Genomic DNA, 139809 nt, shown 5'->3' with positions numbered 1-139809 from the left:
CAGCCGGCAGGAGGTTGAAGCGGTTTGCGCAACGCGCAATATGCCATAAACGTTTCCGAAGGCAGGGAAAAACATTTAGCGAATCCGGAGTCGGGTCCCATCTCTCTTAATTTGACTAAACGAGGCGGTAGATAAGGCTCTGGCTTTTTGCAGGGCAGGAATTTCAATTACTCGCAGGAAGTTTTCGAATTAAGGAGGAGGAGGCTAACAATGAAACCCATTTCCTTCGGTTTTGAGCGCTGCGATGCGGTGAGGCAGGATTTCGAAGCGATGGAGGCGATAAGCAGCTCCCCAGTCCTTGCCAATGCCCGCGCGCTGCGGCCGCTCGCGGCAGCGGGAGGGCGGCCGCCGCTGCCCTGGCGCTCTGCGTGGGGCGGATGAAACGTCGGTCCCTGTCAGGGTTTCGGCGGGGGCCTGTGCAAGCAGAGAGAAGTTTTAAGAGAAAAAGTCTGCAGGAATGAAGTATCAGCCGGTGAAAGCAGGTCTTGCCTCCCGCGGACCCGCTGCCCGGCATGGCCGGAGGTACGGAGCGACGGTGGGGCAGGTCCGTGTCGGAGCCGCCAGAAGCCCAGAGGCAGGATAGTACCGGCGTTATTTTTTTTTATTATTATTTTTCCTACGGCGCATTTTCATTCCTTCAGACCTCTCGCCGTTCCTGGCGCTCTGCTCTGGGTTGTCCCAGCTTCCCTACAGCTTTCCCAACATACGGCGCCGGAAGCGGGTGCCACAGTTCAAGCCGAGGTCTCCTGTGAGAGAAGCAGGGCACTTACCTCCAACTGTGTATCTAAAAGCAGATTTATTTCCGTATTTTTTTCGTCCCACTGGACCTAAGGACCCACCTCTGCCTGCGGCATGGCCCAGCCACAGGAGGGAGGCAGCCGACAGCCTAATGCCCTCTCGGTGCTGCGAGGAGGTGCCATCTCCAGATGTGCCAGCCCCTCCAGAGCCTCCTGGCCTCGCCTGGACATCTTGGACACTTTGATTTTTCCAGGGAAAAACTAAAGGTGTGAGATGTCAGAGGCGACTGCGGCACCGACCTCCTTTCATTGGTCCAAGCTCCGCTGACGGAACGCTGCTGATCCCACAGAGGCTCTGCAGAGGCTTGAGCCAAGCCGAGATCCGACCATGGAGCTCATATTGTGAGGTTTTGGCCTGCAACTACATTAATAAAAAGACTAAAATAAGCCTCAAATATTGTTCCAAGAAGCTAAACATGAGCCGTCCTATTTAAGAAAAACATAAAAAATAATAATAATAAAAAAAAAATTAAAAATCGGTGTTTAAGTTGAAATGGAAACGGGGCTATTATATAAAAGCCACAGTGACGGGATATTTGAGGAATGTGGATGATTAGATCCAAAAGCGCAGGTTCGTCTGCGCTCGGTTCCCCTGGCCGCTCTCGGCAGCTTTTCGGAGGGATGGGATGGGGCGAAGGGAGGAAGGCGGGCGGGAGCCCGCAGCCCCCCTCCACCCTCTCTGCTGACGGCTCCGTCAAAATCGACAGGCGGTCGTTTTTAGGCGTAACACTTGTGCAGAAAGCCCAAGGACGGAAAGATCATGGCCAAATTTAATAAAGCTACTAGCGTTTTCGGAGTTTTATTTATTTTCTGTTATGTTTTTTATCACCCTCTTATTAGGCAGCAGCTCTTCTGTGGCCGCTTTCAATCTCTTTCCATCAGGCGGCTGCATCGATAATCAATTTTTTTGAAGGGCGGATCTTTTCCGGGTTGGAATTATTTGGATTTTATTAAATAAATGTGCATTTGTGTAGAATGGAAACTTTGCTCCTTATCGGGATCATCTGTCTTGGTGAAATGACTTGGAACAGCTGTTCCGTGAAGCAAAATCTGATAGAAACACTGGGACTAGATATAAACACAAACATTAGTCGCCATGGAAACAAAAGTTACTGCGAGATGGCTCCAAAAGCTGTGTTTCTATATGTTTCTTATCCTAACTAAATATTCCCATGGGATTTTGCCAGCCACTTCATTTAAAGCCGTCTATGAAATGTTCTGCTTGCGCGCATACGCATCGCTGCGGAGCGGCAGATTCGGGTACCGCACAACTCCGCTGCTAAAATCAATGGGGGTTATTGATTTATCCCGACTCCCGGAGGCTGGAAAGGGACAAAACACCATTTTAAAATACCAAAGGGCAAAGTTTGAATTTAGATACTTGCAGAAGGAGAGCGCTTTGTGCTTTTGGGCTGCCGGTTTAGCCCAGTATCCGACCGGGATGCTGTCTCCGCATCCCACCCCAGCAGGTATTGCTGCGCGCGCGGTGTGAAGGGTCGGGGCCGCTCTGCCACGTGCCGGGCTGTAATCTGGATAATCGGGGGGCTTTGCTTCTCCATCTGCCAGTCCTGCGACTTCGCCGGCTGTTTAAAAAAAAAATTACATCGACGAAGCAAGAAGGCTCATCCCCCGCCAGAAGGGCTGCAATTAAAAACCAGTTTCTCTGTTGAGGGAGGAGCTGCAGCTGTAGATAACGGAGACTGCTGAAATAAAGAAAATTGCTGGATGAGGGCTGGCATCTTACAGAGACCTCATCGTGTCGGTCAGGGTACCGAAATAACCACCGCGGGGCAAACGTGGGTCCGTTTGAAGGGAGCGCCTCGCTCCGCTGGAGGTGGTACCCGGCTCAGGATGCCGCGCAGCATCCCTACACGGCCCGAAAACCTGCCCGCGAGGGAACTGCTCTTCCTTGGATTTCTTGGGCCTTCGGTCTGCTTTTTGCAGGAGTTTTTTTTTTTTTTTTTTAAAATAAATCTACGGTCACCATAGCAACCACCGGCTCCGTGGCATGTGTGGCTTCCCGCAGCGCACGTGGGGACCGGGCGCCTTCACCCAGGGGCTCAGCACCCTACTGAGGGCTGAAGCACCGCCCGCTCTCGCCTCCCCGGGCCCTGCAAACGGGCCGCTCCTGCCGGGGGGGGGGATGCACTCAACTGGCCCGTTTTCTCCCTTTGGTTGTGGATGCGGCAGAGGTTTTGGTGCCCGCGTGGGGCTGAGATGCAAGTTCTCACTATTAGTGTGCTTTACGCACTAAATTCCTGTCCTTGCACTGCGGCTATCCTTCCCTCTTTGGCTGTCTCGGGTGAGGCAGGGAAATCGTAATTAATTGTTTTAGCATCCGCTTTGGTAGATGCCTGTGCATCCTGATCTCATTATTCAGGCCGTCAAAAGGCCACCTTCCGCCTTACCGCGCCGGTTCTGTAGTCAGCCGGCCCCCGATACCGCCGCAAAGGGCTTTTTCCGCAGCCTTCCCAAAGGTGGTTCGTAGCCCGGCAGCATCGCCGAGCAGGGCGGGTGGGTTTCATGGAATCACTGAACGGTTTGGGTTGGAAGGGACCTTGAAGATCATCCAGTCCCACCCCCTGCCCTGGGCAGGGCCACCTCCCCCCAGCCCAGGTTGCTCCCAGCCCCATCCAACCTGGCCTTGACCACCTCCAGGGATGGGGCAGCCACAGCTTCTCTGGGCACCCTGCCCCAGGGGCTCACAGCCAAGAATTTCTTCCCAATATCTAATCTAAACCGCCCCTCTTCCAGTCTAAAATCATTTCGCCTCGTCCTATTACTACATGCCCTTGTAAAAGTCTAAAATTATTATTTTTTTTTAATGGCTCCTTTCCATTGAAATCTTGCTCCTAGTTCTAGTAAAGATCTATTTTAAAGGAACAGAGAAGAAAAAGGAAAGAGCAGAAACCTTGGCGGCAGGCGCCCTTTGAAGTCGGGCTGTTCCCGTCTCTGCGGTGATTTGAGATCGTTTTGAAAATGGTGATGGGCCAACTTTTATCCGCCCGGGAAGCCCAGAGTGCCGGAGGTCTCATTGACCCAACCGGCACAGGCGGATGCTGCAGCTTAGAGCAACGTGCTGCCCAAGTTCGTTGTCACAGGTACCGGGCGGTTAGGAAAAATTAACTGTGGATAGGGAAAATTTGGGACAACATTGAGAAAACCATGCATTTAGTTTGTTGGGGTTTTTTTTGCGGTATGCAAAAATGCAATTTCTTTTTTTTTTTGTGGGAAATTTAAGCGTTGTCTTTTCTCCCCCTGTATCTTTCTTCTTAATTGTTTTATCGCTCATCCGCTTTACCTGAAAACCCCCTTTTTCACTTAACCCCTCCTCCCCACACGCTTGATGGAAATCCATCGATCGCCCACCCTAGTTAGCGGCGCTTGAGCTAACAGAGAAACCCAAGAAGAAAGATAATCCCGGGCTGTCCGAATAGCCCCTTCCTGCTGAATCCGGCGAGATTGGGGTATCTAATTCACTTGGACTCCTCCTCCCAGCAAATCCCAGCCCGGTTGCTCCCAGTAAGTCTATCCCACGCCAGACTGCGCCGTGTTGGCAGCCACCGGGCTCAGCAGAATAAATTATCCTGCCTCGTCAGCTCGTTCCCCCCCCTCCCCGACACTTTGCAGGGATTTCATTATTACTGGGGAGAAAGGGGGAGCGTTGTGCTTGTGTAACCGCGTCGGGTTTGGCCCCGGCGATTATGGCATTATACCCGCAGCAAACATTTTGAATAAATATTAAATAATCCTACAAAGTCAGACCTTGTTAGCCCTGGCAGCCGGAGGCGAGCGGCTCCGGCGGGGTGAATTGAGAGCGCGGGAGGGGGAGGTTGGTGCCATTCAGCCCTTCTGAGGAGCGATTCAGGATGTGGGAGCCGAGGGAGATGCCTCCCGCATAACTAAATGGGTCGGCTGGGCCATTAGGATGCAGGAGGCTGCGGGGAGAGGCCGGGACCCCGCGGCGGGGACACCCCCTCCATCTCCCCTCCGACTCGCAGCAGCAGCGGGGCGGGACGGGCTGAGAACCTGACTCAGTTTGCAAGAGCCGTCTCTGTGTTTGGGACCCCCAAAGGGGCTCCTTTTCGGAACAAACAAATAAAAAGTGCAAGGGTAATAATAATTAATAATAATTAAAATCTGATTATTATCAAAGATAATAATAATAATAAGAGAAGGTTCTGGGGAGACCTCAGAGCCCCTTCCAGTCCCTAAAGGGGCTCCAGGAGAACTGGGGAGGGACTCTGGATCAGGGAGGGGAGCCATGGGATGAGGGGGAACGGTTTTACACTGAAAGAGGGTGGATTTAGGTTCGATATTTGGAAGAAATTTTTCCCTGTGGGGGCGGTGAGCCCCTGGCGCAGGTTGCCCCGAGAAGCTGTGGCTGCCCCATCCCTGGAGGTGTTCAAGGCCGGGTTGGACGGGGCTTGGAGCAACCTGGGCTGGGGGGAGGTGGCCCTGTCTATGTCAGCGGGGCGGAACTCGATGGTCTTCAAGGTGCCTTCCAACCCAAACCATTCTATGACAGGTATAATTAGAAAAAACCTGCAGTCTTGTTCATTTACCTCCCTTTTCTTTTGAGTTTGTGTTCAGTCCCCAGAGGCCAGCTCAGCAAAGCACCGCGCTGCCTATTTCGGTGCATCCCTAAGGGCACGTCCCTACAGTAAGCTTTGAGATATGATCGCAGGTAATGAGAAGGGGTTGATAAACATCCGCTGGTAGATCAGGACAGACAAAAACCCCATGGGATACAGGGATTGCTTCCGAGAAGATGGTTTCATGGTCGTGGCACGGTCACACGGCTGCTGGTGCCGGGCGTGATGTGGTGGTCTTGCCAGGGGAGCGAAGGTTGTGGGGGCTGTGAGCCCCCGAGTGTTTAATCTGGGGTTTTATAAAGCACGACGGATTCAGGCTGGACAGTAGGCAGCTTCCCCAAATCCAGCATAATTGGCTCTTTAATCTGCTCTAGAGATTCCTGAGCTGGACACCGACGCTATCTCCTCCTTTAGATGAGGGTGGTACAAAAAGAAAAAAGAGACGAAAAAAAAAAGGCACATGATGTGAATTTATTTGCATCTTCCAACAATAATCCAGTCATTCTGCCCGGGAAATGCGTGTCCTGCTAAATGCCCCTTTATACAGTTTTTTTTTTTTATGACACCCGAGACTTTATTTATTTATTTACAAATTTATTTTGCAGAGGTGGAAAATGAGAAGCAGAAAATGCCTTTCCATTTTTCTTTTTTTTTTTTTTCTTTTTTTCTTTTTTTTTTTTAATTTTACGATGTTTTATTTTGTGAGCGGTGGGTTGTTGACCGAGGGTTGGCTGAGCCCCCTGGCAGGTGGGGAAACGGCAGGTCCCCGTGCCCCAGCTGTGCCGCTGCGGAGAGACGCTGGAGCAAGTCCCGAGGCCGGCAAAGGAATTGCATTTCTTCCAGAAATAAATGGCGGTTGTCGGAGCTGAGCGCTTCTATCCCTCCTTTATCGCCCAGTTTTGCCCACGAGCCAGCAATGTGCCCTGGTGGCCAAAAAGGCCAATGGCGTCCTGGGGGGCATCAAGCAGAGTGTGGCCAGCAGGTGGAGGGAGGTCATCCTCCCCCTCGGCTCTGCCCCGGGGAGGCCACATCTGGAGCGCTGTGCACAGTTCGGGGCTCCCCGGGTCAAGAAGGACAGGGAACTGCTGGAGAGGGTCCAGCAAAGGGCTGCGGAGATGATGAGGGGACTGGAGCATCTCTCTGATGAGGAGAGGCTGAGGGAGTTGGGGCTTTTCAGTCTGGAGAAGAGAAGACTGAGGGGGGATCTTCTCAATGCTCATCAATCCTTAACGGGCGGGTGCCGGGGGATGGGACCAGTCTGTGTTCAGTGGTGCCCAGTGATGGGACAAGAGGGAACGGGCACAAACATGGCCATAGCAAGTTCCATCTTGACCTGAGGAGGGACTTCTCTCCCGTGGGGGCAGCAGAGCAGTGGCACAGCTGCCCAGAGAGGGGGTAGTCTCCCCCTCTGGAGCCATTCCAAACCCGCCTGGAGGTGTCCTGTGCCACTGCTGGAGGTGCCCCTGCTCTGGCGGGGGGTGGCACTGGGGGAGCTCCAGAGGGCCCTTCCAGTCCCCACCATCTGTGATTCTGGCTCAGAATGGCACATACAGCAGCCCCTGACACTCGTCTTCGTTGAGGTCTGAGCCTGGTTGGCTCTTCAACGCCCAAAAGTTGGTTATTTACTAAACAGAACTAAAGGCAGGTAATAGTCAAGGCTCCGTCTCCGTACTCAAATGTCCCGGAGGCCCGGGCAGAAAACTGCACTCTGATGTTTTTCATCTTTTGCGTAAATTATATCTGGAAGACCAGAATTGTTAGGATTTTGGAATAGGTGCCTTATTTCAACTCCGCTTGCTAGAAACGATGCTGTTGCACAGAGTAATTACATAATAAATTTGTTAGCGGAATATAAAGCCGTAAAAGCAGTGGTAATGGTTTGCAATTTAATAGCTGAATTGTAAATGAATTTTCCTATAGAAGCTTTAATGTAGCAGGCTGCTACAATTAAGAGAACATTCTTTGGGGTGCCTGTAATTTTTTGTTGTTGTTGTGAAGTTCAGTGTCATTAATTCTCTGGTTTAAAGAAGCCGTATAGTTAACGTCTTCAGGCCGTAAGAGGACAACTTTGACTCCCTCTGCGACGGACAGAATATTGTCCTGGAGAAGGTGGTTTTAGCCAGTTTAGCACTTAAATTTTCTTACAGTAGCTACCGTGGAGTTGCACCGCTTACTGAGCTTATGACCTTCGTCTCCTTTCCCTGCTCTCATCCCTCTCGCTCCCGCCACGTGTGGCATCTCCTGCCACGGTTGCTGGAAAGCAGAGAGGACCGCGCCACGCTGCCTGGCTCAGGCGGCGGAGACACCGCGCTCGTAGTGTTGAGCTTAGCCTTTTTTTATTTATCTGGGTTTTTTTGGTAAAAGAAGATAGAAATGGAGGAACGTGGGTATGGCAGCACTGCGCGTGCCCCCCCAGCCCTGGGGGTCCCTGGTTTTGCTCCCGCTGTGAGGATGCTCCACGCAGCGATGGAGCCCCGTTATCCCCTTTTGCACAAGATCATCCCCCTCTGCGGTGCCGATTTCTTTTTCTCCCTCTTTCCGACCTTCTGGATCTCAAATATCATTCAAAAGCAGCTCCAGCTTACTCGGAAAGCATTTTGGTTGAGCGGATGCCCTGGGGACACTGACCCTTCCCATGGCATTTCCAGCAACAGGGTCCCCAGCGCCGGTCCCTCCTGGTTTGTCTCGTCAGGTTCCGCTTCTTCTTCTCACGTTTGCCTAATTACAGCTTTCCACTTCCATACCAGCGTCACCTCGGTAGCCTCCGTTTGAAGGAAACGCCGCGAAATACCATATCTGATTTGCTTGCAAGCAACACCGGGGCAATTTAAATTTTTGATAATTATCGATGGCATGTAATTACGTTGTCAATAACACCTGTTATTTCTACAGAGGAGCAGGGAACTGTTGCACCGCGGTGTGCTGCAAATGCCAATTGACACAAGCAACCCTAAGCTGAGTGCGGTGGGTGATAATTAAAAGACACAATCATATGTAAGGGCCAGAGAAGCTGATGAAGACCTGACACCGCTCCGAGGGGCGGCTCTGAATCCCCTCCTCCCGGTGGGGAAGCCAATTTTAGGGGAATGCAGAAGATAGTGCAGGTCCTAATGCAATTTTCTCTCTTGTGCATCCTTATTACTGTAACTTGAGCTTCAAGGAAGGACTTTTTACAAGCGCGTGTACTGATAGGACGAGGGGGAATGGCTTCAAACTGGAAGAGGGGACATTTAGATTAGATATCAGGAAGAAATTCTTGGCTGTGGGGGTGGTGAGCCCCTGGGGCAGGGTGCCCCGAGAAGCTGTGGCTGCCCCATCCCTGGAGGTGTTCAAGGCCGGGTTGGACGGGGCTGGGAGCAACCTGGGCTGGGGGGAGGTGGCCCTGCCCAGGGCAGGGGGGTGGAACGAGATGATCTTCAAGATCCCTTCCAAGCCAAACCATTCCATGATTCTATGAATTTCAGGGTTGGGTTTTTTTTTGTTCCTCAGCCCTTAAGAGTCGGTAATCTGCTTGTGCTCCAGCCCGTGGTTGCAGTGTGTTGAGCCCTGCCCCACTTTCAGCAGGGGCTTAACCTTGCAGATATTCCTCCATAATCATAAAAAAAAAAGAATTTAGGGAAGATTGGTCTAAAAGCGTGCTCTGTGGGGTGCAGAAGATTCGCAGGGTGCTGTGTGACCGAGCAAAAATGGGGTCCCCCATTGCAGAAAGTGCAGCCCATCTCTCCCTCCCCCCCCGCAAAAAAAACCCCGAAACACGGAGGCATCTTTGGAGCCGGGGGGTGAGCTGGGATCAACACAGCCAGCTCCCGCCACCGCCTTTCCCCAACGGGAAGGTACGAAGGAGTCTGTTGGCCGGGGAGGGGATTCCTGCTCCGGAGCCACCACTGTCCCTCCCGGAATCTGCTGGGGGAGGCAGCACCACTGTGGGCGGCAGTGGGTGCCGCTTTTCCAGAGCATTTATAGTTGCAAATGTGGAGGAGGGGAGGGGAATGGAAAACGTAGGAATGCATTGTAAACCCTGAAGGCACCGCGAGCGCTGCAATCTGAGCTCCCGAGTGAAAGCCGGAGTCCGCGGCAATGGACTTCAGGCAGGGAAAAAAAAACCCAAAGCTTGGTCGAAGATGTTTCTGATGAACTTTAAATCCCCGACTCCATTTCAAATATCCCGTACGAACACACCCCGTGCGAGGTCCTGCCGCTTCGTGGATACCCGGCGACTTTCTCAAGTTTTCCCGGAAAATCGGCAGAAGCATTTTGATCTTTCCACCCCTCCACCCCGATGCTCGTTCTCGACCTCGAGCTGGTGCCACCTGCCATCTCGCCGCTCTTACGTGGCCGAACCCGGTCGGGCTTGTCGCACGTCCCCGTTTGTGTTTACCGGGGACGGAGATCATTTCTGTGAGGCTGGGACGGTGTTTGTACAGCACCCAGCGCCCGCAGCATCTCGGCCCTTTTATCTAACGAGTGCTTCCACAATATAAATATTTAAGTACAATAAACAATTATGATCAAGTTTCTTGGGTGACTGCACACAGCAAGTGAATTTAAAATTCATTTCCCATGGCTATTCAGGCTTCAAATTCACTTTCTGCGAATGTTCATGCTAATAAAACTCCATTGCACAGAAAGAGAACACAAGAGAGATGCAAATGCGACAAGGGCAAATTTGCTTAGGAGCTCAAATGAATATTCACCAACTTTTTATTATTTTTAAGTATTCAGCCCTATTTGCTATAAAAAGATTATTTTAGCTTTACTCTCCAAGCTCGGTGAAGCGTGTATTCCTGAGGTATAATATATATTTCCTCGTACTAATGGAAAGTGTTGTTGCTAGCAAGTGAGGAGTACATTTAAAACGTACTTTGTCTTCAGGAAAAGTCTCTACAAAATCCACACGAGTCCTCCCCGTCCTGATTAACATCTGAGTTTCAACACGTCTTGCAGTTCCAGGCTGGGATTTTTCCAGTAAGCCCAAGGGACGTAAGAGCCTCCGCTCCCACTGAAATGTGCGGGGGGGGGGGGGTCAGAGGCGAATTCCCGTACTCTCCTTTATAAACCGCCTTTATAACTCGCTCTGGCTGAGCATCCTCGCAAAACTCGGCCCACCCCAGCGGGGCTTCGGTGCAGTTTCGGTGGCCGGTTGCCGAGCTCCCTGGTTTGGTTTTTTTTTGTTTGTTTGTTTGTTTGTTTGTTTGTTTTTTGGTTTTTTTTCCCCCCCTTTTTAAAGCTGCAGCTTTCAGATCCAGATTCTTACATCGTTATTTCCCTCTGATTTCCTTCGCCCATCTTTCAGCTCGCGCTGCCCTCGCTTCCGAGGATGCCGGCGATGCTTTCCCTTCGCACACGCTAAGCTCACGTTCGGAAGGACTCGGGGGTCACCCCGTCTCCTTTTTGCCTCGGGCAGAGGTAGCACTGGTTTTGACATCTTCATTTGATTTCTGTCCTAGAATTGAAAGAGATGCAAATTAGCAATAATGAATATTTTCATTAAAAGTGACTAGACATTATATCTGAGAACAAGATAATGATGCTGCTGCTTTCTGTAGCGTAGTCTGAAGTAGCCCGGGCCGCTTTATTTTCTTTCATCAGAAAAGATAACGTTTTGGGTTTTTTTTTTTTAAAAAAAAAAAGTAATTTAACATAAGTGAAATTAGGGTAATTGCTAATTATGTAACTGCAAATGAGGCAGATCTTTATCTCGAGGCGTTGGTCCATTGCAGATTGTGAACCGTTGGTTTTAATGGTGTGGCATCAGAAGGCAAGAAAATCAGCCAAAGCCCTTTCTGGTGCTTGCCCGGCCCTTTTGGGTAGCGCGGGGCGCGAGGGACGGAGCCTCCCTCCCCCTCACCGCCGGGCTGGCCTCCCATTTACCCTGGGAACACAAATGCGGACGTTACAAAAGGCACTGCGGGTATTTTTTTGCCCCTTGTGCTTTTGCCTTTGCGCCGTGTCCGAGGGAGGTCCCCACCTCCGGCCCTGTATTTCCCACGCCTCAGCTCACACCTTCGCCGTCAGGTTGGAGGTACCAGATTTTTCCGAGCTTATAGTCCACCCCCGGGCCTCTGGCACTGCCACAAACTGCATCCAACGCCCGACAAAACTTCATCCTGGGGGTTTTGATGGGGGGAAGTTTTATTTTTCTATATGCACTGGAAGGAAGAAGGTTTTATTTTTCTATACGCACCGGGTCAAGAAGGACAGGGAACTGGTGGAGAGGGTCCAGCAAAGGGCTGCGGAGATGATGAGGGGACCGGAGCATCTCTCTGATGAGGAGAGGCTGAGGGAGTTGGGGCTTTTCAGTCTGGAGAAGAGAAGACTGAGGGGGGATCTTCTCAACGCTCATCAATCCTTAACGGGCGGGTGCCGGGGGGATGGGACCAGTCTGTGTTCAGTGGTGCCCAGTGACAGGACAAGAGGGAACGGGCACAAACGTGGCCGTAGGAAGTTCCATCTCAACCTGAGGAGGGACTTCTCTCCTGTGCGGGCGGCAGAGCACTGGCACAGCTGCCCAGAGAGGGGGGAGTCTCCCCCTCTGGAGCCATTCCAAACCCGCCTGGAGGTGTCCTGTGCCACTGCTGGAGGTGCCCCTGCTCTGGCGGGGGGTGGGATGGGGGAGCTCCAGAGGGCCCTTCCAGCCCTCACCACTCCGGGATTCTGTAATACCAAACCTGCCCTGGAACCAAGTACTGAGTTACGAAGTCACTGACTTTATAGGACAAAGACATTACCCTCACGCAAGCTACAGTGGGTGGGTATTGGAAAAATTCAATGCACTGGAATAGCTCTGTAGATATGTATCTCTGTAGCAATAAAACCTACTGACAGGGAGCAAACACAAGAGCTTGGCAGTTGTCTTGCTCTGTTTAATTGCCATCGACAGGTTTTATACGTATCACCTTCTTAAAATCCCTCTGCCAACAGCCCTGCCAGCCGAGTGACTCGAGCCTTGTCCTGAAGACCTTTGGGGTGATGAACGTGCTGGTACCTACAGAACCTCCTGCGTGCACCGGAGCTTAACAACATGTTTAGATCTTTCTAAGGAATCCATCCAGCTGTGCTTTCACAAAATTATTATTTATTTAGCACTTTATGGCCTTGTTTTTTTCAGATAGTCCTACGTATCTGCCCCGGCTTTCTCCAAGACGACCCATAGCGTTCCATCTCTGATGAGAACATCAGCTTTCCCTTGGATCCCTCTCGCTCCTTCATTTGAAGGCATCTCCCTCTTTTCCGGTGCACCAGGCTTGGGGAAAACTTCCCCGCTTTCACAAAAAGCTATTCATTTCAATAATATTAATAACTTTCACCTGAGTTGGCTGTTAGGGTTAGGCGATGCTTCAATCCTTCTCTCTAATAGAGGACGGAGCTCCTCCCGGCACGCCGGCTGATGACCAGGGCTATCCATCTGGGACCAGTGGCAGCCAGGAATCGGACGGAGTGACCTGGGTCTGGCTGCGCTGCCCGCGGCTGGTCAGCCTTATCCCCGGATTTCCCTAAAAGTGTAGGAATCGATCAGAAAGTCTGGACAGCCTGGGGCTTGCCCCCAGACGCGGGCCGCCCTGTGGATGGGGATGGTTTGGCGGGAGGCGATGCTGCAGACCGGGAGGCGGGTGGGACGGGCGCTTGGCTGCACGGGGCTCCCCCGGGAGCCAATGGAGACAATGCCAGGAGTAATGGGAACAATTTTAGATGATTTTAACTGTCGTCTATCAGAAGCAAAGTCAAGTGCAAAAGTGAGTTGACATCACCTCCATTTGATCTCTGCCGCGAACTGACTTGGAGCCAGAATTTGTCAAAGGCTGCTAATCGCCCGGGTATTGATTTTATACTGCGATACTTTATCACGCCTGTGTGTTTGGTGGGGGCGCGTGTGTGTGTGTGTGTGTTGTTTATTTGTTTGCTTTAAAGTAATCTATGTCAAAAGCTAAATGGGCTTTATTCGAAGCCGCCTGTCCCCTGCCCTTCCGCCGATGGGGAAACCAACCGCCAGCAGATTTCATTAAAAACTCCCGTTTCGACGAAACCTGTGTGCCACTGCGGTACCTAAAACGTGTTCAGGGGTGGGGGGATGTGTCGCCGTTTTTTGGTTTTGTACACAGCGCTGAAGTAGAAAATCTGCTAAGCCATTTTGAGGCGAGGTAGCCCAAACAGCCGTGTCCCCCGTCCCCGTCCCCCCCCCCCCCCCCGTGCTCACAGCTTTGCATTCCCTGGTTTTTAACCCTAATCTCTGCCCTATCGGTGTTGGAGCACTACAAAACCTGTCTGTCGCGTGAGGATTAGCCCTCCTCCCGCGCCTGGCACTGTACGAGAGGACCAAGAACACTACAGTCCTTTAGGCAAGAGGCGAAGGAATTGTTCCCTATCTCACCGGCGAGGCTTGCTGGTTTTTACGGGTTGCAGGAGGTGCCCCTTTCCCCTGGGTCACAGCCCCCCTTCACGCCCAGCTGTGCCTCAGTTTCCCTTTCTGTGAAACGAGGTCCTGCGGTATTTTCCTACCTAACCAAAGAAATAAGGTACCCGGGGATTATCCGACGTAAAGGTATCGCTCAATCCTGGAAAAGCGGTATTTTTCACAAAGGAGATGGCTCCGGCCAATCTGCGTTGAGATGGACACCAATACGCTCCAAGCCCCAAAGGCGTAAAATCGGGGAATGCACACTGAAGCCTTAAAATGTGACTATAGATCAGGCAATGTATATACGGATGAATATTGCTCCCGTTTTTCGGCTGCCTTCTCACTGCTGAAACGCTACCTAGGTATGTTTTTAAAGGTAGATTTTGGTATATTAGGTATATTTTTCAAAGCTTTCGTAGTTTAGCGGGGAATGTTAGTTGTACATGTGTAACCTTAGGCAATATAGGATTCGCCTACCCTGCTGGTAGCATGCTGAAAAAAAGGGGGGGGGGGGGAAAGCGCTAGTTTTATTGCTCCACGCTCCCCAGCCACGCTCCTCTGCTGTAAAAGCGGCTGTTTTTTCAGTGGGGCAATCCCCAAATTAGGTGTCCGCCACCGACACAACAAGGGAGGACAATGACACACCGGAGCACGCTTTCTCTCAAGGGCGCTTTGCCTTGGGCAGCCTTGTAAGAAAATAAGTTAAGTTTCATTCTTGTCTAGATCGCGCCGTACGGTCCCCGAAACGCCTGCGGGAATTTTGCGGATGCTGCTGCGGGCCCTGGGTGGCAGGTGGCAGCGGGGAAGGTGCGCTGTGCGTGCTAAATCCCCTCTCCTGCACTCCCGCTGCAGAGCTCTCCATTCCTGAGTTAATCTGTGGGTTATTTCAGAGGCCTGAACCACACTCGAGATCTCATCTTTTACTTCCTTCACAAATACTATAGTAAAAAAAAAAAAAAAAAAAAAAAAAATCACATTTCTCTCTAGCATCTTTAGCATCTTTCTTTTGCAGGATGCTCCAGCGGACTCTTCCCATGGGCTCTGCCCTGCAGACTCTGGTCCTAGTTTGGTGGGGTTTTTTTTTTGCTGGGGAGGGAGGAAAGAGCTGTTTCTTCCACTGGTTTTGCCGATGGTGATTTTTTTTCTTTTTTTTTTTTCAACGGATGGGTTAAAAACGTTTATTCCTGCCTCCTGCCCAATTTAGGACAGGGCTGTAATCTGCCAGGCTAAAGCGTCTGGAGGGTCATGAAAATTCAAAGGTTTCTGAATTTCACCGTGCCCCTTGCTAATGTCGAATCTTCATAGGAATTGACTTCCCAGGACAAAGAAAGTGTCGGCTGAATGCTGATGCTGTATTAATGACAGGGTACGATGACCCACCCCGGTGCGTCACCATTGTTGCCGAAGGAAACACAGAGGCAACCCATAATCACCTTTCCTGCGTCTGGCCCACTGACACCTAATTTAAGTGCGTATTTGTCTGCTGATGGATCACAGGATTTTTTTCGTGGCACCTATTACCGTGCTAGCTGAGTGCTTCAGAATCTCCCAAGTCATTGAAGTTTTTATACGATCCTTACGACAGCGTCTGAGCAGTTGGTAAATTGGGTCTGCAAAGAAAATGTCTCTGCGGACTCCCCGTTCTTCCCCTCCCGAGAGGACAGACCGCGTCTTGTAGTAAGTCAGTAGGACCTGATCTCCCAAATCACCCCTGCCGTTTTGCGAAACCTAACCGCGTTTTCCCCCTCGGATTCGTGACAGGGAAAGGGATGGGGAAACGGCATTTCATGCAGACTTTGCCTGGCGTTCTTTCTCTGTGCTCCCTATTTCTCTCTTCCTTTATGGAAAGCTATCTGTGCGATCCAAGCGGTTTTCCAGAACTAGCACAGGCCTCACTGGCCCAGGTTGCCCCGAGAAGCTGTGGCTGCCCCATCCCTGGAGGTGTTCAAGGCCGGGTTGGACGGGGCTGGGAGCAACCTGGGCTGGGGGGAGGTGTCCCTGCCCAGGGCAGGGGGGTGGCACTGGATGACCTTCAGGGTCCCTTCCAACTCTAACCATTCTGTGATTCTCCTGGGGAGCAGCTGGCCAAGGGCAACGGCTGTGAACCAGTTCAGATCAAGTTGGACCTTGCACTTGGTCAACGCTAAAAACAGCGCCATCATCGCTATCGCTCCTACATGCCGTGAAAGGGAGCGCTTCACGCCTAGTCTGCAGCAGGGGATACATTAAAGCAGGAGGGTGGACCAGAGTTAGGATTTTGTGAGATGGAGATGAGGTCATCTTGGAAATAGCCTCAGCGTGTCAACCGCGTTGGACTTGTGTGAGTTTTAATGGCTTCATTCAACTTGCCGTTGCGTGGACTAACCCCTGCCAAGTGGGAGATGTGCAACAGTTTATCTCTACCAGGTAGAACCGTAGAATAGTTTGGGTTGGAAGGGACCATTAAAGGTCAAAAAGTCCAGATGATAGACGTGGTTCATCACTGGGGAGAAAAATCCCCCAAATTTGGACTGAATCCGAACAGCTTTAGGTTAAGCAGAGACCGTGAAAGTTCCTGGGTGATTATACATACGGTTTTATAAAACTAAACGGCAATCAACTGCCCGCAACGCTCAAGAAAGCAGAAACCAAAAAAATGTTAAAAGCTTTGGGTGCGTTGCGGCGGGAGCTCATCGCGGACACGGATACCTGCCTGCGAAAGGCTGGCTGCCGACGTCGTCCCCATAAACACTGAAATATAGGCTGAACGTACACAGATTCATTGGATTGCTGTAATTCATTAAACAAATGTTGGGTTTAATAGAGCTGCGGATAAAGGCTGGTGCCATCGATGCGCTCAGCTGTGAAATATGCTGTGGAAGTCATTTGTTTGCAAGGGGTCTAGAAATCTGCTTCCCATTAACGTCAAACGGGTTTACTGGAGAAAAATCTCCGGGATCGCATTTTTCTCTCAATTATCCCTTCTCAGTGGGATTCCTGGAGGTTTGCGCCGGGTAACTGAGATGTGCCTAAGCTTGGGGGGGTTCGGATCTGGGGGTTTGGTTTGATCCATTAAGCTTCTATCTCGCTGCGGTGATGTAATTCCCCCAGTCCGAGACACTTTATAAACATTAATGGGTTTGTTTCCGCGCTCCCCGGGGACGCGCAGCACGGGAAGGTCACCGGGAGCCTTTCACCCGCGTAGAACCGGAGACGGGGAAACGTGTCGCTGCAGCATCGCGGGGAAAAACAGTACCTTCGGCCATATTTTTAACCGGTCCATCCTTAGCTCCGTTTAACCCCGTTTTAATAACTTATTAACTAAAGCGCCAGCGTCTCGGCTACAGCGCAGCAGTAACGCAGCAGCAAGGTTTGCGTTGAGATGCTGCTGTGTACTCCCAACGGAGGTAGAAAAGAGTCGGTGCTCAGTATTTTAAGAGTGAGGAGGGGGAGGGGGAGGGGTCAAACGCGGTTATAAATACACAAATCAAAACGTGACCTTTGCAAAGGGGGGAAAAAAAAAATAAAATAAAATTGTAGACATGAGCAACTATTGTAAGTTGGATGGAAATCACTTAGCGGAGATGTGCTGCGAGGGACTGTTAAACTGGGAGCACGCTGTGGCTTTTACTGGTGGTGGCTGCTAAAGTTTGCCCGTCTCTCCTGGACCGGATTTTCCTGGTGAGCTTTCCTGAGCTGATGAATGGCCACTCAGATGTCTCTGGTGACATTTGGCAAGGGCCGACTCGCCGCTGTTCTGCGCCGCAGCGCGCCGGGGCGTAACAAAACAGAGGCACGGCTCGAAAATCCCGTCTTTGGCCATCTTTTGTTGCAATGGCAGAAGGTCAGTTTTGGAGGATGAGCTGAAAGAAGCTGGTGATGCTCGCGGCCCTTTCGGCTGGGAATTGTTACCGCTAACAGAGATACACGGCACAGATGAGAAAATATTGCAAATCTATAGACAGAAGGCAATTCTTTTTTTGGTGGAAGCGAGGCACAAGCAGATAAAAAGCGATCAGCAGAATTTACATAAGCCTTCGCCATCTCAGAGGTCATCATTCCGCAGGATGACACATTGAAATTCATTTTTATTAAATTCTGGCTGATTATTTAATTGGAAAAGAAGGGATTTAATTGAAACAAGTCAAAGGGCCATATTAGATTACGTTCAACCTTAACACAAAAGGCTTTTTGCATTTAGTTAAACCGGTTCCGTTGCATATTGTACATATTAAACAATAAAAAGCGGTAATCTGAATAGCAAATGAAAGTGTTTGGAAGGCCTGAACGGTACTCGTGTGCTACTCAGCCCTTTTTCATCCCCTAAACCTTCTCATATTCCCTTTACTGCACTCCTTAGGTTGAAACAAGAGCAAAAACGATGGGTCTCAGATCTTCCTCCATCCATGTTTGTCACCTATATATTGTTGGGAAATGGCCTGCCTGGATGTGATGCTGCTACTAGAACATGTTGCCCAAAATCGAGGGGTTTTTCCAGGTTTTCAGGGCTACCCTTGCACCGCCGGAAAAGATACGCTGAGCGTAGCTAAGGCTGAATGCAGACTTGAGACCTGTTGGCGTTGACTCAGGTTTCCCACCGTGTCCTTCGGAAATATTCCCGACCTCTCTGTGCCTCGTATGCGTGACCAGGAACTCCCACCCCTTAGGGACACCGACTTGCTGCGTAGCTGTCAAGCTCCTGGTAAAAGCTAGAAATAAAAAAGCAAAGCAATTTGAACACGTTTCTAATTTTAGCTATTTAATTAGTGTTTAATTTAGTTTTTTTGCTAATTCAAAACGAGCAGGAGAGAGGCAATGAGGCCCAATTCATTTCCTGATGCTTCATTCCATCCTGATTTTGAGGATTTCGGCAAAGGCTTGGCCATCCGAATGGGAATCAGCACAACCCAAAGTAATCCTCAGGTATCGCACTTTGAATGCGCACCCTGGCGATACCTTTCAGTCCTTCCTTCCTGGAGGCAGTTTTGCTGCCGGAGCAATGATCGGGACCTTTCTGCAGCTTGGTGGGTTACCGTAATCTCGGACCCAGGGTGACAGCGCAGGGAGATTTTGGGTTGGGAACGTGTAAGAGTGTGCACATTGAATCGTAGCATGGTTTAGATTGGAAGGGATCTTGAAGACCATCTCATTCCACGCCCCTGCCCTGGGCAGGGACACCTCCCCCCAGCCCAGGTTGCTCCAAGTCCCGTCCAACCTGGTCTTGAACACCTCCAGGGATGGGGCAGCCACAGCTTCTCTGGGCAGCCTGTGCCAGGGGCTCACCACCCCCACAGTCAAGAACTTCTTCCTTATATCTCATCTAAATCTCCTCTCTTTCAGTTTTAAACTGTTCCCGCTCAGCCCATGGCTTCCCTCCCTGATCCAGAGTCCCTCCCCAGCTCTCCTGGAGCCCCTTTAGGGACTCGAAGGGTCTTAAAGGTCTTCCTGGAGCCTTCTCTTCTCCAGGATGAACCCCCCCACCTCTCCCAGCCTGTCCTCCCAGCAGAGGGGCTCCAGCCCTCCCAGCATCTTCATGGCCTCGTCTGGACCTGCTCCAAGAGGTCCATGTCCTTCTTCAAGGGCCACACTGACCCCATGGACGCTACAGTCTTGGGGCGGAGTGGCTGGAAAGCTGCCCGGTGGAAAAGGCCCTGGAGGCGTTGGTGGACGGCCAGCTGAATATGAGCCAGCAGTGTGCCCAGGTGGCCATGAAGGTCAACGGCATCCTGGCCTGTGTCAGGAACGGTGTGGTGAGCAGGACTGGGGCAGCGATCATCCCCCTGTACTGGGCACTGGTGAGGCCCCACCTCAAGTGCTGCGTTCAGTTTTGGGCCCCTCACGACAAGAAGGACATTGAGGTGTTGGAGCGTGTCCGGAGAAGGGCTACAGAGCTGGTGAGGGGTCTGGAGGACAAATCTTATGAGGAGCGGCTTCCAGGCGGAAGCTCACAGAAATCAAATCCTGCTTTGAGAGATCGAAATCAATTTTGAATGGACCCAGCTGGTCCCCAGCAAGGATGGGAGGAGGTATGGGGAAAGGGGAGAAAATCTTGCAAGGTATCTTCAGGGGAACCTCAAAAGGACTTAAAGTAATGAGGAAGATTTTTTAAAGAGAGGTTATTCATTTACGGATGAGTCCACAGCCAAGTTTAAAAAAAACGTAGTTTTAAATAGCACAGGCACTACTGTAGAAATTCTCTTGCATCGGTAATTAAAAAAAAAAAAAAAATTCCTGTGCTGCCAGTAGAGCAGCTCAACCAGTCTATCATTAAGGTTAGATTGAGTACGGAGCATAATTTGGACTTTGCTTCAGCAGCTGAATGTGTTCTCGGAAGGCTCAAATCAGTTTTATCCTGATTTTTTTATGATAAAAATACTGTGCCTGCGCTTTAAAGCCGAGTTCCTTTCCGCTGCAGCTCACCTTTTCTTCAAGTGCAATGCCTGAGTTTTGCATATATGGTACCGCCATTGCCCATTCAGGTTATCTGGTTCCAGACATCCCTCTCTCATTTGCAAAGCACAGTTTGCGGCAAATACTCATGCAAATTAGGCATGAAACCGGGCATTTATCTTGATTAGAATTCAGTTTCTATATATACTTAAAGAATTTTATCTCGTTCGGGGCGGGTTGCGTAGATGACGGAGAAAGACTTTCTAAAATTGCATATTTTTTTTTTTTTTTTTTCTCCTCGCGGGTTGTTTGCGCGCCCTTTGGGAATTCATTAAGGAAAACCGCCCCTTCCCACCGATATTCCCAGTGCCCTGGCCCAGCGCGAGCGGTTGGCTTGCAGACGCTGCTGGAAACTCTCCGGCAAAAATAACTCTCCCTTGAAAAAAAGCACCGTACCATTTATCCGAATACTACATTTTCTTTGTTTTACGAAACCCTTTTACACATCACAAGGTCTAGATGCCACTCGACAAGGACTCGGTCCTTTCCCGTCCTGGAGAGCTGGCGCTACGCGCCATCCGGATCGGGCCCGAGGTTTTGGGAGACCCAAGCTGATCTTAGCGTGGTTTTCCAGCAGACCGACACGACAGATTTACCCCATTCCTCTTCCTAAAAGCTGCCTGGGGACGCCGTGTGCCAAACCCCTCTGCTTCTGCAGAGCCGCATCCCACCGCTCCCCGGGGACCGTCACTGCACTGGGACAGTGATGCGCTCCTGCTTTATCTCCTGTCCAGAGCCATCTTGGAGAAAAAAAGCCCTTTTTCCATCGTTTTTACTGCATTTTGGCTAAGGTCCCTCCGCTGCCAGCCGCGATGCAGCAGCAGCATCCTGAAATTTGAGGAAATGCCCCAAATTCTCAGCTTGTTCGGCCCAAAGCCTGAGTTTAGCCAAATATCGGAGGGTTTAGCAAATCATACAGACACGGGCAGGACTGTTTCTCCCTCTTTTCTTAAGGGTGGGGTGAGTTTCCCCAGCTTTTCCCGGGACCCTCACTGCCCACTCCTGTTCCCGCTGTTGGGGTGTGTGTGTGGGGGTGTGTGTGTGGTTTATTTTTTTTTCCCCAGTTCCTAAACCCATCTATGAACTTTTAAAGCCGCACATGGCTCAGGTGATAACAAGCGCTGCCGCCCGCAGCTTTCGGAAGCGGGTTCGGGGAAGGCGCAGCCGCGCAGGCCGCCGTTTCCAGAGCAGCAGCGCTGCATTTTGCAAGGCATGCATCATTTCCACGGCGGGGAGGGCAGCTCTGCAGGCTCGCCGCAGCCCTGGCAAGGGGAAACGGCCGCCGAGGCACGCATAAGGCACAGGGAAACATCAGCGCTCCCTCTAGCAGTCGCCAGCCACGATATCAAATAATTCTCAATTTTGGTTTAGTTATTTAGTTATTTATTTATTTATTTTATTCACCCTGGGTTCGTGCCACACCAACCGCCAGCGTTACGGGCTCTGGCAGCGGTGACACCGTACGGGCTGCTCTTCCCCCTCTCCAAAAAAAAAAAAAAAAAAAAAGAAAAATATTATATATATTTATATAATTTTAGGGGGATTTGATTTTTGGAGCCCATTTTACCTCCACCTGCTGCACGCAGCTTTTGGGTATGGCCACGCACCGGCATGAACCTGAGCCCAATTAGCAGAAAGGCACTTAATTAAGGGGTACTTTCAGCGCGCTGCGGGTACTGCAACACTCTCCGCACCCGCGCAGCAGCACCGAACTTCCCGGGGGTGGGGGGGGGGGGGTGGGTGATGGCGGGGCAGTGGGGGGGGGGGTGGGGGTGGCTGGTTATTAATGCAGCGCTGCCGCGGTACTTGCTTCCCCCCCCCTCCCCCTTCCCCCCCCCCCCCCCCCGCGCAGGAGGGACCCGCCTCCGCGGCAGACGCGGAGCGGCGCGTAAGAGCGCGTAACGCCGCGCAGCGCCGCGGATGCCCTCGGCCGAGCCGCGCTCGCCTCCGTCGCGGCCCTGCCCGGGCTGCCGGGGGGGGCAACAGGTAGGGGGCGACCCCAACACCCCCCACTCCCCCCCCTCCAACCTGTACCCCCCCCCCCTCCGCCTTGCACGGCCCTCCCCCCCTCTTACTTTTGCACCCCCCTTGCACGTTTCCCCCCCCCCTTTACAAGCCCCCCCCCCCTCCCCCTTGCACTGACTGCCCCCCTCGGGCAGCCCCCCCCCCCTCAGGCAGCCCCCCCTCCCCTTTGCCACCTCTCCCCCCTCCTTGAACAGCCCCCGTCTCCTTTGCCCCCCCCCCCCCCCCCCCCATAGCCCCCCTCCCCCTTGTCGTTGTGTCGTGTCCCCCTCCCCTTCCCCCCCCTCCCCGGACAACCCCCCCCTCCCCTTTGCCCTCCCACCCCCTTGGGCAGCCCCCCTCCCCTTTGCACCCTCTTTCCTCTCTTTGGACACCCCCTCCATTGTGTGTGTCCCCCCCCCCTTGCCGCCCCCTCGAACAGCCCCTTCTGCCCCCTCCACCCCCTTGGACAGACCCCTCCTCTTTGCGCCCCCCCCCCAGCCCCCCTCGCGCCGCCCCCTCCCCTCGCGCCGCCCCTCTCCCTCCCTTCCCCCCTCCCCCCCCCCTCCGGGCAGCCCCTTCCCCTCCCGTCTCAGCGCCCCCCCCCCCCCCTCCCCTCCGCCGCCGCCGCTCCCCCTCTCTCACCTCTCTCCTCCTCTTCCTCCCTCTCCCCCCCTTCCCCCCCCCATCCCCTTTTCCCCCCTAACCCCCCTCTTCCCCCCCCCCCCCTCTCCCCAGGCCAAAATCCTCCACATGATGGACGACAACAAGCAGCTGGCGCTGCGCATCGACGGGGCGCTGGCGGCGGCGGGCCAGGAGGTGACGGCGCTGCGAGCCGAGCTGGCCGCCACCGGCCGCCGCCTGGCCGAGCTGGGCAACGAGCCGGCCATGGAGCACGGCCCCCACAGCGCGCAAGGTGGGTGCCGGGGGCGGGGGGTGGTGGTGGTGGGGTTTGGGGGGGGGGTGGTGGTGGTGGAAACCTCCCTTCTGTCGTTATTTGCCATTGTTGTGTTGGTTTTTTGGGTTTTTTTTTGTGTTTTTTTTTTTTCGGGGGGGGGGGGGGGTGAGTGGGTGTGTGTTACGCCGCTCCCCCCGAGTCCCCTAAGCGGTTTTGTGATAGGGGTGTGTGTGTGTGTGTGGGGGAAGCGGCCATGTTACAGCCGCCGCCCCCCCCCACCTCGCCGTCCGCCCCCCCCCCCCCGATGGAGGGGTCGGGGGGGAGCCCGGTGCCGTGCGGGGCTGTGGGGAGCCGACCCCCAAACGGCCCATGCCTTGTGTTAAGGGGGGGGGGGGGGCTGCATACTGCCCCCTATACGATGCCTACAGCCCCTATATGATGTGTACAGCCCCCCATGTGATGCACAGAGCCCCCCCCCGCCATGCCTGCAGCCCCCCATGCGATGCGTACAGCCCCCTCCCACCGTCCTTAAACCCCCCTAAAAAGTTGTCACCGCGTCCGGGAGCCGGAGCGGGGGGCGGGGGGGGGGGGTGATTTATGTTCTCGGTTTTGGGTGAAGATGAACGGGTGGGGGGGTGGGGGTCAGAATTGTTTCCGCGGTGGTTTTGTCGGGGTCCGGCTCTCCCCTGGCCGGGATTCGGACCAACGTGGTGCTGCCATGGCTACTACTTTAGAAACCTTTCAATATAAATATATATATATATATATATATGTATTTACCAAATAATTGCGGGTTTGCATGACAATTCACCCTTAAGCAGCCTTGGTGTCAGCTCAGAAATAATGCAAGCCTCCTCCCCCCCCCCCCTTTCCCAATAACTGAACTGGATTTACACCGGCATGATAAAAATGTCACGAGCTGTTATTTACTTGTTACTTATTTACTGTGCGTATCGCCGGGAAGGGTGGTTTAAGGGTGACGTTTTGGTTAAGCTGTAGCTTTTCAAAGGTGGTGTAGCTCTTGGTGGGCATCGCTGCCGCCGGCGGACTGCTCTGGCGACCACCGGTGGTTTTGCTGTTCGCGGCATTAACGCAAATTGATTTAGAGGGATTAATTTGGGGATTTGTCCCATCCGGCTTTGTTGTGTTTCGGCGGTGGGGGGGAATTCCGCTTGTTAAACAAAAGTTCATCCATCAGCAGGTGGGTTTGCTCCGGACCCGGCAGAGCTTTCCCGTAGCCGCCGCGGGTACGCGAGGGTTGAAGTTACGTGTGTGTGGTCAGGTATTTTCCAAAGCCGTATGTATAGGTGTCCGTCGGTATAGCCTGAACCGGACCCTGCCCTATACCGCATCCAGGCTACCGAGGCGCTTTATTACAAAAACCTGCTGAAAAGGCAGAAGGAGGATGCTGTCGTCTTCCCCTGCCGGAGCTGGGGGGAGCTGGGGGGGGGAATCAGGGATGCAGCTGGTGACACGCTGCAGAGGGCATCAGCCTGGGTGTGGAAATGCAGCCTTCCAGCTGGAAAAGCGGGTAAAACCCTTTGGCTGCTCACGCACACGCCGATTTCTGCGGCTGTACTGCGTTTCGTTGCTTCTCCGGGAGAGTTTTGGAGGGCCGAGTGTGTGTTTGTTTTTTTTTTGCGGAGGGGGCAGCGCCTTTGCCCCCCCGCAGCGCGCCCTGGTAAGGGCGGGAGATGCGCGTGGTTCTCCAAGGGTCGGGCTTGCTCTTTTTGGTTTTTTCTTTTTTTCCAGAGGTTTTCCAATCTGTTGAGCAATGGAGAAGCTCCTCTTTGGGGTTCCTTTACCGTCAGCCTGCTGGAAAACAGCGGGTACCCTATAACAGCGCCAAAGAAATGGGCTCTGTTCCCCAAAGTGTGCGCCTTTCTGCTTAATAACTATAATTTACATGAACTCCAGAGGGAAAAATTGAATTCCAGGGGTTGGGGGGGTCCCTGTGCCCGGCGGCCAGGAGTGCTCCTGTCTTTGGCCGGGCGCAGGAGCGGTACTGAAGTTGCTGTGGAGGGGGTCACTTCACCACCTTCCCCCTCCTTCAGCTGGCAAATTTGGCTCTGCCTGCCGGTGTCGAGGAGAGAGGACGCTTCCCCAACGAGGTGTGACTCCGTGGCCTTGTAGCTGTAGATGTGTGGGGTTTGGTTTTTTTGGTTTTCTTTTCCTTCCCCACGAGTTTAAGAGGCTATTATTGAAAAATGTGCTGTATCCAGCCACGTGTTACAACAGAAGCCAATCAGTTAAGTGTAAAATTGCATCTGAAGCGCGTTGCGTTCATTGTGCTTATTGAGGAGAAGGGGGAAGAGCGCTTGGTCTCCCCAAAACCCGCTGATTAGATGCGCTCTCTGTTTTGGGTTTCCTCCCCGGCTTTGGTACTGTTTGTATATTGCCATAAATGCTCTTCTCCATCGTTCTGCGTTTCTACAGGCGGGCCCGAAGATACCTGTAGCGAGCCTGGTGCCTTTCCTCAAGGGTTTTGAGATGATGTTGAGAAGGACGGGGTGAAAACACGTATCTCTGCTCTGCTGCGATGTGCCTTAGCAGTCCGAGAGCTGCCAGGGCACGGACGTTAAAGGAGGGAGACCGGTGCACCTGCGAGCGCCGACGTGGGATATACGGGTGGTGCTCGGGTGGCTGATGGGTTTGCGGTGGGGATCTGCTCCGGTCCCGGTGGAGAAGGACGCGGCAGAACGGTCGGGTCCCTTCGGTTGTCGTGGGAAGGAGCGCGGTGATCTCATCGCCGCGGGCGGGTGCTGCAGGTCAGCCCCGAGTCGCGTGAAATGGAGGTGAACGTGCACCGCCGTGCCCTGCTCGGCCCGTAATTAATACTGAGTTTGTGAAATGCGTTATTCGTGTAATTACGGTGGGGCTCGAGGTAATAACGGCCCCTTTTGTGCGCGCTGGGGGTTTTCTCTGCTATAACGCGCTATTTTTGCAGCGGCGAGGTACGCTTCAGGGGCCTCTTTTACGTAATTTGAAACAAAACTGGAAGAATTCGGCAAAGAGGGAGAGCAGGAGGTGGATGGTGGGTGTGCGGAGGTGGGCAGGAATGGAACTTGTGTATTGCGACAGCCCTCAGCGCGAGTGTTAATCACTCGAACCTCTCAGTCCTGATGGTTTTTTTTTTTTTTTTTAAACGGGGAGTTTGCTGGAAAAGAAGTATTTTGGCTGCAGCCTCCCTCTAAACCTGGATGCAGACCAGGGTGGAAAACAATACTCCGTGTACCCGGCGCTCAGCACGGCGAATACAGGCGGCTCTCGGGAACATCGCTGGAGCCGTGTGTCAGCACCCTCATGTTTGAATTCCGGCTTGAATTAATACCGGTTGAATTACTCGCCAGCAAAAGGCACGGCTGTGCCCCCGCGGTCCGGCTCGGGCTGCAGGGTGGGATGCTGGCGGGGATGCGGGGGATGCGGGTCGGCAGAGCATCGCAGCAAGAGCTGCCGCAGCTTTGCGGTCGGCTGCGGCCCCCGTCCGTGCTGGGTGCGCTTCTGGGCTTTTGGCTTAGAGTCTCTGCTGAATCTACACCTCTATTTTCAGTAGTTTAAGTAAAAAAAAAAAAAAAAAAAAAAAAAAAAAGTGGGGAAACCCAAAGTTTGGGTGCAAGAGTTGCCGTGCCGAGTGGGGCGGTCGGTCCGTTTAGCCTCGTGTTTTTGCTTTAGTCTCCTCCCAGCGCTAAATGGAAAACACCTTAATTAATTAATGTCGGTAAAGTGCTTGAAGATGTAAAGTGCAATCAATAGCTGAGTGTTATTCGTAATACCTCGCTCCGCGCTTGGCTTCTCTCGCTTCCTATTTCAGAGGGGCGGTGGCACGAGGTGGTCACCAGTGCGCCCCCAGCTCACGTTGCCTGGAGCTGGGGGTGGGGATGGTGGGGTTTGCACGGATGCTGCCAAAATTCAGCCGGGAAGGGCGCAGGAGCTGCACCCCGCTCCTAGAATAAAGGATTTCTCCTCCTCGCTGTGCAGTGATACGCAGCATAAGAAAGATTTCAGTCGTGTCTTGGTAGTCGGTGATGCCAAAGGGCCGGGAGGACCTTTATGCTCATGACAGCCTAAAATAGAGTTTTCTCTTTCTCTCTTTGATCTCTGTACACTTCCATAGCTACAATGCAAAGACTTTGACTTTTGCCCGGGAGGCAATCAGTTACCTCTGCGCTGTTGCTATTTTGCGAGTAATCATCTCGGGCTGTTGAAAACGTACCATTTTCATCTTTTCAGAAATCTTCCCTGCTGTTTGTTCTTCCAGAGCTTGAGAGCCGATACCGTAAAAGAACCCGAGGAATTTGGATACTGCTGCCCAGTCGGGTATCGGGAGCGTTTGTGCACCAAGCTTACCCCAAGATCGTGGTCTTGCTGCACTAGTACTCTTTCTAACCATTTATTTACCTCCGTCTTGCATCGCTCACGGGGCGAGGGAGCCATTGGTGTCATGCTCCGAAATGATGGCGTGCACTGGGAAATGAAGGTGTGCGTAGCAACATTCACGCGGTTGTTTTAGATGCAAGGAGCTGGCTGCGGGTCCCCGTTTGAAGATGTTAATTGAAAATATCCTTTCTAGAGATTTTCATATTCAAAAGCCTTCTGTGGTGTGGTTGGCGTAATACTTAGATTATCATTCCTTCAGGGCCTCTCCAGGGGGAGTTTCAGTGGAGCTCGCGAGGATGAGTATGCACGAGTGAGCTCTGGAGTCGAAGGAGGACTTAATCCAGGGGTTCTGACTCCCCGGTTTGTGGCACGACCATGAGGATGTTTGGTGTTAGACTCACAGATGGGGAGAGGAAGGTATAAACAGGTCCCGGTCTTAAACTTGGGGAAGATTAGGGGCGCTTTTGTTGGATTTGGGCACTCTCGGGTATCACCGGTGGGGCTGGGTATCCTCCGAAGGGACAATCTTTCCTCCCGGTACTTATTCTGCGTTACTCCAGATACATTAGTGTTCTCCGGCACCGGGGACGGGTGATGCAGAAAAATCTGCGGCCTTCCTATGAGGCTCTCGGAGCTGCCCGAAGAGGCTCTGCCCAATCTTTGAGGGACACGTGCCTTTCCTCCGGCGGTCCCTACTCCTCTCCTTGCGCCAAACAGGGCCCAAGTACATCGCAAGAAACGCGGCGCTAAACTTCAGCGCTAGCGCGGCACACAGCAAAGCTTCGCTCTCCAGCTTGTTAAAATTCAAGGCTCATAATTTCTTGTCGAGGGCGGGACGTGAGAGAAGAGCCTTTGGTAGCGACGCGGCGGCTTGCGGGAGCGGCGTGCGCGGCGGCGCGCAGAGCCAGGCTGCGGTTACCGCCCAGCGCGAAACCCCGGGGAAGGGGTCGACCGGAGGCCCCGTTTTTCAGGCTGCGTCCTCACCCGTGGGATGCTGGAAGTTCAGGGGGTTCTTCCTCGTTGCTTTGCGACCTATTCCTGCTTTCTCTTGCTGTACAGTTAATTTTTGCTGGGGTCTCTATGGCTGATGCTTTCAGGTATTGAGGTGGGTTTTGTGGAAGCAACAGGTCTGGAAGACCTCAAGCTAAGCAAATGCGTGTTTTGATGTTTGGAGATGCGCTAACAGCGGGAGGTGGAATGGGTTTAGCTTTTTTCCCCAAAGGAAAAGCAGCAGCAGGTCTGGGCTGTCCCACCAGAATAGACGTTGAATAACCAACCGCGTTTGAAAGCGTTGGCCAAAGTCCTTTTCGCAGTCAGTTTGTTTGCAGGAGTTTCAGAAGAGCTCTTCCCAAGGTTTTCCTAGTGCTCCCCTGGCCAAGGGGGGGGCGCGATCGGAGGGTTTGGGGGTGTCAGGGTGGAGGTGTGGGGGTTTTGGGACGCTTCCCCTGGGGTGAGAGGCTGAGGTTGAGCGATGGTGACAGGCCGTGAACCACGGGAGGACCTAAGATAACAGAGGCTTTGTAGGCGGACAGTGCGTCACCGGGTAAGAACAACTTTGCCGAGGTATTGATTATGATTGAGCGTGACACTGGCCGGAGGCGGCGGCTCCCGGGGACATCCCGATACCTCCATGCCCCTCAGCCGGGCTCTGCCTGCGCGGCTTCGGTAATCTGATAAGTTGCTTATTTCTCTAATCTTGTTAGTCCGTTCCTTCCCCAGATCCCTGCGAGGAGCCGCCGGGGATGGGGCCAGGGCTGGCCGTGCGCGGCGCTCGTGCTCCCAGCGAGACTCAGTGTAGGTGGCTTTTAGGGCGGGTTTCTGGTTGGGTTTCTTTTTTTTTTTTTTTTTTTTGTGCTGCTGAAGTGATGTGTCTGTGTCAGAAAATTGCGAAATGGCAAAGACCTCCCGTTTTTGGGCGCGGAAGTTGAGCTGCAGCAGAGAGCCGCTTTTGTGTAGAGCGCCTGATGAGAAATGGGCTTTTGTCAGAAGGATTTCTGACACCCGCGTGGTGCGAGAGCTGCGGCGGGCAGGGCCCTGTTTGTCCTGAAAAATGGAAAAAGCTCTCGAGTTCCGCTTTTCAGATGCGTGGTTAGCCGCGGATTTTAAGTATGTGCAGCACCACAGCTAGAGTTTGCTTTCGGATCGCTCGGATGATGGGAAAGGAGCAAAGATGCTCACGGAAAGATGAAGGGGAGGGTGGTGCAGTGGTAGAGGTGTTGTGGATCTCCTGCGGGCACCCAGGAGACCCAGCGTTTGGGAGAGGATCAACCTCATTGTTGAAGAAGGAAAAGGGACTGAGCGATGCTCTGCTGCGGCGCGGTCCAGGGCTGGGCTGCGTCCTGGGCTTGGAGAACGGTCCGTGTCTCCTGCTGCTTTTGCAAACTCTTTTGGAAGCAGCATCTCTTCTGAGAGCATCCATAAACCCATTTCTCGCCCTTCTCATGCCACTTCTTCACGTCCTCCCTCGGCGGGGAGTTAAATTGCCTTTCTGCAGAAAATAGCATGCGTTGAGGGGGGGAAATGGTATTTGGTGTGAATACGTATGATGTGTGGGGTGTAAAGAGAGCGGGTGAGCACAATGCCCTGCTGATGCCTGACTTTAGGTTTTTCCGTGACTCGTTTTTGTGACAGCAGTCAAACCCGGGAAAACGGGTGGAGAAGTAGTTTTTTGTTTGTTTGTTTGTTTGTTTTTTTTTTTTTGCAGAGGAGATGAAACAGAGTTTGTGCCTCTGCTCCAGCAGATTGAGGCCATGGCTGATATTTGGGGTTTGTAACCAAGAGTCTCTCTGAGACTTAAGTCTGCATTTTAATTTGCTTTTTAATTCTTGTAGAACGTGGCATTTGCAGAAGTGGATGTGTCTTTCTGATAGTAGCAACCCATGTCGCCCCGTAGGTGAGCTTGCCAACCGAATCCCTTGGCCACCCTACGACGGGAGGGTCTTTCAAGAGCGAGCACAGGCGCCACTTACGGAATCGCAGAGTCACAGACTGGTGAGGGCTGGAAGGGCCCTCTGGAGCTCCCCCAGGGGCACCTCCAGCAGTGGCACAGGACACGTCCAGGCGGGTTTGGAATGGCTCCAGAGGGGGAGACTCCCCCCCTCTCTGGGCAGCTGTGCCACTGCTCTGCCGCCCCCACGGGAGAGAAGTCCCTCCTCAGGTTGAGATGGAACTTCCTATGGTCACGTTTGTATTTCAGCACAGGGCTGATGATGGGTGAGGGCTGGCACCGCACCCGCACACTTCTGCTCCAGCCCGTCGTTTTTAAGCAAACTGCTCGTCAGCCTCCGCTGGAAATTAACTGGGAAGGACGGCGTGAGGCTCCCGTTGGCTTTCGCTGATGGGCTGAGTGGGAAGCCCAGCGCTGGGTCTGGGCAGTATTCATGCAGCAGGGTAATTGCCCTCCGTAACAGCTTCCCTTGCTCCCTTTTAATGGCAGAATATGCTAAAATGCTTAGTTTGGGACACTCTTTAGTACCCTTTAGGGATGTGTTAAAAGGTCTCTGTAAGATTCTGCTTTTGGTACTTGGGCTGGTTGGAGCAGTGTCCGTCCTCCCATCCTGCAGCGGTATTTCTTTTTTTTTTTCCCGGATATTTCTGATTGCTGTAAGATACTGTTGCGGGTTGAAATTTGCTGTGGGCGCACAAGCATGGGAAGCGTTTGCCAGTTTTCCGGGGAGATGTACTGTATTAGAGGTGGAAAGCGAAGCGAATTGATTTGCGGAATAGATTTGAGGAACTTACCTTTGATGTCTAGATTCAGATGGTCTTAGACGCTCCCTTAAGTTGCAGGAGGGGAAGGAGAAGACCTTAGAAGAAACCTAAAAGATTGCTGTAAAGGTGTTAGCGGACTATACCGAGACTTTTTTTTAGTAGGAAAATCTCTGAATGCCGCTGCCTTTTGCAGTTTGAGTAGCAGCTGCCGTCTGATGTGAAAGCCGGGAGGGCACAGCAGGTTTTGGCACGGCTGTCGCAGCCCGTTGCGCGGGGTCTGGGCACAGCGGCGCTGCTGGAGAAGACCTTTTGGTGTGTGTGTGTGTGTGGGGGGGGGGGGGGGGGAGATCCCTTTTCGGCTGGGAGCTGTGCGCGTCTGCAGTGACCCCTCGCTGAGGGCGCGAGGAAGGGCAGAGCCCCTGCGGGGGACTTGTTGGGCATCGGATGCTCCCTTGGAGCCGAACAGGGTCAATCTGTGATTTCGTGTGACAGCAGCGCGTTCAGAAAACAGATTCCTCGTCCCGCGATGGCCCAATAGTCTCTCTCTGCGTGCGTTCGGCGTTGTTTTTTCTAGCCTTAAACGCTCCCAATTATTTGCTTTTATGTTTGTCAATTATTGCATTATCTGCTCGGGCAAAACCTGTTATTTTATCCGCCTGGAGATTCTTAACATTAGTTCCTTGAACTTTTATATCCCCCGTAATGTATCCGGAGTTGTTAAATGGCTTCGCCCAAATTTGTCATTCTTTCTTTCCTGCCAAAGTGATGGCTCAGGCGGGGGGGGACGGACACACACACACCGCGGCAGGCGGCGAGGCAGCGTTCTCCCCGCCGCATTTGCATCGGGTAATTGAATCTGCGAAGATCGTTGCTGTCATCCTCGGGAACGGAGCTCGTTTTAAAGCCGCGCGGGGTTTTGCTCAAATGAGCTTCGGTTTCCTGCATCATCTCCGTCTGGGGTGGGGGGGGGAGAGAGGTCCAAAACTGACGGTTTAGGGCGAGAAGGCTGATTAAGGGAGTTACTAAACTTCCCCAAAAAGCAGGAGGAGCTGGTGGGGCTGAAGTTGTGCAGCTCCTGTGGGGAAAAGTCGTCAAAATAAAAAGCTCGTGGTGGCGTGGGCCTGAGGAACTGTAGAAGGGCCGCCTCTTTAGCACGAAAGGCCCTGCTTAATGCCACGAAGGCATATTTTGGAGTAGCCTGTTGTAATATAAGCAGAAATGCTGCAGGATTTATTAATTAGAAGGCACCTGGGCAGAAGGTGCTGAGTGTTGGCTTCAAGGTGGATTCCTGCGAAGCCCTGGAGTCCCGATGCTTTCGTACGCGGATGCTTTTGGTCGGTTGTCGGAGCTGCTGGGAGAGGCGGTGGTGGGGACCAGCCTGGGAATGAAGGGGAGCGGAGCGGTTCTTCACCCGCCGGCCCTGGACATCTCCTGGGGATGTCCCCCACTTGGTGCCCAGCGCCGTCCGCTCCAGTTCAGGTGGTGCCGAATGAGCTGTTTTTAAAGGGAGAGAAAAGGGTCAACGGGGCATACTGGAACAGGGGTTAGGAGGTGCCACCTTGCCCTCCTGGCCCATCTTCTCGTGCCCGTGTCATTGTGTGGCGCTGGTCCAGCTCTGGGACCTTAGCATCATGCAAGCAACTTGAGGGAGCTCAAGTTTTGCTGGAGTTGTGTAAAGGTCGGCAGCGGCCATGGTCCCCGGGAGCTGCCGAGGTTGCTCCGAGCGCAGCACTGAGTTCAATTTATTGCGGCTTTCAGGCAGAGCAAAGCTTCGGTAAAGCACTTTGCGTTTTCACCGCCTTTGCAGAGAACCTTTTTATGTGCTGTTCCTCCTTGGACATGCATCATTTCCAGGGTATTTTGGTAAATGATCTAATTTAACACATCTTCTACACCCTGCTTATCGCTGTGGTTTCTGAGTGCATTCATTAAGGAGCAGTTTGATTTTTGGGGCGTAATTCCTCCGATGGGCGCATTTGCTCCGCAGCGGCAGACCGTCTTTGCTTCAGCGTTACGCGTATGGCAAGATTAATGGAAAGCACTTTACTAAATAGGTTTGAATACCTTGTAGGTTCCTTAAAGATTCTTTTTCTTTTTCATTTAAATGGAACCCTATTAACTTGGGCTGAGGTTTATTTGATGCTGTTGGGGTTTGTGGACCGCGGTGTTCCCTGCGCTGCCGGGGTTGGACCGCTGCGCCCCAGAGCGCCTGTAGCTCCTGGAAATAGCCCGCTGCTAAATCTGGGTGTACGGTTGTGATCATTTTGTATTTCTTTTACTTTGGTGGTGGTGGTGGGGGGAAGCGTGCATAAAAAAGCCACGAGAGCTTTGCCTGTTAATTAGTCCAGCAATAACGCGGTAATGACCAGCCTGCAGGATTAAAATCCCGTATGCAGATAACGTATTAACTCCGCTTGTTGGCAGCATTAATCGATCCAGATAACGTCGCAGGAGCAGAGCTGGCTGGTGTGCCGGGGACGGCCTGTCGATTCCGTGATGTCGGCACGCACACCTTTGACCTCATCACGAATTTTAGGCAAACCTGGCTTTGCTGTCTCGTTTTCCGGTGGATGTGAATATTGCACAGGGGAGAAATCGGAGTCAGTCCTTGTTGGTGAGAGACCCTTCGTGGTTGGGCTCAGGAGCAGTATTTGGCTGTAGATCTGCAGAGCTGGAGCCTATTTCAGGGCCTTTCTTAATGTGTTGATACACCTGGTCCTTGGGCACATGGGGTTTGGTGCTGCTGAGGTTCATTTCCCTTAATTTCGAAGAGTCGTTTCCAGCCCTTGGTGCCGTCCTTAGGCCAGGAGGTGGTTACCAGCTCGGTGAGAACGTGGGTGACCTGAGCCAGTTCTTTGCTGCACGCAGCCAAGGCCGTGGGGCTGGAAGGTCTGGCGAGGTCTTTTGGCAGCCGTGTGGTTGCGGGGACCTGCCCCTTGGTCAGGACGTGCGTAAGGGTCTTCGGCTGTTGGGTTGGTAGATACCCGCTGTAGGAACTTGTGTCCGGCATCATCTCGGGTTTGGGGCTTGAAGTCACCCAGATACCTTCAAAAACGCCGGTGTTGGATCCTCCAGTGTATTCCGAGCTGGGAGCAGCTGAGCTTTTGGGTTCTTTTGGAGAAGGAAAATTATCTGAGCCTTGAAGACTTGCTGTGATTTTATGCTGGTTCCTTTTAGTTGCAGCTGTACATAAAGACTCCAAATTGGGGAGATATTTTGCTTAACTGCAGTTTTTGCAAGGGAGCTCTCATTTGCCAATTCATTTTTGGTTGTTACTGCTGATGCAAGTACAAGCTTATTTTGCAGCGATGTTTTGCATCTTTCCTGGACTTGAGTCAGCGAATGAGTGTTGATATCTTTGTGACAATCTGGTGAGGAGAGGGGAAGTGGAAAAATTGGAGTGGTGCTCTGAAGATAATTTTGTTCATGTTTGTGGTTTTTTTTTTTTTTTTTATATCAGTGGTCAAAGACGCTTATCAAACCGAGTATCTTGAGTCAGAAGGGCGAGTTAGATATTGCTGGCTACAAATGGATGGCACAAATGGACATAGTGCTGGAGATAAGTGGTAGGAAATTATTAAGCGTACTCTGGTTCCCCTGGGGTGTGTTTTCAGCATATCTTGAATTTCTTTAAGTGTGTGTACACAGTTCAGAGGGTAATACCATTAATTAGACCAACAAGAAAGACTAATAAAAAAGTATAACCCTCTATAGTATACTAGGTTTATCCCTGATTAGCGGAGCTGCTCTGATCTCATCGTAAATCTGTGTATATGTCATTAGGAGAGCAGTATTAAGTTGGTAATTAACATCACCAAAAAGTTTTCATCGTTTATGCTGTTGAAAATTAGTTTTAAAAAAAAAAAAAAAGGTAAGGAAAATAAACCAGCGCAGAACTTTGGATGTAAGATAAAAGCACAAAGATTTTCCTTTATTCCAGTCTATAAGGGGGTGAGGGTGGGGAGGTGTTGGGTACCACAGATGCTCCGGCTGAGACTCGAACTAAATCAAGGAGGATGTCAACTGCCCGCCTTTAACTCATCCCCTCACCCTGTAGTTTTGGCGGGCACCCCTCCGTACCGGGCCAGAGCCCTTTTCAATATGTATGCACTGCCCAAAAGTCCATTTCTACCTCCATGCACCAGCCTGGCTCCCATCAACCTCAGGGGGAGTTACGGGAACCTGTCCAGAGCCGAACAGAGCCCATAGATCCCAGTGCAAGTGCTGCCCAAAACACCGTATTTGATCAGCGCCCTCACACTCAAGCTGGGTGAATACTGCCCTGGGAATTATACAGCCAATTCTTTCTGAATTTTAGCCCGGACTTTGCCGGGTAGAGCAGCAGGCGACGTGCGTGCCGCGGTTGGCATCTCCATTTCGCACGGGCAGGAGGGGCGTGCAGCAGAGCCGCGGCGCTCGCGGGCGAGCTGTTCTGGGTGGTATTAAAAGTATTATCATGATGAGGTGCTGCTCAGGCGCTGAACTCGGTTAACGTGACTACGGTGTCTGCCTGTGTGACCAGTGCCGTCGCTGATGAAGAATCCCGATGAGGAGCTGTTGGCGGTGTGTTTTCCTGCCGGGATGGGATCTGCGCGCAGCAGAGTTTCCTTTCTCCCTCTTTATTGAGGCAAGCACCAACTTGCTCTGTTAGTTATTTCACCTCTTATGAACGATGACTAGCAGGGAAGACGAGCTACTTGCTGATGAACTCATGAACGTATATATTTTTTTGCAAACTTTTTTATTTTTCAATGTGTTTTTATGATGGAGAACGGCAGCACAACCAGTAGATTTTTGCCGTGGATGGTATACCTGTGCTGGAATTCAATCTTTGTTCTTCAGCATTTCCTTTTAAGCTTATTTGCATGAGGCTGAACTGCTAAGCAAATGTTGCCCGTGTTTTAACCTGTTGCACAGCTACCCCGTGCCTCTCTTCGTTAGCCTGTTATGGAAACGAAGGCGGATTAACTGGAACTCCCATTGTGCGGCCGTGCTCGCAAACGGACAAAAAGCAGCGAGGTCCTTATCAGCGCCTCGTCGATAAACGAGGGCACCAAAGCCCTGGCGTGGGCCCACATCTCCTACTTATTTGGAGATTAAAAGCTCTTGAGGCTTCAGTTTGTTGTGAAAGTTAATTGCGAAGCACTTGAACCTTGGCAGGGCTCCCGTGTCGAGACTCGTCCTGCCCGGGATCAGCCCTCCGACAGGTCCGGGGCTTGTCCGGGCTGGCTGCTCCCGTGCCGTCCCAGGGGAGGGACCGGTACCTCCAGAGGGCATTTCTTCCCAGGTATTTTAGACATCCCAGGAGGAGATGAATGGTCCTCGGGAGATGCCGGTCTCTTCCCACCTAGCGTGAGCCAGCAGGTGAGATGATCCCACCCATAACGTTCATCTCCTGGCTGCATCACTGCTGAGGCACCGCTTCTGCTTAATTAAGGGTTGTGTTTGGTAAAGGCCATTGTGCTTGCGTCAAATTACGCCTGGAAGTGCCTGTAAGCAGAGTTGGTTCCTCAAGGGTGTTCCCGGCGCTACTCATTGCCCAACGCATCTCCATGAGCTGCTGGGGAAGGCATCTCTTCTGGCAAGTCTTGGTGTCCCGCAGCATCCACTGAGATCTTCTCGGGTCTTTTGGGGTCGTGACCCGCATCCAGGACCCTTGCCTTTTTGGATAGATCTTTCAGGTCCTCCACGTGAAGGTGGCTCTGGCTTCAGAGCTGCCAGTGCTGTCGGGTGAATGAACCCAAAAGGCTGTGCCTCTTCTCTCCGTGCTTTGCCTTCCCCCTTTCATTACCGTTTAAATGGGCTCACGGCAGGAGCTGTCTGCATTGCCAGGGCTCTGAGAGATGGGAAGTTCTGTTGACCAGCCAGGCTGCCCAGCACAAACCTGAAAGAAAAGCAGAAATGGAAGCTGAGCCACGGGATTGCACAGGGATGAGGTTGGTTTGGTTTGGTTTTTAAAGATCATAGAATCGCAGAATGGCGTGGGTTGGAAGGGACCTTGAAGATCACCCAGTCCCACCCCCCTGCCCTGGGCAGGGACACCTCCCCCCAGCCCAGGTTGCTCCAAGCCCCATCCAACCTGGCCTTGACCACCTCCAGGGATGGGGCAGCCACAGCTTCTCTGGGCAACCTGCCCCAGGGGCTCACCACCTTCACAGTCAAGAAATTCTTCCTGATATCTCATCTAAATCTCCCCTCTTCCAGTTTAAAGCCATTCCCCCTCGTCCTATCACTATACACTCTTGTAAAAAGTCCCTCCCCAGCTCTCCTGGAGCCCCTTTGGGCACTGGAAGGGGCTCTAAGGTCTCCCCAGAGCCTTCTCTTCTCCAGGCTGAACCCCCCCAACTCTCCCAGCCTTTGCAATAGCTCCTTCTTGCCCCAGTAGCTGTGCAAAGCCTTATGCAGGGAGTAACTGGGGGATCTGGTGAACTGGGCGGTGAGGCCGCAGATACCGCAGTGGTGGACGCGTGCGGTGGAGACTGAGGGTCTGAGGCTTGCTGTGGTGGGGGCTGGTTTAGACAGGTTGGTCTAGAGTTGGTGTTAGCTACGCACGTTGCTCGCTACGTGTGTTCCTTTCCTTTGGTGTTCGCTTTTCGTCGCAACCTGCTGAGGGCGTTACTGACGCCAGGGGTTGCGGTGCGCGCAGGGGGTGCGATGGGGCGGCACCGCTGTGCGTGAGGGATCAGGGTGGTTGTCTTGGGAGGGGGCGAAAAAAGCCCCCCTGATGGTCTGGAGTATGACAAATAGAGCATTCCCCATCTTGAGGCTCCGTCCTCCATTTAAAAGGCATAAAAATACTGCCCCGTCGGTGTTGTGTTCCGCCTGAGGTTTCGGGAAAGAAAAGTAAACGTTACCGATCTGGCGGCACAAATAAAAGGAGAACGCAAAGCGATGTATGAAACGAATTGCCGGCCGGTTTTTGTGTTTGTTTTTTTTTTTTTTTTTTTTTTTTTCTGTATTGGTCTTGTGGCGTTTCTGTCGAGCAGGCCAGAGCACAGCGTCCCCTTACACAATGCTCGCGTCGCTCACGGAGTGTGATGCGACCCGGCTGTCACAGGTGAGGACGCTGTGTTTATGTCTCAATGAATTCCATCCCTCGGTTGACGTGTCCCGGTCCTCTGGGGGAATATCACAAATCCGGTGTCACTGCCTACAGTGGCACGTTTGATTTATCAACTCTATTAATGATCCGGTCGAAGGGAGAAACAACGCATTAATTAAATTCGCAACCGGTGATTGACTTGGTGTTGCGAGCACCGGGCAGAGATGGAGCACGGAGAGACCAGAGCGAGGTGAGAGACGTCGGCAAGGGGGGCAAACCGGCACGCGAACGCTACCGCGCGTGCGGTAGCCGACAAAAATGTGAAGAATGGGGATTTGGTGAGAAGGTGATGTTTGGAATAAATGGGGGTGTTGGGCTGTGTGCAGTCTCCACCAATTGTGGTCAAAATCAGCGTTGCTGTAGGTGTTGCAGGCTTCTACTGGTGTATACTGGTGCAATGGGAAAGGGGGGTGCTGAGTATTTATGTTCAGGGGGGAAAAAAAATATTTTTTTTTTTTTTTTTTTTTTAAAACCCAACCTACAGGCTGTCAAGTGTGAGTATTTTGGCACTGCTCCGTCGACATAAATTCAAGCTGACCTAAGTGCGCTGGGATAAAACCAAACATTTACCCTCGGAAAATCCTCTGACTGAATGTGATTTTTTTTTTTTTTTTTTTTTTTTTTTTTTCACCCTTGGCTTTGGGCCGTTTCGTGTTTTGCATTTCTTTTCTGTGGGTTTTAGTAATGAAAACAAACAACTTGGCTTCACCTTGGGATGTACTTAACTTTGTTTCCAGTCGCTGTCTCTCGTTCCCATGCGTGAACGCGCTTCGTGTGTACTCTGAGCTGCAAGGATGTACTTTTTTTTAGTTTGGATTTAAAATGCTTGTTTTCTATCATGATGCAAAATCGCTGAAACCAAGTTTCTCTTGAAGGATCGACGCATACGAGTATTCCTATGTGAGATACGAAGTGCTCTACCAGTTCCGTAGGCTTCGCTGTGTGTAGCCACGTGCTCCACGGTAAAAGTGGGCTGTCGGTCCCTGCCAGTGCATAACCTCCCCCCCGCTCTGCTTTTTGGGTTGTATTCCCGACTTTCCTAATAGTCTCCAGCTGAAACTCTCCCTTGAAAGTGAGCTCAGATGGAAAATATTTTTGTGCAAAAACTTAACACCTTTTCTTTTGAGGCGGGGGGGGGGGGGGGAGCCTCTGTTTTTACAAGGTGGAGTGGGCTGGAGATGGTGAATTCATTAAAGGAACCAAAAATGCTTTATTTTAGTAAAGGCACCTGGGGATTGTGTGTCAGGGGAGAAATGCAGCAAACCCCACTGTGAGTGAGAGCGCGTTGAGCACTACTACAAGGGGAGGTGTCGCCAAAAGCCTCTTACTCTTCATCCAACATTGAACTCGGTGCAGTTCATCGGAGGAAGTTGAGGACCTGTTTGCAAGGAATGACGTTAATTATTTGGGGCTGGGCTAAATCAAATTGATTTTGGACACTTAAGTGAATTACTTCGTCCTTGTTATAACCCCAACCCACACGAACAGAGCTCTGGTTATTAAGAGGCTGTTTTAAAATGAAAAGGAATTTTGCTAGCTCACTATCTTCCTTCTTGGTCGGAAGAAGGATGTTATTTTAAAGATCAATTACCATTGTTCAGGTCCTATTGTGCCATCTCAAAGGCACCCAGTGTTTTGGATTTCTCTTATTTATTTTTGAAGTGTTTTGCAATCGATAGTTTTCTCTTTTTTTTTTTTTTTTTTTTTTTTTTTTTTTTCCTCTATAGTTTTCTTTTTGTTCTACGTTTTCTTTTCGTGCTATACCCTGGGGTACAATTAGGAGTGTGTACTGCCATTCGGCATCGGAGTAGTGCCAGGACTGCAGGAAGCATGAAAGCCCTCAGAAGGTAAATATTGCAAAGGAGGTAACAGAAGGAGTCCTGGGAAAAAAAAAAACAAGTCAACAGCACAAAGGAGATTTATCCACCCCTTGATGTTTGAAGACTGCTGAGAGGGGGATTGAGGGCTTGTAGGATCTCGCAGACCGTGGGTGGGAAAGACCAGGTCTGACCTGGGGTCGGTGAAGAAGCATCTGTTTGAGCAGTCACCCACAGAGGTGGCAGGGCTGGGGTCACCCCTTCCTGGGGGCAAAAACTCAGAAAACCCTTAATTTTGCTTGTCCTGCTTCTGCTGGGGGTCCGTTGGACGTGGGTTGTAGACCAAATTGTTCCTCGTTCTGCATCAGGACGGGAAGAAAGGATGTGGTCAAAAGCACTGGTTACAGGATCCCTGCGGAGATAACGCAGGTTGTGCTGGTTGAGCAGATAAACAACGGGCTGAGCTTTGCTGTGAAATGCAGGAGAGGGTCCAGCAAAGGGCTACGGAGATGATGAGGGGACTGGAGCATCTCTCTGATGAGGAGAGGCTGAGGGAGTTGGGGCTTTTTAGTCTGGAGAAGAGAAGACTGAGGGGGGATCTTCTCAACGCTCATCAATCCTTAACGGGCGGGTGCCGGGGGATGGGACCAGTCTGTGTTCAGTGGTGCCCAGTGATGGGACAAGAGGGAACGGGCACAAACATGACCATGGGCAGTTCCATCTCAACTTGAGGAGGGACTTCTCTCCTGTGGGGGCGGCAGAGCAGTGGCACAGCTGCCCAGAGAGGGGGGGAGTCTCCCCCTCTGGAGCCATTCCAAACCCGCCTGGAGGTGTCCTGTGCCACTGCTGGAGGTGCCCCTGCTCTGGCGGGGAGTGGGACTGGGGGAGCTCCAGAGGTCCTTTCCAACCCTGACCAGTCTGGGATTCTTACCCAAGAGCATGGGCTTGGGTAGTTGTGTGAGGGGGAAACGTCATGTCCATGGGGGTAGGCCTGGGAGAGCATGTGGATGGAGAGCTGGAGCGAGAGGCAGGTTTGATGGTGTGTCTCCCCTTCCTCTCCACCTCCTGCCGTCATATAGGGCCGGGGCTGAGTCTGGTTGATGTGCAGTGCAGAGGGACCGGGGGATGTTGAAAGAAGATGGTTAGAAGGCTTCCTGCGTTGAGCGCTTGAAGGCATCCCTCATTGCCCAGGAGGGTGTCTACAGCAGCATCTCTGTCACCCCCCCATCTCTCTTAACGAAGCAATTGCATGCACAGAAGTGTGTTTGGTCCCAGTAACTGTGGGATAAAGTCACCGGTTCAGGCAGCATCTTTGCGGATTTAATAGGAGTTGTCCTCCCGCGGGCGAGCACTGGGTTTGCACCTTGTGTGTTGCGAGGAGCTCCTGGCTGGACCAATATTTCTTGTATTCCAAGGGTTTTTTTTTGTGTCAAAAGGGTGTGTGGGCAGGACAGACGGGCTGGGGGGGTCGGGGAGGCAGCAGCGCTCTGAGCGGCGGAGGCGAGGTCTTGAAAGGAGTTTTTGGCAGTTTTAAGGTGAATTTTATTCCTTGAATTGCAGGAGGCTTCAAATATTCCTGCCATTTGATGTGTCGGAAGAGATCAGTCGCTATTTTGGAAGATAAATTTCTACAATTCAGATCACACTTGTAGGGTTTTTTTTTGTTTCCTTGCGTTTCTTGTTTTACTAATTGCAATTGTTTCACATCCTCTAATCTATTATACTTTTTAATAAGGCATATAATTCATTATTTAAGTGGCAATGTTCTGATAATTAGATGAGTTATTTTTGTCAGTGCTGATTAGTTGGTAAGTACAGATTAATATTTGAAGACGTGATGCGGTCCCTTGATATTTTTGTTTCAAAGAGGTGATGTGGCACTTGTTTCGCGGTGTTCCCAACAGCTTCAGCCCTTACAGCGGGAGGAAGGTGCCGACAAATTGTAAAGAGGGTTTGAAAGACTCCGGATCTCGTTTCTCCTGTAAAAATCACTATGTTAGAGGAACGCCAATGAGCGTGAGCTGGGGCTGCTATATGGAAACTGAAGTTCCCCGAGCAGGCAGCGGTTCTGTTGGCACCGCGGGCCATGGGGATCCGTGTCCTCAATGAGGTTTTGGGGTGTGCAAGGAGTATCTGGCGCGGTGCAGGGCACGAACCCGCCGTTTGCCGGCTATGTCCTAGAAAAGCTTTGCCCCTTCACAAATAGAAAGCCTTAGCCTTTTATTTTATTACTTTTTTTTTTTTTTCCCCTGTAGTTAATTGCAGCGCAGGACAATGTGGGCTTTGTGCGCTGGTCATGGCGCTGGGGGAGGGTTTGTCTCTTCCCCCCCCTCGCAGTGCTGACAGCAGAGCCGTTCTCTGTTTGCGATACAGAAGCTGTTTGCAGGATTAAGTCTTTTTTAGTTCATTTGCGGACTGCTTAACGAAGGGTGTGGTGGCTGAGGGGAGGGAGTGGGCACCCACAGACACTTATGACTCACGTGCGGATATCTGTGGGGTGAGACATCCCGGCATTCCCCGTCCCCTGCGAACCGGATTGAACCAAACAGTTGATACGGCGCGGTGTAATTAAGCATGTGTTCTTGGGGCTGCGGCCCGCTGCCTGCTCCGGGATGATCTGAACCACACGGCTAGGAGAGATGATGTAGTTGGAGTTGAGCCATTGCATTATTCGAGACCAGATCTCTAGGAAGAGGGACTAAACCAATTATTTTTTTTTTTTTTTTTTTTGTCACTTGGTCACCCCTACCAAGGAAACCACAGTGCTCTTCAGTGGCTCATTTTTCCTCGTAGGCTGTTTCAACTGTCCCTGGTTGAGCAGATGGCTCCAAACACAAATAAGCCTCGGGGGTGCCTGTCGCTGCCTGTGACCCCGGGGGAAAGTAGAAAACCGCATCGCAAATGAGCAGGGATGAGGAGATGCCTAACTTTTTTCTTGAGCAAATAAATGTGGCGTAGAAAAAGCCGGGGTGAGCTCTGCCTGTTTATCAATGCTGTGAGCACACCTCGGGCAAACCCCTCGAACCACCTGGTACTAGGTGGTTCGAGGGCACCTGTGTTAATTGATAGTCTCAGATGTATCCGCAAAGGTGTTGTAGGGTTTGCGTGTGTTTCCAGAGCCCCTCTGCCCGAGGACGGGGGTTGAAATCACTGGGGCGCTCTCCCTCGAGTTACTGTAGGGTGAATTTGGTACTCGATTTGTCTTTCGCCTGGAGATCCGGCTGTGAGCGATGGTGGGATGGTTGCATGGGCGTTGGACATGAGTTCGCAGATAAGCATGAAAGCAATGCAAGAAAAGGATTTTTCCAAAGTAGGGATTTTTTTCCAGAGGAACGATACTGAGGGTGTCCATACTTCCCCTGGTTTCGAGCCTGTTGGGCTGTGGGAATAAATTAGGGTCTCGGCAACCGGGAATGGGGGGACAGGAGGGTCCGCCAGGAGGGCAGAGGTGGAGCAGAGAAGACCACTGGCATCTCCATCACCCCATTGCAGTCTGGTAACGCAACGAGGGGTTTCCAGCCCCTCTTCGCTTGGGCTGCGGCGTTGGAATCGGCACGTTGTACGAGAAATGGCGTGTGCTTTATGCACGATCTCGCCGCTGCTGAAGGGGAGGGAGGTCAGAGTGTAAGTCGGTTAAGCGGCCGGATTGCCCTGGTATGTTTGCCACAGGATAATGGAAAATTCCTGCGAGGAGCCTTGCTTGATCTGGGGCCAGAGGAAACAGGATGAAGTCTATTCCACCAGCGAAACGATAGAAGAGTACGCTGTGCATCTTCCGGCGCCTGCTGCCAATGTTTTTATAGGCTGGAGATTTTTATTTTTGAAGAAGAAAAATAACTGTGCGCAGGGCCGGCCTGTGGCCGTGCCAGGCCTCTTGCCTCGTGTCCTCCCGCGCTGCCTGGGTGCCGTTCCTTTGTGTAATTTTGGAGGACCGCAGGCGCAAAGCCCGTGGTAGCTTCATTTTCTGCTTCCCGAGGTGACGGGAGGAGTTCAGGGCTGTGCGGGTCCCCCCGCGGTTAGACCCCGTGGTCGGTGTCCTGACACGGCCTACCGAGCGGGTCAGCTCTGCTGGCGCCGGTGAGAGCCTTCCCGGGGCTGCGGGTGGCCCCACGTCTCCTTGCTTTCTCCAAGTGGGTTTGGCTCCCCGTTGGTTGCTGCAGGGAAATTTAAAAATTACCATCAGAGGTGGTAATGTGGAGGTAAAGGGAATCTTAGAAAACTAGTGTCTGGTGGAAGTCTTTGAAAGGAAGTTTTAATGTCTCTTAGGACTTTGTGGCGTCTTCGTGTTACAAAACCGTTTGTGCCGTAAGGCTTTAGACCGAAGGATTCAACTTGCACTTCTTAGTCCGTTATCGTTAATAAAATGACTTTGCACTTTGATAGCCCCTTTCATTCAAGGATCTAAAAGTACTTTAAAAATACTAATGAATTAAGCTCCTTGATAGCTCTTGAGTGCAGCTCTTTGTACAGGAATTTGGTCCAAAGCCTAGTGAAGTCAGTGGAAAGATGTCCATGTCATTAGCTCAGGCAAATCCCTTAATCTCTCTGTTCCTGCTTGTCCCATCTGCAGCCAGAGCTAATGGAACAGACATCTTCCCATGCCAGGAGCCCTCATCCTTTCCCCATTGGGATTTTTTTCTTGGTTTTCTGCCTGCTTCCATTGCCGAGGAGAATATGGGAGTAGCGGTACATTCAAGGAAAGGAAGGGGGATATAAAGGTTTAGGGTTACCTGTCTTGTCTGCTGTTGAGCTCTGACTTAAGGTCAGACATTTTAAGATGAGTCTAGGTTGGAAATAACATGGAATAATCCTGTGGAAGAAAGCCTTGTTAGCCCAGCAATGAAGTAGCGTAGAGCAATAGCTCCGCACTGTTCACGTGCCGTCGTGGTCCAGCTCAAGGAGCGGTGGTTTCCTCCAGGAAATCTGCAGCAGTGGGAAGAGCTTAACTGTCTCTGGTGGTTTCCAGTCCAAGACTATCCCATGAGCTTTATTCCTTCACCCATTTTTAGTTTGCTGGAGGCTTGCTGTCAATTTAAACATTCAGGATCACGCTTTGGAGAAGACGGAGCCTTTTGCTGTGGGATGTAGCTATGGGCATGAGCCATACATATATGGGCTGGATGGAAGAGTGCATCACTGCTGGTGGAAACTCTCTTTTGATCCAGTTCATGGCTGTCAACTGAGCTAACAGGAATTATTCTTCTTGCCATATTAAAATAGATAAAAGCAGTTATGCCCCTGGCAAAGCCGTAGACAGACGGCACTGTGAACATCTTGATGCCCCTTTCCTCTTCCAGCCATATGATGGATCATGTAATGTCCTTATGTCTGATCAGCTGTGACAATCTGTATGTTATGGATTCTTGCTCTTTGTCACCCTGTTACAACCTCCCCTCTCCCCTACCTTTCATTAATTGTCTCTCAAACCTATCTCCTTGCTGCTCTGATGATTTTTTTTCCAGTGGATAAGCCTGTTAGAGGTAATCTGGTTTGCTGAATTTCCTTTCCGCTGGGCAATCTCCTTAATAGCCGCCTCGGAGGATTTCATCGTGTTTGGTATCAGGATGTGGCTTCGTATAAATACTCTGTTTCTCCATGGTTCTTCTGCTGATTAAGGTCTGTTCTTTCTCCTAAATAAATTGTCTCATAAAATACTTGTGAGAGGGGAGAGCTTCACGGAGACTTAGCGTGCGTTTGGTGCGTCTGAGCAAATTGCATCGGCCAAGATGGTCAAAAATCACTGTTGATTTTTGATATGGCATCTTGGACAGTTCAGGGGCCAAAAGAAAGGGAAGAGGAGAGATGAGGGAGAGGGAAGAGTTATAATCCTTAAAGGTGACATCCCTTGTAGTACAGGGTGTAGTGTCCTACACGATCGGGGGAGTATCCCCTTTGGGATGCCCCATGGAGAAAAGAAGGCAGCCAAAAGGCACATCCCTTCTTCTTTTATATATTTCCCCGCTATGCAGCAATCGATAGCATCATTTATTCTCTTTCACAAATTTGTCAGACTTCATGTAACCTGATAAGGACGTTTGCCACCGCTGCGCCTTTTGAAAAAAGCTCACTTTCAGCACTTTCAAAAACAAACCTCTCCCTTTTCATACGGGCTTCAAGGATGCTTTTTCTTTTCCTTGTCCAAATCGGCGCTGGATGGAGGGTCAGGAGATTGCAGTTCTGTTCCTGGCGTGGCCAGCGTGTCGCTGAATGATCTTCAGCGATTCATTTGATGTTTCTGCGCCTCGTTCTCGCAAATAAGGATGCTGGTAATAACTTTCTATTGTTAAAGCTCTGGTAATAACTTTCCATTGTTAAAGCTCTTGTATAGAAAGTGCTATATGGGAGTTAGAATAATTATTGTAATCATTTGCAAGCGGAGGCGCTGGAAATAAAAGTTTCTGCAGTGTAGGACCATAGTTCTTGTTGAAGGGAATTATTAGAATAATTTTGGCTGAAATGACCAATAAAATGTGAATAAGGCAACGGCTTCTATTGAATTTATAGTCGATGCGGAGCTAGATGATTGAAAGATATGAGACGCGTGGAAGGTGTAGGTTTCCATTTAAGTTGTCCTGGGGAAAAAAAGAAAGCTTCTGCTTACTCTGGCTGATTTTGATCTTGTCTAGCATCTATACACCATGTGGGTTCCTTGTACGCAGCAGCAATGAACCATTTTGGCCATTATTAAGGAGAAAAAAAAAAACACACCACAAAACAAGCAAAAAATCCAAAACCCAATGAACCAACCCCACACCAGTGACATTTCCCCCGTCACTGCTCCTTCTTGGGCCGTGGCTGCACAGGCTGATCTCATGCAAGAAGGCAACTTTGAGCAGTAAAGGCAGTATAACGCTGACCACGACTGTCCGTACGGTACCTAGATACGGCAGTTATAGGTGCGTTAGGATAATGGAGAAGTAGATGAGTTTGCTCTATACGTTTCTCAACTCCTGGCTCCCGCCCTGTCCCTTATTGCCTCTAATTTACAGCTTGCTAAAAATAGGTCTTGGAGAAGACTTGGAGCTGTTGAGACGGAGACAGAGTAAGGCCGTAAATCACTTGACAGCTCATTTCCTTATAGCAAATATCTTACTCTTATGACTATATGTTTAGATTAAAGCAGGAATAAAATGGAGCAAGAACTTGGTTTGGTTACTGCGTGTTTCAGTCGTATTTCTTTTTCCTTTAATAAATAATAGCATAAGTAGGTAGGAACGGGACAAATCCTGTAGGAAAGGTCTGAGCCGGACGTCAGTTTCGATCTTGCAAACACCTCGGAGTTGGGGTTTTTGGGTGCTGGAGCGGGAAGGAGAGCTGTGGTTAGCGCAGGAGCTGGGGTCAGAGTGGCAGCGTTGTGCGCGGTGATGCCCGCACGGAGTGCCATGGCACTGACGCGGCTGGGCTGGGTTATTTCACCTCCATGAGATGATGGCGATTACCCCGCGTTTCCACCTCTGCTAAGCCCTTTTAGCCTCCGTTTTCCCTGACTGTGCTCTGCAACCCTTCGCGCCCCACTCCTGCAGCCAGTGGGAGCGTTGCCAGTAATTCCAGCCGGGATGGGATCAAGACCTCGACGGTCGTTTCCTTTTCTTCGGCACGCAAGGATCTCCAGAGCTCTTGGCAAATGCCACTTACTCTAAGGCGCTCTCGTTAGACGGGTCAGAGGTGTTATTCAGCCACTGGGTTAGTTTTATTCCTTTGGGATATTTGCTTAATGCTCTGGTTGGGGATAAGAAGCCAGCAGCCACGGCTGGGGCTGTGTTTTTTGGAAAGACGTGGGCAGCTCTTTTGGTAGACATCCATGTCCACCTGTGTTCATTGCAAAAGCCACATTTCAGAGGGATCTGGTGGAGGTTACCCATATTTTGATGTATGGTGACTTTCTTCTAACATTACACCCCGTGTAGCCTAAGCTTATAAATACCCAAAGGGGGGTGCCAGGGGGATGGGAACGGTCTTTTTTCAGTGGTGCCCAGTGACAGGACAAGAGGGAACGGGCACAAACATGACCCTAGGACGTTCCATCTCAACCTGAGGAGGGACTTCTCTCCTGTGAGGGCGGCAGAGCACTGGCACAGCTGCCCAGAGAGGGGGGGAGTCTCCCCCTCTGGAGCCATTCCAAACCCGCCTGGAGGTGTCCTGTGCCACTGCTGGAGGTGCCCCTGCTCTGGCGGGGGGTGGGATGGGGGAGCTCCAGAGGGCCCTTCCAGCCCCCACCAGTCTGGGATTCTTCATTGCCGCCATGGAGGGACCGGCCAGAGGAAAGCAGATTGTGCCAGAGCTCCACGGTGCGAATAAGAACCACGGGATCAAGCCTGTAATAACAGGCTTCATCTTCTGGTGCGGCAATATGTGTTTCAGAAGAGTGAAATTAGAGCCTTGTCTCACCGGATGCAGCTTCTGATAATCAGATCCATTATCCTGACATTGCGCCTTTTTTTTTTTTTTTTTTTTAATAGCAAATATTTGGGTGGTGTTATGCACGGCTGGGTATCTGCAGCTTGGGAGAGATGAGTCCTGCTTCCAGATCTGACAATAACCCGTGATAAGATCACGTACAAGACTCTTCTTTCACCTGAGCTGCTGTTTCCCGACCTTAACGTCTTTACGAGAAAAATGCTATATGACAGCCAGGGGTTATAGCGTCGCCGTAGACTTGCGCTGTCTATCTACATTGCGCAACAACAAGAAAAAGGAGTTATCAGTGTCCCAGGAGGCAGAGAACAAATTTAGGTCCAGATCTTGCATATGCTTATACCGCTAATTAGCTTTCCTCAATGGAGCCCATTCAGCTCGTAGCACTTGTCCTTCATCTGTTCAGGACCGCGTGTGTGAATGCTTATTGAAACGCGAAGTCAATTGGCGTATTGTTGCACGTACGTTATTTCTTACATTCTTGTTTGAAGCGAGGAACAGTCTCTCCATTATAGAAACCTTTTTTTTTTTTTTTTTTTAATGTAATACAGCTATTGCTGTGAAATTACAAGCCCAGGTAAATGTATGCTTTTCCATTCCTGGGTCTGAAATCGCTGAGCTTGGCTGTTTTGGGGCAGGAAACGTTTAGCAATATTTGTCATCGCGTGGGTTGATGTGGCTCCAGACCTAGGTGTCGTGCCAGCTCCGGGACTTTGAGTAATAGACACATAATGACTGATTACCCGATTGTTGTCGGGTGGTTGTGTATCAGGACCTTTCTGTCTCGGCAATTAATCTGCTTGTTGATGAATGCTTGACCAGATCCTGCAGCCCTGCCGGCTCAGTCGGCAGCCAAAACGACAACGAGACTTTTGTGACTTTTTGAACTGGAACTTTACTGATGCTGTTTAAGGGTATAGGAGTAGGTTAAAAATGAGCAAATCCTGTATGCGGCGGGAGGGTATGAATGCGAAGTGTGATGATGTCCAGGTGGGCTCTGTGCCTTGAGCCAGGTGGGGACCTCCCCGCGTCGCCGGGTCCTCCCGGGCGCTAAGCCCGTGTCCGTGCCTGAGCTGCTTGTACATGGGTTCTACATTAGAACTGCCTTGTGATAGCTGCAACTGAGCTTAAAACCCAGGATTTACATAATGATTTTGTGTTAATGATATTAACATAATGGTACTAACAATAGCTTGTTAAAGGCAAATCTGCAGAGATTTCTTTTTTCCATCTGACCTTGAGTGCTGACGTTGAACTGGCTCGGTATCACGTTTTGTGGGTTTTTTTTTTTGTTCCCCCCCCATGTTTGAACTTGAAAGGTTCTTTAATGCTCGGCTCAGTGTTTCTGTTTTGGTTTTTGAATTCCTTGTTATTTCCCATGGCTGTAAGGCGCAGCGATACCCCGTGCCAGGTCATTTCCAGGACTTGGACCCGAATTAGATTCGGTAGCTGGAAGGCTCCGAGCCTCAGAAATGTTTGTACATGATTCAGTTCCTGGAGGACAAAGGCTCATCCTTGGCCGAGGAGCACCGTACACGCGACTCTCCTTGTGCTTCCAGGCACTGTAAGAAGAGAAATGTGGAGGCAGGCTGTTCCCAGGATAGTCCTGCCTGAAATTTCCCGCCTGCATGGCTAATTTTGAGTTTTGTCTCCTTTCCCAGCCAGATTCTCTCTCTGAATCGTTATCAGATGCTAATTAGCATTTGTTCCCACCCAGCACCGGGGATGTTTATTAAAGTTTTGAGGAAGCTTTGCCGTTCTGGCGCTGTTGCAACCCTGCGGGTGATATCCTCCGTAACCCCGTCGCACCTCGGCTCTCCCCCTTGTGCCGGTCTGCGAGTGCCCAGTGACCCCCAGTTACTGAATCTCAGCCGTGCTCGGCTCAGGCATCTTGTGTTGAGTACAAGTTTTGGGACAAACAGGGTTAGGGCAGGGTCTGCTGCAACTGGTGTGACGTCCAGCTTGCTGGAGATGCCCCAGTTGCAGGGTCCTGCAGAGCCCAGGGAGTTACTGGTGTTGACTGGAGACCCATTGCAACCCGTAGTTTGCAACTCCAGTATAAGCCGCTGCCTGCTCTGTATTACCCGAGTCAGCAGATGCCATCGCGCACTTGCTCGCTGTTGCTCCCCGCTTATTTTTATTTGCGTGCCTGGGATTCTTGCCTTCAGCTCAGCAGCAATAAATGAGCCCATTTGCATAATGAATGGTTTTAAAAACCTGCATCCCTGCAGTGTCTTGAGCCTTGCCCTTCAGAAGGGCCTGTTTTCCCGGGACAAGGTGGCATAATTCAAAAAAAGCTTAAATTCTTTTGGGATATGGAAGTTTGGGTGAGAAATACTGGGGTTGGTTGGGGTTTTTTTTGGGGTGTGGTTTTTTTTTTTTTTTTTCCCCAGCTAATTTCTCCAGGGGTTGCGTGGTGCCCTTGCATGGCTCTGCGAGTGCGGCGCCGCACAGGCTTCGAAGCCAGCAGAGAAAATACAGCGTATTTCTCCATGTTACGGCTGGGGGGGTCGGATGCAGCTGGCTGGGGGGGGGTCCAATGGGCAAGAAATGGAAGGGAAAAAGTGCTGGAAAAAGCTGCTGCACTCCAATTCCTGCGGGTCGTTTGCTGTAGAAGGAACTTCGTTGCGTTGTGCCTTGTTTTTTTTCATGCAGGGTTGGTGGGGTGGGGGTTGTCTTTGCTCCTTGGTGGAGAAGGCAGCCTGGTTTCTGTCCTTCACTCAGTAAGTTTAAAAAAAAAAAAAAAAAAAAAAACAAACCACAAAAAAAAACGTGCAAGCAGGTTTAATTTCCTCCCTGTGTTTCATTGAGACCCTCTTAAAAAAAATAAAAAAAGAATTAAAAAAAAAAGAAGACATTCAGCCCATTCCACGCGCTCTCTTCTGCTTTGCCCTGTGCCTGTTGCCGTCCTGGCAGCGGTTTTGGCTCCTTTGGGGTAAACGTTCATTTATTGCACTGTTGTCACCCTCCAGGTGACACTGTTGTCACTCTCCAGCAGCGATGGTCCCTCCAGTTCACCTCCCCCCCCCCCCCCCCCCCCCCCCCCCCCCGATAGGACGTGTGGCTCTTTGGGTAGAAAGACTCGGCAAAGGGAGTGTTAATGCTGGTGTGCTCGGAGGCACGTTAATGCGAAAGCGGCAGTTTGGGAGAGGATTTTGGCTGAAAGACGAAGAGGGTGCAGCTGGAAGGTAGCAGGGGAAAGCCAGCATGGAGAGCTGTGCATCGGCCCCCGCTCGGCGACGCGTCTGCTGCACGGGGTTTTCCTTGGCAACTTTTTCATCTGGTCTGCGGGGCCTTCAGGAGCAAAATAATCATAGAATCACAGAATGGCTGGAGTTGGAAAGGGCCTTGAAGATCATCCAGTCCCACCCCCTGCCCTGGGCAGGGCCACCTCCCCCCAGCCCAGGTTGCTCCAAGTCCCGTCCAACCTGGCCTTGACCACCTCCAGGGATGGGGCAGCCACAGCTTCTCGGGGCACCCTGCGCCAGGGGCTCACCACCCTCATGGGGAAGAACTTCTTCCCAATATCTGATCTCAATCTCCCCTCTTTCAGGTTAAAACCATTCCCCCTCATCCCATGGCTCCCCTTCCTGATCAGGAGTCCCTCCCCAGCTCTCCTGGAGCCCCTTTAGGCACTGGAAGGCCGCAATAAGGTCTCCCCAGAGCCTTCTCTTCTCTAGGCTGAACCCCTCCAACTCTCCCAGCCTGTCCTCCCAGCAGAGGGCCTCCAGCCCTTGCGGCATCTCCATGGCTGTCCTCTGGACTTCTTGGGAGGTTGTTGGCCCTCCCTCATCCTAAAAGGAAGGACATGGTTTGCCTTAGTAATCCAGGCAAGACATGGGCCCCCAATCCTGTGTCCCTGTGGGCTCTTTTGTGGTGACCCCATCAGTGACCATGGTGCCACCAAATGCCCAACACCTCCATGTCCTCCACCTAAAACTGGGACCTCCCCCAAATATAGTGGGGTACTTTCCCCTCTTCCCCATAGGGATCATGGAGCAGAAAATGGCATAAATGACCCCAAACCAAGCCCCACCTCCCCCCAAAGGGGCAGGAGCCCCTGGTCCCTGAGCAGGGGGAGTCTTCTCCCACGTTTGCGTTGCCGAGAAGCCCCGCAGCTCAGCGGGTGATGGGTTTCCTAATCGTTTCTAATACCAAAAAAAAAAAAAAAAAAGAAAGGAAGATGAATAATGAGCGGCGATAACTCTCCGGCAAACGTTAGCATCCCACTCGCTCTGATAAGGCCTCGCTCCCTTTCATGTCCCTTAAAATGCCGTCTGTGTTTCCAGGACTCTTATCGCAGAAATTCTGCGAGGCACCAGTTTCTGTTGGTTTTCCTTTAAGCTGCTTTCAGATTTCTGGGGGCGAGTTTGTCGAACGCGTAGCAAGCTTCACTTGGGGAGGAGGAGATGAGTTGAGTCGAGTCCTTAACGGCAAACGAATGTGAATCAAAATCCGGTCCAAACCCCCTGATCTCTGCCCCACACAAGAAAGCTCCACTTTAAGGAATTAAAGCGGGAAAAATTAGGTTGGATTTAATTGCTTTGGATGCCCCGTTACGGCAGAAGTGCAAAAAGACGATAAAAGATGCAATTTAAAGCTCAGCGGCGGCGTGTTGGAAATGCCGGTGCGAGCACGCCGGGAGATGGGTACTTTATCCCCAGCGCATCTCTGCTGAGTTAAGATAAATGTTGAGCTATTAAGTTCCTGAGAGAGGCTGAGAGAAGGTCACTTACTGCTCCCCCTAGTTTGGGTTGGCCCCTGCGCTCCATCACTTGCTCTCTGGTGCTGTCAGGAGGATCCCCCCCCATTTTGTCCTCCGATGTTCCTCCGAAAGCGCCGGGGTGGGCTCAGTACAGCCTAATTCAAGGTGCGCGGGTGTGTGTGTGTGTGAGCGTGTCGTGCCGTGCGGGCAGAGCTTGGGCAGCAGCCGGGGTCTGGCGCGAGCACGGCTGTCTGCGGTAAACTGCTTTTGAAGGACCGTAAAACTCACGGTCGCCTTCTGCTGAGCGACTTCGGGTAGAGTGGTGATGCTCAGTGTTGTCCGGCCGGGTGGAAAAGGAGCCAAAACAACAGCATCCCCAAAAACTTTGGGTACCGCAGTGTGGTTGCTGTCCTGCCCCCCCCCCCCCCCCTCCTCCCCCAGGGTGGAGCAGCGGGACGATGCCGTGGGGAAGGCCACCAGGCCAGCGGCTCTGCTCCCTCTCCCTCCACAAATCCTGGTTTTTCTCCGGGCTCGGGAGGCTGCGCAGCGCTCTGCCGGAGAAAAGTGAGGGGAGGACAGAGGAGGGGAAGAAGATGAATCTCCCGCATTCATTATTCCGTACACCAAGAACATCAAAAGCCCTAATGGAAAAGCCTTTTTATATTTTTCATCAAAGCAGTTGTTCAGATTTGGCAGGCCGATTCCTTATCGGTAAAATATTTATGAATGGAGCAGCTGTGGGGCACTGCGTCGGGAGGACGGCGAGGGAACGCTCCCGCCATCCTCCGTAAATGCGTTGTATCCACTTGATCCTTCCCCCCCCCCCCCCCCCCCCCCCCCCGCTCTATTTGTGTTACTTCTGTTTAGAGGAACTTGTAGATGAGTGGAGACTGAGTTCGCAAACCGCAGGTAGTAAGGTGTGTTTATTTTTTGCTTTATTTTTTTTTTTTTATTTATTATTTTGTCAGGAAGAAAGAGGGGGGCAGCAATAAACCCGACCTCAGGGTTGGGGGTGGGATGGGGACACCTGGCCGGGGGCAGCGAGGGGGTGGCACCCTGCTTTCCCCCTGCCGGCGCTTCCACGTTTAACCTGAAAACCTCTTGACTTATTCCCATAGCTAGAAATTCATCAAGGGTTTTTCTTTCTACTGAGAGAGGCGACTGCGCTGACCTAAATGAGGTTTAGCTTTTTTTCTTCTCTAGTAATTAGTCCCACCCACACATAGGGAGCACGAAATGATTTATGAAGGTGTTTTGATCCCACTTTATTAATTCCTAATCCTGATTTATTATTATTCTTTCTAATTTTTGCGTCGTCGCTTGCCGAGTAAGGTAGTCCAAAAAGCAGAGATGAAGAGCTAACACTGAATTTCTATTGAAATAACGGGCAGGAAAAAATGGGGGAAACCTGCAGCACTCCTGTTCCTCCTCCGAGGGGATGAGGAGGGAAGAGCGGCAGTTGGTATCAGCATAAACCGCTGCGCCCGATCTCGTGGGCAGCGGTGCTCTCATTTTATTTTAATAAAAATAAACGGCTTTTCCTTTCGGCTTTGTCCAGAAGACTGTAAATCCGATGGCGTTACAACGGAGTGTTTTGCACAGCGATCCTGTTACGGCCCTGGAGAAGGTGGGCAGATACCGCATCACCGGGGACGCATAGGGTCCCAAGTTGGGATGCCGATTTTGGGATGTGGGGGGACGGGGAGGAGCTGCTGTGGCTTTGGGGAGAATAATTTGGGGAATTCTTGGGCACCGCCGACGGCTGGGCCTGCCTCTGTGCAACGCGTGGGGAGGAACGCGGCTATTTAAAATTTAAAGCTGCGTTGCCATCGGGGTATTGTGTTCTTTAAATATAGATCCTTTGAAATGCGATAACTTTGGTCATTGAAGGATAGTAACGGTAATTGTATAAATATTTATGTCATGTAAATTAGCACAAATCAGTGGTGCAGAACTGGGATAATTCTTTGCAACTCTGAAAAGTTGTCTTGGAATCTCAAGTTTTGAGCAGATGTATAGGTGGATAAAAATAGGAACAGTCGTCTGAGCTTGTTTCTATTTTTAAAAAGTGCATTAATGCACTCTCTAAAACTCTCCAAACCTGTGGTTCATGAAACAGAACTGCAGGCTGCTTGCGGCTGAGCTTGGCGGGTCCCCGGCCGGCGCTCGCCAGTATTCGCAGTGGGTGCACGTATGTAAGTGGGAAGTCCGGGCGAGTCTCCCGAGGTGCCGTGAAGCCTTTGCCTTCTGCATGGCAAACGGAGAGGAAACATAATGACATTTTGCGTTTGTTTGCTCTTTTAACGTTTCTTTTATTTTCTGTGTATTTTAATATTACAGTGCCTCATAGCAGACTTTCGTTTATTAGATCCTCGTGTTGATTTAGCATCTGGTCAAACACCATGTAATCACTCCCCTCTGTCCAAATACCTCCTGATAAGAGGAGTTGCCTGTGAAGGAGCTCTCGCTGTCCTTCATGACCATCATACCCCTTTGGTTCCCTTGGTCCCGGTAAAAGATGCCCTTAGTGATGCTTTTCCAGGGACGGGGTGTCAAAGGGAGAGCACGGGTGGCCATAACGCAGGTCCCCATGGTGGAGAGGAGAGGAGAGGAGAAAGCCTCCCACTGCCCAGCCCCCCATGGCGTGTGCTTAATGGAGAAGACGAACCTCATGCAGTTCAACCAGGCCAAGTGCAAGGTTCTGCATCTGGGATGGGGGGCAATTGCGAGCACCAATCCAGGCTGGGTGGGCAATGGCTGGAGAGCAGCCCTGGGGAGAAGGACCTGGGGGTGCTGATTGATGAGAAGCTCACCATGAGCCAGCAGTGTGCGATGGCAGCCCAGAAGGCCAACCGCATCCCGGGCTGCATCAGAAGAAGCGTGGCCAGCAGGGCGAGGGGGCGATTCTGCCCCTCTGCTCCACTCTCGTAAGACCCCCCCCGGAGTACTGCATCCAGCTCTGTAGTCCCCAACAGAAGAAGGACATAGACCTGTTGGAGCGCGTCCAGAGGAGAGCCACGAGGTTGATCCGAGGGCTGGAGCCCCTCTGCTGGGAGGACAGGCTGGGAGAGTTGGAGGGGTTCAGCCTGGAGAAGAGAAGGCTCTGGGGAGACCTTATTGCGGCCTTCCAGTGCCTAAAGGGGCTCCAGGAGAGCTGGGGAGGGACTTTTTACAAGGGCATGTAGTAGTAGGATGAGGGGGGGTGGCTTTAAACTGGAAGAAGGGACATTGAGATGAAATATTGTGAAGAAGTTCTTTGCTGTGGGGGCGGTGAGCCCCTGGCGCAGGTTGCCCAGAGCGGCTGTGGCTGCCCCATCCCTGGAGGTGTTCAAGGCCGGGTTGGACGGGGCTGGGAGCAACCTGGGCTGGGGGGAGGTGTCCCTGCCCAGGGCAGGGGGGTGGCACTGGATGATCTTCAAGGTCCCTTCCAACCTAAACCCTTCTGTGATTCTATGTAAAACTTTGCCGGCTCGGCATGGCGTTGACTCTCCGGTCCTAGCACAGCTTCAGCAGCGAGCTGGAAGGAGATGGGCTATTAATCCTTCTGACGCCCCCTTGGAATACCGTCGTATTTCAGTCCTGTTAAGCCATCGGGCCATTGTTTATGGGTTTCGTGCTGAAAGGGAGATCTGTGCTGAGCCTGCAAAATGCCGCTTCACTTTTGCGACGCCCCCGTGAGTGCAGGCAGCTTGTCCTCGTCCTCGCCACCCGCCTCCGACCCCAAATCCTGCCCCGCGCAAAGCCTTGCGTGGCCGAGGATCGCCGGCTGCTCAGAAACCATCACAGCTTTGAGGGAAACACCTGGTTGTCACCCAGTTCCCCAGTACAGCCAGTGCGTTCCCCTTTGCCTCCCCGCTCCCGGCCGTTGTCTCGCTGCTCATCCTTCGCAGGGGGATTGAATGAATTTGATTTTTGGGGGTTAGCGTGTTTGTTAACCTGTGCGCGGCTTTCCTCCCCCCCTGCCCTTGCGTCTGGTTAAAAACAGGGGACACTGAGGGCTTTGGCAAACGCAGAGCGGAATATTTCACGCAGCCAAAAGTAGTCCCTGAATCGATGTATTCTTCTGAGCTCGATCCTTTGCTTTCATCGTAACGTGGCTCGTTAACCAAGGCTAATCAGAAGGCCTGTCCGCCAGACGGTGGAAGGCGGTGTGAGCGCAGCCCCCTAACGCTGCGGGCTGAAACCTGGCGCGACGGCACATCGTCTTCCGTGCACGTTTTAGGAGGCGCTTAGCAGCCACGAGCTGACCCAATGGGACCCGCCGGGGCTGTGCCATGTGCTGGAGGTAACGCTGGTGGGTCCCCGCTCTCACCGCAGCGATGGGGACGTGGCCAATGGAGCCGCTCCGCAAAACCGGACGGCTCTCGGGGGCGGCTCCAGCGCGGGAGGGAGGAATGGGGAGCGCAGGGAGGGGAGCAGGATGGATCCTTGGTGGCAGCTTCCCCAGCCTGGGCTTTATTAGTCGGATTTTATTTCTCCCAGTTGGCATTCCTAAAACCCAGCATTTTCTTGCTCCATCTCGCTCGCATGTGTTTTTCTTAGCCCGCGGGGAGGAAAAATACCCTTCTGCTCGTCTCTGCCACGTCCCAGCACCAGTTTGGACATCTGTGCTGGGGAAACCAGGGCACGGCGGTGCTGGGACCGGGGGTAGGCGGAGGGGGCTGCACGACCGGTCACATCACCAGCCACAAAAATTGGGTTTAGCTGGGGAGGCAAAAAAAAAAAAAAAAAAAAAAAAAAACAAAACAAAAAAAAAAAAACCAAAACCAAAAAACCAAACCACCCAACAATTTTTCAACTGGGAGAGTTGCAGTCCCTGCTGGCCGAGTCTGGGGGCACTGGGTGGCAGCAATATTGAAGCCATACTTTTGTCTAAGCGCCCTGCGGCGGGTTTGCTTGCGAGGGGGAGGTGTGACTGAGACGCTGCGCTCATAGAAGGGAGGAGAGGCGAATCCCACCCGTGGCGCGGTCCCACGCGGTGAATTGGTGGGTGTCTCCCCGGCCGACCCCGCAGCTGGAGCCGCTGACCGCGCTCTGCGCCGGAGAGGGTTGCGCTGTATTTTTGGGGCCGGGAGCTCTCCTCCTTCCCCTCTCCACGGGCTGTAATTCCCTGGCATCATAACCTGCCATTTTTCCAGCATGCCTGAGGAGCCGGGAAATAACGTCTAAGCCTGGAGGAACCGCACGGATGGGACCTCCCACGGCAGGAGAGATTAGGGCAAGGAATTAAAGTTGCAGTTTATTTCTCTTTCCCATCCCTCCCAGCCCGAAAAAATGGCCGCGTTCCTGGGGATGCCTTTATTTTGCAGCTTCGAGCTTGTGGTTTTTTGTTGTGGTGTGGTGTGTGTTGGTTTGTGTGTGGTTTTTTTTTGTTGTTTTTTTTTTTTTTTTTTAAAAGCCGGCGGATGCTGCCAGTTCCCATCACCTAATCAAAGCTCCTCTGTCGAAGGGCCGGCGTCAAACGAGCCGGCAGTCTCGTTATTACATCCCATTATACCCTCCGGCAGCGGTTGTGCTTTATAACCGCCTAGGAAAGCTGACAGGTAACCAATGAGATGCATATTCCAGTGACAACCTCCTGCCCCCCCCCCCGCCCCCCCCGGGGGGAGCCGGGACCCTCTCCGGTGCCGGAGCCGGGTCTCATTGTGGCCGGGTGTTTGCCGGGGAGCAGCTGGGGCCATTGTCCGCCCGGCTGCCCCGCCGCCGCCGAGCGCCGAGGCCATGGCGCAGCGAGGTTTGCTCTTTTGTTCCCTTCTAATTTCATTGTCCGTTCCGGGATGGATTGCCATTAGGTGCCCACGCGTTCGTTGGCTTGATGTAAAAAGGGAAGAAGAGTCACCCGGAGACTGCCGAGGCGGAGAGATGGAGAAGGGGGGGGGGAGGGAGGGGGGGGGGGTGAGCTGGGAGCCTGGGGATGGATGGGGGGGTGGGGTGGGGGGAGAATCTGGCGAAATTTTATCGTCGCAGCTGGTTATTGCACCTCGGCAGGGCCTGGTGGTGTATTAATTCATACCTCGTTTCGCTGATGGGATCCAGCCCGCAGCCTGATGACCACCACCCTTAAATCGCGGAACGCACTGCCGCGTCTTGGGCACCAAAAGGAAAAGGAATTGTGTTGATTTGGGAGCAGTGTCTTCCCTCCATTCCCTCCCCGGTGTGTGTTTGTTGTGTTTTATTCTTTGCCGTGATGGAGTATGGGGAGGCTGAAGTATTTGGATGTTTCATATTTTCGGGGCTCGTGCCTGGGGCACGGCGGGGGGGTCAGGCTGGAGGTGGAGGGGTGAGGGATAAAGTGGGACTGGGAGGGATTTTGGAGTTGGCTGGGGCGGAGCGAGGCGCCTGGGATAACTTGGAGAGTTAAGAGTTCATTCCTGGTTTATTACCAAGTTAGTCGTGGGCCGTTGCTCTAATTTTTTTTACTCTCATTGCAAAAATCAAAGCCATGCCAAACTTGGCTGGCTCCGCTCCGGAGGCGGGTGCTGGTAAATCCAAGGATGGTGATGCACCAGCGAGCCGCCAGCGGTGTGTCCATCCAGGCGCGCAGGCACGAGGGGAGGGGGGGGGGGGAATATTGGCTGCGGCATCTCACTTCCGCGAGGAATTGAGATGTCGTTATAGCGGCCCGAATAATCGGCTGTCAGCGAGCGCTGGGCTGGCCCAGGTGAGCCCCCTGCGTCCCTCCGTGCCCTGCGCTCGCGTGGTTTGAAGCATCCTTTGGTCCGAACCTCTTGCTGGGGGGTGGGAGTTTGGGGCTGAGGGGGGGGGGGGGGGTGCGCATTGGGGGCTGCGGCAGGACGGCGCAAAGCCAGGCTGTGTGCCCGCGGAGCCTTTGTGCCATTAAAACGAATTTTGCCCTCCCCCTGTCGTCTTCTGGCTCTGGGGGATGCGGCAGCCAGAGGGGCTCCAGGAGCACATCATCTTCAACAAGAGGTCGCCTTCAGATCCTCTGGCCCCTCAACGTGACAGCGACAGTGACAGCTGCTAAATCACCTGTTATTATGCGGAGAACAAAGCTGTCCGCCGTGAACAAAGGAAAGATAAGGGTCTGAAACTGGGGGGAAGGAAGAGCGTGGTGGTGGGAAGGAGATGGTGTCCTCCAGGCGAAGTGAAGAGTTGCCATCAAAGCTGCCAGGACTCAAGGGATGGAGAAACCTCCCGGTGTGGTAAATAAGACCTCAAGTGATGGCCGGCTCCATCCGGCGATGCTCCAGACAGCACCCAGCCACTGGCTGCGGCATCTGAAGAGCAAGGGAGAGCCGCATCCAGGCTCGGCTACAAGTTGGGTTGAATATTCCTCAATTCCTTCAAGACTGTCCTGCGTGGCCGTAAGGAAAGAAGCAGGGTGTACACCCGGATTTCTGCTCGGCGTACCCACGTTTGCTGATCCGTGATCACGTTGCCCCATGCCGGGCTGTCCGGCGGTGGAGGGGGGGGCGCTTCGCTAGCAGCCCCTTTGCAGCTCTTCATCCCGCAGCTCAGCTCGCCGCGAAACGATGCGATCGAAAGCCCAGCAGCGTGTTTCGTGCCGCCCGAGGCTTTCCCGCAAGCCGTTTGACCTCCTGCAAGCTGAATCAGCAAAGCAAGAAGATGCTTCTAACAACCTATTGATGCTAAAAAGTCAATCCCCGGCTCCCAACCTGGTGTAGCTGTTGGACGCGAACACCATGGAAGCAACCGGAGAGCGCGCTACGGCGCGGGAGCTGCTCCAAACCCGCTCTGGACGTGGCACGCAGCGGCGGGCAAAGTCGTTCTCTTGCGCTTCTGCGACCCGGCGGCGCTATCTAAATAATATTAATAATTAAGGGCTCAGGCTGGGCGCGGATATGCTTCCCGGGGGCGGCCGCCGTGCACTTAAGCATCTGCGCCCAGATGCCACCTCCTCTGCCTGATGGCCTTGGCCGTCCCCGGCAGCGGCGCGTGGGTCGGGAGGAGCGGCAGCCATCGCAGCGGGGGCCCTTCTCAATATTTAAAGACTATTGATGGGCAAGTCGGGCTGGGATGTTACCAAAAAAAAAAAAAAAAAATAATAAAAAAAATTTGTCTAGACAGAGCAGAAAGCGGAGAGGCCGCTTTCCCTCTGTGCGTGAGTCGCGGCAGGAGAAAACAAGCTGCTTTGATGGAAAAAAAAAAAAACCCAAAATACAAAAATTGACAAAAAGTTGTATTCTGCCCTGTTCTGCAGCCCAGCTGGCGATGCCGGGGGAAGCGCGTGGTGTTGTGGGAAAAACTGTCCGGTGGCTCTAAATGCCTCCCAAGGTCTGTCCAAGCCCACCCTGGGAGCAGTGGGACATCTTCCCAGTGCTTTGAGTTTCGCTGTGTTGTCAGTAATAATTAAGGGAGAAGTAGGAGGAGGACTTGCGAAATAACTCTGGGAATAGGGCTCTTCGAGGAAGAAACGCGCGGTGATGGGAAGAGAGAATCATTAATCAGAATTAAAGCAAATGGCTTTTCCTGTAAATCTAAATTTCAGGGGAAAGGCACGCTTTTAACTTCTTCTGCGCCTATTGCAGCGGGCAGCGTCCCGAACCGAAGCTCTTGCAATGGCACTGTTGTTCCTGATGGCTGTGGTTGAGGTTATCTACGTTGGGGAAGGGAGGGGGGCAGCTGCCGAAAGTCGGCTGTGAAAGCCTAAAGAGGAGGCTTTTGAAAATAGCTGTGAAACATCAGGTTAAAAGAAATCAAGCTCGTTTTCCTCCAAGGACCGTCGTGTCCTTTTAGGCTTAATTCTGCTTAACATTGTGTCTGTCCTCTCTGGGCTGCGCTGTTGCGGTTTAATCCGTTGCGGTACGGCTTTGCGGATTTAGAGAGGCGGTTGAGGTCCGGGCGCCGTCGCTCGCCGCCCTTCCCCTTTCCTCGCGGGTTTTTTGGTTGAGGGAGCGACCTCTTCAGATATTCCGCTTTGCCCATTTCTCCCTTCTCCGTGTTCAGCCAGTCCCTGTCTCTCCGTGCTGTTGGGGCACGGAGCCGAATTAATTTTACCTATCTGTCTCTCCCGTCGATATTTGTGTCGGGAAAGCACTCGCGCAATTGCTGAGGGAAGCCACCGTCTCCCTTCACTGACCTTTTGTTTCTTCTGTGGATGGAGCGTTTCTTCTTTAATATCCTCTGCAGTCTTTGTTTCTGCCGCCACTTATTCTCTTATCGCGTTTTATACACTCGCCTGTAATCTCCCCCGTTTGCATCTACATGTTTCCTCAAGTGCTTCCCCGCTCTTTAACCCTCGAGGGGCTGCTCCTGGTTCCTCTCGCGGGCGGCGGTGGCCCGTGCCGTGTACTTCTGCTGAAGGGCGCCATTAACAGTTGAGCATATCAATTGATTTTAAAACACTTTCACTGCATAATTGCACTTGTCTTGAATGAAAAAGCGTCCAAGAGCGTCTCGCAGGCTGAAGAGGGGAGATGGCACCCCCTGCCCTCTTCTCACACCACTTTCCAGTGACGTAGGGTGTTGCTTTTACCCCCTTGGAGGTGCTGGAGTGGGGTGAAATCTGCTGTTGCCTTTGGACCCGTTTCCAAATTAGAACGACTGAGTGGCTGTAGCGGGACGGTGTTGCACGGGTGATCTCTGCTGGCCCTCCCCACGGCGCTGCAAACCTGGTGGCACCACTGCCCTGAAAGCTTGGTAGGGCATGCAGAGCTGCGTCTGTGACCTTCAGGCCATGAATTTCTTAGTAAATGTTTTCTGTTTTCTTTCTCGGTCTTTCTGGTGAGATACCCCCCTGGAGTACTGCGTCCAGGTCTGGAGCCCCCAACATAGGAAAGACACGGAGCTGTTGGAGCGGGGCCAGAGGAGGCCCCGGAGATGCTGGGAGGGCTGGAGCCCCTCTGCTGGGAGGACAGGCTGGGAGAGGTGGGGGGTGTTCAGGCTGGAGAAGAGAAGGCTCCGGGGAGATCTTATTGTGGCCTTCCAGTACCTAAAGGGGGCCTACAGGAGAGCTGGGGAAGGACTTTTTACTGGGGCGTGTAGCGATAGGACGAGGGGGAATGGCTTCAAACTGGAAGAAGGGAGATTTAGAATAGATACGAGGAAGAAATTTTTTCACTGTGAGGGTGGTGAGGCACTGGAACAGGTTGCCCAGCTCCATCCCTGGAGGTGGTCAAGGCCAGGTTGGACGGGGCTTGGAGCAACCTGGGCTGGGGGGAGGTGTCCCTGCCTAGGGCAGGAGGGTGGCACTGGATGGTCTTCAAGGTCCCTTCCGACTCAAACCATTCTATGATTCTTCTCTATTGTTTTATTCCATTTATCCCAGTACTTCAGTAGCAAGTTGATAGGTTTCTTATAAACAAGACGAAAAAAGGCACAATGGATCATACTCCACATTTTTGTTAGAGAAATGTTTGGGGCCATTGTTTTGGTTTTCTTTTTCAGGAAGGAAGAGAGGTTGTTGACTCTTCATTATAATTTCAAAGCAGTAAGCAGGTTTTGTTGCTCCAGTGGCCATCCACAGGACCCAAACTCTCCTGGAGCTGCGTTGGCCCTTTTTGCCCTCTGCATGCCGCGCATTCCTCGTGTCCGGATGAGCTGGGGTCTGGGAAGTCTCATTAGTTCCTCGTGACCCCCCCTGGCTTTTTGCCATTTTCCCAATGCGTCCATCCTTAGAGGAATTCCCCTTTTCTCTCCGGTTCCTGTGCTCAGCTTTCGGTTTACGAGAGGATGCCCTGGCAGAGGGCAATGGAAATTTTTTTGATGACTTTAATGGAATTAGAGGAGGTGACCGGGAGTTTCCTGGGTTTCTGATGGGAACAGACCGCTGTCTTCTCATTCAGTATGATAATTAAACCCACTTTCAAATAATCGCCGCACGCGTTACCTTGCTTTTGGAGGCACCTCAGCATGCGTCTCCCAATGGCAAATTTACAGCCCTGCGGGAGTGCAGGGAGGGAGACTTTGCCTAAAAATGCCTGCTTTGGGGTTTTTACCAATAGTGCTTGAGATTAAGATAACGTAGAGAGATACGTTAAGAGAACATGGAGACGGCTAAGCAGATAGACACCGAAAGCAATGATGATTTGTCCTTGAAAAGCTCCGTGGGCGGTTCATGAGGAAGGGGGAGATGCATTGACTTGGACAGCTACTTGTAGAAAACAGATGTGCAAGTTAGGAAACACAAGTGATAAATCTGAACCCATATGGCAGCCCTCTCGCGAGCATTTAGAGTCACAGCCGGCCATGAATGGCTCTCAGTTTCTTTTCGGAAAGAAGGAACTCGCTGTCGCTTGTAAAACACGAAGATGGTTTTGTTTGTGTGTCCCCCCCCCCCAACCTCCGCTCTTGTTGGATGGAGCAACCTACACCCTCCAGATGTTCCCCATGCGCCGGGTAGGGAAGGAAGAGGAGGAATGTATATCACTGGGACAGGTTTATGGTTTTTCCTTGGCAAATGCCAGGGCTGAAGGCACGAACAAGTAGTGCAGGGTCTGTGCTGGCTTATGCAGCTGCAGGGGGCTGGCACTGATGTGGTTGGCTTTCGGCAGCACCCATGGTTGGGTTGGACTTTAAGCAGTTGCGAAGTCTAGTTCCTTGTTTAAAAAAAAAAAAAAAGGACTTCTTGACTTGCTGTCACAGGGCCCTCCATGGCTTCTGTGCAAGGCTGAGGGATTCCCGCTCCCTCCTTGCCGAAACCGGCAGGACCCCTGAGCGATGGACATCTTGGAGGTACCTTCAGGAGGACCCATGTCCTGCTGGTTTGGATCTCAGCTCTCTTTCCCTTTCTCCTCCCCTTTCTCCTCCCCTTTCTCGAGCTTATAAAGAGATGTAAATTCCAAGCTAACAATGGACATATTATTTTTTTCATACCCTTCTGAAAACTGCTTTTCAAGCAAGTTGGGGCTTAGTGGGCTGTGTAACCTCCTCTGTGTTGGAAAGCCTCTTCTGCAGTCCTCCGCCTCCTCTCAGCCCATGGCATCTCCCGCTCGTCAGCTCTTCTAAAGTCCTTTGTACAGGAATCTAATGGGTTTTATCGGTTATTGTCTTAAGTGCGTGGTCTATGAAATTAGAGTCCTTTCCCCACAATATCATAAGGAGATTAAAAAGAAAGCCCAGATTTATGGGAAAGAGAGAATGAATACATTTATAACCTGAAGAAAGACAGTAGAAATGTATCATGCGCAAGCGTTTTAAACTTTGTATCCCAGTTTAACCCAATGATTACCATTCAAGAACGGCTTTCTTTTTTTATTTTTCTTTTCCGGAATTTGGCTTGTAGAGACGATCGTGGTGCAGGTCCCCCGGTTTTTGTCATTACCTTGATCTTGCTGCTGGTGCCCCAGCAAGCCAGTGTCCCCGTTACAGCAGGGCTGGGCTGTTGTTTCCTTTCCATCTCTTTTTTGATGTATTGCTGTGCTCTAAATTAATTCCTTACCAATCCCATTTGCAGCCCTGTAGAGTAAATGAGTTTGGAGGAGGGACTGCTTTGTTAACACCGACAAACTTCATGGTAAGGCTGTGCGCAAATGGACATAGCTACGGAAAAGAAGTGCCATGAAGTAATTAAGGAGTCCGGTGCTCTTTGCAGCCTGGCTAAAGTCCATGTCCTCTTCCGGTGCTTGCCGGGAGTCCTAGTTTGGAAGGAAAACCTCAAAAGGAAAACCTCAAAGCACTTAGTGAGGCCACAGGTAGGAGGAGTGGTGGTTGAATGAGGTCCCGGGCAGAGTTCTGGCTTGCCATGGTTCATGGTTGACCTGCAGCAGCACCTCCCACAGTCAGACACTTGCTTGGAAGCACACGTGGGGTCATCCAGGGACTCGTTCCGCTCGTGGAGCAGCAGGTCCTCGCTCTCCATAACTGCTGGTGAGCTGCTCTCCCCCCTCCCCCCGGGCTCTCCCAGGCTTATGGTTTGGTTTGTGGCTCTCGCTGATGGGAAGGTTTTGGCATGGAGCGAGCAAGATCATGAAGGTTGGCCTCCCACCCTATATGTGGGGTTTTTTATATTTAAGTATTGGTCTGTTGCAAGTCTAAAATGCTGCCACTGCTGTGCTGGCCAGAACTGTCTTCTCGACTCCTGCTCCTCTCCCATCTCTCCGTTTAAAGTTGGCCTCTTGTACCTTATGCTGAAGACCACGAGTCATTTGGAGAGAAGCCATCCGTTCGTCCGCCGGGGGGCGGCAGCCCTCGGGGTGCCCTGCTGGGCCGTGGGGCGCTGCCACCGCGCACAGGGTCCTCTGATGCTTCGGAAAAATCCCACCCGTGGCCGTCTGGGCTGCTCTTGAGACCGGATGAGAAAGGCACGTGTGTGGCAACTCCTGTGAATGGAGGCGTGTTAAACTTGGAAGTGATGACAGCTATGCCAAATTACTTGCTAAAATGACCTCGGTAATTATAACAGGGGAGTCGAATGAGGATAACGGGCTATCTAATAGCATAGACAAAGCTGTAATGTACTGAATGGAAGATCTTTAGAAACTTGCCAGGGCTAAGGAGTTGTCTACGAAAGAGACTGGGACAACTCTTTAGTAAACATGGTGAAACCCCGTTAATTAACACCTTTTTAAAGACAACTTAGTGCTCGCTTCAGATAAAAAACGGTAACAGCTTCACGAACTTGTTAACCGTGGCCTTTTCAGATATGTTGCTGGTATCGCTGGGTTTTCTCAGGGTTTGAAGGAGGATTTTGTAACGTGAGGGACGACTCTTCTCATGTGCTTTGTTTGCGTTAAGCAGGCTTAAGTCCGACTCCGAAATATCCCAGGAACCCAGAAGATCTGGGAGCTCAAATTCCCCCGGCGTCTTTGGAAATCCCAGCTGCCGTGCCTCCCGCCGACTATAAGCTTAGACTGTTTGCAGATGGCATTAAATCAAAATAGTTGTGGTCAGCCCTTTGGGGTTTCGCTTGTCAGTGGCAGCGGTTCATTTAAGGGCAGGGCTGACTCGTGTCCTCTGCATCCCGCCCGGCGCCGCCGCTCGGAGGGCTTTCTCCTTTTGAAGGCAGCCGAGGAGGAGAGCTGGGCACGTAGAGAGATCGGTGTCGGCTCTCTCCAGCCTTTAGAAGAGCGATCGCTGGCGGCTGATGTCCTGGCCGGTGTAGATCTTTTGCCCAGGGTTGGAGCTAAGTCCTCGGCAGAGGTCTAGAGGGTTTGGTGGACTCATCCTGGAAGCCACAGTTCCAGTACCTCCAGCCTCTGCCCGCGTACAGCCTGCTTGCTTTTAAGCTTTCTTTTGCAGTGGGAATGGTAGAAAACTGCGGAAATCCCGCTGTTGGGGAGTCAGCGTTTGCTGTGGCAGTTGGCATTGCCGAGCACTGTTTGTATTGATTGGAGCAGAGGCAATTAAGAGGCTCCCACTGCTTTCGCTGGAGGTTTTTCCTGCATAAGGAGGCTTGAAGCAGAGGGGAGGACCATTACAGCGTGTAAACACTGCGCAGGCGAGCGACTCGGGTCTAGAGGCATCTCGCAGCCTCGTTGGAGCCTGAAATATTTCTTACTGGCTGGCAAAGGGGCCACCGAGAAGCGCCCGTCTCAGCAATGCGTCTCGTTGGCTTTGCAGCGCGTGTCCGGGGGAAGGTGCTCTTCTCCCTTGGGAAGGATGACAAGATGCGGAAATGGGGACGGACCCCTCCCGGCTGCGGCTCATTTTACAGGTTTTCCTACAGAATCACACAGTCTCCTAGATTGGCAGAGACCTGGAAGACCATCTAGTCCAATCGTTACCCTAACACTGCCCAGCCCACCGCTAACCCATGTCCTGTATCTGTATCTACACAACCCTTAAATCCCTCCAAGGACGGGGACTCCACCACTGCCCTGGGTAACGCGTTCCAGTGCCTGATGACCCTTTCGGTAAAGGAATTCTTCCTAATATCCAAACGAAACTTCCCCTGGCGCAGCTTGAAGCCATTTCCTCTTGTTCTGTTACCTGTTACTGGACAGAACAGGTCAACTCCCACCTCTCTGCAACCTCCTTTCAGATAGTTGTAGAAACTACAACTCAAATTTCTCAAAAGTTCATTATTCCTGGACTTGGTCTCCTTAAATCTGTCCATATTCTGCGCAAATCTTTTTTATTTTATTTTATTTTTTTTTATGGTGGAAAATTATTTCTGTTGGGGAGAAGGAGGGAGGAGGCTGGAGCTGTGAAAGGATCTTCTGCACAGGAGGGACGAGTCCCGTAGCATATAAATTGCCTGCATGGATAATCCTATGGCGTTGCTTCCTTCTCCTCCATCCCGTGTTCCGCGTTAGGTGTTGGCGTTGGCCACGGGCCGGGTCCTTGGCCGCTGGGACTTTGCTTGGTTCCCAGGGAGGAAATAGTTTCCTGGCAAGAGTTCATGCGTGTGAAATGTAAGAATTTGGGATGGGTTTGTAGGAAGTTAATTTGATCGCTTGGCCAAGAGAGTGGGGTAATCCAGTTCTCATGTGTTTTCTAAATCTGTGTAATTTTGTCACGAAAGAAGAGAGTGGCAGCGAAGGAGCTTTGGTTCTCAGTGCATTAACACATCCCTTATTGTCCCGATGTCTTTAACATCGCTCTTTGAGCATGATATTCTGCGGCAGCCCTTAGAGACCCCGAATCCTGTTTAGACAAAGTAAGCCTTGATGAAGCTGGACATTTCTAATTCAGTAACGTGGCTGGGAGGAGGCTGGTGTGAAAATGCTGGAGAAAAAAGTAGAATGCAACATACTCTTACTCACGCTGCAACATCCCCTTTTCTCTTAAGCGGGATCACTTGCTAGAATTTCAAAATCAATGTTTTACTTAGTAGTAATGTGGATAGACTGCTCCTGTGATCATAGAATCGTAGAATGGTTTAGGTTGGAAGGGACCTTGAAGATCACCCAGTCCCATCCCCTGCCCTGGGCAGGGACACCTCCCCCCAGCCCAGGTTGCTCCCAGCCCCGTCCAACCCGGCCTTGAACACCTCCAGGGATGGGGCAGCCACAGCTTCTCAGGGCAACCTGCCCCAGGAGCTCACCACCCTGACAGGGAAAAATTTCTTCCTAATATCTCATCTAAGTCTCCAGTTTGAAGCCATTCCCCCTCATCCTATCACTCCATGCCCTTGTAAAAAGTCCTTCCCCAGCTCTCCTGGAGCCCCTTTAGGCACTGGAAGGGGCTCTAAGGTCTCCCCAGAGCCTTCTCTTCTCCAGGCTGAACCCCCCCACCTCTCCCAGCCTGTCCTTATAGGAGAGGTGCTCCAGCCCTCCCAGCATCTTCATGGTCCTCCTCTGGCCCTGCTCCAACAGGTGATGCTGACAAACTCTTGGAAAGGGCCGCAAAGCTGCAGGTGTTCCCCAGCAATGCCCCAAGGCTGCAGCCCTCGGGGCTGGTGCATCCTTAGGGTCCCCTGAAATCAGTGGGAGCTGGTGGCAGTGGGGTGGGAAGTGCTGGAGGAGGGTGTTAATGAGGCAGCAGTCGTTCCTGGCTTCGGAAGAGGAAGCACAGCCCCGGTGCCGTGCTGGCCTGGGCAGGTAGGACATGGCTCTCCGCTCCTCTGGAGAAAGGAAGTTTTGAAATTAAATAGGAATTGCAAAAATGCATTTCTTTACTTGAGACAAACCAAACCACCCAAACTGGATCTCATTTTCACATTAAAATGATGCCTTTCCTCTCAGTTCTAATGCTGTTGGCATGAAAACTCGGTTGCTGCTATAATTGAGAAAAGGTGGAGGAAAACATGTTTTCTTCTGCTTTGCCTTCTTGTGCATTCGACAGCTTTGGGTACGTACTCTTTTTTTTTTTTTTTTTTTTTTTTTTTTTTTTTCCCCCACTGAGGATTTAGTTTTCTTTGACGAAGGGGACTGGGAGACGGGAGGAACACCTGGGAGTGCTTAAAACTCCTCTTAGAAACTGCGGATGGCTCTGGAGCTTATCCTAGAGCGTAGGAGCAATCCCATTTGTTCTCCGAAGCTTTGCCCTTTCTGCTTTGAGCTGTGCCAGCAGAAACTCTGCCCAAGTCCGTAGAGCCGACAGAGCAGCGCCAAAGCAAAATACCGTCTGTGCTCAGTGCTGATGGGTCCAAAGGACTGAAACCGGGGCAGTCTCTGGGCTGCGCCGAAGGAGCAGGAGGGGACCGCGGGGAAGGGCTCGGTGGCCTCAACCATGGCCAGCCCCAGCCAGAAAATACAACGTACCGGCACGCTAAGCCTCTTGTTTGCTCGAAGCTGTTTATTCTGCTGCTGAAGGATTTGATAATCTATTTGGCTGAGTGGAGGCAGCCAGAGAACATCGTGGTCTGGCATTCCCTCCTACCTGCTTTAGCGATATATATATTTTTAATCTATATATGATTAACTAAGCATACATTTTAGTAAATGCACATGTATTTACTGATGTGGAGCAAGGGGTATTTGTCTTTGATAGCGCCCCGGGACGCAAAGCCCAGGTCCGAGGCCAGGTCGGTACAAAGCAGGAATAGGAGAAGCTTTCGGGAAGGCTGCCTCCCATCCGTTATAATATTACTAAACACCATAATCCTGTGAGCCTTCGCTTCGTAAGACGATAATGAGTTATTAAAGACTAAGGCAGGGTACTTCGGGGAGGGAGAGTCTGAGGATTTGGGTCGTCTTTGTCTTTTTTTTCCCCGCTGCTGGCTCTCCCTCCTGCCATGGCTGAGCTATTCCCTTTGGTTATTCTCCATTCGTAAGATGCTGTTTCAGAAGTTAACGTTTTTAAAGGTGATAAAACCACAATTTTCTGAATATTGCGTGCCTTTTCCAGACGAGACGAGCTGGTTTACTCTGTTCCCTGAGATACCAGCTTGTCCCGCAGCCCTTAGGTCCTCTCCAGGGGAAAAAAAAAAAACAACAGGGTATTTAGCTCAGGAACGCACTACTGGAATTTGGGGCTGCGCTGAAAGCGCAGCGTGGGCGATGGGAAAGGTGTTCCCGCGGCCACGTGCGTGCTCTGCTCCGCGTTAGCATCCGGAAAAATGATGTTGTTTCACTGAAAATGTTGGAAGCATCTTGCAGCCGCCTCCAGGTCTCGGGTCGAGGGCGCACAGCACAAGGTTTCGTGGAAGTGCGCTGGTGAGGACACGGTGTCACGCAAAGCGCCGGGGCTGCTGGGCGGGAAGGAGCCGGTTCTTGCTTGCTTGGAAAATAAAGCAAGAATGGAGGGGGGGGGAAAAAAAAAAAGAAAAAAAAAATGTGGAGGAATGTGCCAGCCATTATTTGCAAACTCATTAAGTTCGGTTTTGGGAGCTCTTGGCAGCTCTGGGCTATATTCAAAGTCGGGGCAGATACTCACATAACCCCTCCACCCCGGAGCAGAGGGAAGCCTGGATGCTTTTTTTTATTATAAAATACTCCAATAGCCCATTTTTTTTTTTTTTTTTTTTTTCCCCTTCCTTTTCTCTGATCAAAAAGAAACACCTTGCTGTTGCTGGTTTTTGCTGTGTTTGGGTTTTTAAAGCCCTATGGATGGGGATGCGGCTGCATCCCTTGGCCCCACCAAGCTGCCTCCTCTGGAGCACCGCTGCGCTGCTGAGGCGCCGCGCTCCACGCGGTGCCGGGACGTGTGTTATTAACCATCAGTGGCAACTTGGAAGCTGATAAAGATCTTTTTATTATTTTACAAGCACAATAATTACCACCTGGAGCTGTTTTCCTATAGCTTAAGTGCTCTGCCCCTCCTTTGGATATACAGGATACGCACATTTGTCCTCAGTTTATTGAATACCGTCTGCGGAAACCGGGATTTCTCCCGGCACGCTGAATATCAAAGCATCACCTTTGAAGAGCTGTTCAAACGCGTTTTCTTCTCCCCCCCCCCCCCCCCGATTGGCAATGCAAAAGCCGAGGAAGAGGGGCAGAAGAAGAGATTTGAATTGATTTGCTCCGACGCTTGTTAATCCGTGTTGCGCTGAAGGACCCCTCCGCTTCGCCATCGGGCAGAAGACAGCCCGTCCTCACGCCGTGGGGCAGAGGTCTGCGGTGGGGGGACCGCGCCGTCAGCGGCGCAGAAGGGACCTGTACCCGTCTGCCTTATCGGGAGGCGCTGTCAGACGCGGGAAAACACGTGGGATTCGTCTTCCCTGCGCCGGGTTTAACGCGTTGTGTGCAGGCGCCTGGTGCCGCTGGTGCGCTCTTCCCGCGCAATTTGTGCGCGTGGGGGAAGATTTCCTATGGAATGCGATGGGCGAATGGCCAACTCCTCGATCCAAGTCTGGCTGCAAAGGGGTAAGTAGGAGCTGGCGAAAAGCAAGGAGTTCTTTTCCGTACTAAAAATAATAATAATAATAATACCCATGTGAATCTGCATATTAAAAATAGCAGTTTCCAGGTGAATCTGCACAGATGTGTCGCGGGCGCGGGAGGGCGCTGGTGCGGGGATGTGGGAACGGCAGCGCGGGGTGCGTACGGATAGGAGCGTGGGAGGGAGAAAGAGAAATAAATCCAGTGCTTCACCTGTGGTGGCACCGTGGAAAGGGCCCTCCTGAACGTCACGTCTGAAATGCACATGCTTTGGCCAACCGCTCCTCGTACCGGGAGCAAAAAAGAGAAGGGTTTTATCCAGATGTGCAGCGGCCGTCTCACCTGGCAGCACATCTGGGAAGGAGGGGTTAGTGCAGGGAGCATGGAGGTCATCTCTGGTCCTCCCGTGTTGGGTGGCCGTGAGGTCCCCTTTGTGGTCGCGTGGGCTCTGCCATCATTCTCTTGAGGCTGTCACCCTGGCACGTGTGTCGCAGCGTTTCGGACGGCCACCAAACAGCTGCCTTGGGCACGGTGGAGCTGGAGGAAAGGGGGGGACAACCCCTACCAAAGCGTTGGCTGAAGGGGACAGGAGGTTTGCAGAAGGTAGCGTGGGGATGAAGACACAATGCTCAGGCTGGGACAGGGCAGCACTTCCCCTCCATGCCATTTTTTTCTTTCTTTTATTGTTCTTTGCTGGAGTATATGTATTTTCTGGTGTTTACCCCCCTGGTCTTCCTTGGGGCACAGCAGGTGACGTGTAAAGGACTCCCTGCCGGGTTTGGCTGATAGAAATCTTGACAGCGCCAAGATGTCTCCGGTGCATGGGATGCACCTCGGCTGCTGCCGAGGCAAAGAGACGTGGTGGAAACCAAAGGGTGGGTGGAGAAGGTGGTAAGGTTCGTGGTTTGGGGTAGGTGAACTCTTTCTCCCAGCTCTTCCGGGCTTTGCTTTCCATGGCAGCGTGTGCTGTAGGTCTGCAGATGCGAAGCCACGTGCTGAGCATCACCTTCGGGTGGTGCCTCTTGTAGTCCCACCACCAGCGTCTTGCCTGATGGCGCACAGTCCTGTTGCAGGGGACCGTCACCATCCAGGTGGCACTTTAAGTGCCTATTCCAGCTGAATACCGACATAAATACAGCGTAGGTGCGTTTTTCTCTCTGGATTTCAAAAATGTGGTCTTTGACATTATAGCGCACAAATGAGCAGATCACCGTTCCTCTGTGGTAATGTATCTCTATCAATTTATTTCTCATTAAAAATTTTACGCGCTGCAGTAAAAGTCAATAGTGAGAAAACAGTGGAGCTTTATAACCTGTTAAATCAGGCCTCGGCTTATCCGTACAGCCTTGGGCTGTCATCGGGGTTTAGAGGGAAACCAAATCAATCCCGCGTTCCCCACATCCTGCGACTGCCCTGTGCTCGATACAAAAGAAGGGCGGAAAATCGTTGCGTTTCTCTGACTTAAAGAGTTTGGCGAGTGGGTAGAGGGATCGATCTCTGGATGATCTGCATTACAGACTACTCTGGTTTTATTTTATTTTATTTTTTTCCTCATTTTTCTCTGCGCGCATGAAAAGCAGAAGAGGTTTGGGTTCGAGGGAGCCTATAGTGAAAATATTCTTAATTAATAGTGGATTAGCGCTGGAGCCGTGCATTAGCTGGAAGAGCAGAAGACTGCGCCACGTTTTGCTGGGCAGCCAGGCGGGCTCTTAATTATAGTTTGTGACGGCAGGAGGGTGCAGCGGGGTTTGTCCCCCACTCCATCCCTTTCCGGCACCGGAGTCACCCGGCGTTTGCTCCGCTTGCGCTAACAGGAATTTATTCCCCCTATTTTTATTCCGATCAAACCTCATCCCTTGCCAACTCCACCTTCTCTCGTGCCCTCTGCTCTCGGGGAAGGGCTCCGCCAAATCTCGCCGTCGGGGCTGGCCGGGCGGGAGCGGGGCGCATGTCCAGCGGTGCCATGGGAAGGATGGTGACACGTTGTGCCGGTGCCACCGTCCCCACCGCGTCCCCTCCCCACCATCCACGCAGCTCTGTCGCATCTGCAGGCTCTCACCGTGGTCCCGCTTTGCTCTAAGTGCAGAGGAAGGGAGAAAAATCAATTCCCATCAGCCGAACAGTGCCCTTTGATTTATCGCCGGCAGAGGAAGAAATTCTTTATCTCCTTCTCCTGGAAGGGATCGCTTCGCTGTTTGCTATTAGGGAGCGATGCTGTAACGGCCCCCTTCCTCCCAACCCTGGTATTTTGATAACCTTTACCATCCCGAAAAACAGTTCTCTCTCCTGTTTTCGCTGCGAGAACTCCCTTTTGACTAAGCAATCGCAGGTATTTAATTACTTCTTGAACTGAGCCCCGCGAGGCGGTGCAGCCGCTACCCCCGCAGAAGCAGAGCGTGTAGCGGGACTTCGTGTTGACTTCAAACCCAAAGGGACACCGAGATGACAGTAATGCCCTGGACGGAGCCGGCTCACCGCCAGCCCCAAAGGGCCTCTGCCGACACGCAGACGCGTTGTATTTGATGGCGTTTTTTGCGATCAGTACCTTGCACGAGGTCCGCTCGTAGCGGCGAAGCCGCTTCGCGCCCGTGTGAAGCTGAGCCGCTCTTGCGCGTGGTAGCGCTGTGACAGCGGTCTGGTCGGGATGGACGGACGGCGCTGTGGGGACATCGGGACTGGGAGTGGGTATTTTTTTCCTCCCATCCTCCAGGGGATGCTCTAACCAGAGAAGAACGTGCAGGTTTGGAGGCAAAACCAGCCTCGTTTGCGAGCGGTGTCCAGGGAACGGGATTGAAGTAAGTGGGAGGAGTGCGCCTGAAGGTTTCGAGAAAGCCTCAAAAATCCCTCGCCGTATTTTTTTATGGTACCATCTAATTTTGGGCATTTATCGAACGCTCGCAAGTTACGGATATTTGCATTTAATTGGTTGCCCACGCAGTAAGGGCAGTATTGCTCTCACCGGATTGCAGTCCTGCCCGAATCCATGAAGGCTTTGCCGCTTTGCGTGGAGGGCAGGATGAGCGTGGGGACCAGCGTAAGCTGGCCGGGCTGGGTCTACCAGGACCTCAGTGACAGTGACAGTGCAGCTCCTCAGGCGGGTGAGCCGTCCCGGCACGCTCCCCGTGGAGTCAGCGTGGCTCCGGCTGTGGGGAAGAGTCTCGCTCTGGGTGAAGAGAGTGAAGTTTTGGTAGCGTGTTGCGGAGGGTGGCTGCCATCCAAAGGGTTTTCAAGGTCTCGGCTAGCACTGTGGGGGCAAACGCCTGGTTTCACGTCTCGCTTTGCCCCTCTGCCAATGATCCCCCCCCCCCTCAGTCATGAAATTATTCCCTCCCGCTGTGGTTTTCATCACTGAAAGTGGATGGTGCCCGTGGGCTGGTGGCAGCGGCTCTGCCCCTGTAGCGTCTCCAGAAACGAAAGCAAGACTTTGGGTGGTGCGGTGGGATCTGAAGGTAAACCTCAAGGGCAGATCACCAAAACTGACTTTGTTTTTTATTTCTATCTTTTCTTTTTCCCACAAAAAAAAAGTTTCCTATAGCAGCATCCGGCAGTAGAAGTCGGCGTGCGTAGCTCACTCGCACGTGCATCCTCGGCACGATCTTGGGGTTGGGTAGAATAGTCACCTCCTCGAATAATACCTGTTATTAAATAATTCTTGATAGATATGTGCTTCTCTCCTGAACGCGCTTGGGTGGTACCAGCTCAGCTGGAGGCTCAGCAGAGCCCCTGTATTTAAGGGCTATTGAGACCCTCCCCAGACCTGTGTTTGCTGGGTTGAAGGGGAGTTGGAGGTTCTGGTGTCTCCTCTGAAGAGGGTCCCTGCAGACACAGCTCCCTCCCCACCACCAGCTGCCCTCCCCTCGCCTTTCGCTGGCTCCCTCCCAGCTCCTTTGAGGCCGTTTAGTGTAAAATCAGAGCTCTGCAGTCAGCCCTCCTGATGCCACCATGAAGAGTGGAGTCAATACAGGTGTCGCAGAATCCCTGTATGGTGAGGGCTGGGAGGGCTCTCGGGAGCTCCCCCATCCCACCCCCTGCCAGAGCAGGGGCACCTCCAGCAGTGGCACAGGACACCTCCAGGCGGGTTTGGAATGGCTCCAGAGGGGGAGACTCCCCCCCTCTCTGGGCAGCTGTGCCACTGCTCTGCCGCCCCCACAGGAGAGAAGTCCCTCCTCAGGTTGAGATGGAACTGCCTACGGTCATGTTTGTGCCCGTTCCCTCTTGTCCTGTCACTGGGCACCACTGAACACAGACTGGTCCCATCCCCCCGGCACCCGCCCGTTAAGGATTGATGAGCGTTGAGAAGATCCCCCCTCAGTCTTCTCTTCTCCAGACTGAAAAGCCCCAATTCCCTCAGCCTCTCCTCACCAGAGAGATGCTCCAGTCCCCTCATCATCTCCGCAGCCCTTTGCTGGACCCTCTCCAGCAGTTCCCCATCCTTCCTGACCCGGAGAGCCCCGAACTGGACACAGCGCTCCAGATGTGGCCTCCCCGGGGCAGAGCAGAGGGGGAGGATGACCTCCCTTGCCCTGCTGGCCACACTCTGCTTGATGCCCCCCAGGATGCCATTGGCCTTCTTGGCCACCAGGGCACATTGCTGGCTTCGGGGCATCCTGCGGTCCACCAGGACTCCCAGGTCTCTTTCCTGCTCTCCAGCAGGTCAGCCCCCAACCTGTACTGGTGCAGGGGGTTATCCCTCCCCAGGTGCAGTACCCTACACTTGCCCCTTGTGGAATTTCATAAGCTCTCTGCCCAACTCTCCAGCCTGGCCAGGTCACACTGTATGGCAGCACAGCCTTCTGGCGTGTCAGCCGCTCCTCCCAGTTTTGTGTCATCAGCAAACGTGCTGATGGTACACTCCATCCCTTCACCCCGGTCATGGATGAATATATTGAGCAGGATCGGACCCAGCACTGACCCTGGGGACCAAGGCTGTGTCCAGCCCGCAAATCACGGGGAAAAATAGCTGCCTTTGGTGTGTTTGTGTGAGTGGAACAAAGCTGAGACAGCCCTTGCAGGCGTCTGGGCACAGGAGTGGTCTCCCCCACGTGCAGTTGTTGATCCGCTTGTCTGCTCTGATGGTGAGCAGAGGTCCAGCTCTTCCCCGTGGCTCATGGTGGCTTTGGTGCTGTGCTCCCTTGGCAGCTTGTTAAAGTTACTCGTATTCCTTAGACCTCAGAGTCCATTCTTGCACCTGAGTGGGGTTATCCAGCATGTTTTTGGGCTGCAAATCAAAAATAGCACCGCAGAGCAGAGAGGGTTGTCTTGGTCCTCCTAGCTCCAATTCCCAGGCGGTTGGACTAGATGATCCTCGTAGATCCCTTCCAATTGAAATAGTCTATTCTATTCTTTTTGTTTGTTGTTTCTTGTTGTTGGGTTTTTTTTTGTTTTTTTTTTTTTTAATTCTATTCTTGCCTTCTGACACCGGTCGCTTCTCCCATTGGGGTAAATCATTGCACCGTCACAGAGAGTAGATGTAAATGCGTTGATTTACACCCGTTGAAGGTCTTCCCTTTCATTTGTCTTCCAGCTGAGGACCAGAGCAGCAGTGGGAGATGGGCACGCCAGAAATCAGACCTGACGATGCTCCTCTTACCGGGGAATGATGTGAATTGTAATGACCGCAGGGCCATGTTTTAATTATGTGTAATTGCTAAAGCAGGTTAGTGGCCAAACGAGCAACTGCGGCTGCGCAACTGGCCGAGTTCATTAGCAGCAAGTGTGAGGTGATACCCCGACAATGTGATTAGAGCTAATTTTGCATTTCTGCAAAATAATCCCTTCCCTTTCGGGGTCTGAGGCCGCTTCTGGTCTCTGTCCCTCCCGGTCAGAGGCTGACGGCGGTAGCAGGAGGTGGGTGGCTGTTGCTTGGTCTGCCGAAGCTCTCCCTGCTGGAAACGCAAGGCGAATGCTTCGTGCTGAAGTTGCTCTGATCGATACCTTTCCCGCAGGGCGACCGATTTGCAGATGGTTTCGTACGGGGGCGATACCAGGGCTGCGCAGCAGCGGTACGTGTGATTTAGGAAAGAGGGAGAGAATTCAGACATGTCTCAATAGCACTTAGTGTCAAAATTAGCTTGTCTCCCCTTTTAGTTACTCCGATGGCGTTTATTTGTGCGGTTTTCTAGGACATCAAAGTTTTGCATCCTCCACAATCCATCAGTTTAATTCCCTCTTTAAAGCGGTGATCACGAGTCTTAAAATAGAAAAAAGAAAGCGGCGTGCTAGGCAGCAGGGAGCTTGTTTCCAGCCTCAGGCAAGGCAGCTGCAGGCATGGGGTTCTCCTGGAGGAGAACCACCTGGGGTGGTCATGCCCCACCAGCAGTCCTATGTCTTTCGGGCAAATCCCAGGGTTTTTTTGAGCGGCGGTTTCGCGCAGATGAACTTCAGGGCTTTGCGAATAAAGAGAATTTCTTCAGAAGCCAACCGTGGGCTGGTTTTGCGTAGCTGGTGGGTGATATCTACTCCGCTCGGGCTTGGGTGAAGCTGCTGCTTCTGAGCACCTGCCTTGAATGCCGTCCCTTGGGTCTTTGGTCGTTAGCAGGTAACGGGGAAAGTGGGAACGTCTGAAGGGAAGGGGGGAGGTGGGTCTTGAAAGACCTGTGGGGCAGAGGATGCCGCCCACAGCTCTGGAGGCGGTGGGGTGGGCAGAGCCGGTGGAGCGGTCCTTACCTCCCTGGGCCGGCCACGGTGCCGAAGTGCTCGGTTATCCATGGCCAGAGGTCAGCTCAAGGTAGGCTGGTGAGAAAATCCGGTCATTTTATGAGTGAGGCGTATGAGATTTTTAATCGACTCGTCAGTGAAGGTAAGTGGAATGCAGAGGTGGTGAACCCTGCGGGGCGGCACCGTCGGTCTGCCTTGTGGGGAGTCAACCTCAGAAATCCGAGACTGGTGTTAGTTGGGGCTGGATTCTGGTTTTAGGGTGAAGGTTAACTCAGTTGAAACTCTTGTGGTTTATTTAATCCGGATTTCTTTTGGGCGATTTCATGTGAGTTTTGGTCTAGAGGACTTCTGAAATGCCGTCTCTTGTCGTTTCGCTGGTGCTTTCTGTCCCCGTCTGCCGAATCCTGCTGTGCCAACCGTATGGAAAACTCCCCCCCACCCCCCACCCCAAAAAAAAAAAAAAAAAAGAAAAAGTAAAATTTAAGGGAGAATAAAGCTGAGAGGGTCTGTTGGACTTGTGCGAAGCTCAGTCAGGGACCAGAACGCATCCGACGTGCTGCGGAGTGAGTTTCTGCGGGATTGTACGATGCGAGGCAGTTACGGGGCTAAACGGCATTCTTTAAGATGTTTATTAATTCTGCCTCCGGTACAGACAGCCTTTCTGCAAGGGCATCCCAGTCCGGGCTGTGGCAGTTCTCTGGTGTATTGGGGTTGAACCAGGTCGTTAGCGTTGTTGCAGCATTAATTAGTCGGAAAGCAAAAGGTTAATTTGAAGTTTTGTGGGTTGCAGAAGGTACCGGGGAGAGCGAAGCCTTTAATTTGGTGCCGTCGTGTAGATGCAACAGAAAAATATGTTTTTTGCGGGAATGGTTTGGTGGAAAGGGTTGGTGTGCTGGATCCAAGGAGATGGCCGGGTCTGTGAGCGCCACTCCTTTCTGGAAGGCCAAATAAAAGCAAACCTCTGTATTTCTTGTATTGATTTTGCTAGTGTATCCTGATTTTTAAAAAAAAAGGCAAGAAGGATGGAGATTTGTCAAAATGAATTATTAAAAAAAGTCATTCTTCAAATTTCCTTCCAGTCTGAGAAAGCAAAGCATGTTCTCCTTCGCTATGATATAGCCACTTTTTTATCTCTTTTTTTTTTTTTTTTTTTTTTTTTTTTTTCTTTCTTCTTGTTCCAAGGAAGCGTTTCCAGCCAGTGGGCACGCAGTTATCGCTCCGCAATAACTCAGCGAACATCACATTTCTGCCACAAATCTTCTGAGAACAGCCCGAATCAATAGATGGTGTTTGTTTATTTGGATACAGCAAAGCGAGGGGGGGGGGGACAATCAGGCAGGTGAGGGAAAACAAGAGCTTCAGTGGAACTTGTTTATATAGTGTTGTTGGGCTTTTTTTTTTTTCTTTTTTTTTAACAAAAAAAAAAAAAAAATAACAAACCCAACAAAAACCCACAAAGTGAAGGTGCCCATCAGATTGGATTCAGGTTTCCAGCCCGGATTCAAAAGGCGCACGATGCTCCCGAGCACAAAGACTGCCTTTCACACGCGGCTCAAAGGAAAGATTTGTGCTTTTTCTCGCCGGCGCTCCCCCAGGAATATTTGAATTATTACCCCCTTCCCGCCTGCCGCCTCCCTTATGGCCCCGAGGAGGGGTCCTCCAAAGGTGCCCCCAGCGCTGAGCGCGCCGGGGAGGGGTGTGTGTGTGTGTGTGTGTGTGTGTGTGTGTGAACCTTGGGGACCCCCCAGATGTTATTTCCCCCCGGGATTGGGGACCACCTGTGCGAAATGCTGCTTAAAACGCGCCCCCGGGGGAGGAGCTGCCGGGGCTTCGTGGTTTCATCCTGTGCTTTTTGCTTTCTGTGGCTTCGGTCCTGCTGTAGAGCTCCGCCCCCCCCCCCTCCAAAACCCCCTAATCTTGCCCGTGCCGAATGGGTGCCGAAGCCCTGGTGCTGGTGGGAGCCAGCTTGGGAGGAGAAGGTGGAGACCTCGGAAAGATGTAGAGCATCAATCTGCTTTACGGTGTAATTAGAGCTGGCCAAATTAATCGCGGGAAATAAAATTTTCCTGTGAATTTAGCCTTTTTTTTTTTTTTTTTTTTGGGGGGGTGTGAATTAATCGCGACCCCATTCAGGTTTCTGTGCCGGTGCTGCCTACTGATCTGTGTATAGCCCAGGTCGATAAATCCTCGCCCGGTGAATAATTCGCCAACCGGCCGTGGCGGTGTTTATTTGCCGGGGGGGGATGACGGGACGGGACGGGGACACTCAGCCCCCCCCCCAGGGTTTATTGTGTTGCTGTTCCCCGGTCGAAGGGATGGAGTGGCAAAACGACGGGCGCCGTCATCCGCCCGCGGATGTGAATAAACCTATCGACCGAAATATTACGGCTGGGTGGCGGTGACGGAGAGCCGGTGCGTCCTCCCCTCTGGACGTCGAGTGTCTGCCGTGTCTGTGCGTACGACAAAAGGGGAGTTTGTCCCCTCCAGGTTGGGGGGACACCCCCCCCCCCCCAGTTAATGCCTCATGTCCCTCCTCCGTTCAGTAGAGACAGGGGAGAGTCTCCCGAAATCCCTTACAGTTATTAAAATTGGAGTTTGCTGCCTGTTCCTAAGTCGTAGCTAACTTTTAAAACATCTTGTGATGCTTTTGGAAGAGCTGCCCTTCAAAAGTTGATCTTTTTGCTCCCGTTGCTGCACCATCCCCCCTCCCCCCCCCCCCCCCAGGTTTTTAATACCGACTGGCTGAGGAGCGCTCAGCTGCAGAGCAGAGGAGTTGAGCGCATCTCATTTTCACTTATAGATTTATATGTGCAGAAATTACCGCCAATTAATGGTTTGACACCGTACGAACCAAACGTGCTCGGGTACGTTCTTTCCCTATGGAGAATTATATTGACTTGAGGATGGGGGAAAGAGAGCTTGGGAGGGTCTGCGCCCCCAAAATCGCACCGTGTAGCTGCCCCCTCCCCTTGTCCCGGCAGCCTCAAGAAGGGGAAAATCACCCCCCATTTGGGTTTTTTTCTGGGAGGGATGCGCAGTACCCGGGGGTGGGTGTGCAGTACCTGCGGCCGGAGCAATGGTATCCGTGTGCCCGGAGCGCCGCCGGCATGCCGAGCGGCCGGCTAACGCATCTCCCTCTTGGGTTGCCCATGGCTTTCAAGGTTTACCCCAGGCTGGGAGTGGGGTCGGGGGCCCGCGAGAAGCAGGAGGAGATAACAGGTTTTGTTGGATGCCCCTTTCAAAGCGACTTTGTAGATAGCGATCTTCTCCCGTCATCGCGATGCTCGCGGCGATAGAGCCAGAAGGGTGGAAAAATAAAAAAAAAAAAAAAAAAAAAAAAAATAAAACCCAAAGAGAAATCCAAACAGTCTTCGCCGCTCCCCGGGGTGGGAAGCGGCAGGAGGGGGCGCCTGTCCCCAAAAACAGGGATCCCCTCACCCCGTATTGCAGCCGCTCGGGGCGGCGGGCGCTTCCCAGCCGTGGGATTGGGATGCGTGGCTGGAGGTGTTTAAGGGTCTAATGAACGCTAATGGGCACCGGCTGGGATTTAGGAAGGCAGCAGTATTCAAAAGGACTTTCAGTGGGATTTAGGCACCTAACCGGCTTAGGTGCTTCTGAAAATCCGGCTAAGCTCTTAAAGAGCTGCTGAAAACGTCCCCCCGAAGTGAGGGATCCGGTCCTCCACGCGTCCCCCGGCGGGTGGCTCGCAGGGCTGCCAACGGGGGGAAACGCTCCCTAAACGAGCCGTAGGCTGACGGTAAGGAATAAAACGGAGCCGTCGGCTCCGTACCTGCCGGCCTTTTCCTGAATCGCCCCGTCCCTAGCTCAGACAGCATCCAGGAGAGCGCGTGTATTCTTAATTTTAAATGTGGTTTTTTTTTTTTTTTTTTCCCCCTCTTACAACCTTTGGCGCAGTTGTTTTTGTGTATTGTTTTGGGTTTTTTTTCCCCCATCTGTTCTCAGTGCCCTACAGCATCTCCCTTTTCCATGCCTTTTGGCTGCGGTGGAGCTCTTGGGGATAATGAAACAACCCCAAGCGAGCGGGAACTCTTGGGACAAGGCAGGAAAAGCGGCATCGCCTGAATGCCGGCGGGGGGGAGCGGTGCCAGATGTAACTGTAATTAGGGTAATGCCTTCAACTGAACTTGGAAGCTGAGTAAAGAGGGTAAAGGTTGGGCTGGAAATGAAAGGTGGGACCGGATGGCTGTGGGAATTGCCGGTGGGATTGGGGAGCTTCCCATCTACGGGTCGGCAGTTCCTGCGTGGGTACGGAGCTGCTGGGGGTTTCTCTTGGGGGGGGCCAAGGAAGGGGGGTCGGAGAGCTCGTGTTGGGTGTGTGCGTGGCCTGGGGGCGGTTTTTCCCTCGGTGGGACCCCCTGCACCCACCGGAGCTGCTCTTTCTCGTAGGAATAATCAGTGGTGCGAGTTTGGAGGAGTTTTGCGTGGGCGAATGTGCTGTCCTGGCCGCCGGAGTAGAATACAGCCGGGAAGAAGGAACACAAACTATATAAAATAGCTTAAAAAAATTAAAATTAGGTTAAAAAAAAATCTACAAAAAAAAAATCTACAAAAAAAAATCTTCAAAAAAAAAGGAGGCTTTTTAAGCGTTCTGGGACTGGGTGATGGCGCTTTGCGTGTCGGCTGCTCCTTTCCTCGCAGATCTCTTCCCCTGTGCTTGCAGGGCAGGGATACGGATATGGATACGGATACATCCCGGTGTGTTGGGCTCTCGTAGACGCAGCTCAGAGCAAAGCCTTAATCCAGTTCGTGTGCGGGTGCTGCAGTGGTTCGGCCATTCGCAGGCGGGAGCTGCGGTGCCCCCGGGCTGGGAGCATGGCTCCCGCCGTGCTGGGAAGACTGGGCTGGCCGGTGGGGGCTTGCTGGGTCAGGGGAAACAGCAAAGAAGTCAAAAGGAGGTGGAAGAAAGGTCTTTTTTAATTTTTTTCATAAACGAAGGGCATTTGATATGCAAATCACTGAGGGGAAAGAAGAAGAAGAAAAAAAAACCAAACTTGTGCAACCACAAATGCCCATTTTTGGCATTTTAAAGGGACTTTTGTCATTTGAATGATTTCCTAGGAAAAGGAACCAAGCTGAAAATGGCTCGGTTTAAACCCAGTATTGCTGCTTCCAGGATGCAGAGTTGAGCTCAGCCCAAACCTATAAAAAAGCAGAACCAGCTCAATTTTCTCCCTTCCCCCCCCTCCCCCCCCAGCCCTGACGTGTTTTATCCCGGCTCAGAAGCGGGATGGGATGCTGTCGGCAGAGGTGGTGGTTGGGGTTGGCACCCCCCTGACCCCCCTGTCCTTGCGTTAAGCTGCTCAGATGCCCTTTGCCGATGGGATTTATTGAGGTGGGGGTTCTCGAGGTGGCTTTCTGCGGGAACCAGCCTCTTCCCTGCGGCGCAACTCTGCGCTTACGTCAGGAGGCGAAGCCTCCGGGGTTTATCTGGCGGTGGATAAAATATTCCTTTCAAATGCGCTCGGCAAACAAATGAGCGAGGCAGAAGTACAGATTGTGTTTGCTCATGGTAATGCAGTTGCCAAAGAATGTATAAACCGCTATTCACCGGGAGGGAAATTCCTCGCTTTCACGTGAGATGGTTGGGCTGAAAAGCCCGGGAGCGCAGCGCGCCTGAAATGCGGCTGCTTGGTCTGAATTTTGGTGCAATTCCTCTTTTTTTTTTTTTTTTTTTTTTTTTTATTATTATTTTTTGGGGAGGGGGGTCCGAGGCAGCTCAGCCCTCGCTGACGTTGATCCGTGGTGAGATCCTCTGGACTTGGGCAGCAGAGATGAATGCCGGGGGTCTGCTGCACGGGTACAAATTAGGTCTGTGTTTGCGTCCTTCATGCCCTGACCGCTCTTGGGGAGAACTGCTGCTTTGCTGCGTCTCGAAAGATGATTTTGGAGCTTAATCTGGTTAGACGGCACGTTCCCCAGCTCCTCCTGGGGCGTGAGATGTCTGCGAAGTTGAATCATAGAATGGTTTAGGTTGGAAGGGACCTTGAAGATCATCGAGTTCCAACCCCCTTGACATAGGCAGGGACACCTCCCACCAGCCCAGGTTGCCCGAGGCCACCTCCAGCCTGGCCTTGACCACCTCCAGGGATGTCTCGTTGTGTTGAGGATCACACAGTCCCCCGTCCTCGCATGGGTTCTGCCGAGCGGGAGCGATGCCGCCGTGCCAAGGGCACCTTTTGGTCCTCGGCGTTTTCCACGGGCCGGTGCAGTCGAGGCAATATATGGCTTTATGTGCGCAGCAAGGTGGCGTGGTCATTTTTGGGGTTGTGGTGATCCCCGAGCGGTGAGGGGACGTGCCGGCGGGGGCTGAGCGTCCCGCCTGCCCTGCGCCTCCCCGAGCCTGCTGGGGACCAGTGCGCCTGTTTCCAGTTGGAAACAGGGTTTGGCTTTGAAGTTACTCTTTGCAGCTTTGGGGATAGGTGAGAGGGAGAACTGAGGGATGGGGAGATGATTGAGAATGTTCACGCGTGGAATTCTCTCTTGCAAATGTTATGTTTTTGCAGTACGCTTGCTTCCCCTCCCCCTTGTTTTGGCTGTTAATTCTAAACACGCTTTTAATTTCGAATTAACAGATTTAAATGTAAATGGCCTCAACGTATAAAAGGGTATATTAGACCGCTTAAAATTATTCTTGGGAACGCCTCCAGAAGGACGGAGAGGGCCTGGGAGGCGCAGCCTTGCCTGGTGCGCCGCGGGACCCGTGGGGGCTGGTGGGTGCTGGGGGTGGTGCTGCCCATCCTCAAACCGGCGGTGAAATCCTGCGCGATGTGGTCAATGTTACACCCGGTTTATGCCCTCTTACGAATTTCCCCGCACCCCGGCGTGGCGGAGGTGCGTATTTCCATGGTAGCGGTGGGCTGCGTTTCTTCCCAAATGGAGTAAAGCTCCGCTCGAGGAGCACAAAGTAATTGTTCTGCAGAAGATGGAGGGGGAGAACGATCAATTTGCAGCCGGTGGGTGGGGGGGTGGAGGGGGTTGAGCATCCCCTGCATCAGCCTGGCAGCCTCCCCTCTCCCTCTCCGGCTGCGTATCACTGAATATAAAAGGGCCGTTATTATTAAAACGGTGTGTATAGGAGAATTTAACCTCTCGTTTGAGTTGTCCTAATGACACTTCACCAACTGGCGTGGAAGATAATAGGCTTTGTGGCAATTACATAGCCGGGGGAATGCGAACGGTTGGGATTCAGGCTGGAAGCCGGGGTGATTCTCGGTGTTTTTGTTAAGGCACAGCTGCTTCGTCAAATATTTCGGCAGGAATTGCAGAGCCGTCCGTCTCGGCCGGCCGCGGGGTTTGCTGCTGCCTTCTTCCCACGGCGCGGGCTGGCCGGGAGGGGATGCTGCCGGGCCCCGAGGGCTCGACCGTTGGGTTATCTTTCTGCCCCCACCTTTGCTTCTTCAGAGCAGGCACTGTGATTTCTTCACCTCCCCCCAAAAAAAAAACCACCTTGGATATCTAAAAATGAGGCTTTTAATCCCCATTTGCATGCCAACGTGCCCCAGTGGTCACTGAGGCTGTTGGGATGCGGGGCCATGGCATCGTTCCACACTTAACCTTTTTTTTTTTATTTTTTTTTACAAAAAAAAAAAAAAAATAGGAGGATTGTGTTTGTGTTAAGACAACATTCTTCAAAACCGTGGTTGCCATCCCTGCTGAAAAGCTGTTTTCTCTCTGAAAGCGCTTTGTGTGTTCGTGCCTGCAAGCGCCTGGGGACGCGGCGCTTCACCGTCTGCAGCAGTTTTGTAGTTCCTCTTGTGTTCTCTCTGTATATTTCCTCAAAAATCCGGTGTAGGCGCAAAAGTAGGTGTCAGGTGAAAGAATCTCAGTGTGTGCATTTTTATTCCCTTAATTTTTTTTTTTTTTTTTTTTTTTTTTAAGCTGGTATCACGGTTTCGCCGGACAGGGGCCGGGTTGGGGTGGTTTGCTGCTGACCGTGCGGTGGCTGCTCTGCTGTGGGTGGCAGCCCCAAAGCGCGGTGCTGTGGCAGGCGGGCAGGGATGTAGGGTCAATAGGAGGTACCGAGCCCGGAGCTGGTGGGGTCATAGCCCGGGCTGTCATGCTTTTCCTCGGGGGAGTGTAGCAGGATGTCCTCTGAGCTCTCGGGGGGGCGGTGGATGTTGTCTACCTTGACTTCAGTGAGGCTTTCGACACCGTCTCCCGCATCATCCTCACAGGCAAGCTTGGGAAGCGTGGGTGAGATGAATGGACAGTGCGGGGGATTGAACAGTGGCTGACAGAGCTCAGAGGGTTGTGGTTGGTGGCGCAGAGTCCCGTTGGAGGTCAGTCACAAGTGGTGTTCCCCGGGGTCAGTGCTGGGTCCAGTCCTGCTCAATATGTTCCTCAACGACCGGGGTGAAGGGATGGAGTGTACCATCAGCACGTTTGCTGATAACACGAAACCAGGAGGAGCGGCTGACACGCCAGAAGGCTGTGCCACCGTACAGCGTGACCTGGCCAGGCTGGAGAGTTGGGTGGAGAACTTCATGAAATTCCACAAGGGCAAGTGTAGGGTACTGCACCTGGGGAGGGATAACCCCCTGCACCAGTACAGGTCGGGGGCTGACCTGCTGGAGAGCAGCTCTGTGGAAAGGGACCTGGGAGTCCTGGGGGACCGCAGAATGCCCATGAGCCAGCAATGTGCCCTGGTGGCCAAGAAGGCCAATGGCATCCTGGGGGGCCTCAAGCAGAGTGTGGCCAGCAGGGCGAGGGAGGTCATCCTCCCCCTCTGCTCTGCCCTGGTGAGGCCTCATCTGGAGTACTGTGTCCAGTTCTGGGCTCCCCAGTTCAAGTAAGACGGGGATCTGCTGGAGAGAGTCTGGCAAGGGGCTACAGAGGCGATGAGGGGACTGGAGCATCTCTCTGATGAGGAGAGGCTGAGGGAATTGGGACTTTTTAGTCTGGAGAAGAGAAGACTGAGGCGGGATCTTCTCAATGCTTATAAACTTCTCTCCTGTGGGGGCGGCAGAGCACTGGCACAGCTGCCCAGAGAGGGGGGGAGTCTCCCACTCTGGAGCCATTCCAAACCCGCCTGGAGGTGTCCTGTGCCACTGCTGGAGGTGCCCCTGCTCTGGCGGGGGGTGGCACTGGGGGAGCTCCAGAGGGCCCTTCCAGTCCCCACCAGTCTGGGATGCGGTTAGTGGGTGCCCATTTTGTTCCCGGGGGTATAAGTCAGCGAGCACATTGCCCCCAGGAGCTGAGCAGAGGAGAAGCCGGTTTAAGGGCAAGGAAAACCCCTCTCTTGGCTAGTGGAGGGGGGGCTGAGCTGGTCCCTGGGGCTGGGGGTGCAGTTTGGGATCGGGCATAGGGGATCCCCGACCCATCCCTTGGAGTGTTGCTGGGGCTGCAGACGTGGCATCAGGGTGGTCCGTGCACAGCATCGCCTCGGGCACCCGTGCGGTTGTGTACTGTGCGTCGTGGTTCAAATATGTTATTCCCACTGTTGTTCTTGAACCGTCCCTCCTCCCTCAGTCATCCGCCGTGTACCTAGCTCTGCTTATTTCTGGGAGTGGACAAGCAGAGATGCTAGGGAGAGGATACACCTCTTCTAATGGTTTTAAACTGGGAGAGGGGAGGCTGAGATTAGGTATTGGGAAGAAATTCTTGGCTGTGCGGGTGGTGAGCCCCTGGGGCAGGTTGCCCCGAGAAGCTGTGGCTGCCCCATCCCTGGAGGTGGTCAAGGCCAGGTTGGATGGGGCTTGGAGCGACCTGGGCTGGGGGGAGGTGGCCCTGCCCAGGGCAGGGGGTGGCACTGGGTGATCTTTAAGGCCCTTTCCAGCTCCAGCCATTCTGTGATTCTATGATGCCCCCATCGCATCGCCGATGGATTTCTCTGCCTTCCTTCTTCCCTCTGTATTCGTACCCTGTGCCGCCGGCACAATCAAAACTCATTGTTCTCCCCGCATGGCTCTCCTGGTCTGTTTTTCCTCCCTTTCTCTGCTGCAGTGGTGGAGCAGAGACATGAGAAGTAGCTGGAGGAGATGCTGGTAGGATGGTCCTCGAGTCACGGCAGTCCTTAAGATACGGATATCCCCTTTTCCCTCCCAAAACACAATTTCCCCGGGCATTTGGAGAGAGATTCCTGCCTGTAAATCCTGTTGTCTTCCTGTTACGGGGTACTGGAGGCTTATAAATCCCCTCGAAGGTGTTAACTGGGACTTGGTGGTATTGGTGGAGCCCAAATAACGATGGCCACTGAGGAGGGCAGAAAGGATCTGGCTCCTGAAGAGATGCAGTTTCCAGGGAGAAGCTGGTTTCGGGATAAACCCTGTTCTCCTGCCACCCCGTCTTCATCTCTTTTAAAGTAGAGGAGCTCTTTGTGTGGTTGCTGGCCCTTCTCCAACCAGGCTCGAGGGAGCCAATTGCTCCAGGTAGCTTTATTTGGGACCCTTGGGCCAAAAAGGCAAAAAAAATAAAATAAAATAAAAAATATTACAACTCTTTAATCAATTGCAGATAACTTTCCAGCAGCAGAATAGTCACGGTTGCAGTTCCCAGGGGCGACTTAACTGAAATAACTACGTTCAGCATCGCAGATAACATCCAGTCCTGTACCCTATTTATAGCCGCGAAGGCGGGGGGGGGTGGGGGGGGAGATGTTTCTCTTGGACTCCCTTCTCTCTGGAGATGCTTCTTGTGATGCCGAAAAGCTGAATTTGGCTCTCCGGAGATTTCTCAGAGGGCGGGATGCCTTTCCAGCCCTCCTGGGGAGGGGGGGACCGCAGCCTCCGTCCCGGGGAGCTGCCAGCGGGGACCGGCCGCGTCGTGGCCAGCCTGCTGTTACGTGCGATAAAGAAGAGGTTTTCTAAGATTTTAACTTTGCGGGTGGGCTGGTTGTGGTTGGGTACGGCTTATAGATGCTTTTCCCCATGTAAGAACCCGTAGTCACAGGACACCCAATTTCCAGGTGTCTGTTCCCAAAACTCCCTGCGGGCAGGTCCTCGCTGGGCTTTTCCGTTGCTGTATTTTGATTTTTTTTTTTTTTTTTTTTCTGCGGGAGGCTTAGGGCTGCCGATGCCTGGGGGGGGGGGAAATAATGCCTTGGCTGAAATTCCGCTGGAGCCCTGGTTTCCTTCCTTGGCCGGAGTCAGATCAAATAATCTCTCTCTGCCACGCTTTGGGAGATAAGGCAGGAGGCTGAGCAAACCTGCCGCTATTTCCCTCGGAATTTTTATTTGCAAATAGCGTCGAGCCGATGCCTCTCCGCCCGGATCAGCTCCTCTTATCGCAGGGATTATAACTGGCTCACTAAACGATATAATCCCCGGCAATCTTTCGGGAGGATTTTGCAAGCGGGCTGAAGAACGGAGGGAAGTCTCTGGCTGTAGGATTAATTGGTGTAAAATCAAGCTGGTATTCGACCATGCGTTAATAATAAATAAATAAAAGTACTGTGTGTGTATATATGCAAGTTGAATGTAGGTCTGCTTGTTTCCTCTTAAATCACAGAATCATACAATGGTTTGGGTTGGAAGGGACCTTGAAGACCATCTCATTCCACCCCCCTGCCCTGGGCAGGGACACCTCCCCCAGCCCAGGTTGCTCCCAGCCCCGTCCAACCCGGCCTTGACCACCTCCAGGGATGGGGCAACCACAGCTTCTCGGGGCACCCTGGGCCAGGGGCTCACCGCCCGCACAGCCAAGAATTTCTTCCCAATATCTCATCTAAATTTCCCTTCTTCCAGTTTGAAGCCATTCCCCCTCGTCCCATCCAAACGATCCCTCGGTGGCTCCTGCACACACAGCGCCCGATTTATGGACGCAGCAACTTGGAGGTATATACAAGTGTGCAAATTTGGGACTTTAGGTGTCCCAAAGCGGTTGCTCCGGGGGCAGTGCTGCAGGTCCAGGATTTTCAGAGGGAAATACTCTTGCGTTTATAGGCTGTGTCTTGCTGTGGATGCTCTGGGGCTGTTCTTCACCTGCATCCCCACTCCCTCAACCCCGGGATGAGCCTGGTCCATGCTTCCCTCCGGGATGTGCAGGTGTACCCATGCCTGGGCAGGTTCAGCAGCCCAGGGCATGATTTTATTTCCAAATCTCTTTTTTTTTTTTTTTTTTTTTTTTTTTTTAATTATTCACTTTTTAACTTTGGAGACCGAGTGCAGACCTTGCTAGGAGTTTTATTTTCACTTGCTGAGCTGCTGGTGTTGACCGCGAGCGGGCAGGCTGGGTTACGAAAGAGGTTTTGGTTTCCTTGTTGACTGTTTGCTCTCTTTTATTTTTTTTTTTTTTTTTTTTTCCTTCCAATAAAAGGAAATCGATAGCGGCGAGCAGCGCCGAATAGCTGTGCGTGGCACGGTTTGATTCTTGTCCCAGGAACCGGCTGGGATTATCGGTTGTCTTTTGCACTTTGGATTTTAATAGCATTAATTATAGCGTAGTCATGTTATTTTAAAATCCCGTCTAAAGTTGCCTTTGTCACGCAGAAGCAGACACCACTTGGGTTGTGTGTTGGGTTTTTTGGGTTTTTTTTGTTTCTTTTTTTTTTTTTTCCTCCTCCCTCGCCTGCAGAAATCGCAACCAGAATTAAGAGACAGATTTTGAAGGTTAAAACTTCCCAGATTGTTTCCCTCTCAGTTGTCATTACGGGACGGTTTTGTTTTCTTTCCGATTGCATCAAATATTTGTAATCCTGCGGGGACTGTGCTGCGCGGGTGAATCTTGCTCAAAAAAAAAAAAAATGCAACAAAGGGATTTTTTTTTTTATTATTTTTTTAAATCTGTTCTGCGGCACAGCTGGGGGGAAACTGGGGAAAAGAGCAGTTACCAAACGCGGCGCAACTTGGGGAAGGTTGGGGCAGTGCTCTGCCTCTCCGAAAGCCTCTTAATCGGGTATTTGAAGCATCGTCTGAGACTTGTATATTTAGAAATATCGAGCGGTCAGATGGAGACCCTTTCAGCCAGCCTCATTTTTAGATAATTTTTTTTTTTTTTTTCCCCCCCCTCTCGTAGCCTCGCAGGCGGCCCCAGGAGAGGGGGCTTGGCCAACGTCCCGGTGCATAAGGCACAACCCAGCTGAAATATTAAAAAACTCCATGTCTTACTAAGGGGGGGGAGGGGGGGGAAGAGCTTTGACCAATTTTGAGTCTTTCTGGGTGTGCTCTGCCTAGGGCGTCCGCTGTCCCCCCCTTATTTTTTTTAAGGCTTATTTTTTTTCCCCCTCCTCCGAATCCCCAAGTTGCTTGGGATGGTTTTGTTATTATTGGCCCGATCTTATCAGTACAACGTTGGTTGTTCTGGGGCAGTGCCCGGTGCCGGGCACAGCTCGGGGGGGGGGGGGGAGGTCCTGTGAGGGCAGTGTAGAAAAGGTGCGTGACATCGAAGCCGTTATGCGAGTAAACAGAAGGAAACATCATCTTTTTTTTTTATTTATTTATTTTGGTCTTGCTCGAGTAATGCATTGAAAACCCACAGTTGAACTATTACTTTTGATCCCATTTCGTTTTGAGTTAATACAATTGCTCCTTGGGTACCTGTCTCCTGGGATCGTTTATTACTATTTTCATTTTCTAACTAACTCCAGCTCTTCGAAAATCGTGGTTCACGTTAGAAAGTGTACGTGGAAGAGATAAGGGTTCCGTTTATTTGCTTTGCTTTCTTTTTTGCCTTTTTCTGCAGTACACAGTGTACACAGTACAGTCTTTTCTCTACCAGGGGGAGTTGTGAGCTTTTATTTGTAAGCTGAAAGCTGAGATTTGCACGAGTCCATTTGAGGAAGAGTGAAGTTTGGGAGGGGGAAATAAAAAAAAAAAAAAAAAAAAAAAAAATCTAAACCTGATAAATACTATGACTGTTGTGATGAAATGAGACAAACCGGCAGCTCCTGTTGCTGCACATCTTGTTCCAATAATCTCTTCGCTCCCTGCCGAAACCCCCCTTCCGCCTCCCTTCCCCAGTGCCCCTCGTTCTGTGCCCCAGCGCTGATGCTGGGAACATCAAGGATGTCACGCCGGAGCCGGGATCCCTCCCCGTGGCAGTGTCACCGTCCCGGTGGCAGCTCCGTGGGCTGCCCAAGTGCGGAAAGCGTCCTGGCAGCGAGAGAAAATCTGGGATGCGCCGTGTGAAGGGGGGGCGACCCTGCGTGCCCCAGGTCTGTTGCAGTGCAGCGAACCGAACCGAAGCGCCGTGGGGGAAGAGGAGCAGGGAAAGGGACATAAGAGCGCGGGTTGTGGTTGCAGAGCGGTCAGGGGGTTGGGAATGGTGCAGCGATTTCCCCCCCCCCCCCCCCCCCCCTATCTGTCCTATGGTCACGCCAATGACGCTGTTGGGGCACTGCATGTGTTGCCCAAATGCTTAGTTGTGAAAACGTCTCTCGGTGGCAGTGTCGTGGTACGGGAAGGTTCCCAGTTGGGCTGCTTGGCTGGTGAGGGCCTTTGCGATACTTTTGGGAGCTGCTGCGGCAGGTCCACTGTTGGCTTCAGCAGCGGTTGCGGAGAAATTCTCTCCTTTGTGGTTGGCGAGACACTGGAACAAATTGTCCCGAGAAGCTGTGGCTGCCCCATCCCTGGAGGTGTTCAAGGCCAGGTTGGACGGGGCTTGGAGCAACCTGGGCTGGGGGGAGGTGTCCCTGCCCAGGGCAGGGGTGGCACTGGATGGTCTTCAAGGTCCCTTCCAACCAAATCCATTCCATGAAATGGGAAAGAAGCCCAGCGGCAGGGACCTGCTAACCGTTGCAGGTCACCATTGTGTTGGTGAAGGCTTCCGGTCTTCAAGGTCCCTTCCAACCAAATCCATTCCATGAAATGGGAAAGAAACCCAGCGGCAGGGACCTGCTAACCGTTGCAGGTCACCATTGTGTTGGTGAAGGCTTCCGGTCTTCAAGGTCCCTTCCAACCAAATCCATTCCATGAAATGGGAAAGAAACCCAGCGGCAGGGACCTGCTAACCGTTGCAGGTCACCATTGTGTTGGTGAAGGCTTCTGGCTTGGGGCTGCTGCTCCCTGCGGCTCTGCCTGGGCACCAGGGATGCTGGGGGTCAGAGCCGTGCTCTCCAGCAGGCTCAGACGGAAACGAGACAGCAGCTTTCCCTTTTGGCTCATAGACCTGATGTAAAAATCAGGAAAATTCGCCAGCGAGACCAGGATTTGAATACGCTGCGTGCCGATTCGGGCTTCCAGCCTGTGCCAAGGCAGCGGGACCCGTTAAAATCAGAAGGGGCATGGAGGGTTTTGCGCATCCGCCCTATAAACTCAACTAAGCGCTGGATGCCTCCTGGGGGGCTTTGAAAGGCATTTAACGTAATTTAAAAATCAAACCGAGCCTTCAGCTGCCTTTTTTCCAGCCGTGGTGCGGTGTTTGGGCCCATCGGGAGCGGACGTAAACGCCGTGTTTTCTTGGAAGTTGGTTTTTCTCAGCCCCTCGGTGCCCACCGGGTGCTTTGTTGCCCGAGGAATTGCGATGCTCAACCTCCCCGGGCTTTCTGCCTGTCCACATAAAACATTTCGGAGCTTGCATTGCTCTTTTGCTTCAGCGGGTTGGAAATCAAAAAATATGAGGTGGTTGGTTGGTTTTGGTGGTTTTGGTTTTGGTTTTTTTTTTTCCCTCTGCTTAGCCGGGTTGCCACGCTTCCTCTCATGTCTGCCTTCTCCGGGATGCAATTTTCCACCTTAGCCAGAGCGCTCTCCCCAGCGATATCCACGTTGAGCTCATTCTGTGGGGATCCGGTCCCGGACTCCGACCTGATGCTGCCAGAGCGTGAGCTTTCGCTTCTGGTTTTGGGATGTACCTTCCGTGGCTTCTGCTGCTCCTTTTGGGTTGGGTTGGGTTTTTTTTTGAGTTGTTTTGTCTTCATTTTTTTTTTTTAGGTGTTATTTTCCCAGCTCTGGCTTTGCTTGGTGCGAGGCGCTGATAACTGCCGGCTCCGCGCGCTGCAGCGCGAGCGAAGATTAATAAAAGGCTGTCGCTTTTATTAACTTTACGACCTTAGCGCCTTACTGAATTCCGGGCAGGCAGCAAGGGCAGCCCTCCGAGCTTTTCCTGGCTTTTTCCGCGTGTGTGCACGCGGTGTTACACCGCCCGTCGCGACACTCCTATTGAGTAATTTTGCGGGTATTTCGGATAAAAAGCGTATTTTTGATAGCAGTTGCTGGTTCCCCATTATCAGCCTGTTGGCGCCAGTTTGGCCTTTTTATGGGACGGGGGGGTATTTACTTCATCGCAATTTTTGCGGTGGTGGTAAAGTTTTGGGGGTACGCGAATGGTTGAAAACCTTTGGGCAGTTGATTCTTATCCTACACCTCCCGGCAGGGAAAGACAGGCTTTGCTGCGAAGGCAGTTTTAATAAACATAGTTTGGAAGTTCACTTAGTGGCGCATAAATAAAATGTTTCTCCCTCGCCGCTTAGGTGCTTGGAAAGATCTTCAGGTTTGGGGGTTTTGCCTTTTTTTTTTAATTATTATTATTTATTTATTTAAAAGGGAAAAAAAGCTTTTGCAAGTGGGGCTCTGAGTCATTTAATAGCGATGGGCTGCGGGAGCAGAGATGCTCTGGGGGTGCTGAGGAGCATCCCGCTTACGCGTGCCGTGGGCTCAGCCTGCGGATTCACCTCCACCAAGATGAGCGAAAGGCTTTGAAATCAACATTAGCCCCTTAAACGTCAGAATTGGGGCAGCTTTCCCGCCGTCGGCCCGTAACTTGCCATCGAATTGATGGGCTGCTTCAGCAGGGAGAAAGCTGCTCGGTACTGCCCTGCACCGCGCTGTCCGTCTCCTTGCTGCAGTGCAGTTATCTTTATTATATATTGTTCTCGGTAGAGTTATTCTGCCCCAAGCCTGTAGATAAGGGCTGTTACTATATGAATTTGAGCTCTTCCTTGAAGGTTAAATTGCTGCCTTGCAAGTTGGCGAGTAAGACTGGGAGGTGCTTCTTCTCCTTCACCTCCACAAAACCCACGTGGGCTTCAGCCCGGACCTGGCAATTTTATCGAGCGTTACTTGAAGAAGGCGAGTATTGTATTCACACGCTGCCTGTTCGTCCTCTGAACCGGCGGCTCTTTCTGAGCCTGTTCTTATTAAGATGCCCACCCGGGTTTCGGCTCTCGGGTGGGATCCTGCAGCACCAGAGAAGGAGGTACGGGAGATTTTTAAGTCACGAGTTTGGGAAAGCTTCTCCTAGGCATCCCTGGGAGCTTTCCCGTAGGATGCAGGTCGCAGCTGGAGGACGCGGTGGTTTTGGCCGCCCCTCAGAAATGAAGCAGCAGTTTGTAACCCCCATGGGAGCAGCGCAGGTGTGTAAGTTTGGTGAAGAGTGCCTGCTTCTTGGTAGCACTGTCACGGTGGTGTTGGTCTGGCAGACTAGATTCAGCCCAGCGCTGGTGTTGGCATCTTCTGTGGCTGCAAAATGCATAACTAACAGCAGCAGTATGGCCAAGGAGAGTGCTGGTGATCTTCGAATCGTAGAATCACAGAATGGTTTGGGTTGGAAGGGACCTCTACAGGCCATCTAGTCCAACCCCTTGCCGTGAGCAGGGACACCTTCAACTAGACCAGGTTGCTCAGAGCCCCGTCCAACCTGACCTTGAATGTCTCCGGGGGTGGGGCATCCACCAATTCTCTGGGCAACCTGGGCCACTGTCTCACCCCCGTCATCGTAAAAAAAAATCTTGTCCTCGCATTCCTGTTCCCAAAGTTTGGGGTTGAAGGATTAGGATGGAAAAGTCCATAGGAAAGCCATACAGAAACTGTGGGTGCTGGCTGCTCTGCCCAGAGGTTAATTTTTTAGTTAGCGAGTGAAATGACAGTATATTTAGCACTGGCTTTGCTGATGAGGAGCGAGTTGGTGATTGGAAGGCCACCCTGGGGTGCGTCGGGTGGGTCACATTAGGCTGTAGATCACTGGAGGCTTCCCCTCGAGTCTTCAGGTTGGTTCCCCGTTATTATTTAGAGCTCAGCTAGAAGGGGTTGGTCACTGAAACGAACCCAGCGGGACGGCAGTGTTAGCCCCATGTGGCTCACGGCGTCTGCGTGAGCCTCCCTGGCTCCAGCGCCCTCAGTCCATCACTCCGGCTGTCCGCCGGGGATGCGGGAATCCGGCCGAGCATCTCTCCGTGGTGCGGGGCGAGGGTGCTTCTGCAGGTCCTTTTGTCGGTGGGCAGTGTTGGTTAACAAACACGGCCGCCGTGGGTTTTTAGAAGCTGTTGGCATGAACCGTTAAGTCTTCATTTTAATTATTCAGGGTGCCTCTTTTAAATTTCTTTTTTAAGTGGAGCTAATAGGCTTTGCAGAGGAGGCTTCCAACCACAGCGGTTCCTCCCCGGAGAAGCTCTGTTTGTGCATCGCCAGCTCATTTCTTTTCTTCGTTATACCTTATCTTCCTCGAGCTGATTAATTGCTTGCGATTGATTTATAAATATTCTGTTGATACACACAGCAGATGGGAGGGGAACAGGATATGTCCGGGCACATGGGGTCATTGATCCGTGTAGCCCCCCTGGGCTTTCCGAACCTGCCTTGCAAAACCGAGCGATTTCAGCCAGGCTTTATTGCCTTTTTGTTGTTGTTGTTGCAAGTCCTGCAAGCAATCAAAAATTGTGCTATAGGGTCATATTGAGCCTTTGCACATCTCCGAACCTTGTTGCTTTTTGTGGTCCCAGTTGAGTAGCCGTTGGGACGCTGGGCACGCTCAAGGGCGCACTAAGGTGGGGTTTGTGCTTTGCCAGCTTCACCAGTGACGAAGGAGGTGCCAGCGTGATGCATGTTTCCAACTCCGTCAGTGCACGAAATCCACTCCCAAATCTGTATTTGAGTGCTCTGTCTAACCCCAAAAATGTTGGTGGGTGAAGAGAAGGTTCCAAGGAGACCTGACCTTTGAGGGACACAAATCTCTGGGGCCGGATGGGATCTACCCGAGGGTACTGAGGGAGCTGGCGGAGGTGCTCACCAGGCCACTTTGCATTATTTATGAGCAGTCCTGGCTAACCGGGGAGGTCCCAGCTGACTGGAGGTTGGCAAACGTGACACCCATCCACAAGAAGGGCCAGAAAGAGGATCCAGGGAACTACAGGCCAGTCAGTCTGACCTCAGTGCCTGAGAAGGTCATGGAACAGATCATCCTCAGTGCCATTACATGGCCCGTGCAGGAGAATAGGGTGATCAGGCCCAGTCAGCACGGGTTTGTGAAAGGCAGGTCATGCCTGACAAACCTGATCTCCTTCTATGACGAGGTGACCCGCCTAGCGGATGAGGGAAAAGCTGTGGATGTTATCTACTTGGATTTTGGCAAAGGTGTTGACACCGTTTCCCACAGCATTGTCCTGGAGAAACTGGCTGCTCATGGCCTGGACAGGTGTACTCTTCACTGGGTAAAAAACTGGCTGGATGGCCGTGCCCAGAGAGTGGGGGTGAATGGAGTTCAATCCAGTTGGTGTCCAGTCGCAAGTGGTGTCCCCCAGGGATCGGTGCTGGGGCCCGTTCTCTTTTGTATCTTTATCAATGACCCGGATGAGGGGATGGAATGCACCCTCAGTAAGGTCGCAGGTGACACTAAACTAGGGGGGCGTGTTGATCTCCTTGAGGGTAGGTTGGCTCTGCAGATCTGGACGGACTGGACCGATGGGCCGAGGCCAGTGGTGTGAGGTTCAAGAAGGCCAGGTGCCAGGTCCTGCCCTTGGGTCACACCAACCCCATGCAGCGCTACAGGACTGGGGCGGAGTGGCTGGAAAGCTGCCCTGTGGAAAAGGCCCTGGAGGCGTTGGTGGACGGCCGGCCGAATATGAATCGGCAGTGTGCCCAGGTGGCCACGAAGGCCAACAGCATCCTGGCCTGTGTCAGGAATGGTGTGGTGAGCAGGACTAGGGAAATGATCATCCCCCTGTACTGGGCACTGGCGAGGCCCCACCTCGAGTGCCATGTTCAGTTTTGGGCCCCTCACCACAAGAAGGACATTGAGGTGTTGGAGCGTGTCCAGAGAAGGGCAACGGAGCTGTGAGGGGTCTGGAGCACACGTCTGATGTGGAGCAGCTGAGGGACCTGAGGGTGTTCAGCCTGGAGAAGAGGAGGCTGAGGGGAGACCTTATCACCCTCTACAGCGCCCTGAAAGGAGGGTGCAGAGGTGGGGGCTGAGCTCTTCTCCCTGGTGACAAGTGATAGGACGAGAGGAAACGGATTCAAGTTATGCTGGGGGAGGTTTAGATTGGATTTTAGGACATGTTTTTCATGCAAAGAGTTATGAAACATGGGAATAGGCTGCCCAGGGAGAGGGTGGATTGGCCATCCCTGGAGGTGTTTAAAAAAAGGGTAGAGGTGGTACTTGGGGACGTGGTGTAGAAGTGGTTTGGTCGGGTTAATGGTTGGACTTGATGATCTTAAAGGTCCCTTCCAACCTCAGCGATTCTATGATTCTTATAGTGGCCTTCCAGTATCTGAAAGCGCCTACAAGAGAGCTGGAAGAGGGAGTTTTTACAAGGGCGTGTAGTGATAGGACGAGGGGGAATGGCTTCAAACTGGAAGAGGAGAGGTTTAGATGAGATTTGAGGAAGAAATTCTTGGCTGTGCAGGTGGCGAGGCCCTGGCGCCGGTTGCCCCGAGAAGCTGTGGCTGCCCCATCCCTGGAGGTGTTCAAGGCCAGGTTGGACGGGGCTGGGAGCAACCTGGGCTGGGGGGAGGTGGCCCTGCCCAGGGCAGGGGGGTGGGACTGGGTGATCATCAAGGTCCCTTCCAACCTAAACCATTCTATGATTCCATGATAATCTATGAAGTGTTTCTTCCTCACAGCTTCAGGGCTGCTGGAGGTGCAGGTGGGGACAGGAGCGGGATGCGGGTGGCCTCTGCCCCACCTTCCCTCTCTGCAAAGCCTCGTCCTATGCCTCGTGCCCAGTGAGCGGCAGGTTTTGGGTGAAAAGAAGTGGGATTTGGGTAATTTTGCATATTGATATATGCAGCAGGTTGGGTGGGCAGCAGGTGTCATAAAAAGATGTTTTCTATACTGGGTTCCCTAATATTGCTGGAGTGGTTAATGAAGAGGGATCATTAGAAGTGCTTATTTGAAACTCTCTGGAAGCTAAAGTGCAGCTTTGGAAAAAAAAAAATATTAAAAAAAAAAAAATAATAATAAAAAAAAAAAGGCAGTAACATCTGGTTAGTAAAGATAGTGCCCAAATTCGGAGGCATGTTCAACCTTCAACCCCGTTAAAGTCGTGCATGTCATTGAGGATGCAAAGCGATTTTTTTTCGCAATGGGAGCACATTTTTACATACGGATAAATTATTAACCTTTCCTGGTAGGAAAGGTTAATAATTCCTTTCCTTCCCCCTCCCCCTCCCCCCCTTATTTCTGTGTGTGCAGCCCGTTCCCTGCCGGTGCCTCCCTGCTGGGGTGAGCTGAGCTGGGTGGCCCTGGGGACACGATGGCCCTGGGTGGCCTTGCGGTGACATTTCCTGGCTGCGCAGCGGGTGAGATAAGGCTTCGCGTGTGGCAGCGCCGCACACTTTCCAGCAAACATTTGCAAAAGTTTGAGACCCGCGTCGCGCCTCCGCCCCCGGTGCGGGTTTTGTTGCCGTTTGCTTTATTATTATTATTTTGATTTATTATTCTCCTCTTTCGCCGTGAGGCGGCTGGTGGCACCGGCGTAACCTCAATGGATAGCAGCTTAATTACGTCTTGCTAATTAGAGATTGCCGATGGAGCGGGCTGTTTTAGCAGCCCGGGCTGCCGCTTTATCGTATGTTCGCGGGAGTTGGGCCATTTCTTTGTCATCGTATATGGTAATATATTCTCTGCAGCACGACGCAGGACGAGGTTCAATGAATAATGTAAAACCCAGAATAACGCTGAATCTATATTAGATGTGCTCCCCCCCCCCGTCCTCCCTCCCCCCCCCTCCCATCCCCCAGCGTTATTTTAAAAAGGAAAATATTGATTCGGGGGGGGGGGGTTCAGCGGTTCGAAGCTGTGGGAGAGCCCACGGTCCCGTCGATGCCCGAGCTGGGTGGCCAACCGTGCCCTGTCCCCTCCGTGGCTGCAAATGACGGGCCACCAAGTGCCATCTTTCGCCTCCCCGTGCGCTCGTTAGCGCTGACGAAGCTGGGGAGGGCAGGAAGGAGTTGGTGACATTTCCCCCCCCCCCTCCAGTTACTGTCATTGAATGCTAATGAGGATGAATAATTTCTATTTATTTTCTTTTTTTTTTTTTGAACCAAATTCCTCCTATTCTGATCTGTATCATTTATTTTTGCGGGCCATTATCTTAGTCTCATTACAGCCTTTTTAGCATTTGAATCAAAATACCGTAAGGAAGCCAGAAGTTGTTAGGCATAAACCGCCTGTGATAACCACCATAATTCTCGTGATAAAATAAAGAAAACACCACAGAAATAACTGTGATGAGTTCAGGAAACTGTGTCAAATGAGATTGCAGCCGGGAGCAGGGGATGGTACGATGGTACTCGTTACTCATTACTTTTTTTTTTTTTTTTTTGGCCTTTTTACACTGCAAATAGCTTTTGCGATGCTGTTTTTAAGAAGGGAGAAGTCGCTGTGTATGGGCTGGGCAGGGACATAGGAAAAAAAAAAAAAAACCCAAAAAACTTTGGATTTGTCTCTCATTGAGGCTTGAATTAATCGCTGCGAAAACTCTCTCAGCGATGCACAAGCGATTTTCGGGCGCTTAAAATACTCCGGCAGCGCTGGAGGAGGAGGTGCCAAGCGGTGCCAAGTTCCTGAACGAAAATTACTCTCACCACCTCTGGGTTTGGAGCCAGATCTATGGTAATGAATCCTTCGCCTCACACCCTATGTTTTGCAACCTCATCGCCAGTCGATTTTTTTTTTTTTTTTTTTTAAAAAAAAAAAAAAAACCAAACTCTGTTGAAGCAGACGGAGGCTTCCCGAAGCGCCTCCGAAATTCCCAGCCGAGCGCTCTCCTCGGTGACAACGCCAATTTGTCACGAGTGAAATGTTTGACAAAAATGTGTCAATTTTTGAGAAAAGTTTGCCTTGAAATTAAAAACGGGGGGTGGGGGGGGATCAGCTCTGTTTCGAAACATCTCACTTCATTTGATTTTTATTTTTTTTTTTTCTTTTTTGGTGACAGATCAGGGATGGGGAAGGGGGTTTTCCACGGGCGCGGGGGAAATGTTTTAGCAACTTTTCCTGGAAGTAGATGGCATTTTGGTGCGGGACAACCTTGTACGAGGTTTTCCTGCTTTTTTTTTTTCCTGTTCCAGTAGATGGGTACGTGGTTTCTATGGACAGCTCTGTTCTGCAGGTCCAATGTAGCTCTGCAAGGACCAGCTCCTGTCCAGAGGTGCCGAAATGCATCGCTGACCTTCTGCAGAGATACTGCTCACGGGGCTTAGGGAATTCGGCAATCTCTGCGGGTGCCTGTGCCTTCAGGGCACTCGTATACGTTGACATCCGTATGGTCAATCCATAATCAACCGCCCACTGCCATTAAGCGTTTCGGTGGGAAGGATACCCCTTTTTGGGTGGTAATGCTGAAGTTGAAGTGCTTCTTGACCCCAGTTTGACTCTCTACTGCAAGTCCCTGGTAACCCCTGTCCTTGTTAGGTGATGGTTGGGAGATTTTGGTGTTGACCACCCCCCATTCCTGGCTTGCTCCGGAGCTGTAATCCTGGTGGGACCCCCAAGCCCAGAAAGCCGGAGATGTGGCACACGCTGCAGGTTTGTCCTCCAGTTCGGATCAGCCCCGTCTTGCCCCACCTGCAGAGACCTTCTGGGGCCAGGCTTGGGTGGGAACGCTCCCTCCTGCCCCGTGCCTGCAGGGGGGAGGGCTGATGTGGGCTGGTGGGTCCCCGCCGGGATTTGGGATGAAGGGCCTGACCCGTCTGCCCTCACACCCGGTGCCCGTCCCCTTCCCGGCAGCCGGCATCCGCGGGAAGTGACCCCATGGACAAAAGTACCCCCATGGCCTCGGCTTCCTTGGCGTGGGGCCGATGTCCCCTCCCCGGCCGCGGTGTCCTGTGCCCAGCGAGCCGCCGCGTCCCGTGCCCACCTGCGTGGACAAGGATGAACCTTTTGCTGCCTATTCGCAAAATAGCAAAGCTGCCCCGGGCAGAAATCACGGGGGTGCGTGGAAATCCCAACGGCGGACACCGGCTCCGTTATCAAACTCTTCCCTCCCAGTCTCCCAATTTGGTGTGCTGTGACCCCGGGAAAGCCGGCTCTCGGTAGGGCTGGCGCCTTCTCCATGCGTTGTCTGCAGAGGGGACGCTGTGCCAGCGGCGCTCCCCATCGTGTCACCTCCCTCCCCGTAGCAGCCACCGCTGCCACGGCTTGCTCCAAAAACCCACCCCCAATTTAACCCCAGCCGAGAGCGCGACTGCCGCCCGCCACGGCGCTCGGAGCCCGGCCGAGGCACGCGGCACCTTTTAATTATCCAAAACGCTTTTTTTCCGTGCTCCTTCCAAAGGGGTTTTTAATCAGGTCAGAAGGGGCAGGGGAAGCCCTGCGGGCGGCATCGCTGGATTAAAGAGCGCGACACGTGTGCGCTGGGGACGAGGACGGGCGACGCTGGCGCTGCGGGTATGAGTAACGCTGCTGGGTCCACCCTTCGTCAGCAGGAGCGAGGACGTGAGGACACTCCTTCCGTCAGCCGGGAAGGAGCGGTGACGGGTCGGCGGCGCTTCCGAGGACCTTCTCTGGAGGACCCGCGACGCTGAGAACCTCCCCCTCCCTTTGCCTTGGTTTTGGGGGCATCGCGGCTCCGCACCTCCCTGTGCCCTGGCGGGTGGTACCAAAGTTCTTCTCCCCAACCCAGCGGTTTTTCCTTGCTCGCCTGGGGTCGCTCCGGCTGCCGCGGCGTCCCCGCTGCACCGGGTGCTGAGTCGGCGCGGGCGGACACGCTCTGACACGATCCCGGCGGAGGGGAGTTGTGCAAGCAGGGAGAAGGCGACGCAGCGGTGGAGAGCGGAGTTTTCGTGGGCTTCGAGGAGCCGAGGACAGTGGTGGGAGGACTCGGGGCGATGGGAGCATCGTCGCAGCGGTGCTGCGGGCGGTGCCGGTGGCACGCACCGGGGCTGCCAGCAGCGTGAGCGCCGGTGCCGCCGGCCCGTTGCGTGCACCGGGGCTTGTCGCAATGAGAACCGCGGCACGTTGCAAAACGTAAACCAACTCCCTTCCCGTTCCCAAGCCGCTGGCGGGGAAGCAGCAGGGCAGGGAGCGGCGCGTGGGGCTGGTGAGGACCTGGTTTACTGGCCCAAGCTCGTTTCGGTGGGCGAGGTGACCACGGCTGCATCTCTTCCTAGCCGGCGGTTCGCTCGCTCCTCCGGTGGTTAACATGCTGTCACCCACTTCCCAAAAATGCAAAAGCCGGTGGCGCACGTGGGGTGTGCCTCAGTTTCCCCATGCCTGAGATGCTGCTGCTGTAGGGCGGGGAGTTGGGTTTGCTGAGGCTTCACGCGCCGGGCGCTGGTGGAAACCGTGGTGGTGGTGGTGATGATGATGATGATTTTCCATTTTGGACTGTGTTTTCAGAACTTGGTGGAAGTCTCACCCTCCTGGGCAGAGCGAGGGGTGCGTGCAGTGTTCCCGCTCCGGGCCAGCGGCCGCCCGGCCCTGAGCGGCATGTGGCCGGCCAGTGTTCATCCTCACTAGCCCGGGTAGAGGCCAGAGAGACTGACCCAAATTCATAAGCCCCAAGTGCCTCTGCCCGGTTCTGCGTCTCTGTGGTGGGGTGAACCAATTTAAATATCATTTAAAAAGTGGGTCCGCTCGGAAACGCGTGGCGCCGGTGGTTGGGCGAAGGCGGGTAATGGTGCAGCGTGTGCCCACCGTAGGGAGCAAAAAAAGAAACACCCAGGCGACCTGAAAAGGCTGGCTTTCGGAGAATTTGGTTTGTCTGGTGTATATTTGTGCAGCTTTTATTATAGAAAAGCGAGCGGGCCCCGACTTTCTCCCTGCCCCTTCCTCGCTGCAGGGGGAGGCCGGTCTGCGACGGTGCTCCCGCAGCCGTGGGAGTGGTGCGATTGCATCCTGCCTGGGTGAAATAAATAATAATTGCGTTAGGGGGAGAAAAAAACAAAAAAAAAATTAAAAAAAAATTGCATCTCTCGTTCTCTTGCGAGGAAGCAGCCAGCGCGAGCTGTAGCCGTATGCCGGAGCCAGGGCATGTTGCTTTGCGGCGCGTTCCCTCCCTCGTGCCTCAGTTTCCCCTCCGTGCCGCCGGCGATGCTGAGCGGTGGCCGTGGTGGTGCGGCGGAGGCGTCGCGGGCGTTACGGGCTGGGTGGGTGGTGGTGGCGGCGGGGGAGCGATGGCCGGCGAACCGGCAACCATTTCCGCTGCCGGCCGGGCTGGCGGGTTCCTGCGCAGCCCAGAGCTGCGGGGCAGCGGGGAGAGCTCTCGCCTTCTCCGGTGCTCCCCCCCCGCACCCTGCACCGTGTCCCGCGGCACCTTGGCTCGGCGGCAGGCAAAGCCACTCCTCTGCCGCCGTGACATCAGGCCGGGGGAAACTCGGGTGACCTGCCGGGGGTCAAATTCCCGGCACAGGTAGCGCCCGCCGTACTTCCGTGCCGGCAAGGGAAACCCCCCCCGCCCCCCACTCCAGCCCTGCTGGACCCCCAAGCTTGGGGGACCCCCCCCACCCTGAGGCCGCCATGAAGTCGGAGCAGGAGGAGAGCAAGCCGGCGACGTGCCGCTGCGAGCGTGGCGTTGCTCCGCGCTCGGCTCCCCGGGGACGGCGAGGGGCGGCGGGGGACGATGCTCGGAGCCGGGCGCTGTGCCCTCGCCTTGCCCACGCAGGTAAGGTTGGGGTTGGGGGGGGAAGGGGGGGGATCCCCACCGCCTCGCCACCGCCTCGCCACGCAGCCCCAGCGTTCACGTCTTCCCCGCGCTCGCTTTGTGCCCTTGTAGCTCGCTTCCTCCTGGGAGAAACAAAACAACGCCGGGCGGCTGGCGAGCGAGCCCCGCGGGAGGGTGGTTTTGGGGTCCCCGTCCCCCCAGCGGGAGCGAGGACGAAGCTCGGGGTAGGTAGGGACGAGGGGCTTCATCTCCCCCCGTGCCGGCGGGGAAGGCTTCCGAGCAGGCAGCTCCCCCCCCCCCCCCCCCTTCTGTGCCCCCGTCCGTAGTCCATTTTGTCTGGCGGAGAAGTTGGGAGCGCGCCGGGAGCTCGAGGGGAGGAATTCGGCGGATGGCTGCAGTTGGGGGGCTGCGGGGGGACCAGCCCCACCGGCCGGCTGCTCCTAAACCGTGTGTGCTTCTGAAAGCCTTCGCACCCCCCCATCCTGCCCCCCGAACCCCTCTGCCCCCCCACCCCCCCCCCCACCCCGCTGCGCACGAGAGCTTTATATCGTGTTTTATTTCTTTACATCCGCCCGCGTGGGGATGTGGCAGCTGCGGCTCGCTGGGAACAATCCTTATTTTTGGGGGGGTTGCGGTGGGGGTGTGCCAGGCCACGGGGGTGGCTTTGGGGGTGGCGGTGGGGGGTGTCTCTGTGCCCCGCGGCCGCCGGCGAGATGGGTGCACGGACTGGTCGGGGGTGTGGGTGTGCGACTGGGGGGGTCCCCTCCCGGGGCTGGTGACCGTACGGAAGTGCTGAGCCAGCGTCTAACTCGGGGAAATGCTCCAAAATGGTGTTTGCAGGGATTTACGCTCGTTGGGTGAAAACTTTTAACCCAAACTTAACCAAAAGTGTCCGTCCCCACCTCCAGGCGCGACAGCTCGCTGGCTGGCAGCGTCGCGGCAGCAGCCAGGGAGGAGACCCCAAGCTTCCTGCTTTTAAAAATGGATACACGGAGCCAAAATTCACCGCATCAGCCCGAGAGGCGCTGCGGCGCGGGGCTGAGCACCCCGGCGCCCACCTTGTGGGGGGGGGAGGGGTAAAACGGCGGTGGCCCCACAGCTCCTCCGAGGTGGCGGTGCTGCGGGCGACGCGGTGCCCGGGGATGCCGCTGGGACGGGCGGCAGCGGCACTCGGCCGAAGGGACTAATTACGGGTCCCCCGAGTCGGTCCCCACGAGGAGACGATGCTGCTTTGGGGTTGGAGCCGCTGCACCTCCGCGGCGGTGTCCGGGTGTCGAAGGGAGAGGTTGGACGTGTTGGCTTTGCGCCGGCAGGTCTGGAGCCGGGGGGGGTATTTTTGGCAAATTTGGGGTGAAGCAAACGCTTTCTTGAGCGTGACTCGCGCCGCGGGAACTGCGGGTTGAACCTTTCAGCGAGAGACTCGGGCCCCGAGCTGGGGAGCTGCTGTCATGGTCAAAGGTGATGAGATGCTCTTTAAAATACCAGCTCGACTCATCCCGAGCGCTGGCATCGTTATTTTCTTCTAATGATGTTCGCCGTCCCATGGCCATTCTGTTCGCCGTCCCATGGCCATTCTGTTCGCCGTCCCATGGCCATTCTGTTCGCCGTCCCATGGCCATTCTGTTCGCCGTCCCATGGCCATTCTGTTCGCCGTCCCATGGCCATTCTGTTCGCCGTCCCATGGCCATTCTGTTCGCCGTCCCATGGCCATTCTGTTCGCCGTCCCATGGCCATTCTGTTCGCCGTCCCATGGCCATTCTGTTCGCCGTCCCATGGCCATTCTGTTCGCCGTCCCATGGCCATTCTGTTCGCCGTCCCATGGCCATTCTGTTCGCCATCCCAGGACGGAGTTGTATGCATGTGTATATTGCTGGGTTTATATATAATTTTTTTAAATATTTTTTTAAAAATATATCTATTTTTAAATAATCTATTTTTAAATAATCTATTTTTAAATAATCTATTTTTAAATAATCTATTTTTAAATAATCTATTTTTAAATAATCTATTTTTAAATAATCTATTTTTAAATAATCTATTTTTAAATATTATAGTTAAAAATATATTTTTAAAATATATTATTTTTAAAAATATATATTCTCTGGGCAAAGCTCTGCAGGAGGGAGGAGGGATGAAGGCTCGCGCCACGCTCTCGGTGGGTGAGGAGGAGCTGTTAGGCGATGCCATTAGCACAGAGATTTTTGCGTTTTTTCCCATTTTTGCCCCCTCCCCTCTCGGCATCTCTGCGGAGAGCCTGTGAAATCACCCTTGGGGGTGAGCCCCCGCTGATGTTTAAGCTCTTGGCCCACAAACGAGGCTTTCCTCTCTTCCTCCTCATCGCCCCAATCGTCGATACGCCGCTGCTGCTGTCTTGGATGAAAAAAAAAACAAAAACAAAACAAAAAAAAAACCAAAAAGCTCAACTTGTGCCCGGCAAAGCAAAAACCCTCTGGCCGGTAAAGTTGCAAAAGCGGCACAAAATGCGGCTTTCGCCTTAGATACTAATTCCGCCGACGGAAACTTTGTCGTTTACACCGCGTTCGTTTTTAATACGTACCCTCCGAAGACAGAAAAGCGCGTACAGCGATTGTGTCAGCTATGTGGGGGGGGAAGAAAAAAAAAAAAAAAAAAAAAAAAAAGGCTTTTAAATGGATGGTTTTTAAACAGATGCCTTCTCCGAGGCCAGTAAAAGGCTTTCCGTGGCCAGTGGATCTGCTCCCGAGAGGAGTCCGAGATGGGGTTTATAGGAGCAGAAGTGGAAACTTCAGCCCCAAACACTGTCTGGAGGTGGTCACTGCAATTAAAAAAAAAAAAAAAAAAAAAAAAAAAAAAAAATTAAAAACAAAAAATTATTTGGGGTTTTTCTTACTTCTTTATTTGTGTTGTGCCTTAATGCTAATTGCTTAAAGCGGAAAGGATGCGGAATCCGACCGTGTCATGGAAGTTTAATGCTATCGCCTGAAATATAATTAACAGCCAATTATTTCAGCGTGGATGGCAGTTTTCGTCAATTAGTCCAGGAAGTGTTGAAATTGCATTAATTTCGTCGCTGCCCACGTGCGGCGGCTTTGGAAGGGGTCGGGACGAGCTGGCGTGCGACGGGGCTCCTCCGCGTTGGGGCGATGCCTCCGTCCCCCCGCGGGGGGGTGTGTGTGTGTGTGTGTCAGGAATTACGCTGCGCAGACACCCCAACCCCTAATTCCCCTCCCCCTAAAAAAAAAAAGTTAAAAAGGGGCAAAAATGTTGGGGGGAAAATGTGCTGCGGAAGCTTTTCGCAGCGGGGTTGGTGCGTTTGGGAGGCGATTCCTAATAGAAAATTGAGCTTGGCGCCGCAGGATGGCCAAAAAAAAAAAAAAAAAAAAAAAAAAAGAAAAAAAAAATTAAATTTAATTATTCTTTTCTGCGGATGATATTTTTGCGCGGCGTTGGGGATGGTCCCCGATGGAGAGGGCTGATGCTCACCTCCCGCTGTGTACGGGCTCCTTCTGTGTGTGTGTGTGTGTGTGTGTGTGTTTCTCCCCCCCCCTTCTGTTCTAAAACGAAGTTAAAAATGCCCTTTCAGGCTGAGTCGTTCTCTTAATGCAATTTATGCAAATAAACCGGGCTGTCTGTGTTAGGACATTCTCAAGCTGGAGATGCTGGTGAAGGCGGGACGGAGACTTGGAGGGGATACTGGGTGCTGGGGGGGGAGGGGGGTGGGGGGAGGACCCCTTTTTGGGGGGGGGAATAATTGGGTTGGGGTGCTTTGGGCGGAGGAGTGCTGACGGGCCGGGAAATATCAAGAGCGGGGTGGAAATCCCGTATGCAGATGAGGATAATTACAGGTGTAAGGCAGCGTATGGGACGGCTGCTTTGGTGCAGCGCGGCAGCAGGTGCTAAGAAAAAACTTGATAAAACACCAAAAAAAAAAAAAAAAAGCTGCAGAGTAAGTGGTTTCCAAAGGAAATTGAGGAGAGCGGGAGATGCCGTAGCTCCCATTGCTTCCTGGAAAATCTGGCTTCTTTCCCAGGGGGAAAAAAAAAAATAATAAGAATAAAAAAAAATAATAATAAAAATAAAAATAAAAAAAAAAAACAAAAAATAATAAAAAAAAAAAAAAACTGGCTGGGAAGAATGCGGATGGTTTGGATTGCCTCGGAGCCCGTTCCCGGGTGCGGCGGCGGCGGCGGGAGGGAGGTGGGGAGAGCACAGAGGAGGGCACTTCACGATGCATTAGAGCCGCCGGTGTGTCTTCGGCTGTTTGAGCCCCGCCAGAGGCGTGGGGCTTTGCCCCTCGAACCTTGGCTGCGTGGACGCCGCTTCGCGATTTTTAGATACATCTATAGCAAAAAAATGGATTGCGCGCGGCGGTTTTTAGATACGTCTATAGCAAAAAGCGGATTGCGCTTTGCGATTTCTAAATGGGTCTATAGCAGAAAAGGGATTGCGCTCTGTGGTTTTTCTATACGTCTATACCAAAAAGCGGACTGTGCGCTGCGGGTTTTTATATACATCTGTGCAAAAAGCGGATTGCGCTCTGTGGTTTTTAGATACGTCTATACCAAAAAAGGGATTGCGCGCTGCAATTTTTATATATATCTATAGCAAAAAACAGTTTGTGCTTTGCAGTTTTTATATACGTCTATAGCAAAAAGCGGATTGCGCTCTGTGGTTTTTAGATACATCTATAGCAAAAAGGATTGTGCGCTGCGGGTTTTTATATATATCTATAGCAAAAAGCGGATTGTGCTTTGCAGTTTTTCGATACGTCTATAGCAAAAAGCGGATTGCGCGCTGCGGTTTTTATATACATCTATGCAAAAAGCGGATTGCGCGTTGCAATTTTTAGATACGTCTATACCAAAAAGCGGATTGCGCTCTGTGGTTTTTAGATACGTCTATACCAAAAAAGGGATTGTGCGCTGCATTTTTTCTATACGTCTATAGCAAAAAGCAGATTGCGCGCTGCGATTTTTCTATACGTCTATAGCAAAAAGCGGATTGCGCGTTGCGATTTTTAGATACGTCTATACCAAAAAGCGGATTGCGCGTTGCGATTTTTAGATACGTCTATAGCAAAAAGCGGATTGCGCGCTGCGGTTTTTTTATACGTCTATAGCAAAAAATGGATATCGCGCTGCGGGTTTTTATATTTATCTATAGCAAAAAGCAGATTGTGCTTTGCGGTTTTTCTATACGTCTATAGCAAAAAGCAGATTGCGCGCTGCAACTTTTAGATACGTCTATAGCAAAAAGCGGATTGAGCTCTGTGGTTTTTCTATACATCTATAGCAAAAAGCGGATTGCGCGCTGCGATTTTTATATACGTCTATAGCAAAAAAGGGATTGTGCGCTGTGGGTTTTTATATATATCTATAGCAAAAAGCGGATTGCGCGCTGCAGTTTTTATATACGTCTATGCAAAAAGCGGATTGCGCGTCGCGATTTTTAGATATGTCTATAGCAAAAAGCGGATTGCGCGTTGCGATTTTTGGATACGTCTATACCAAAAAAGGGATTGCGCGCTGCGTTTTTTATATACGTCTATAGCAAAAAGCAGATTGCGCGCTGCGGGTTTTTATATATATATCTATAGCAAAAAGCGGATTGTGCTTTGCAGTTTTTCTATACATCTATAGCAAAAAGCGGATTGCGCTTTGCTGTCTATATATCGCAGAATAGATATACGTTGCAAAAATAAATACACATTGCAAAAAAATATATATATATTGTAAAGCCCAATCCATTTTTTTTGTGCACGTGTGTATATATATATTAAATTATATATCTGTAATCTCGGATATCTGGCTGAACCTGAGCTCAATAATTCAGGTTTCTCCGTAGGCGGTGGCGTGCGGCGGTGCCGTGCAGGCGGTGGCGTGGGGAGCGCGGCGCCGCGTGTTTTCCGTATGGCACCTATGGCTTCTTATAGACGTTGGCTTTTAATCTTCCGGTACTTTCTGCCTGTATTAGGAGTTGGCTAATAAGCTGGGGATTAAATTGCCTTGCCGCGTGCTTGGGAGGGAGAAGGCTTTTGAGGTTTTTTTTTTTTTCCCCACCGTTTTCTAACTGGGACCAGTGCGGTTTCGGGGAAGCGGCGTTGGGCGGCGCTTTGTAGGACGGAGCTTTGGGAGAAACAGCTGCGAAATGGGCTCTCGGGCTGCGCCAAAGGACTCCTGTGGGATTCTCCGCCGCAGAAATTCCCTTTCCTTGGGCTGCCCATCCGTGGGCTTCTTCCCCCTTCTCCTCTCTCCGGAGGGGTCGCCGCCGGGTGGGGATTTTTTGGGGTTCCCACCAAAATGGCGCAAATTTGCAGCGGTGCGGCGGGAGGGATCGCCCTGGTGCAAACTGCCCCCGCCTGCGTCCGCCGCCGCCGGTGAAGCATTTCCCAGGGAATAGCCCCGCTGCGTCTCCTGGGCGAAGCGGCTCGTAATGGAAAATGGAAAGAAATTAAAAGGAAAAAAAAAAAAAAAAGCCAAAAAAAAAAAAAAAAAAAAAAACAAACCAACCAAAAAAAAACCAGTTATGGGCAGGCGCGGGTGTTTTGTGGGATTGCGTAGGGCTTTCTGTGGCCGGGGAAGGCGCTGGGTGGGTTTTGCCCGGTAAATATTACACCACGTCCGAGTCCTTCGCATCCTCCCCAGCGGCGTTCCCAAAAGCTGGAGGGGGGAACCGCTGCATTTCTGCAGCATCCCCCCCCCCCCCCCCCTCCCCCAGGGGAAGATGCTCTCGGCCTCGACCGCCTCCGGGTTTCTCACTTTTCGCCCGGATTTCAAGAAAGCGCTTTGGACTGCGGCGAAATCCTCGGCCCCGGAGCTCGGCTGTTCCTCGTTAGTGACTTTATTGCTAAATAATTTACAGGAGGGGGCCTTGCCAGTTTTCATGCGGGAAGCATTTCAAGTATGCAAACCAGATTTTTATGCCTTCCTGGCGCGGCCGCCGGCCGGAGCCGCCTCTCCCCGTCCCACCGCCGGCGTCACCTCCCCTCCGCGCTTCGCCAACGGGAGGGGGGGGGTGGAAAGGAAATGCTCCGGCGCACGTGTCGGGGGGGGGGACACGGACCTTAGCGATAATATGGGGAAGAAACCCTATATTTCCTGCCCAGTCGCTGCCCCCCACGCTGGCTGATGGTCGGTGGTGGTGGGGAAAGGACCCAACCGCAGTTGCTTGGGGAGGGGGCGTTTATTTTTTATTATTATTTTTATTTTTTTCTGGGAAGTATAACGTACGTGCTGAGGGATTTTATTTTATTTTATTATATTTTATTTTTCCCCCCCTCCTCCGTGTCCAGGGGCGCGGTGCAAACCCGCAAACTCGATATAAGCCCCTTTGGATGAGTTTAAGGGGTTTTCTCCGCGTGTTCTCAACGCGAAATCAAGCGGTTCCCACGCTGGGGCCGAGGCGGTTTGGATCGCCGCGTCTGGCTCGTACGGGGTGATCGCAATGGCGCGTGCGCGGCCGAAAAGCATTTTGTAGCAAGAGGGGAGACGAGGGTGATGGATGAGATGTAGAAACAGCAGCAAAACACTTCGTTATGTTTAGCGGCCGTAGGAAACGAGGTCGTCAGAGCTTCCCCCGGTGCCCGCCGCGGAGGGGACCTGGGCTGTGCCGGGGGGACACTCCTGCGACGCGGCTGCTTCCAAGGGGTGTAGCAGTTGTTGGGTGTAAATCTGAAAAATTGGAGATTCGGGGCTGTGGGTGAAAGCGCCGCCTTCCCCTTTCCAGCCTCAGAAGGGGTTTCGTTGAATTTTGTTGAGCGCGGCCCGAACGTGTTGGATGGCCGGAGGCAGAGCTGGAGCGTGTTGTATCCGTGATGGGTGGAAGGGTTGGAACGAGATGGTCTTTAAGGTCCCTTCCAGCCCAAACCATCCCCTGGGTCTATATGGGGCACAGTGGAGCTCGGCCGCCTCTATGGACTTGGCCAGTGCGAGGGGTTTGGGTGGGGAGAGGCGGTTCTTGGTTTGTTATTATCATTTATATATTATTATTTATTATTTTTTTTTTAATTCCATAATCAGAAACTGATAACTAGTGGAGGGCTCTCCCCATCATCTCCCTCCCTCCTCCTCCTCTTCCTCCTCCTCCTTCATTCCTGGGGTGCCGCGGGGGAGCGCTGCAGGTTTCGGGCTGCGCAAAAAGGGGTTTGGAAGCCAGAGAGGAGGGGGGGGGGGGTGTCACCCCGACAGCATTTTTCCTCCCTCCCCCCACTTTGGGGGGTTGGAGCGGGGACGCGTGGCCGTGCCGAGTGCCGCCGCTCACTTCCTGGCATTGTGTCTCCTCTTCCTCCAGCGCTGCTGCGGGAGGAGGTGGCTCAGCTGCAGGAGGAGGTTCACCTGCTCCGGCAAATGAAGGAAATGTTGACGAAAGACCTGGAGGAGACGCACGGCAGCAAGTCGCCGGAGGTGCTCTCGGCTACCGAGCTGAAGGTGCAGCTGGCCCAGAAGGAGCAGGAGCTGGCCCGCGCCAAGGAGGCTCTGCAGGGTAAGCGCTGCGCGTCCTTCTTCTCCCGCGCCGAGGGCCCTAAAGTTTCAAGACGTTAATTAAGGAAAGGAAAAAGTTGTCCCTTTTATTTGGCCGATGCAACGTAGGGGGAGGTGGGGGTGGGGTTGATCGCAGGGTGACACCCCCCCCACCGCACCCCCTCCATCCTGCCCCAGCGGTGCGGAGCGGGGACGGAGCGGGGTGCAGCGACGGGGTGGGAAATCGGGGTGCGGGAGGAGTTTGCAGCGTTGCGAAGTTTTTCTTGGCAGAGCCAAGAAGAGCAGCTGGAAGCCTTTGGGAGGTGGGGCGGGGGGGGGGGCGCGTTGGATTCGAGCCCCTCGAACTCTTTTTTTTTTTTTTTTTTTTTTTTTTGGAGGGAAGCGGCGAGTTTCCGGGTGAGTGCAATTTTCCTTATCCCACGCGAAGTTATTGGGAGCGCTGCGGGAAGCAGAGGTTGGGGCTCCAGGTGATGTGCGGGGTCTCCTCCTTTCTTGGTGCGTCGATTGGGGAGTTTTCCCCGCGGTGGCGGCAGCCGGCCGGGCTCTCCCTCCCTCACCGGCGGCTGCACGGCAAACTCGCTGCGAGCCCCGGGACCGGGGTGTGCGGGGCGAAACGCAATATTTCAGCTTTTTCCTTCCCCCAAAACCAAGCTGACCAATAAGTCTAGGCAGGACGGTTCGTTAGCCGGAGCCGGGGGATGAGCCGGAGCCGGGGAAAACTCTCGTGCGTCAAACCCTGGCAGCGCCGCGGCTCTAAATATCATCTCAAATCCCCAACATACCGCCTGTAACTTCCACTTGTCAGCTCGCGTTTGCGGATTATGAAGAGAGGCTGTCAAAAGTTCTCAGGCTCAGAGGCTGAGTGGCGGGGTGGAGAGGGGGGTGGGGGGGGGGGCGGGGGGGGGCAGAGCCCCTGCCCACCACGTCTGCCCCCGTCTGGGATGCTGAGAGGCACAGGAGGGGGGGGCTGAGAATGGGGCTGAGGCTGTATTTGGGGAGGGGATTTCAGAAAAATGTTATTTTGTCGCGCTCTGATTTGCAAAAGCATCCCTATAAATCAGCAACAGCCAAAATATCTTCAAAATCTCCGCACCCCCACCCCCCCCCATCCCATGCCACCGGTGCAGCCTCCGGCAGCAGGAAACGCTCTGGGTTTATGAAACTGTAATTGGAGGAGAAATAACCTTAATTAGAGCGTATTTGCTCCGCGCGGACAGGGAGGAGGAAGCGCTGATAAATGCAAAATATGGAAGAGCAGAACTAGTTTTAAGACTATTTGCAATAAAGAAAGAAAGAAGAAAAGTCATCGAAGAAGCTGCAGTAAGGTCGTCTGTGCTTCTGTGGAGGACAGTACAGAGAAAAAAGCGAACCTGGCTTGAGGATCATCATGAGTATTTAAGGAATATAATTTTTTTTTTTTATTGGGCTTTTATTGGCCACTGTAGGAGCCGCTGGGATTGGTTTTCCAGGACTTCTCTGCAGGTGTGATGGCTGGGAAGGAGGGAATCTCAGCTTGCGCTTCTTGGAAAGGCGCGTAACGAGAAGCCTTTTAAAAATCCGCGCTCCTTCCCTCCCCTGCGATATTGGAAAGCTGCTGCGTGGTTTGGAAAAAGCTCGCCGGGCTGGATCTGGCCCCGCCAGCCGGGCTGGAGGCGCTGGGGCTTAGCATGGAGCGGATACGGAGATGGGTGATGCGGGAAACGGGATCAGCAGCTGGCGGGGAGGAGGGGGGAAATATCCTTTTTCCTATCCGTGAAAAATTGTCCGTAGAGAAACGTAGCCGAAAGGGGAGGAAAAATGGCAATAACTGTGGCTGGTGGATGGTTCTGCCAGGGGAGAGGGATGGGCCGCTGGAAGCGTGTGGGGAAATAATGGCTCTATGTCAAGGAGCTGTGGGGTGAGGCAGCGCCGGGAGCTCGGGGGAGCTGGGACGTGCTGTCGGCGAAGCTCAGGGGTTTGGTGTTGGTTGCATCATCCCGCAGCCGGAGAGCATCTCCCAGGACCCCCTGGCAGCGCGCGGCCCCGCGGTCCACGCTGGAGGACGCGCAGCATCCCCGCGCCTGCAGCAGCGCAGGGCCCGCGGTGGGTCGCCTGTAACGTCGTTAGCGGGATAAACCGTATGGAAATGTGTCGTCCTTGGTGGCGCCGAGCCCGGGATCGCGATGCAGCTGCTTCGGATAGGTATCGGCTGGCCGGGCCTTAACGAGGAGGGAAGCGGAGAGGGTTTGCCAGCGGGGTTTGGGGTATGATGTGGAGGGAGGAAGGTGGGTTCGTCGTCCCTCCTCGGCAGTGCGTTTCCGGCCCTTTCCGACAGCGTTTAGCAGAGGGTAAAGCTGGCGATAAGCCCGCGCCGCGCTAACGAGCCCTCGCTGCGGAGGGGGGGAGCGCAGGATGCTCTGCGGGAGCAACTCCAGCAGTGCCTGAATCGCTTGGCAGCGTGTGCTTGGCGCGTCTTTATTGCTCCTTCTTCTGGGCTGATGCCATCTCTTGCCCCTTTTTTTGGGGTTTGGGTTGTTTTTTGTTTTTTTTTTTTTTTTTTTTAAATCAATTAACATCCAAGTAAAATCCAGTTGTGCTACATCCTGTCGTCCCCTCCCCGTTCGCTGGGACTGCTGGGGACCGTGCTTACCGCGTTAATGCGGTTACGTTTTCCCCAGTTGGAAAGGGGCTGTGGGGTGGGTGGGATGTGGTCTGGGTTTCTGCTGCGGGAATCTCCGGCGGGAGAATTTGCCGACAGCTTTGTCGCTGCCGGGTCCTGCTGCGGGCAGGGGCTGTGCCCAAGCGCCCGGGGGACTCGAGGAGCCTCTTGGCCGGGTGACATCTGTGAGCGTGTGGGCTAACGGCAGAAAGCCCGTTTCTGGGAAGGTTTATCCGATATGCTGGAGCTCGCCTGCGGGATGATCGCGCAGAGAGCAAACCTTTCTCCTGCCATTTCGAGTGCCAAGGTGGAGACTTCGGGCTGGCTGTCCCTGTTGCTCAGGAAGGGGTGAACCCACTTCACCTCTGCTCCCCAAAAGGGTTGTAGCCTGATCTCCTCCCTCCTAAACCCACGGCGTGGAGTTGTGTGACCTTCTGGGGATGGCATTTGGGCTGGGGCAAGGCTCCTGCAGGACCTCAGCACCCTTGGCTGGCTGCAGCAAGGGGCTGGGTAGCAAAGAAATGGGTGGACGGGTGTCCCGGTGGACGGGTGTCCCGGTGGACGGGTGTCCCGGTGGACGGGTGTCCCGGTGGACAGGTGTCCCGGTGGACGTGTCGCAGAAGAGGGGTGTCACAGCCAAGGACTCAGCCAAGGAAGACCTGTCCACCAAAAGGACGTGGGGCTCTGTACAGAAAGCCCACTGGCCTCCTTTGAAGACCCACCTTAAAAGCACAGCAGAAGTCATCGACCACCTTGTCGACGGTTGGGGGTCTGGTTTGGAAGGCCCTTGGTCCCAGAGCAGGGTGTTTCCAGGTAAATTCCCCCAAGGCGAATGCCTCCTCTAATTATTTCCTGAAATTCAACGTTACACTCAAATTTCCTGCCTGCGCCGAACCCCCGCACGCCCAGGAGCGAGTGGCGGCTCTGCCCAGTGCCACGTACTGTTGATGCCTTCACTGTTGATGTCGAAGATCTTCTCTGCAGATGGTGACGGCTGCGCCGGGGGAGCGCGCGCGCCTATTTAATCACAAAGCGAGGAGCGGCGCTGCAGTTCCTGCGCAGGGCTGACCGATTTTTAGGGGTTAGTCATGGCGACAATATTGAATTTCATGGTTGGGTTGAAGAATCGGGAGAAATTAAGTGAATGTTAACGGGACAGGATGGAGTTACGCGTTCTTCTTGCGCAGGGCATCGCCGGGGCTTGAGCGCTGCCCCCCCCCCCCCGAGGAACGCCTTTCCCAGCGTTAGAAAATAAGTGTATTATTCAGTAAGGGATAAAGTCAGCTCCGATTCTATTCTTGGCATGAGAACTCAGGTTGCAGAGGGGGAGAGGAGCGCTGGCGAGCAGATGGGAGTCGTAGGGAGCTGCTCTTGGGAGGGTCAGCGGTGCCCTGGCTTCTGTTCGGGCTCTGCCGCTCCGTCCCGGGAGCAGGAAGCCAGGTAGAGCTGCTGTTTCTATGATCCAAATGTAAACCATTTTTCACCTACTATCACATTACCGAGACAGTCAAAGTAATTAACTGTTTGCCCTCCAAGCAAACCTGAGCGAGCTGGTGTGACCACCGCGACCTCATTGGCCCTTAATCTGCTATTATTATTTTCAAAGTGGCGGATGGTACTTACAGCAGCCCCGTTTTAGGGAGAAAAATGCCTACTTTTAGCATGCGGTAGCTAATTCCTGTCCAGAAGGTGTTAGATGCTGAGGCCAGACAGGGGCCGTGGGGTGGTGGCATCACTGGGAGGTTCCAGCGGTGCTGCCGCCCCGGACAAGGCTGTGCCCCTCAGGTTGGTGGATCGGAGCGATTAGATGGCAGCTCGTTGGGTAAACCCCTGCACCAGTACAGGTCGGGGGCTGACCTGCTGGAGAGCAGCTCTGTGGAAAGGGACCGGGGAGTCCTGGGGGACAACAGGACAACCATGAGCTAGCAATGTGCCCTGGTGGCCAAGAAGGCCAATGGCATCCTGGGGGGCATCAGGCAGAGTGTGGCCAGCAGGTCAAGGGAGGTCATCCTCCCCCTCTGCTCTGCCCCGGGGAGGCCACATCTGGAGCGCTGTGCACAGTTCGGGGCTCCCCGGGTCAGGAAGGACAGGGAACTGCTGGAGAGGGTCCAGCAAAGGGCTGCGGAGATGATGAGGGGACTGGAGCATCTCTCTGATGAGGAGAGGCTGAGGGAGTTGGGGCTTTTCAGTCTGGAGAAGAGAAGACTGAGGGGGGATCTTCTCAACGCTCATCAATCCTTAACGGGCGGGTGCCGGGGGGATGGGACCAGTCTGTGTTCAGTGGTGCCCAGTGACAGGACAAGAGGGAACGGGCACAAACGTGGCCGTAGGCAGTTCCATCTCAACCTGAGGAGGGACTTCTCTCCTGTGGGGGCGGCAGAGCAGTGGCACAGCTGCCCAGAGAGGGGGGGAGTCTCCCCCTCTGGAGCCATTCCAAACCCGCCTGGAGGTGTCCTGTGCCACTGCTGGAGGTGCCCCTGCTCTGGCGGGGGGTGGGATGGGGGAGCTCCAGAGGGCCCTTCCCACCCCCACCACTCTGGGATGCTGTGGTAAAGCTGGAAATGGAAGGTGCTGGGGAGGGGTTTGTCGCAGTTTTGGCTGCGAGAGGAGCCCAGCGCAGAGCGGGTCCCATTACTGCTCTGCGTCCGTCACCCTTCTCCCAAAGGAGCGATGCTCCGGAGTGCGGATCGTGTGGCAGGAGGTGGTGGAAGCTCAAGTAACGGGAGCGCAGGCTGACCTCCTGCGGGATGAACGGTGCAGGCAGGGATGTGGGGGGTGATGGTGAGAGTTGGGGGGGGGTTCCCACCTCCCGTCCCGACCCGTCCTTCCCAACGCCGGCTGCCGGGGCTGGTGCCGGGTCCGCGGGGTGGGCTGGTGGGTTTCCCCCCTCTGCTCCTGCCCTGCGCTTTGGGTGAGAGGGGGGAAAATAAATAATGCAAATAAGCTGCGCGCGAGAAATACTTTCTGCTCCCGGGAAGGGTTTAGGATTTCTTGCTTCTCTCGCTGGCTTGGGTTTATGAAGAGGTCGGAGGTTTTGGCAGAGCCCGCCGTGCAGATGGGCTGTGGGAGAGTTTGTTTGGATATTCTGGGGGTGTCGGGATACAGAAACCTGGCCCTGGATTGTCAGAATAAAGAGAAAAAAAAAAAAGCCGTTTCACCTCCTCGGATGGCCAGTGAAAACCCGCTTTATTCCTCCTTGGCTGCCCCTACCATCGCACCGTGGATTGCAACAGCTCGTTTTCCCCGACCGAGTAATTAGCCGGGTTTGTTTGCTAAGGATGTATTAAGCCGCCGCAGCGAGCGGTGCGTGGTCCAGGAATTGCTGGCAGCCCTAACTGCTCACTTCTGCATAACTTTTTATTTTTCTCCTGCCTCTTTCAATTAATTTCTTATTAATTGGGTTTGGAATGAAGTTCTCAAATGTCTGATAAATCTTCTTTAAGCTTAGGAGCTAATCGGTTTTGGAGGCGGGAGAGCGGTGGTAAGAGAGGAGGGGAAAAAGTGCGTTAATTTTAGCAAATCTCTCAAATACGAGCTGAAACAAATGGTAAATTGTCCTGTTGGGTTAACAGGAAAAAAAAATCGCTCTCGTAATACCCCAAGTCCATCATTATCCTGCAGTTGGTGTGAATATTGGTAAAGGTTCGACCTTGGGAGACGGTATGTGCGCTTCTCCTAATAGTGCTTCTGGTTTTGAGCATTTTCTGTTTTCTTTTGGCAAGCGATGAAGTGTTTTCCCTAAATCTTTAAGGACCCTGAACGCTGCCGCTAATTAAAGCAGGTTGTATGCTATAGAGGACCTGCTATTTAATTAAATTAATTAAGAGCCTTTTGTCGCCTCCAGCATCAGAGAGTGCGAATGTGTCTTGAAACTTGGAAGAGCCTCTCGGTATCCTCGAGGAAAATATATATATATATATATATATGTGTGTGTGTGTGTGTCGCAAAGGGTTGAAGGGCTTTGAAAGCGGAGGGGTTTTCAGCAGTGCGTTATCCTACGGGGATGGGGCTGAAACCAGCCTTGCCCAGGAAGGGTTAGTTTTAGAAGGCTTTTGTAGTAATTGCCCAAGCTGGGGAAAAAAAAAAAAAAAAGTAAGGAAAGTCCCGGTGTGGGAAGGGGCTGAGTTGTCCCGGCAGGAGTCGTGTTCATTGAAGTGGGCAAGGAAAAATCACAAGCGCACCCCATCACGGGACGATGTGAATAGTTGTGGCGTTTCTCAACTGGTTTGTTGTTTTTTCTGGGTTTGGGTTTACCTCCAGTGCTTAATGTCAGAGGAGTTGGTCCAAAGAGTTTCATCTCCTGGTGTTTGGCAGATAAAAATCTCTGTTGTCCCAAACATCTCCCTCTTCTTCCTCTGTTTGGTCCGACTTTTTTGCCCAAACCCTTTTTCTCTGCTAACCTGCAAGCACTCTACCTTCCTCGCTGGCTCCATCATAGAATGGTTTGGGTTGGAAGGGACCTTGAAGATCATCCAGTCCCACCCCCCTGCCCTGGGCAGGGACACCTCCCCCCAGCCCAGGTTGCTCCAAGCCCCGTCCAACCTGGCCTCGACCACCTCCAGGGATGGGGATTGATCCCAATACCAGTATAAACTATACAGGATCACCCTCAGCCCAATCTATCCCTAGAAGCCGCGCGCTCCCAGCAGGGACAGCACGTGTGGGACCCTGCGAGCGCTGCGGCTCCGGGGGGAAGGGAAGAGCTCAGGGCTGCGGCACCGGGGCGAGGAGTTCTCCGGATGGCAGCCATCCCGGGAAAGAGAGGATTTCTCGGCAAACTGTCTAATTGGTGTTGCAAGTGACGTTCGTGGTATGAAATAACCCCGTTGGTCAGCTTGGGTGCAGTGCCCGGGTCTCGCTGCTCCTCATCCCCACACCTGCCGAGCTCAGAAGCACCGAGACCTTGAAACCCACTCACCACAGTTGGCCAGAAAGTATATATTTTATAAATTCAGACGCCGGCGTCTGCTAAAAGTGCCGTTGTCCCAAATATTAGAAGACCCATCAGTCCTGTGTTGCTCAAACCAGGACAAGGAGGTGCAACGATGGGGGTGAATTGGGCGCCTGCTCCCAGCCCAGCCCCGGGGAGTCGTGATTTTGGTACTTTTCCCTTGAAAAAGCAAAGAGCTGGGGGGGGGGGGGGGGGCGAGGGGGCTGCCGTGCCGCCGGGCCTGAGCCCTCTTCTCTCCCGCAGCCATGAAAGCCGACCGCAAGCGCTTGAAGGCGGAGAAGACGGACCTGGTGAGCCAGATGCAGCAGCTGTACGCCACGCTGGAGAGCCGCGAGGAGCAGCTCCGCGACTTCATCAGGAACTACGAACAGCACAGGAAAGTGAGTGTGGGGGGGTGGGGGGGAGAGCCCAGCGCCGGCACTGGGTGGCACTGGGGGGGGGATGCTGGCAACGGCGTGAGCACCGAACCCCATTGGGAACGGGACAAAAACTCGCCCAAGCTCCTGCGAGCTGGGAGCCGTGGGAGGGCTGGACCACGAGAGGTTAAGGATGACTAAATACCGGAGGGAATGGGGCCGGTGAGCCCAAACTGGGAAATTCGATGTCGTTTTAACCAGGTGCTGGGCGGGCATCGCTTTTTGGGGGGCTGGCCGCTTCCCACAGCTCCCTGCTGCCGTCCCAGGGCTCTTGTGACCCCCAAAAGTGCCACTCGCAGCAAGTTACCCCCCCCCGCCCCGAGGGGCTGGTGGCAGGAGGGTCTTTAGTAGCACGTGGGTGTCCCCTTCCCTGTGCCGGCAGGAGAGCGAGGACGCGGTGAAAGCCCTGGCCAAGGAGAAGGACCTGCTGGAGCGGGAGAAGTGGGAGCTGCGGCGGCAAGCCAAGGAGGCGACGGACCACGCCAGCGCCCTCCGCTCCCAGCTCGACCTCAAAGACAACCGCATGAAGGAGCTGGAGGCCGAGTTGGCCATGGTGAGCCGGAGAGCGCAGCGGGCGCGAGTCGAGGGTCAGCCCCGCGCCATCGCGGTTCAATGCCTATCGCGATATTGCATTTAAGCGGCTGCCGCCGTTGTTGCGTGCACACGTTTGCCGCCGTTGTTGCGTGATTGCAATACGGGCAGGGGGAAAAAAAAAAATAAATCTGTCGCTAAAACGGAGCTGGATAATCCTCGGCGCAGGGAGCAGCGCAGTTTGGGTATGTAATTGTGAAGGGGAGGATGGGTTTGGCACAATAGAATAGAATAGAATCATAGAAATGGGTTCAAGTTATGCCGGGGGAGGTTTAGATTGGATATTAGGGAAAAAAATTTCACGGAAAGGGTTATGAAACATGGGAATAGGCTGCCCAGGGAGGGGGTGGACTGGCCATCCCTGGAGGTGTTTAAAAGAAGGGTAGAGGTGGTACTTGGGGACGTGGCGTAGAAGTGGTTTTGTCACGTTAATGGTTGGACTTGATGATCTTAAAGGTCCCTTCCAACCTCAGCGATTCCATGAATCTATGAATCAATCTGTTGCTTTTGCTGCTCTGTTAGATGTTCATATGGGTTTTTTCCCCCCATCATCACCACCACCACCACCCCGGTGTCCTTCCCCAGGCCAAGCAGTCCCTCGCCACGCTGACCAAGGACGTCCCCAAGCGCCATTCCTTGGCCATGCCGGGCGAGACGGTGCTGAACGGCAACCAGGAGTGGGTGATGCAGGCCGACCTCCCGCTGACGGCCGCCATCCGGCAGAGCCAGCAGACCCTCTACCACTCGCACCCCCAGCACTCGGCGGACCGGCAAGGTGAGACACCCCCCCCTCCCCCCAACGGATCAGGGTGTGGGGCCAAACCCATTGTGGGGAGCTGCCTTATTCCTCCGCAGAGGGGAAAAAAATTGGGCAAAACGCCCCCAAAATAGGGGTTTTTTGGATGTGCTTCCGAGGTTTTGCATGGGGTCAGATGTGTTGGTATGACGTTAACTCCCCGGTGCCCCCCCTGCCCCTCACTGCCTTCCAGCGGTCAGAGTGAGTCCGTGTCATTCCCGGCAGCCGTCCATCATCTCCGACGCCTCCGCGGCCGAGGGTGACCGGTCGTCCACCCCGAGCGACATCAACTCGCCCCGGCATCGAACGCACTCGCTCTGCAACGTAAGGCCACCACCTCACGGGGGGGCTTTCTTCCCCGCTGCGGGGGGGGGGGGGACACACACACGATGGACTCTGGGGATGCTGTGGGTCTTCCACTTCCAAAAATGATGTTGGTTTTGGGGTGGAGTGTGGGTTGAAGGTTTGTTGACCCGGAGAGCTGCTTTCCTGGGGTTTATCCCAGTCCCACAGTGACTCGGTTGCCAGAATAAGCCGCTTTTTGCTGGGGGGGGGTGGGAGGGGGTGTCCCGGGCTGCGTTGGGGCTGGTGGAATTGGATCCCTCTTCTTCTGCCGCAGGGGGACAGTCCCGGACCGGTACAGAAGAACTTGCACAACCCAATTGTACAGGTAGGACACAAAAGCCCTGTTTAAATCCCGCTCGTGAGACCCGGTCCTGTGCTGGTCAGTGATTTGGGTGGGCTCAGAGGCACTGATTTGGGGTGTGTTTTATTTTTTTTAAAAAAAAAAAAAAAAAAAAAGTAGAAGCCATCCTGAATTGTAAGTCTGGGATGACCGAGATTGCCATGATTTGCCCCAAAATCCAAGTAATGCCGTAAGTGGCTGCTGTGCTCGGGGCCCATCGCGGTCTTGATTTTGAATTTTTTTGTAAGGCACAGCCTGGATCGGCTTATTCTTCTGTATTTGACCCTAAAACGTTGGGGAATTTTTGCAAGCCGTGGACAGACCCGTGTTCTGACCTTAAATTCCTGGAGCTGAAACCCTGAAGCGGTTGAAGTAAGAAGCCAAAAATCCTAAAAATGTGGGGGGGGGACCCAAATTCTCTGCAAATTCCACCACGCGTATATCAGGAATAGTTGTTATTTTTTGGGTCCAGGACCCTTAACATTGCTTTGGCATGGACCCCGTGATCCATCACCATCCCTGCTGTGGGATGAGGTCGGGAGGGGGGTGTGAGAGGATGAAAAACTCGGTGGCCAAACCCGTGTCCTCTCCTCCCTTCTCCCCAGTCTCTAGAAGACCTGGAAGACCAAAAACGGAAAAAGAAGAAAGAGAAGATGGGCTTCGGCTCCATCTCCAGGGTGTTCGCCCGGGGGAAGCAGCGCAAGTCCCTCGACCCCGGCCTCTTCGACGGTACGGCCCCCGACTACTACATCGAGGAGGACGCGGACTGGTGACCCCCCCTCCCGCCCCGGGACCCTCTCCCCGGCTTCGCCGTCGCCGATGTACATACCCCCACCCCGCCTGTGGACGTGTTACCTGTTGTCTTGGGAGCGATGCAGCTGTGTCGTAACTTCAGTTTCCCCCCCACCCCCTCTTTTTTTTTGGTTTTTTTTTGGTGTTTTTTTTTTTTTTCCCTCCATACCGGTAACTCCTTTGTTGTCACTTCGGTTTGTTGGTTGTTTTTTTTTCGTTGGTTGGAGGGGTTTTTTTTGTTTGTTTGTTTGATTTCCTCCTTCTTTTGACGAAACTTGAAACTTGAAGGACTGCTGTGTCTCTGTAAATACCAGAAATATTGTGCACTTTGTGCTTGTGACGTCTCTTGTCCGATACCCGCTGTTTTCCGGAGCCCGGCCCGCGGGATGTCCTCGCTCGGGGACGAAGGACCTGCTCAGCTGAGGGACCTTAGAGAGAAAACACACACAAAGAAGAAAGAATAGAGAAAAAGAAAAAAAAAAAAAAAATCTCATTTGCTGTGATGTCTTCCTGGCCGAACCCCGCGGAGGCGACACGGGCTGGTTGTTCTAACGCCTGCCGGTCTGGAAATAAGTGGTTTTTTTTAACGTTCCTTTTTAGTTGTTTTTAATTTATTTGCACAAACCCAGAGGAGCTATTCTAACTAAATTATTGCAGAAGTTTTGGGATTTTTATATTTTTCCACGTCGGTTGGGATGGGGCGGGGAGGAGGAAGGGTGTGTTTGTACTGTACTGTCCTGGGAAGCTGCTGCCGGGTGGGGGTGGAACTGGAGCCATGGACATCCCCCCCCCCCCCCCCCCAGTGCTCCCTCGGCTGCGGATGCCCCAGGAGCACTTAACCCCTTGGAAAACGCGAACCTAAATACGTGCCGGGAAATCGCAGGAGGGGGAAAAGCTGGGGGGAGCTTTACCTTTCCCTTCTCCCCGTGATTTGGGGGGCGGGAGGGGGGGCTTACCCTTTGCCTCGAGTAAAATTTTGGGGGATCCGGCATGAGCTGGGAGGAGGGGAAAGGCGATGCGCGGAGATATCCCTGGATCCCGAAGCATCGCCCTTCCGGGGTTGGCCGCGTTCGGGGTGTTATCGCCGTGGTTGGGGGGGGGGGGGGGGGGGGGGGGACACACCGGGGAAATCGGTACGAGGTCCCGCCGGGGAGGTTTTACCATCGCCGGGGTGATTTTTTTTAAGCGCAGGTGGAGCTTGTGCTTCCAAATCCCCTGGAAATGCCCCAAAACCACCCCCACCACCCCCCCACACACACATACCCCCCCCCCGGCGTGGCGGCCGCTTCCCCTCTCCACTAACACGCACCGCGCTCTGCTTATGCCAAGATAAGTACTTTATGCTTTAACGCTTACGATATAATTTCAAGCTCTTAAAAATGTATTAAGATTTATTTAATGATGCTATAATAGTGTATTATTTTTCTTAATTCTGATACGCGCGCCCTGGTTTGGAAAAAAAAAAAAAAAGGGGGGGGGTTATTTTTGTCTTAAATCACCGAAAACTAAACCGCCGATGCCCTTGCGCTGTGTATTCCTGCGAACGGGATGACGCGGAGAGGCCGTGGGGGGGTGGCAGGGCAGGGATCGCCCCGTGGCGCCTTTCTCTGCAGAGAAGCGTTTTTATATGTCTTGTTGGTTTTTTGGGGGGGGGGGTTGTTTGTTGGTTTTGTTTTCTTTTTGTTGTTGTTGTTCTCCGTGTGTTTTTATAATTTAAACTATAAACCACCGGAACAGATGAGCAATCTCCTTGGTATCGAGTAGTTTCCTTTGCATTTCAGCTTTTTTGTAAATTAGGAAATAATTCTAAAAATTACTAAGAGGATGATTTATTTAAAAGAGAACTTCGATTAAATAGCATATGAATTATGGGTAACATTAGATTTAACTTTTCCCCGCGCGAGTGGGGGAGAATCCTTGAAGGCATGGATGCAAATATAAAATTATAAAAGATCTAAATAAAGCTTATTTTAAAGTACGGATGAACTCCACATGATTTAATTGCTTGCCTCGATGGAGGTCCTGGCGTGACGTCGCTGTGGTGGCACTGGGCACGTGCCACGCGGGCACGGGGCAGAGTGAACGTCCCCCCTGCCCCGGCTGCCCTGCGCATCCGGGGGGTCCCTGGGGCGATGCGGGGGTGGGATGCAGGAGAAGGCAGCATCCCTGGACCGGCTCTTTCCCGGGCCCAGCTGCCGGCTGAGCGCTCGCGCCCGGACGCGGCGCCGCTGGCAGGAGGCTGGGGTTGTCGGTGCATCCCTGGGAAATAGGGATTTAAGGTGAGTAAAGGTTTGGGAATGTGGGGGAAGAGCCAGGTGGCGTTCCCCCTGGGATGTGGAAGATGCGACGGCCAGAAAAGCAGGCGGGGCAGAGAAAAGCGGCGGGTTTGTGCGGTAATGCTCGCTAGCGCATAAATTATTGTTAATAATTTACGGATGGCTAAATCGTTACTCATTTTCAGTTGGTGTTTGTCACTTGTAGGGTTGTGCCAGCGCTGCCGGTGGGGCCTTGACGTCGTTTCGGGGTGGTGGTTGGCCGTGTTGGCAGGCTGGAGCGCAGCGGAGGACGGCGGTGCCGGCGGCGGGGCTGCGGGTGCCGCGGTGGTGGCGGTGTGCCCAGGGAGGGCATACCGGGAGTCAGGGCGTCCTGCCGGGAAAGCATCCCCCGGACCCGCTCTCCGCAGTCGGAGCTGCCTGAGGTACTCGAGCTACAATCGACCGGGGGGAAGGGGGTGGGGGGAAGAGCATTTCAGATAAGACCTGCAATGATTTTCTGTTTTGCAAAACCATAATGAGGGTGTAGATGAAGAGATGTACCTTTTCTTTTCTTTTTTTTTTTTTTTTTTTTCCTTTTTTTTTTTCTCCGACAGAAACATCCTGCTGGGTGGGTGAGCCGCTGCAGAGCAGGTAAGAGCCACCAGGGTCTGAAACGGGGAGCATTTGAGGGTGGGAAAAAAAAAATTTAAAAAAAAAAAAAAAAGAAAAACTATCTAGAAGGCAGCTGGCTCTATAGCTCCATCACCTACAGCTGTAATAGAATATTAATGGGAATTAAAACTTTGCGGTAAAGTGTGACTATCGAGAGCAGCAGAGATAAGCCAGGCAGGGTTTGCCGCGCTTGGAGCGGATCCCGGTGGATATTGGTGCCCTTCGCAGGGCGCGAGGGACGGGCAGCGGGTGCTCGCCCACCCCCGCCGCGGCGTTGCCGGCTCCCGGCGCCCCGTGGCTGCTGAGAGCGCGGCGGAGCTGCGGGTGCAACACCGGTCCTGGTTGCAGCAGGCGCTCAGGGGGGACCACAGAGGGTGTCCTGGGCCATCGCCTGTCCCTGGGGACGCGGGTGTCACCTGCGCCAGAGCTGGGGCGAGCGGAGGGGACTTGTTCCCCGCGGTCTGTGGGGGGATGTCCTGGGATGAGGGGTGGCTTCTTCATCTCCTCGCTGGCAGCAGAGGGTGGGCACGCCAGGGCTGCAGGACCCTGTCCCCCTTGCGTGTCGCGGCCGCGTCCCCGTTGCATGTGTCGCGGCTGCGTCCCCGTTGCGTGTGGTGGCCGCGTCCCCGTTGCGTGTGTCGGCCGCGTCCCCCTTGCGTGTGTCGGCCGCGTCCCCCTTGCGTGTGGCGGCCGCGTCCCCCTTGCGTGTGGCGGCCGCGTCCCCCTTGCGTGTGGCGGCCGCGTCCCCGTTGCGTGTGGCGGCCGCGTCCCCGTTGCGTGTGGCGGCCGCGTCCCCGTTGCGTGTGGCGGCCGCGTCCCCCTTGCGTGTGTCGGCCGCGTCCCCGTTGCGTGTCGTGGCGGCGTCCCCCTTGCATGTGTCGGCCGCATCCCCTCTGTGTCGCTGCTGCATCCCCGTTGCGTGTCAGCTGCATCCCCGCTGCAGCGTGCTGCGATGCTGCCATCGTGTGAGCAGTCCCCGAGCCGCAGCCCAGCGCAGGGGACGCCGCAGCCGTCCCGCTGACCCCTGTGCCCACCGAGACTCCGCGCTGCGTGGCCGCAGCCTCGCGCGGCCGCTTGGCTTTTGATGCCTGAAGTTAACAAACGCCCCCCCCGGCAGCGCTCCAGCCTGAAAATCGGACGCATCCGTGTCCTCGAGATGCAGAAAGCAGTCGGACAAATGCAACGTTTTTAGGGCCGGCTCGGGGTGTGTTTGCGTTAGGGCTGACTCGCGGTGTTTGTGCACTTCGCCCCCATAACGTTGTTGTGCAGACGGAGCCTTTCCCCGGGGAGGACTTTAGACCCAGAAAGGGAAAAATATCGCCGCTCCGTGTGGGGGCACGAGGTGTTGCGGGGGGGACGGCCGGCGTGCCGGGGGGGGCACCCGAGGACCGCGGCGCTGCTTCGGCTGGCGTTGTCTCTGGGCGACGTTCCAACCGGAGCCGGGTTTAGCCATCGCGCCACGGCCGGGCACTGATAACCGGTGGGTCAGGAGTGGGTTTGAGAGGTGGGAGCGGTCCTGGGGAGGGGTCCTGCCCCGGCACCGCTTCACCCCATCGCTTTGGGCAGGTGATCCCACCCCCCCTCTCCGGGACTTATATTTTGCATGGAAGAGCTGAACCTGCCGATGTTAAACACCTGGATAAATGGTCAGGATGGCTGGTGGGCTTTGAGACGGGGTCGGCCACAGACTGAGGGTGGTGGGGGCCGCCACTGGTGTCATCTCCCCAAACGCCGGTGTCAGGGGTCGCCGCTCAAGCTGCTGCTTTATTGCTCGGGGTCGCTGCAAATTTTGGAAATGGCCCTGTTAGTTATTTCCCCCGTTTTCAGTGTTTTTCCTTAAAGGCGTTTGCTACTCTGGCCGCTTCGTGTGTGCGAAGCCGATGTTGGAAACGCCTTTCGGAGTCCTCACCTGCGCGACGCCCGACATCGTCCCTCACCGCAGGCATCCCGCGAGGCCTTTGGGACATCCCGCTCTGCCCAGCGAGCGTTGTCCCTGCAGCTGTGTGTCCGTCCGTCCCCCCCCCCCTTCACCCCGTCCTGCCCCGACCTGGTGCAGCCGCCAGCACCGGCGGCGCTGCGGACCGGCTCGCTCCACTCCATCCCAGCGGGACACTGGGGCTGCCGTCAGGCCCCGTATCCAGGTAATAAGGTGATTTTTTTTGGAGTGGTGTCATGGTGGGTGAGTGATTTCCCAGCGTTTCCCCATTGTCGGGTCCAAACTATCGCTCACCACCTGCTCCGAATTCTGCAAAGCCACGTGAAACCTCTGCTCGACCTCCCTCCGGCCACGCGACACCCCCGTAGCTCTTCTCTTCCAGCCCCGTTATCCTCAAGCCCTGGATCCCTTATTCCCAAACTCTCTCTTGTCCTGACCAAGCCCCTCGCATCCCGATGGCGCCCCACAGGACAGAGACCCCAAGAAAAAAATCAAAGATGATGTTCCTCACCCCCCTCCTACGCGTTGCGTTGGCGGTGGGGGTTGGGGGGTTCTCCTGCCCAGCGTTGGGCAAGGCGGGACTGAGCCAGAGCATCCCAAAAGGGATGCAGGAGCCCCCCAGACTGGCAGCGAGTGACTTCTTATCCTCATTATGAACACAGCAGCTTGTTTTTTTTTTTTTACGTCGTTTTCCAGGTTGCAGAGGTGCGCCTGCGTGAAACGGCAGAGGGTGACCTGACGCGGCGGTTAGACTGGTTGTACCGGAACCGCCGCCGTCGCCGTGTCCCGGCAGCCCCCGGGGCCGCCCCCACCGCCTGGCAAAGGGCGCCGCCGGCGTGAAGGGCGGCGCAGGGGCAGAGCCGGCTCCTCACCTGCCCGGGGAGATGGCAGCAGGTCGCATCCTCCCACCGGGTGAGCGCAGGGCTGTGCCAAGCCGGAACGCGCGGAAATGCCGCTCAGGCTCCCTCTTTTCCTTTGGTTGGTTTGTTTTTTGTTTTTTGTTTTTTGTTTTTTTTGTTCTTTTTTTTCCCTATTTGCGTGGCAGGTTCCCAGTGGGCAGCCCCAGTAGGCGCTCTCTGAGTCGGGATGCGGATACCAAGGCACGGCGAGGAGATACCAGTATAGACCAGTGCGTGCGGGCTGGGAACTGGGATCGGAGGGAGCCCGTTGCGGAGCAGGCTGGGATGGGGTTTCATCCCAGGGGCTCTGCCGTGCTCCACCATCCTTGCGGGAAACGCCGGGAAAACTAGCCAGAGCTGGGAATTCGGGGCCAGGCTCCGGCTGGGAGCGGCAGCGGCACAGCCACAGAAGCCAGTTTGCCGGTGCAGATGGCGGCAGCGGCGCGGCGTCTCCCCCAGGCAGATGGTGTGCCTGGCAAATATTGTGCCTCGTGTCTACCCACGCGCCGGCAGCCGCGGCGAGCGAGGAGGAGCCGGGCGCTGCGACGGCGGTGCCGGGGAAGGGGCTGGATGCGGCCCCCCGGGGCAGGATTGCGGGCGGCACGTTGGGGCTGGCCGCCGCAGGGGCTTTCGCTCCTGGACCGGGCAATGGGGCAGCGTTAATTAGCACAGCCAGGGAAGGTTCGTTTAATCGGTACTCAGGCTGCGCCGGGACCCCCCGTTCCCCCCTTGGTTGCACAGCCCCGGGGGCGGGGGGAGAATCCAAACTCCCCCCCTCCTGACAGGCTGCGCTGCCGAGGGAAGGGGCGGCTGAGGGGTCGTGGGATGGAGGGAGCACCCCCTCCTGAGCATCCTCCCCAACCCCAGGCGTGTCACGCTTCTGGTGCTAATTAACTGTAGAGAATAACTCTCTGTATTACTCGACACGCAGTCTGGTGGCTCTGTTGACCGGGCGCGAAGGGATGGGCTTTTCCTCCTCCAGGACAAGCCATCCGGCTGCAGGTGTCCAGCAGCGGCGTGTCACCCCCAGCGGTGGTTTTGGCTTCCCGCTGGAAAAGTTTGGAGGAATCCCAGGGCGCCGCTGGGCTTCGCAGTGGTGACTTTAACGTACATGTTAAATCATGGACGGCCACGAGCCAGCGGTGTGCCCTGGTGGCCAAGAAGGCCAATGGCATCCTGGGGGGCATCAAGCAGAGTGTGGCCAGCAGGGCGAGGGAGGTCATCCTCCCCCTCTGCTCTGCCCCGGGGAGGCCACATCTGGAGCACTGTGTCCAGTTCGGGGCTCCCCGGGTCGAGGACAGGGAACTGCTGGAGAGGGTCCAGCAAAGGGCTGCGGAGATGATGAGGGGACCGGAGCATCTCTCTGATGAGGAGAGGCTGAGGGAGTTGGGGCTTTTCAGTCTGGAGAAGAGAAGACTGAGGGGGGATCTTCTCAACGCTCATCAATCCTTAACGGGCGGGTGCCGGGGGGATGGGACCAGTCTGTGTTCAGACGGGACAAGAGGGAACGGGCACAAACATGACCCTAGGACGTTCCATCTCAACCTGAGGAGGGACTTCTCTCCTGTGGGGGCAGCAGAGCACTGGCACAGCTGCCCAGAGAGGGGGGGAGTCTCCCCCTCTGGAGCCATTCCAAACCCACCTGGATGTGTCCTGTGCCACTGCTGGAGGTGCCCCTGCTCTGGCGGGGGGGTGGCACTGGGGGAGCTCCAGAGGGCCCTTCCAGCCCCCACCACTCTGGGATGCTGTTAAGCCCCTTTCCTTTGGACAGAGAAAAAAGCAGGGGAAAAACACGTCTCTGAGCAATTTCTGCGGCTAAGGCAGCGTAACGTGAGTCCCTGGCACGTCCAGCGGGAACCGGGGCATCCACTGCCCCTCTGAAAGGCCCTTTTGTTCTGTTGACGCCTCCCGGTGGGGCTCCTGTTTCCTCCCGTGGTGTTTCTGTACAAGCCAAGTCTTTATCCCGCATATTTGGCTGGATAAACGCTCCCGGAGAGGTACCATCCCAGCCCGGACCGGGCGGCGAGTGTGTGCAGGGGAGAGCCCAAACGGCTCGAGCGTGCCGACACAGCAAGCGGAAAAAGGCCCTTTCTGCCCGATATTCATCTTTGCAGAGAGAGCGGGAACCCGAGGAGCCGCTGTATGAATGTCCCCTCTCCTCTCCCCGTCTCCGGGACCCCTCTGCGGGGTGGGGGACCGGACTCGGGATGGGCTCTCCCCGCGCGGGACCGGTGATGGTCACGGTGTAAAGTGCGTTTTCCCCCTGTTTATTTCGCAGCTAACGGGCGGTGAAGGCAATTTCTACCGCCCGATGAGGCTGGGTGGAGGTGGCAGGTTTGTGCTGGGTACGGGAAGATGCTGCGGGGAGGGGAAGGAGCCGTGGGGGGATATTTGCCTGAGCGGGTGGCCGAGCCTGAAAATGCAAACCGATCTGTACAAGGGAAAAGAAAAAAAACAAACAAACTAACCCCAAACCACCTGCATATATATTTAATTAATTTTTTTTAATTTTTTTTTTTTTTTTTATAGCACGGCACTGGAAGTTGGCCTTTGATTAGAGAAGGAAGGTGAGCGGGGAAAGGGCAGCGCTGCCGTGCACCGGGGAGGAGGAGCCGGGGCAGGTGAGTCAGTGGAAAATACCGTCGGTGCCGGTGCAGGATTGTGCGGGGATGGAGAAATGCAGGGGGGAAAAAAAAAAAAAAAAAGGGGGTGGGTTCCCACCCGGCATCCCATGCAGCGGTGCCCCCGAGGCAGGGCTGCGGCACGCTGACTCACGCCAGGGGATATGACAAGTTGCGTTGGTGATGGCTTTTGCCTCTGCGAGGGCTTGCAGGGCTTAAGGGACAGGAAAAACCGCAGCGGCTGGTCCGGCGAGTGTAGCAACACTGCTTTTTCCCGCGTGGTTGGGGAAAAAAAAAAAAAAAACCACCCTGAGTGTCACCTCTGACAGAAATGGAGTCCTTGGTGGTGTTTAAGTAAGTAAGTATTAAGGCAGGGCAGGAGAAGAGCCTCAAAACGGCGCTGCTGGGGTGGCAGGCGGGGGGAGGTGACACCGGACACGGCATTAATCGCAGCGGGGTTTGCCCAAAGGCGGCTGCAGCCCCCGTGCCGCTGCGTAGGGAGCGTGCTGCCGGTTCTGCGGTCAGCGCGCGCGTATCGCACGGGGGAGACTGTTTGGTCGCGTGGCAGATCGGCGAGGAAACGTGCAGAGGTTCTCCGCCTCCGCACCCCGGAGCAGCCCCTGACCCCGTGCGTAAGCGCGGCTGTTAATTGTTCGTTAGTAACGTCTTACCAAAGCAGGAGGCGGCGGGTCGGTCTCTGCGGGTTCAGCCTGGAAACCGCGGGGCTGTGTGGCTACGGGGGCGAGGCACGTGGCTAGCGGCCCGGGTGAGGGCCGTACCGGGGACGGCGCTTCCCGGCGAGCGGGTGGTTAACGGGGAGCGCTCGTAGAGGGCGGCGGGCTGATAAAAGCCCTTTCCGGGCTCGTGTTCCCAACAAGCCCCGAGTTGCGGAGACGTCGGCTTTGCCCCGTGGAAGGGAGCGACGAGGCCGAGCGGTTTGTGGTTCCTCAAAACGGGGCTTCCGCAATCCGTGCTGGGAACCGCTGGCGCGGGGAAAGGCTCCGCTCGTCGCTACGAGGCGGTTTCACAACGCAGATGCCGGGCGAGCTGGGGTTTAAACTAGAAACTGGGGCTGCCGGTGCTTGGAGAACTGGGGGGGACGCTGCTTGGGGTGGGTGAGGGGATGTGCAGCTCCAGTCAATATATAATTTTTATATATTGAGTGGTGGATTGTAGGAATTGCAGGGAGTAACCTGTGATTTCCCGGAGGGAGCTGCGGGAAGCAGGCAGGCCGGAGTCCATCCCTTTCACACACAGGTGTGGGGAAAGGAGGAAACGTGGCTCGGTCACCCCCGTAGCACCTCCCCTTTCCTGGTCGAGCTGGTCGTTGCTGGGAGCGCCGAGCTGCTGGAGAAGGGGAAGCAAAACCAGGCCGTGCAGTTCCTCCCGGCTTGCGGAGAGCTTTTAAATAATATCAAAAGAAACTACAGCTCCGGAGAGGGGATGGAGGAGAGCGTGTGAGCAACCTGATCTAGGTGAAGATGTCCCCGCTCGTTGCAGGGGGGAGTGGACGAGAGGACCTTTAAAGGTCCCTTCCAAGCCAAGCTGTTCTACGAACGGAAGAATTTCTTAGATATTGGGAAGAAATTTTTCCCTGTGCGGGCGGTGAGCCCCTGGGGCAGGGTGCCCCGAGGAGCTGTGGCTGCCCCATCCCTGGAGGTGTTCAAGGCCAGGTTGGACGGGGCTGGGAGCAACCTGGGCTGGGGGGAGGTGTCCCTGCCCAGGGCAGGGGGTGGCACTGGATGACCTTTAAGGTCCCTTCCAACTCGAACTATTCTATGATTCTACGTGTCGGTGTGGCTCAGGATCAGCCTGGCCCGGCTAAGGCGATGTTAAGGGGCATCCAGCAGAGCCAATCCCCCTCCTGGACCTCTCGGGCCGGGTCCGCGGGGCGGTGTGGGCTCAGGAATCGCCCCCGGCCGGGGACGAGCCCGGGGGGGATGCGGGGCTGGAAGCGTGAGTGGGGGGAGAGAGGCTGCCGGCACCCCGGAGCCCCCCCCAGCTCCTGGTTTTGGCTGTCCCCCTGCTCCCCGTGCCTCCCGCCCCTCCCCTCTTCCCTCCAGTGTCCCCTTCCCCCCCGTTTCCAGGCGCCGGTTCCCGCTGCGGGCGGGGGAGCGCAGCCCCGGGCCGCCCGCCCCGTCGGGGCCGGGCCCTGCAAGCGCCGCCCCGGGAGGGCAGGACAGGGCGGGCCGGGCCGGGAGGGACCCGCCGCCGCCACCGCCGCCGGGAGGTACGTGGAGCCGGGACGGCGGGACCCCCCCCCGCCCCCCCCCCCCGCCTTGATGGGAACCGGGGGACGGACCGGGAGAAGGGGGGTCGGAGCCGGGACCGGGCTCGGTCCTCCCGGGGGAAGGGGGGGGCTCCGACCCGGTTCGGTGGAGCACTGATGCCCCGCTTTGCCCTCCCCCTCCCCCCCCACCGGGGCGGCTTGGAGGGGCTGGGACATCCCTGGTGTCGGGGAGGGGGGGGGACGGGGACCGGGGGCATCTCGGAGGGGAGCGGGGGGACCCCCCGCCGGGGCTCAGCCCCATTTCGGGAAGGGGGAGACACCCCCCAAGCAGGGTGTGCGTGGGCGAGCGGTTGGGGTGTCAAGTTTGGGGAGCGGCAGTGTCCTGGGGGGGGTCCATCCCTGCTGGCACCCCTTAGTGACACGTGGGGTTGGGGCATCGTCGGGTATCGGGGTGGCCTTTCTATGATGGGGGGCCAGAGCAGCCCTCCTTTTGGGGAAGGGTCAGTTGGGTGTCAAGAGAAGGGGGGGATGTGCGTGTGGGTGCGAGGAGCCCCCCAGCGAACCCACCCGTGTCTCCACGGCCGGTTCCCGCGGCGGTCACGTATCACGAGCCCGTGGCTCAAAAGACGTCAGTCCCCGGGAAAGGGGCAAGGGACGGTGCGTGCGGGAGTCTGTTTGGAAAGCAAACAAAGGCAAGGAGAAGGAAAGCTGTGCAGGGCAGGTCCGTGCCGGGCGGTTTTATGAACTGAATGCCGCTCAGTGGGGTTTCGGTTCTTCCTATGGCCATAATTCTGCAAAAGAAAGAGTGACTTTGAGCGCTGAACTACTCCGGTAAATCTACGACCGACTCCCGAGTGTGGCTTTTAGAAAGAAATCCCACCGAGAAAGCGAGTCGGCGGCTGCCGCGGGGGTTTTGCGTGCGTGGTCAGTCACCTTAGGTGCGCGCCGGGTCGGCACACCCTCCTGCGCCGGGTTTTTGGGATACAGCCCGTGACAGGCACAATTGATTTAGGAACTTCCTATCTCCGCCCGCTGCGATGATTAATTCCTGTATTGTCCTGATGGGCCTGGGAAGAACCGCTGTATCCTCGGTTTGGAAGGCAAGGCCGGGAAGGAAACCCCACCGCGTGGGTGTTTCTCGGGGGGCTGTGAATTTCGGTAGCCCGGGGCTGGTGGCTGGGAGGGGAGGAAGCCTGCCGGCCCCTCTCCACCTGCACCAAGCGTGGCCTCTGTCACAACCTTGCACTTGTTTTTAATGACTTTATTGCTGACGGCTTTGCCTGGGTTGGGTTCCCCCCCCGCCTCTAAGCCAGCTGGGTGTGTTGGTGGTGTATGGGGTACAGTCCCAGTGTGTGTCTTCCCCATAATGACCTAAAACCGGGCTGTCTCGGGAACGGAGGCACACCCAGCGCTGGGGCAATAGAAGTAGATTGCTGCTGCGGAGGTGGGATGTGAGGGGAGACCCCTGTGGAGGGTCCCCTGTGTCCTGCTGAAGCTCCTGCCGTCGGCAGCGTGTCCTAAACCAGTTGTCTGTAAAGATGGACCTGGGGGTGGTGATTGACGAAAAGCTCACCATGAGCCGGTAATGTACGACCGCAGCCCAGAAAGCCCCTGGCATCCCGGGCTGCATCAGAAGAAGCGTGGCCAGCAGGGCGAGGGGGGGATTGTGTCCCTCTGCTGTGCTCTGGGGAGACCCCACCTGGAGAACTGTGTCCAGCTCTGGAGTCCCCAACATAAGAAGGACACGGAGCTGTTGGAGCGGGGCCAGAGGAGGCCCCGGAGATGCTGGGAGGGCTGGAGCCCCTCTGCTGGGAGGACAGGCTGGGAGAGTTGGGGGGCGTCAGCCTGGAGAAGAGAAGGCTCCGGGGAGACCTTAGAGCCCCTTCCAGTGCCTAAAGGGGCTCCAGGAGAGCTGAGGAGAGATTTTTTACAAGGGCATGGAGTGATAGGATGAGGGGGAATGGCTTCAAACTGGAAGAAGGGAGGTTTAGATTAGATATTAGGAAGAAGTTTTTGACTGTGAGGGCGGTGAGCCCCTGGTGCAGGTTGCCCAGAGAAGCTGTGGCTGCCCCATCCCTGGAGGTGTTCAAGGCCGGGTTGGATGGGGCTTGGAGCAACCTGGGCTGGGGGGAGGTGGCCCTGCCCGGGGCAGGGGGTGGCACTGGATGATCTTCAAGGTCCCTTCCAACCCAAACCGTTCTATGATTCTATGGTGCTATTTTCTTTTTGGAGGTGGTGTGGTGGGGGCGAGCATCTCGAAGCCCAGCGTAGCTGGGTTTGTTGGGAAGCATGACGGTGTGAGCAGAAAGCAGTGGTTCTGGGAGCGTGTCACGTGCGAGACAGACTGCCCTGGGCTTTGCGTGGTGGAGCCCGGGTGAGATGAAGCCACACCAGTAGCTGTGGTCCCGGTTTCAGCTAACAGGGTCCAGGTGCTGGTGGGCTTTCAGGCTCTCGGGCTCAGACCTCGGCCGCCGCTCGGTGGGATGCAGCAGCAGCGCATCCCTCTACGACGTAGCCAAGCATCCTGCAGCCATCCGAGGGCCTGGACGTCTTGGTGCCACAGCCAGAAAGGGAAACGTTCCCAGGTGGCGATGAGGAACGTGTGGGTGTGGGGCTGGCAAACCCAGCCCTCCACCGTAATGACTCGGAAGTATGCGAGAGGCCTTTGATTTTTATCTGTAGGTAATTACACGGGTGGAAAAATCCTCGAGAAGGGAAGTGCCTGGGGAAGGAGGAACGTTTGGCCGTCGGTGCCCTGGGGGAGAGCCGAGTGTCAGCGATGCTCAGTGTAGCGCGGCGCCGCGGTGCTGGAAGGCGCTGCCCCCAGCTGCGCTCCCACGGAGGTCCCGGGTGGCCGTGGGCAGGCAGGGCGGTATGGGCAGGCAGGGCGGTATGGGCAGGCAGGGCGGTGTGCCCGCGCTCCCAGCCAGAGCTTTGGAGGAGGGATCCCAGGTACGCATCTGTCTCCCCAACGTATTTCTTGTTCCCGGTGTATTTCTTAAGCAGAAACTGGTGTTGAGGCTCTGCCGAAGCAGCTGAAAAACCCCTCCGTGAGCTGTGCAGGTAGCGTGCAGCGGCATAATTCCCCGGCAGACCTCCATCCCCGTCAAAAAGACCTACCTGTGTCTGCCTGCTGCGCGTCGCTTGGCTGCCCAGCCGGCTCCGTGCCTCCCCCGGCATCGCCCGCCGCTCCCGTTCTGCCCCGGTGGCTCCTCTCTGCCATCTGCGGCGGGTTGTGACGGTGGCGGTGATTTCTGTCTCCTGGGGGCAGGCTGGAAAGCGACGGGGAGAAGCGTCGCTGCGTCGGGGCGCAGGGAGATGAAGGATGCTGCTGGGGTTGGGGGGTGAGGATGAGGAAGGCGGCACTGGTGAGGCCGATGGCAGCGGGGAGATAAGGCTCGGGGGTGGTCCCGCGGTGGGACAGGAGCTGCTTGAAGTGCTCCAAGGCAGTGGGAATGCCGGATTTGGAAGAGGTCAGAGGGGCAGATGTGTGATGGCAACAAGTGCTGCAATGCTCCGGAGGAGAGCCTGGTGGCTGGCACGGAGACTGGGCAAGGTCACGGACCGAAAACCACGGGAAGGTGGCTGGGGGGAATGGCTTTATCTCCGGCGGGAAACAGCAGGTTAGGAAAAATGTAATAATAATAATTAAAAAAAAAAAAAAAAACAAGCACAAAGGTGCAAAGCGAAGCCAAAAGGAGAGCAGGAAGGAGACGCGGTCAAAGCGCTGGGATTTTCCCAGGCTGGCGTGCTTTCCCAGGCCAGGGCGCGCAGAGCAGGCTGGCGATGCAACTGCCTTTTCTAGCCCAAAGAGGGGCAAATGCCCCAAACGCCCCTAATTCCCCGTCTCTGGTGCAGCAGAGCCTGGCGGGGAGGCGTTTGCCTGGCTCCGGCTCCACGTGGGAGCCGGGAATGGATAAAGCCGCGGGATGCCGCTCGCACGGTGGGCCGGGATGCGGCGAGGGCTCGCCGACCTGTGGCATCGTGCCGGCACGGTCTGCGTGGCTGCGGCGGTGTTATCCCCAGGAATAAATCTCCATAAATATAAATGTCAAAGGACTCTTTGTCCGAGTCCATTACTGGGTCGCGGCGAGCGCTGCTCTGATGGCCGTAATGGAATTACGGGGAG

General features: G+C 53.6%; 1 protein-coding gene across 1 annotated transcript; it reads left to right on the top strand.

Annotated features, from left to right (window-relative positions):
- The first annotated feature begins 22955 nt into the window (after nt 1–22955).
- KAZN (kazrin, periplakin interacting protein) lies at nt 22956–125175 on the top strand. Its single transcript, XM_082493532.1, has 8 exons — nt 22956–23133; nt 114008–114199; nt 122031–122167; nt 122586–122756; nt 123380–123569; nt 123784–123914; nt 124210–124260; nt 124881–125175. The coding sequence occupies exons 1-8, from the start codon at nt 22971–22973 to the stop codon at nt 125046–125048; spliced, it is 1203 nt and encodes a 400-aa protein (XP_082349658.1). The 5' UTR covers nt 22956–22970; the 3' UTR covers nt 125049–125175.
- The last annotated feature ends 14634 nt before the right edge of the window (nt 125176–139809 follow it).

Source organism: Vanellus vanellus (genome assembly GCF_965231255.1).
Source record: "Vanellus vanellus genome assembly, chromosome: 20".
Lineage (NCBI taxonomy): Eukaryota > Metazoa > Chordata > Aves > Charadriiformes > Charadriidae > Vanellus > Vanellus vanellus.
This window is presented reverse-complemented; position numbering and strand designations above follow the sequence as displayed.

What these genes read in the sequence shown, in the direction of transcription:
- KAZN (XM_082493532.1), top strand. Translation starts at nt 22,971, where the DNA reads ATGATGGACGACAACAAGCAGCTGGCGCTGCGCATCGACGGGGCGCTG. An exon ending in CGCCAAGGAGGCTCTGCAGG is followed by an intron (nt 114,200 to 122,030) that starts GTAAGCGCTGCG and finishes TCTCTCCCGCAG; the next exon opens with CCATGAAAGCCGACCGCAAG. An exon ending in TGGAGGCCGAGTTGGCCATG is followed by an intron (nt 122,757 to 123,379) that starts GTGAGCCGGAGA and finishes GTCCTTCCCCAG; the next exon opens with GCCAAGCAGTCCCTCGCCAC.